Below are 121,066 nucleotides of genomic sequence, written 5' to 3' on the forward strand. Positions count from 1 at the left end.
GCTGGCAGTTGGTTGGGCGGGACCTTGTGGCTACTACTCCTACCAGAAGAAAATATTTTTTTTATTTATCTACTGCTAAATGTCAAATGCCTAAAATATTGTGTTTACCACATGGGTGGATCCTGGCCACAACAAGATACCAGTGCTGGTAGTCAAACTTTCAAGTTTGCACCAAACATATCACATTCCAATCAGACCAAAGAGTTCAACTTCAGTCTCAATTAATCCCTAATACGGCAACAAGGCTTCTATGTCTAGACATTATTGAACGTAACCCTTGTAAAGAAGTGGCTAAAGAAATTAGAAGTGGCTAAATTATGGACAGATGGTTCCATTTAAACCATCATTCAGTCGCAAGTTTTATTTACATAGATTCATCAAAAGCCTTATCCACATTATATTTGACATGTCTCAGACACTAGCAAAAGACGACGCACCTGTCAATCAACCAAGGACTTCAAACTTTGCTGACAACAGTGCGAGCAAGGTCTTTCTTTAAACAGACTTCCAAACGAGGGCAGTGCCGAAACATTCATAAATCCATATGTTGGTATACTATTTATCTTAATATATCAATACTTTATTTTTTAATTTGTGTATTCAATCTTATTAAAACTATATTTTTTTGTCTGTCTTACTGAGCTCACAAGCCAATCAAATAACATCCTCACAATTAAGTAGCCCGACTTAAAGGGGCATTATGCAATCCCGTTTTTGTCAAACAGCGACCCCTAGAGTTACTGTGGAGTACTTGAATTTAACGTTACTGTCGTAAATACCACTCAGTCAGAGCGTGACATGGCCTGTTACATAGTATACAATAGTAAATTGTGTTTAATTTGTCGTTTAATGAGATATAATATATGTTGTTAGTGGTGAGAATTTTCACGTGATTAAAGACATAGATCCGACAATTTTAATGGTCCAGAGGCAGAACTTTTGCCAAGTGTGTCAGAGGTTCTGGGTTCTAATCGGTAGTAGTATAGTTTATTTTCCTCATCAAAACCGATTGTTTATTAGTGGTTGTATTTCAAGCAGGGACATGTTTTTTGTGCATTAGGTTTTGTGATTTCACCATAACAAAATAGAGAGTCTCTCAGTCCCCGCAACGGATTCAGGCGCGCGTCACAACAGAACACTGTAACTTATCTGCACCACTGATCGCAGAGGCAACGAGCACTTTGGTCACTTGATTTCAAAAATAACACATTTCAGATCGCCTCTTATTTAACAAACGAACGAAATGAATGCTCTACTAGAGTTACCTGGAGATGTTTTATTTGTTTGTAATGGTAACGTTACATCCGTGCCGCGAGAAGTTTCAATGGGGACATAACACACCCGCAAATTATGCCTATGCTCGTGTCCGACTCCTCGCTCAGTCAGTCTGCCGTTTCCTCTTTCTCTGTTCCTCCGACAATGCTTTCCTAGCTTTCTGCATCTTATATGCCGGCTCAGCCATGACGATAGTGTGACAAACTCCATCTATCTATACCTTGTTCCTGTGTGTATGTGTGCAGTTGCCGTAAAGGAATATGTTATATCGCGAGAGCTGATATCACGCGATACTTCCTGACGCGGCCCGCCGCACCGAAGTTGCAAGTGAGATTTTTTCGCTCACAGGCACCAGGGGGGTCGAGACGCCCACCATTCAACCCGAAAGAAGTTATATAACCATTTCAATAACTCTGAAGCTGTTCAGTTAAGCTAAAAAAGCTGCATAGTGTCCCTTTAATGCCATGCATTTTATTTACACAATTGCAGAAGACTGTGAGTCCTTTAAAGGGATATTTCACACCAAAAAAAATAATTTTCATAATTTACTAATTTTCATGTCGTTCTAAACCTGTAGGACTTTCTGTGTTCTGTTGGGGTCCAAACAACATTGGACACCACTGACTTTCATTTTATGGACAAAAAAAGAGATGACAAATTTTTACATTTTCACTTTTGGGTAAAATATCCCTTGAATTTAAAATCAAATTGTTAGGCGTCTAAAGATTACCACCATTTCTTGTGAAGTTTCAGCCTAGCCAAACAAGTTCTGAAGTTTTTTGTTTCCACTTAAAGTTTCACCATACAGGCATACACACCTTCAGACTTTAAGCCAGTCACCTATTTAGATCAGTTTCACAAGACACAATAACATTTAGAAACACCAAGTCAGCTTGAGTCAATCACTGGATGCATCATTGATGTCTCTGCAATGAAAACTCAATGATAGTGGCTTAAAACCAATATAACAATATCTGTCTGGAACTTCCGCCATTAGCACTAAAGCATTGCTTGATTTTAGACTTTAAATATTCAACACAAGAACACTCCAAGGAGAAACTCTTAATTGCACCATATGTTTGATGTGTAAGGCAGAACATTTTTGCAACAAATAATTGTATAAGTCTATGTACTTTACCTCATTCCTTCCTACAACAGACACTAGAAGCTGTTAAGAAGGCCCAATCACAGGGCTCCCCCTGTCGGTGAACAAGTGCAGTTTCTCTCCAATAGATAAACATGATGATGTGTTTCCTCATTCTGTACTACTACATATAGTGAGCATTATTTAAAAACCTGAACACCCTCCAGACAACAGCAATAAAACGGCAATACTTTAATATTATCCAATAAATTAAATAAAACTAAATTCCTGAATGCCTCTTCCAATGTTTATGACTTCACCCTGTCAAAAAAAAAAACATTCCTAAAGGAGTGTTCAGGATTTCAATCAGAATTTTTATCATAATTTGGAACTAATCCTTAAATCCTAGGTAGATCAATCAATCAAATAAGATTCTTAAATTTGATCAGCACACATAGTATATTGAAATAATGATATGCTATTGGACAGTTAAAAGAATGTCACAAGAACATAGGACTCCTGAAATATTTTATATAAATAATAATAATATTAATTTTAATGTCGTAAAGTAGTATTTTATTCGGTTGCTAGTTCTATTAGAAATGTTTAGAATATGACGAAAATACACATAAGGATCCTATAATAGGATAGTGAAAATTATCACAGAAATTCTTAATTTATTCACTTGAAATGTATAACTAACGTTACGGACATAACTCCCAAAGAGCAAACCGGTGTCTAAAACCCTCTTATTTGTAAGCAACAGTACATGTATTTTCACAACACAACACTAATGTTGACAACTGCTTTAGCACCAAGTAGCCTTTAGCCACAGCTTCCTGCGTGAACGTTACAAACTACTGTTATTGCTAAAATATTCCCTAACAAAAGGGATAGGCTGATGGGTGTTTGGCTGGTGGACGATGGGATGTGCTTGTGGATGATGTACAAATAATATAACAATATGCACTGCCGCTGTATTTACAATTGCAACAGCAGCATCTGAAGCCGGATAGTGCCCTGGAACTAGCATAACAACAATCACCTCGCCGTGTACAAAGAGCAAAGCGGACCTGTATTCAGGTTTCCAGGCAACAGCAGCCGCACTGCAAAAAGGGAGGCCACCCCATTATTTTCCTTCACAAAGCTTCACGACCTCTCACTCGCACAAAAGCACCGAGTTTTCACACTGAAACGGACAGTCAGGCGGGCTCTTTAAAAAGACTCGTGACGAAACGTGCCCGGGTTAGCCGCTCAAAGCTTCAACCGGCTGCTCAATGTGCCACAAACAGTCTGTCAGCCAGTCGTTGAGTCAAACTGGTAAAAAACCGCATAATTACACAAATAATCTAAGTTACAATGTAGAATCGTTGCTCTGCTCTTACCTCAGTTTTCATTGAAGCCATGGCTCCTCACCCCGAGACCCCGCCCCCTTGGCATACGTCACCGGTTCATTTGGCGCTATGTGGAGAAAAAAAAAGATTAAAAAAAAAAAAGTACTAGTGAGGTTCAACTCATTTCTGGGAATCGGTTCTTTTGAACCGTTTCAAAGAACTAGTTCAAAGCCCCGTATTGTTTTACGACATGACGGAATTACGCCACATACATGCAAAAAAAAACATGCTTTAATTTAGTTTGGAGTCTGTTTATTTATGAGGTAATCCCAGTTTTCATCTTGAAAATATTTAATTCGGGTTTGCCTTACCATAAGGAATGGTATTTAATTAATCTATTAACTGAATTTTGGATGCGGAATATGGGGAAATTATGGGACTAATTTCAGGCTAATTTTAAAGGCGAAGTTCAACAGTAGGCTACATAAACAATTCAATTAGGTTTGGAAAATAGAAAAGCTGTAATACATTTTTTTTAACGCTGTATAGTGTTAATATTTGTAAATATGGCCAAGCTGATAACTTCCTAAACCCCACTGAAACCAACCAACAAAACTAGAGGTATTTAAATAAAATTAAAAAATATATATATTTTATCTTTTGATCATGTTTATTTATAAAGTTTTACCCTTTGTAAATATTTTAAACCAATAAAGCATCCTAGAGTGGCATATAACATGATTTAAATCAAAACGTATTATGTTTTTTAATTAGGGGTTGTTATAATTAATTTTATTTGCCCGAGTACAATTTGCTGATATGATTCATAAAACATTTAATCATTTAGAATCTAAAAATTGTATTCACATGAAATTATATACAAAGTTCATTAACATCACTTGGCTGAAAAAAAATGTGTTGATGAAACTCTCATATTTACAGTATGTTTCATTGCAAACTTCTATTTTAAAGTATATATTTGCCATCAGCCAAATCATCAGTTCACTTCAAATATCAGCTCAGTTATCCAATGGCAATATAGACTTGCACTCTGAGTCACCAGCGCATTCAAATGAATGATTCATTCCTGAATCGGACATTGCTAACCTTTGCTCATTATCTGTAAGGAAAGAATAGTGGGGTTTGATCCTCAAGTGTATTTATTTATTTATTTTACCATGCCAGCAGGCCAGCCAAGACCACGATACAATAGGCCTTTTACTTCAGCAAAGAAGTAATTTATCTGACAACCCATCAACATTCTCCATATACATTTTTTTCGTTACCACCTTCCTTTTCTATGGCCTTCAGAGTGTGTACTATTCATGCAGGCTAAACACCAATGTCCATGTCCTTGTGTGGCTCTGTGATAATGATGGATTGGGATCAGTTTCTATGGCAACAAGAAAGAGGCAGCAGTGCTGGATGTGTAGCCGGCCGCTTGATCTTTTACCCCATTTCCTTCTGTTGCCATCCAGAAAACTGTCCATGAGAATCAAATTGAAATCCAGGTAATCAATTCTGGCAATCCAGCTATTCACGGTTATTCATCTAGTGCATCTATTTAGGGCTACTGAACAACATAATGCAGAACAAATTGTTATATAACCATTACTGGTTGTCAATGAAAGCCTGTAGACTGAAGGACTCAGGAAGTTTTTTGCCGGGAAAATTAAAGGATGCGACGTTTACGCACGCTCCTGAGATCCTTTCTTCCGTTCAATGACACATGAAATGAATGGTTTTACAATGTTCAGGCTCATGCTGAAAGACCCATACTGTACAGTAATATCAATATGTCATGAAAAGAAAAGGGATTAATTCAAACTATAGTCTCACATAGCCATATCTGTAAAGTCTTTAGTTTTAAATATACTATTATAACTGTGTAATTTGAATCACCTCATCTGTTTTGATTATTCCGGTGAATTACATTGCAGAGCTGGTGCAAAAATATCCACATCGCTATGATCAGATGCTTTCTTAACTGCCGCTTTCTCAGTCATGCTGTCATTTTTTTTGTGTGTTTGTTTTGTTATTGAGAGCAAAATGCGCAGCACATAGGCCTAGGCTATTTACTTATGGCTATTCATCTAAACGTCACTCTCAGCAGCCTGTACGGTGTCAGGATGTTTGTTTACAGTATATTGGTGCAAAGGTATTTCCAACTTATTTTTACTTCTAAGCTAAGAACAAAAAACAAGTTCGCTGTGAGTATATCGGAATCACGTTCGGCCTCTTGTACGTTACGTGTTCACGAGTGCAAGCACGAGCAATAAGAAGCTGTCTGCAGTTCACTTAACGGCCACCAGTGTCGCTGATAACAAGGTTTTCTGAATTCTACAAATAGCCCCTTTAATCACTTGTTTAGAAGTAAATAAGCAAGATTAACTTTAAAATTGTAAATTTAAATAAGCAACATCTTGGGGTGTGTGTGGGGTGGGGATGAGAATTTAAGTGATTTCATTACTTTGCTGTACAAGCTCGATTCTGTCACAAATATTGAACATTGATCCACAATCATGCTACTTTATATCAAAACCTGCTGGAAGAAAGTACCATGCAATGATGAAATGAAACTTGATACATGCTGTTGAATCTTTGGTGAAAAGGAAAAGACAGAAAATAGTGTTCGTCCATGCTGCAAATTTAACATTTCAAGAAATGGATGACTTGCCAATTTTAATAATTTCTTTCACCTGCAGTGCTAAAATAACTAACAATCTACTTTCCCTTTCTCTTATGATTCTTTCTGATGCCAAAGAGGAAAAGAAACACAGTATCATCTCAAAGTACTTGTCTTCTTTACAATTACAATGGGACCAGGATGCATCAGATTCACATTTAAGGCAAAATGTGTTTGAAAATAGAGAACGGGTGTTCAAGTCAGGGTTTCTTCACTGGATTTTGATGATAAACAATAACAATGTTCTTTTTTATTAGAATGTTCTTAACATTTGTGCTGCTCACAGTGAAGAAACAATCTGAATTTAAGTTTAGCTGCACTGTTAGAAGTCACAGTGGCCTGCTGGGATACAATCAGCAAAGACATGGTCCCTTGATATAAATATGAACGGGTCATTCTAAAAAATAGGTGCCTTTTGCAGTCTGATTAGGTCATTTTTAAAATACATTTTTATAAGATCTTAAACATTCTATGTTATATAATGTTTAACTATTAATTAATTGCATTTATTAATTTCAAGCTACATATAATTTCACAATATTCACAATATCAGACTGTCAATTTACCCCAATTGACCAATTTGCCCTACTGACAAATATTACAAAATATAAGATAAAGTGATTAAAAAACTAGTGTCGACTTTTCCTTTGAAGAGATTGCATTCTGAAATATGCCGTATGATAATGTCATTATGGCATGTTAGGCCAGAAAATGGATCCACATGATGAAAGAAAAAGAAAAGTTAACATATTTTTTGTTCATTTGTTTAAAAATATAGCTACATAAAAAAATTTAAGTGGCACCAGCTATTCATTCTTTTTTTTTTTTTTTTTTTTTTTTTTTTACATATAAAGGACTGAAATGGCACCCTTTTTGTAGAATGACCTGAATGATTCTTCTCTGTCAGCATTGTAAATGGTAAATTTCAAACAAACACAAAGAGAAAAGATAAAGTAACAAGTAAGTGCCAAAAACATGTCTTGTAGTTTTGCATCATACAAAATCATTTAGAACATGATAAATGTGGTCCGTTCTGTAGTTCTGTTCTAAATCTGACTTTCTTTGCTCACTGAATAAAGTACTAAACGTACCACAATACTGAACTAAATATGGAAAATCATCATTTATATTTTGGAGACTGGGGAGGAATAAACATTCACGCACATATATATACACACGTACACATAAAAAAGTGCCTTTTTGTGCTTCCATTTTTTAAATTCTTCAACAGTTCAAGGGTCTAATCAGGTCATAATGAAAAAGTGTTTGCCATATTAAAGGACTGTAGACAACAATCCAAGTACAGCCTAAGGCCTCACCGAAAAACCATCATAAATCTCTATTTGCTGTGGGCTAGTATGACAAATATCAACGCATAAGACCAAACAAGAGTCACATATAAAGACATGCACAGTTCGCATCAGATTTCAAATGATTCATATCTGAAATTTTTGACATCTAACATATTAACAGCACTGATATTACACAAAGTCTGAAAGGAAAAAAAACAAACAAAAATAACACTTCAAATGACTGTTCTTTGAAATACTTTGAAATAATAATTCTAGGGTGAATTATGATTATTTTGCTTTGTTTTGTGTAATATAAGGTAACAAAAACACAAAGTCAGGAGTCCAAAGAGTCCTCCAAAAAAAATCTCTGTAAAACAAAAATGAACTAGTTCATAAATGATATGTAATATGTTGTTCTCTTAAGGGACAGTGGCTACCATTTTGGCCAAGTGATAATGACTTATGTGCCCAGGATGGTAACTACATTGGTATTCCAAAGCTGTATCCACACAGTGTCTGTTTGGTGATGAGTTGAATTTTGAAGTCAGATGAAAACCTCCAACATCAATCCCCATCAATAAATAAAACTTGTTCTTTCAAGAGTAACTTTCTCTGTGGCCAAACATCTTTTTCAAGAGCCATTCCTGCTGGCGCAAGCATGGAGCGCTTTATGATTCATATTGATCGTCACAAGGAGAGGATTGTTTATTCCTTCAACGAGACTTTCAGCCCGGCAGAATAATATTTCAGATTTTACTTGTTTTGTGATGAGCTCTACATAAGGCCAGCCTTGGTTGAATGAAAACTCATTCTCAGTGTAACTTTCACTTCAAAATGTTATAGATGCTGGTATTCATTTCAGCAGAACTTGGAGTGCGTCTCATATAGGGGTTGGTCGAGAGTCCTACATCTTCTTAGGCACTGAAACGTTCTCCCCACACAGTTTCAGGGTTGTTTTCTCCAACATTGAATTTATGTTCTGAGGGGATTAACTAAAAATGTATGAGTTTTAAAGAGATTTGGTTCATGGAGGAGAAGGGCAGCAATTCCTGTGCCGTCCAGCAAGGGGCACCAGAAGAAGCGAGGCCTCCGAATGGTCTACCTCATGCTGCTGTTGAAGCTTGAGTTGTTGCTACTGCAGCTTTCCTCATATGTGGGAGGCGGCTCTGAAAATTCGAGTAAAAATAAATAAATAAATATTTCAGCAATTAATTTGGTTACATAATCAGTTACAGTCACACTGGGACAGGGTCATGTCTAGTTCATAGAAATTCTAGATCTTTAAATGAGAGACTTATATTTGCTGCTACCAAGCAGTGTTGGGTGTAATCCATTACTAAGTCATTAACACTTTAAAAACAAGGGACATTTTCCCTTGAAAAAGTAAAGAAAGAAAGGGATTACTCTAAATTTTTCTAATTTAATTACAGTTACCTCTGGTGTAATTGCATCAAATACTGTATAGACTATAGAACAGTTCTTTATAAAACAATGGTGGATTTAATATCAGAATTTAACGTCTGATGTTAAAATGTATGTTTTTAATGCAACCTCCCTTTAAAAACTTTGGTCAATTCAAAAATAATTTATGCAATTTTAAATTATTCATTTGAAAGAATTAAAAGAGCAGTTTCACGTCTATCCTTGTATCGTTCAACTGGTCGAGGTTGATATGGGATTTAGAAAGTAATTAGTAATAAGCAATGCAATCATTTTTAGAGAGAGTAATTAGTACAGTAATCTATTTACACTGTTGAAGATGTAATTTTTTTAGAATACTTTACCCAACACTGTTACGAGGCTAGTCGATCAGTTCTGCCACTATACTTTGGGCCAGTGTAGACTAGCTTAAATAATTTCACTTGAGCTTGCTCTACTACTTGCTGTAAACAAGTGACAGCTTGTCGCACACTCTTACATATTTGAGGGTTGCAACATTAACCTTAGTTGAAATGTAACCCCATATATAAACTAAATATTAACAGAAGCCACCAACCAGAAGTAACATTTGGAATAAAATAGCAGAGCGTTTGAATTACAACAACTAGCTCATGTTTTAGATTTACTTTTACTGTACACAAAACTGATCCAAAGTTTGTGCGTCTCGCCGTTACTTGGATGCAAGTGTTTCAATGCAAAAATAAATATCACAAATTTTCCAGTGTTGTATTAATCTTAGATACAGTTCCTAGATATGTATTATTTACATATTTGAATGTTGTTCTTGTTGTACTTGTTTATTGCCATATCAGCTTCAAAGGCTATTAATGTAAACAATGCAATAAATGCAAACACTTAATAAAACTAAACTTACAGAAAAAACAACACTAAACAATTTTGAATATAGGCCTACATAACTCTATAAAATATATTTCTATATACGTTTAGACAGTTCATTAATTCATTTATATATTAATATAATATATTTCATGATCACTTACACATCAAATTTTCATGGAAATATATATTTTGTGAGCGTGACGTTTAGATGAATAGCCATAAGTAAATAGCCTGGAAATGAGATGAATTTAGATGAATAAATAAGTAAATAAGTAAATAGCCTAGGCCTATGTGCTGCGCGCTTTGCTCTGTTACACAAGTACAAATTACTTTTGTATTACCGTATTATTTTTTTATGTCTACATAGTTTATTTAATTATTATTTACGTTTTAGTTTGAGTTGTTTTAGTACAAAGTAAAATCAATGAAATTTTTAAATGTGGTCTTTGCAACTAGCCGAAGTGAATTAGTTTTTTTATTAAAATTTATTTCAGTTAAAATGTATTTTATTTCAAGTGACAAAGTTTTTTTTATGGTTTTAGTTAACTATAATAACCCGGGTAAAAATAAGTTTGAAACATCAACTGACATACTCTGCTTTTCAATGCTACTTCTGTTTCCAAATCTGTTTCCATGCTGCTTATTAGATCAATGAAAAGCAATGTTTTATGCGACTACACATTATGAAGGCCTAGTGGCCTACATTACTAGCTACACTAAGCTTTGATTGAGTATAGAGTTTGTAACAAATACTAGTCATTTACATAAGATAAACATTGACCAGTCAACTAGTAAAAAAAAAAAGGGATTCCTGTGAGACTTTTTACAGAACGAGGGTAATGACCTTCTCAAGAATCACTCACCATGTGGGTATTCCCAGGTGCTGTATTCAGGGGGCAGGATGAGGGGACAGGAAGTGGGCACTGGCGTTGAATTACCATCTGTAAAGAAAGGTATGGTGGCCCCTGTGGACAAACAGAACACAGGCGCAGAGCCGTCTGAGGATTGGACGTGCTGCTGGCTCTGTGGCGGGACCGGACCAGACGCGTGACCGAACGCACCGGGGGACACGGAGAGAGGCATGCCGGACGGGTCCTGCTGAGAATGACTCTTGGTGGGGATCTCCTCGCTGTCTACTCCTCCAGCACCCAGCTCACCCTCCAGGTTGTCCTCTACAGGAGGTGCGCTGGGGACTACGGATGCAGGGCTGAGGCTCGACATGGCAGGCATCGGAGCGCCGTGAGCAATGGGGCGCGGAATGGAGGGAGTCAAGTTGACAGCAATGTTCCCAATGTATATGGGTAACGTGACCACAGCCTCAGGAGATTTTAAGGAAACCTGCGAGGAGAAAATTTCTCAGACGCACTTCATGATATTAAGCTATGATGAATCTAAAATTGAAAGACTACAGCAGTGCAATCTAAAAATATACTTGAGCAATAGTGAAATGAAAATCACACGTTCATGAGAGAAAAAAATCAATGTCGGGTTTGTGCACAAATCCTTATTTTGAGTCGTATCTTTATAATGAATCATCTGTTACAATGACAACATTTATTTGAATGATTTCTTCATGAATCAGACTGATTTGGTTTTTCGAAAATCATCTCAGTGAGTCGAATCTTTTCAATGAACTGGTTGATTCAGGCCATAAAACTACTCTGAATAACTGATTCATAAATCAGACTGATTCAGTTCTTGAACTCAACTCACTGAGTCAGAACTTTTTAAAGACCCACTCCGATGAAAATAATGTTTTTCTAGGTGTTAACATGTTCTTGTGGCATTTTTCTGATGTTAGAGGACATATCTTGAGAAAAATAAGCTCAAAGTTGTATTTCTGAGTATTTCTACATTCAAATGGCTGTGAATCAGTAGCAGACGCTAAAATGCCGGCTAAAATAGACTGGAGTTGTGACGTAGGAACTCCACTGGGCGTCTCCACACGCGACGTCTTGGAGTGAAATAATGATCGGTGATAACTTTGATTAACTTCGGATAATAATAATTAACGTGTATATAATACTGTTGCCCCACCGGTATTGGGGGTGTAAGCTAGCGGGAGAGACAGAGCTCTCAGCAACGGGCAGGGGGAGGGTCGTCTCCGTGCCAACGGCTCCGCCCACAACGCAGAGGCGAATTGCTAATGAGCTACTGCCGCTCTGCTGAAGCGAAGTCCCAGAAAACGGCACAGGTTTTGTGATTTTTGCATCATAATCATAATTTAAAGACCACTGGGAATGTTTAAAAATAGCTCAAAATATGATCGGAGTGGGACTTTAATTAATCAGTTGATCTGGTTCATAAAACTACTTTAAATGATTCTTTCATGAATAAGACTGATTCTCGAAATGAGCTTGCTGAGTCAAAATATTTTGATCCAATGACTAAATTTATCTGAATGATTAGTTCATGAATCAGACTAATTTAATTTTCGAAATAAACCCACTAAGCCAGAACTTTTCAATGAATCAGTTAATCCGATTCACTAAACTGCTCTGAATGATTCATTCGTGAATCAAACAGTTCAACAAAAAGAAGAAAATTTGGAGTCACATGAAGGTGAGCAAATTATGAAGATGTAGAGCTAAGGTTAAGATTTCCTGTCCCATACCTGGATAAAATACTCAATGTCAATGAGGCTGCAGCCAGTGAGGCCTGATTGAGGAAGAGGAGGGACGATGATCTGTTCTCTCCACTCTGCATGTTTGCCAGCCTTCACCCCGGCACCCTCGACCTCTGCTATGGGCCGCAGATCAAACACTGGCCGCTTTGTCTTATAGGACACTCTCTGCACAGACATACACAGTTATAATGAGTGACATTATCTGACAATTTTACATTATATGTATATTAAATCATCAACCACAATTCTGGGAAAATGTAGTATTTTTTTTATTATTATAATTTTTCTCACCTGAATAAGGCTGGCCATCACATAGCCGGTGTCTTTACCAGACTTGTTATGGATTTCAGTAGATAATTTAATAATCTGTCCAGGAGTGTATCCCCTCAGATCACTGCAAGCCTTCAGCATGAGCGTGCCTGTTTTTACCAGGAGGTAGGTAAACTTTTTTGTTGTCACAGCACAGCTGGGTTGCTGGGAAAACAAGGGCAGATAGGAATTGGTAAGCAAGATAATAAAAGAAATAGGATAATGTGATATTATATTGTAAAATATATATTATTTTCATAATACCTTATCTTATTGGGGGCATAGCTAATCAATAAATGTTGGTGAAGTCTCACCTCTATGTCTGGCAACTCATTGAGGTTGAGCACATTGAGAAGGTAGAAGAGTCGCTGGGTCTTGTAGTCCTTTGAGAAACGTGGAGTGTCAATAAAAGCCCTAATTTTGTATAAAATCTTCCCAAAGGGGCCTTCGAACGAGGTTGGAACGGATGCTACAATGGACATAAACAAAGTTTACTTAATTATACATTTAAGTACTGAGCAACTTTAATTAACAACATGCGGTTAGATTTAGGATTGGGTTAGCAGCATGTAATTATTTTCTGTTATTTCTTTGTAACGTGCAACAAGGACACTGTAAATGTGTAATTAAGTGTTACCGAATTTATTTTTGGGCTTGTCAAAAGCTTTCCTATTCAAGCCACCTAATAAAATAATCATGTCTTTGACAAAAAGACCAGAATGCTGAATAATGACAGAATGATGTTAGAGCTCACAAATCAATAAAATGAATCAATACAATTCTAAGTGCTGTCGTTCTAAAGCTGTTTTAGAAGCAAAACATAAGCTGAAGGCTCAGATGCTCTGACAGATGAATAAATAATAGCAAACCACACATAAATTCAACCAAAACAACCCACTGATATTAAATAAAGTTATTTCTATTTCTCTATTTTTGTATTTCCATATTTTATGCCAAATGCATTCATGATTAATGGGCTGGAAAGCCCCTGTTTTGATCAGATACTTGTTCATACAATCTGTCTGCAGAGGGCGCAGCTGCAGACTCAATGAGTAGCCAGGAATGTTGCTTTCATGCCTCCACTTAATAGCTCATTATGGGGCATGTGTTTGTGCAGGAAGGGGCAGGGCCATAACAGGAAGAATTTTTGCAGCGAAGGTTAAAATTAAACCCTTCTTCGATCCTTTCATCCCGCCTCACAGGCACTTTAACTTTAACACACCTGAGTGTTCTCCGTATATTGCACACATCATCCTCATTTAATGGCAAACATGAAGTTTCTCTGAATGAAAATGCTCTTTAAAATGAAAATAAAACAATTAAAGAGAATTACCTGGAATGAGAAACTGAAAAGGAAAGCTGTGCTCACCAGCTGACAGAATACCTGTAATGGCAGAGAAAAATGTATATGTTAATTATAATATAGTTTTGTGACATTTCTAACTATTAATATCAAGCATTACTGTTTGATAATGATATCAGTGAAAGTGTTACTGAAAGTGTACATATCTAATTTAGAATAATATCAACTAAAAATCATACAAGCACAGCAGATGTCATTAAGTACTTCACTATCATGAGAAAACGGTGTAGTATTATGGAGGTGGAGATCTTGTAAGTCAGAATGACTCAAATAGGACAGCATATCTGGGTAGATAAGCATACCGACAGTTGTAACAATGCCTTCTTCTGTGCCTTCTACCTGGGGATTTCCACAACCTCAGAGATTATTCACAGAACTGAAAGGATTTGCATCCACAGCGTATATATATATATATATATTCTGTAACTTGAATAAAGCACTGCAAATGTACACACCTCCACCTCTTTTTCTTTTTTGCGTGTGAATGCGCATGAGCTACAGCGTGCTCCGCCTGTGCTTGTTTATCTAATCGTTCATATTTGGCAGTAAAATCACATTGCAAGGGTGTTGTCTGCTTTGAAAAAATGTACTTGATTTAATGTGTGAGGAGAAAACGAGTTAAGTTAACACCAGCCATCATTACTGTATAAATCTGTTCTTGTTTATAAGTCGCAGTCCCCGACAGGAAAAGACCTCTTAGAGAAAATGATGGGAAATTCACTGACACGAACAGCTCGGAGAGCAGACGTAAAGTATCAACTGTCTGTTTGAGCTATACTTGCAGGGTTTGTAAGGAAGTAAGTCCTCAAAAAAGAGGAATTATTTCAGGACCTAGGGTTGACTAAGGCAACACTAGCCTAGCTAACAGCTTATATACATCATTTACTGTACTAAAAAATGACATTTAGCAGACACTTTAACTAAAGTTGCTTGCAGTGTTTTCAAATATATGAATTTATACAAATTAAGAACAAAACACACATAGCCATGGCAAACTCCATGTCTATTTATGCTTTGACCTCAATAATTTCAAATCAGTTCATACAACAGTTTTAATGCGTTGTCAGGTTTATGTTTGACACAGTTATCAGTTTACTGTTGTGAATGTAAAACAGGTACTGCATTGATAAACACAATGCCATCTATTCCTAGAAACGAAACCGGTTCAGGCTACAGAATATCACATGATCAATATCTGACATTCCATTTAAATTCCATTTAAATTAATTTATGGGTAATGATTATGACACATACATTTTAATTGTCCCAAATAAGCCAAGAATGTTCGTGACAAGTGGAATTTTTGGGTGCACTATCGCTTTAATTTTGTCAGAACCATACCGTGCCGTGCCAATGAGTCAGTTCTCTTGTGTCTTTGCTGAAATGCTATGAAACACATCCAACTATATCATTTACAGCATTAAAACACCCAATTTTCAAATCTCAGACAAGTAAAGGCATCTCAATCCACCTCCACCGCCCTGACCATCAGAGTTTCTGTTACTGAGCAATGAAGACAGGAATTCGAACCCTTAATGGGCAGACAGCATTAGTCCCTGGCAGCCAGCATAAGAGACATTCAGCATCTCTTTTATCTCTGTTGGCCTGTGGGGTAAGATGAGCACTGTTACCCAGCACATCTGTCCCGCTGCTGATTCAGACAGCCAGGCAGCTAAAAGGTCTCCTGGAAAGGCTCGTAGGACAAGCTTGGGCATGTGAACTAACAAGCACTCAGACAGGAAAAGTCCTGCCGGGACACATACACCAAGAGCTCACACCTCACCTCGCGGCAGAACATAATGACTCTGTGTGACCTGAACACAGGGGTGAGAGACAGAGAGATACTGTAGAAAGAAGTGGAGAGAATAACAGTCGGGTTCAAGAAGTTCTTCATGAAGTTTTTTTTTTTTACAATAATTTATAAAGAGTTAAAGACATACCTACTCTGAGCTATAACAAGGTTGTAAATCAATGGTATATGCTATATGGTATATTTATAATATATATAATAATGGTATATTTATTGTTTTATTAAATTTATTGTTTAAGAATTTTTGGAAATTATTCTGTAAAAACTTTACAGGAACCTAATTTTTAGTGGTGCTTGCCTATGGCGAAGCAACACTATTGTTATCTCACATACTTATTATTAGTGGTGCTTGCCTATGGCGAAGCAACACTATTGTTATCTCACATACTTATTATTCTTATTATTATTATTCTTCTGGCCACTTTTTGACGCGCTACTCCTCCCGCAGTTTTTGTCACAGACCCATGAATGAGGTGTCAAAACGTGCGGCCTGTTCGGGAATGGTGTGCTATGACTTTTCTAAGAGATCGGGGGTACGATGGTCGCCCCAGGGGCGAAAAACGGCCCAAAAAAATCCCATAGACTTAACATTGCGAAAAACTTTGACGAGTCGTAGCTCGGAACGAGGATGTCGCAGAAATGTGTAATTTACCACATTTGAAGAGGCTGACAGGCTCTGTAAGAACATACCACACAATGGGGTAAAAGTTGCACCCCTGGGGTGCAGGAGCTGCCCAAAGTTTCCCCATTGACTTACTATGGTGTAGGACGGCCCATGAAATGGGCCGTCCTACACCATAGAAACCGCTTTTATATTGAACATAACTCTGGATCACAGTGTCATAGAGACAAGGGGGCGGGCTCATTTTACTCAGACAACCAATCAGTCTCTCAGGATCATTGTGAAGCTATCAAGCCACGCCCTAGCAACCATTTAGAGCACCTTAGCAACAACTCCCATAGACTTCCATTGAAAGAGATCGAAGGGATATCTCTGGACTGAATTGTCATAGAAATATGAGGGGGGTCTCGTTTGACTCGGGCCAGCAAACAGCCAATCATGAATCACCTCAACACTTGCTAGCCACGCCCTAGCAACCATTGTCGAGCACCTTAGCAACCAAAATCCAAAGAGGAATATCGTCCATTCTGAATGTCACAGAGGCATGGGAGTTGGTTTATATCTTTCATAGTGACAAGCAGCCTTTGGAGTTTCATGATTGGCAGCTGCCAAGCCACTCCCTAGCAACCAAACAGAGTACCCTAGCAACCATTTTGCAAAACCAATATCTCTGCATCAGAACATCGTATAGAGATGGGGGTTGGTTTATACATTCACATTGACTTTGGAGCTTCATGATTGGCAGCTGCCAAGCCACTCCCTAGCAACCAAACAGAGTACCCTAGCAACCGTTTTGCAAGACCAATATCTCTGCATCAGAACATCGTATAGAGATGGGGGTTGGCTCTTTTGACTCATGCTAGCAAACAGGACTTGCTACATGCTACACATGCTAGCAGTGAATAGCTAATAATGCTAGCAACATGCTAATCATGCTAGCATGATGCTAGAAACATGCTAATCATGCTAGCAACTAGCTACAAACATGTTAGCAACAGGCTAATCATGCTAGCATCATGCTAGCAACATGCTAATCATGCTAGTAACATGCTAGCAACATGCTAATCATGCTAGCAATATGCTAGAAACATGCTAATCATGCTAGCATCATGCTAGCAACATGCTAATTATGCTAGCAACATGCTAATCATGCTAGCATCATGCTAGAATCACGCTAGCAACATGCTAATCATGCTAGCAACATGCTAGCAATATGCTAGCAACATGCTAATCATGCTAGCATCATTCTAGCAACATGCTAATCATGCTAGCATCATGCTAGCAACATGCTAGCAACATGCTAAACATGCTAGCAACATGCTAGCAACATGCTAAACATGCTAGCAATATGCTAATCATGCTAGCATGATGCTAGCAATATGCTAATCATGCTAGCAACATGCTAGCAACATGCTAATCATGCTAGCATCATGCTAGCAATATGCCAATCATGCTAGCATCATGCTAGCAACATGCTAATCATGCTAGCATCATGCTAGCATCATGCTAACAACATGCTAATCATGCTAGCAACATGCTAGCAACATGCTAATCATGCTAGCATCATGCTAGCAACATGCTAATCATGCTAACATCATGCTAGCAACATGCTAGCAACATGCTAAACATGCTAGCAATATGCTAGCAACATGCTAATCATGCTAGCATCATGCTAGCAACATGTTAATCATGCTAGCATCATGCTAGCAACATGCTAGCAACATGCTAAACATGCTAGCATCATGCTAGCAAGATGCTAGCAACATGCTAGCAACATGCTAAACATGCTAGCATCATGCTAGCAACATGCTAAACATGCTAGCATGATGCTAGCAATATGCTAATCATGCTAGCATGATGCTAGCAATATGCTAAACATGCTAGCATGATGCTAGCAATATGCTAATCATGCTAGCATGATGCTAGCAATATGTTAATCATGCTAGCATGATGCAAATAATGCTAGCATCTAACTAAAACATGTTTGCAACATTCTTATTTTTGCTAGCATCATGCTAGCAACATGCTAGCATAATGGGAGAATCTAACTAAAACATGCTAGTAACATGCTTATAATGCTAGCATGATGCTAGCAACATGCTAATCATGCTAGCATGATGCTAGCAACATGCTAATCATGCTAATCACGCTAGCATCTTGGTAAAAACTAGCTAACCGCACGCTAGCAACCGAGCGGCGAGTTTTGCCACTGCAAGCACCACTTCACATTTTCTTCTGGAAATGTACATTCTAGTTCTTATTCTTATTCTTCTGGCCACTTTTTGACGCGCTACTCCTCCCGCAGTTTTTGTCACAGACCCATGAATGAGGTGTCAAAACGTGCGGCCTGTTCGGGAATGGTGTGCTATGACTTTTATAAGCGATCGGGGGTACGATGGTCGCCCCAGGGGCGGAAAAGCGGCCGAAAAATCCCATAGACTTAACATTGCGACAAACTTTGACGATTCATAGCTCCGAGCGAGGATTTCGCAGAAACCTGCAATTTACCACATTTGAAGAGGCTGACAGGCTCTGTAAGAATATACCTCACAATGGGATAAAAGTTGCACCCCTGGGGGGCAGGAGCTGCCCAAAGTTGCCCCATTGACCCCCATTGAAAATTTTTCTAGTATAACATTTACTATTCCAGGAAAAAAGTTTGGCGCCCTCCTATTCCCGCAGCTTTTGTCACAGACCCATGAATGAGGCATCAAATCGTGCGGCCTATTGAGGAGAAGAGTCCTATGAGTTTTAATAAGAGATCGGGGGTACGATGTTCGCCCTAGGGGCGAACAAACTTCCAAAAAAATCCCATAGACTTAACATTGCGACAAACTTTGACGACTCATAGCTCCGAACGAGGATTTCACAGAAACGTGTGATTTGCCACATTTGAAGAGGCTGACAGGCTCTGTAAGAGCATACCTCACAATGGGGTAAAAGTTGCACCCCTGGGGGGCAGGAGCTGCCCAAAGTTTCCCCATTGACTTACAATGGTGTAGGACGGCCCATGAAATGCATGCGTTTTTCCTACTATGGTAAATTGCATAGGGATTTTGTATTGAACATAGCTCTGGGTCACAGTGTCATAGAGACAAGAGGGCGGGCTCATTTTACTCAGACGACCAATCAGTCTCTCAGGATAATTGTGAAGCTATTAAGCCACGCCCTAGCAACCATTTAGAGCACCTTAGCAACAACTCCCATAGACTTCCATTGAAACAGATCAAAGCGATATCTCAGGATATAAGAGTCATAGAAACATGAATTTGACTCGGGGCAGCAAACAGCCAATCCTGAATCAGCTCAACACATCCTAACCCCTCCCTAGCAACCTATGTCAAGCACCTTAGCAACCAAAATCCAGACAGGGATATCTTCCATTCTGAATGTCACAAAGGCGTGGGAGTTGGTTTATATCATTCTTACTGACAAGAAGCCTTTGGAGTTTCATGATTGGCAGCTGCCAAGCCACTCCCTAGCAACCAAACAGAGTACCCTAGCAACCATTTTGCAAAACCAATATCTCTGCATCAGAACATCGTATAGAGATGGGGGTTGGTTTATACATTCACATTGACTTTGGAGCTTCATGATTGGCAGCTGCCAAGCCACTCCCTAGCAACCAAACAGAGTACCCTAGCAACCGTTTTGCAAGACCAATATCTCTGCATCAGAACATCGTATAGAGATGGGGGTTGGCTCTTTTGACTCATGCTAGCAAACAGGACTTGCTACATGCTACACATGCTAGCAGTGAATAGCTAATAATGCTAGCAACATGCTAATCATGCTAGCATGATGCTAGAAACATGCTAATCATGCTAGCAACTAGCTACAAACATGTTAGCAACAGGCTAATCATGCTAGCATCATGCTAGCAACATGCTAATCATGCTAGTAACATGCTAGCAACATGCTAATCATGCTAGCAATATGCTAGAAACATGCTAATCATGCTAGCATCATGCTAGCAACATGCTAATTATGCTAGCAACATGCTAATCATGCTAGCATCATGCTAGAATCACGCTAGCAACATGCTAATCATGCTAGCAACATGCTAGCAATATGCTAGCAACATGCTAATCATGCTAGCATCATTCTAGCAACATGCTAATCATGCTAGCATCATGCTAGCAACATGCTAGCAACATGCTAAACATGCTAGCAACATGCTAGCAACATGCTAAACATGCTAGCAATATGCTAATCATGCTAGCATGATGCTAGCAATATGCTAATCATGCTAGCAACATGCTAGCAACATGCTAATCATGCTAGCATCATGCTAGCAATATGCCAATCATGCTAGCATCATGCTAGCAACATGCTAATCATGCTAGCATCATGCTAGCATCATGCTAACAACATGCTAATCATGCTAGCAACATGCTAGCAACATGCTAATCATGCTAGCATCATGCTAGCAACATGCTAATCATGCTAACATCATGCTAGCAACATGCTAGCAACATGCTAAACATGCTAGCAATATGCTAGCAACATGCTAATCATGCTAGCATCATGCTAGCAACATGTTAATCATGCTAGCATCATGCTAGCAACATGCTAGCAACATGCTAAACATGCTAGCATCATGCTAGCAAGATGCTAGCAACATGCTAGCAACATGCTAAACATGCTAGCATCATGCTAGCAACATGCTAAACATGCTAGCATGATGCTAGCAATATGCTAATCATGCTAGCATGATGCTAGCAATATGCTAAACATGCTAGCATGATGCTAGCAATATGCTAATCATGCTAGCATGATGCTAGCAATATGTTAATCATGCTAGCATGATGCAAATAATGCTAGCATCTAACTAAAACATGTTTGCAACATTCTTATTTTTGCTAGCATCATGCTAGCAACATGCTAGCATAATGGGAGAATCTAACTAAAACATGCTAGTAACATGCTTATAATGCTAGCATGATGCTAGCAACATGCTAATCATGCTAGCATGATGCTAGCAACATGCTAATCATGCTAATCACGCTAGCATCTTGGTAAAAACTAGCTAACCGCACGCTAGCAACCGAGCGGCGAGTTTTGCCACTGCAAGCACCACTTCACATTTTCTTCTGGAAATGTACATTCTAGTTAGTGGTGCTTGCCTATGGCGAAGCAACACTATTGTTATCTCACATACTTATTATTATTCTTCTTATTATTATTCTTCTGGCCACTTTTTGACGCGCTACTCCTCCCGCAGTTTTTGTCACAGACCCATGAATGAGGTGTCAAAACGTGCGGCCTGTTCGGGAATGGTGTGCTATGACTTTTCTAAGAGATCGGGGGTACGATGTTCGCCCCAGGGGCGAAAAACGGCCCAAAAAAATCCCATAGACTTAACATTGCGTCAAACTTTGACGAGTCGTAGCTCGGAACGAGGATGTCGCAGAAACGTGAAATTTGCCAAATTTGAAGAGGCTGACAGACTCTGTAAGAACATACCACACAATGGGGTAAAAGTTGCACCCCTGGGGGGCAGGAGCTGCCCAAAGTTTCCCCATTGACTTACTATGGTGTAGGACGGCCCATGAAATGGGCCGTCCTACACCATAGAAACCGCTTTTATATTGAACATAACTCTGGATCACAGTGTCATAGAGACAAGGGGGCGGGCTCATTTTACTCAGACAACCAATCAGTCTCTCAGGATCATTGTGAAGCTATCAAGCCACGCCCTAGCAACCATTTAGAGCACCTTAGCAACAACTCCCATAGACTTCCATTGAAAGAGATCGAAGGGATATCTCTGGACTGAATTGTCATAGAAACATGAGGGTGGTCTCGTTTGACTCGGGCCAGCAAACAGCCAATCATGAATCACCTCAACACTTGCTAACCACGCCCTAGCAACCATTGTCGAGCACCTTAGCAACCAAAATCCAAAGAGGAATATCGTCCATTCTGAATGTCACAGAGGCATGGGAGTTGGTTTATATCTTTCATAGTGACAAGCAGCCTTTGGAGTTTCATGATTGGCAGCTGCCAAGCCACTCCCTAGCAACCAAACAGAGTACCCTAGCAACCATTTTGCAAAACCAATATCTCTGGATCAGAACATCGTATAGAGATGGGGGTTGGTTTATACATTCACATTGACTTTGGAGCTTCATGATTGGCAGCTGCCAAGCCACTCCCTAGCAACCAAACAGAGTACCCTAGCAACCGTTTTGCAAGACCAATATCTCTGCATCAGAACATCGTATAGAGATGGGGGTTGGGTCTTTTGACTCATGCTAGCAAACAGGACTTGCTACATGCTACACATGCTAGCAGTGAATAGCTACATGCTAATATTGATTAGCTAAGTGCTAAATCATGCCAATAAAATGCTACAAACTCAACAGTAACCATCTTTGACAACTACCAACCACCTAGTAACACCATAGCAACCACCCAAATTACCCTAGCAACACCCTAGCAACCACCCAGAACACCCTAGCAACCGCCTAGCAACCACCCAGGATACCCTAGCAACCACCTAGCAACGCCCTAGCAACCACCCAGAATACCCTAGCAACCACCCAGAATACCCTAGCAACCACCCAGAACACCCTAGCAACCACTCAGAACACCCTAGCAACCACCTAGCAACACCCTAGCAACCACCCAGAACACCCTAGCAACCGCCTAGCAACACCCTAGCAACCACCCAGAATACCCTAGCAACCACCTAGCAACACCCTAGCAACCACTCAGAACACCCTAGCAACCACCTAGCAACCACCCAGAACACCCTAGCAACTGCCTTGCATCATCATAGCAAACTCCAACAACACCCTAGCAACCGAGCGGCGAGTTTTGCCACTGCAAGCACCACTTCACATTTTCTTCTGGAAATGTACATTCTAGTTCTTATTCTTATTCTTCTGGCCACTTTTTGACGCGCTACTCCTCCCGCAGTTTTTGTCACAGACCCATGAATGAGGTGTCAAAACGTGCGGCCTGTTCGGGAATGGTGTGCTATGACTTTTATAAGCGATCGGGGGTACGATGGTCGCCCCAGGGGCGGAAAAGCGGCCGAAAAATCCCATAGACTTAACATTGCGACAAACTTTGACGATTCATAGCTCCGAGCGAGGATTTCGCAGAAACCTGCAATTTACCACATTTGAAGAGGCTGACAGGCTCTGTAAGAATATACCTCACAATGGGATAAAAGTTGCACCCCTGGGGGGCAGGAGCTGCCCAAAGTTGCCCCATTGACCCCCATTGAAAATTTTTCTAGTATAACATTTACTATTCCAGGAAAAAAGTTTGGCGCCCTCCTATTCCCGCAGCTTTTGTCACAGACCCATGAATGAGGCATCAAATCGTGCGGCCTATTGAGGAGAAGAGTCCTATGAGTTTTAATAAGAGATCGGGGGTACGATGTTCGCCCTAGGGGCGAACAAACTTCCAAAAAAATCCCATAGACTTAACATTGCGACAAACTTTGACGACTCATAGCTCCGAACGAGGATTTCACAGAAACGTGTGATTTGCCACATTTGAAGAGGCTGACAGGCTCTGTAAGAGCATACCTCACAATGGGGTAAAAGTTGCACCCCTGGGGGGCAGGAGCTGCCCAAAGTTTCCCCATTGACTTACAATGGTGTAGGACGGCCCATGAAATGCATGCGTTTTTCCTACTATGGTAAATTGCATAGGGATTTTGTATTGAACATAGCTCTGGGTCACAGTGTCATAGAGACAAGAGGGCGGGCTCATTTTACTCAGACGACCAATCAGTCTCTCAGGATAATTGTGAAGCTATTAAGCCACGCCCTAGCAACCATTTAGAGCACCTTAGCAACAACTCCCATAGACTTCCATTGAAACAGATCAAAGCGATATCTCAGGATATAAGAGTCATAGAAACATGAATTTGACTCGGGGCAGCAAACAGCCAATCCTGAATCAGCTCAACACATCCTAACCCCTCCCTAGCAACCTATGTCAAGCACCTTAGCAACCAAAATCCAGACAGGGATATCTTCCATTCTGAATGTCACAAAGGCGTGGGAGTTGGTTTATATCATTCTTACTGACAAGAAGCCTTTGGAGTTTCATGATTGGCAGCTGCCAAGCCACTCCCTAGCAACCAAACATAGTACCCTAGCAACCGTTTTGCAAGACCAATATCTCTGCATCAGAACATCGTATAGAGATGGGGGTTGGCTCTTTTGACTCACGCTAGCAAACAGGACTTGCTACATGCTACACATGCTAGCAGTGAATAGCTACATGCTAATATTGATTAGCTAAGTGCTAAATCATGCCAATAAAATGCTACAAACTCAATAGTAACCATCTTTGACAACTACCAACCACCTAGTAACACCATAGCAACCACCCAGATTACCCTAGCAACACCCTAGCAACCACCCAGAACACCCTAGCAACTGCCTAGCAACGCCCTAGCAACCACCCAGAACACCCTAGCAACCACCTAGTAACCACCCAGGATACCCTAGCAACTGCCTAGCAATGCCCTAGCAACCACCCAGAACACCCTAGCAACTGCCTAGCAACGCCCTAGCAACCGCCTAGCAACCGCCTAGCAACCACCCAGGATACACTAGCAACTGCCTAGCAACCACCCAGATTACCCTAGCAACCACCCAGGATACCCTAGCAACTGCCTAGCAACGCCCTAGCAACCACCCAGAACACCCTAGAAACTGCTTAGCAACCACCCAGAATACCCTAGCAACCACCCAGAACACCCTAGCAACCGCCTAGCAACACCCTAGCAACCATCCAGAATACCTTAGCAACCACCTAGCAACACCCTAGCAACCACCCAGAATACCCTAGCAACCGCCTAGCAACCACCCAGGATACCCTAGCAACTGCCTAGCAACGCCCTAGCAACCACCCAGAAAACCCTAGCAACCGCCTAGCAACACCATAGCAACCACCAAGAATACCCTAGCAACCGCCTAGCAACCACCCAGAACACCATAGCAACCGCCTAACAATGCCCTAGCAACCACACAGAATACCCTAGCAACCGCCTAGCAACGCCCTAGCAACCACCCAGAATATCCTAGCAACCGCCTAGCAACGTCCTAGCAACCACTCAGAACACCCTAGCAACCACCTAGCAACTCCCTAGCAACCATCCAGAACACCCTAGCAACCACCCAGAACACCCTAGTAACCGAGCGGCGAGTTTTGCCACTGCAAGCACCACTTCACATTTTCTTCTGGAAATGTACATTCTAGTTCTTATTAGTGGTGCTTGCCTATGGCGAAGCAACACTATTGTTATCTCACATACTTATTATTCTTATTCTTCTTATTCTTCTGGCCACTTTTTGACGCGCTACTCCTCCCGCAGTTTTTGTCACAGACCCATGAATGAGGTGTCAAAACGTGCGGCCTGTTCGGGAATGGTGTGCTATGACTTTTCTAAGAGATCGGGGGTACGATGGTCGCCCCAGGGGCGAAAAACGGCCCAAAAAAATCCCATAGACTTAACATTGCGAAAAACTTTGACGAGTCGTAGCTCGGAACGAGGATGTCGCAGAAATGTGTAATTTACCACATTTGAAGAGGCTGACAGGCTCTGTAAGAACATACCACACAATGGGGTAAAAGTTGCACCCCTGGGGTGCAGGAGCTGCCCAAAGTTTCCCCATTGACTTACTATGGTGTAGGACGGCCCATGAAATGGGCCGTCCTACACCATAGAAACCGCTTTTATATTGAACATAACTCTGGATCACAGTGTCATAGAGACAAGGGGGCGGGCTCATTTTACTCAGACAACCAATCAGTCTCTCAGGATCATTGTGAAGCTATCAAGCCACGCCCTAGCAACCATTTAGAGCACCTTAGCAACAACTCCCATAGACTTCCATTGAAAGAGATCGAAGGGATATCTCTGGACTGAATTGTCATAGAAACATGAGGGTGGTCTCGTTTGACTCGGGCCAGCAAACAGCCAATCATGAATCACCTCAACACTTGCTAGCCACGCCCTAGCAACCATTGTCGAGCACCTTAGCAACCAAAATCCAAAGAGGAATATCGTCCATTCTGAATGTCACAGAGGCATGGGAGTTGGTTTATATCTTTCATAGTGACAAGCAGCCTTTGGAGTTTCATGATTGGCAGCTGCCAAGCCACTCCCTAGCAACCAAACAGAGTACCCTAGCAACCATTTTGCAAAACCAATATCTCTGCATCAGAACATCGTATAGAGATGGGGGTTGGTTTATACATTCACATTGACTTTGGAGCTTCATGATTGGCAGCTGCCAAGCCACTCCCTAGCAACCAAACAGAGTACCCTAGCAACCGTTTTGCAAGACCAATATCTCTGCATCAGAACATCGTATAGAGATGGGGGTTGGCTCTTTTGACTCATGCTAGCAAACAGGACTTGCTACATGCTACACATGCTAGCAGTGAATAGCTAATAATGCTAGCAACATGCTAATCATGCTAGCATGATGCTAGAAACATGCTAATCATGCTAGCAACTAGCTACAAACATGTTAGCAACAGGCTAATCATGCTAGCATCATGCTAGCAACATGCTAATCATGCTAGTAACATGCTAGCAACATGCTAATCATGCTAGCAATATGCTAGAAACATGCTAATCATGCTAGCATCATGCTAGCAACATGCTAATTATGCTAGCAACATGCTAATCATGCTAGCATCATGCTAGAATCACGCTAGCAACATGCTAATCATGCTAGCAACATGCTAGCAATATGCTAGCAACATGCTAATCATGCTAGCATCATTCTAGCAACATGCTAATCATGCTAGCATCATGCTAGCAACATGCTAGCAACATGCTAAACATGCTAGCAACATGCTAGCAACATGCTAAACATGCTAGCAATATGCTAATCATGCTAGCATGATGCTAGCAATATGCTAATCATGCTAGCAACATGCTAGCAACATGCTAATCATGCTAGCATCATGCTAGCAATATGCCAATCATGCTAGCATCATGCTAGCAACATGCTAATCATGCTAGCATCATGCTAGCATCATGCTAACAACATGCTAATCATGCTAGCAACATGCTAGCAACATGCTAATCATGCTAGCATCATGCTAGCAACATGCTAATCATGCTAACATCATGCTAGCAACATGCTAGCAACATGCTAAACATGCTAGCAATATGCTAGCAACATGCTAATCATGCTAGCATCATGCTAGCAACATGTTAATCATGCTAGCATCATGCTAGCAACATGCTAGCAACATGCTAAACATGCTAGCATCATGCTAGCAAGATGCTAGCAACATGCTAGCAACATGCTAAACATGCTAGCATCATGCTAGCAACATGCTAAACATGCTAGCATGATGCTAGCAATATGCTAATCATGCTAGCATGATGCTAGCAATATGCTAAACATGCTAGCATGATGCTAGCAATATGCTAATCATGCTAGCATGATGCTAGCAATATGTTAATCATGCTAGCATGATGCAAATAATGCTAGCATCTAACTAAAACATGTTTGCAACATTCTTATTTTTGCTAGCATCATGCTAGCAACATGCTAGCATAATGGGAGAATCTAACTAAAACATGCTAGTAACATGCTTATAATGCTAGCATGATGCTAGCAACATGCTAATCATGCTAGCATGATGCTAGCAACATGCTAATCATGCTAATCACGCTAGCATCTTGGTAAAAACTAGCTAACCGCACGCTAGCAACCGAGCGGCGAGTTTTGCCACTGCAAGCACCACTTCACATTTTCTTCTGGAAATGTACATTCTAGTTCTTATTCTTATTCTTCTGGCCACTTTTTGACGCGCTACTCCTCCCGCAGTTTTTGTCACAGACCCATGAATGAGGTGTCAAAACGTGCGGCCTGTTCGGGAATGGTGTGCTATGACTTTTATAAGCGATCGGGGGTACGATGGTCGCCCCAGGGGCGGAAAAGCGGCCGAAAAATCCCATAGACTTAACATTGCGACAAACTTTGACGATTCATAGCTCCGAGCGAGGATTTCGCAGAAACCTGCAATTTACCACATTTGAAGAGGCTGACAGGCTCTGTAAGAATATACCTCACAATGGGATAAAAGTTGCACCCCTGGGGGGCAGGAGCTGCCCAAAGTTGCCCCATTGACCCCCATTGAAAATTTTTCTAGTATAACATTTACTATTCCAGGAAAAAAGTTTGGCGCCCTCCTATTCCCGCAGCTTTTGTCACAGACCCATGAATGAGGCATCAAATCGTGCGGCCTATTGAGGAGAAGAGTCCTATGAGTTTTAATAAGAGATCGGGGGTACGATGTTCGCCCTAGGGGCGAACAAACTTCCAAAAAAATCCCATAGACTTAACATTGCGACAAACTTTGACGACTCATAGCTCCGAACGAGGATTTCACAGAAACGTGTGATTTGCCACATTTGAAGAGGCTGACAGGCTCTGTAAGAGCATACCTCACAATGGGGTAAAAGTTGCACCCCTGGGGGGCAGGAGCTGCCCAAAGTTTCCCCATTGACTTACAATGGTGTAGGACGGCCCATGAAATGCATGCGTTTTTCCTACTATGGTAAATTGCATAGGGATTTTGTATTGAACATAGCTCTGGGTCACAGTGTCATAGAGACAAGAGGGCGGGCTCATTTTACTCAGACGACCAATCAGTCTCTCAGGATAATTGTGAAGCTATTAAGCCACGCCCTAGCAACCATTTAGAGCACCTTAGCAACAACTCCCATAGACTTCCATTGAAACAGATCAAAGCGATATCTCAGGATATAAGAGTCATAGAAACATGAATTTGACTCGGGGCAGCAAACAGCCAATCCTGAATCAGCTCAACACATCCTAACCCCTCCCTAGCAACCTATGTCAAGCACCTTAGCAACCAAAATCCAGACAGGGATATCTTCCATTCTGAATGTCACAAAGGCGTGGGAGTTGGTTTATATCATTCTTACTGACAAGAAGCCTTTGGAGTTTCATGATTGGCAGCTGCCAAGCCACTCCCTAGCAACCAAACATAGTACCCTAGCAACCGTTTTGCAAGACCAATATCTCTGCATCAGAACATCGTATAGAGATGGGGGTTGGCTCTTTTGACTCACGCTAGCAAACAGGACTTGCTACATGCTACACATGCTAGCAGTGAATAGCTACATGCTAATATTGATTAGCTAAGTGCTAAATCATGCCAATAAAATGCTACAAACTCAATAGTAACCATCTTTGACAACTACCAACCACCTAGTAACACCATAGCAACCACCCAGATTACCCTAGCAACACCCTAGCAACCACCCAGAACACCCTAGCAACTGCCTAGCAACGCCCTAGCAACCACCCAGAACACCCTAGCAACCACCTAGTAACCACCCAGGATACCCTAGCAACTGCCTAGCAATGCCCTAGCAACCACCCAGAACACCCTAGCAACTGCCTAGCAACGCCCTAGCAACCGCCTAGCAACCGCCTAGCAACCACCCAGGATACACTAGCAACTGCCTAGCAACCACCCAGATTACCCTAGCAACCACCCAGGATACCCTAGCAACTGCCTAGCAACGCCCTAGCAACCACCCAGAACACCCTAGAAACTGCTTAGCAACCACCCAGAATACCCTAGCAACCACCCAGAACACCCTAGCAACCGCCTAGCAACACCCTAGCAACCATCCAGAATACCTTAGCAACCACCTAGCAACACCCTAGCAACCACCCAGAATACCCTAGCAACCGCCTAGCAACCACCCAGGATACCCTAGCAACTGCCTAGCAACGCCCTAGCAACCACCCAGAAAACCCTAGCAACCGCCTAGCAACACCATAGCAACCACCAAGAATACCCTAGCAACCGCCTAGCAACCACCCAGAACACCATAGCAACCGCCTAACAATGCCCTAGCAACCACACAGAATACCCTAGCAACCGCCTAGCAACGCCCTAGCAACCACCCAGAATATCCTAGCAACCGCCTAGCAACGTCCTAGCAACCACTCAGAACACCCTAGCAACCACCTAGCAACTCCCTAGCAACCATCCAGAACACCCTAGCAACCACCCAGAACACCCTAGTAACCGAGCGGCGAGTTTTGCCACTGCAAGCACCACTTCACATTTTCTTCTGGAAATGTACATTCTAGTTCTTATTAGTGGTGCTTGCCTATGGCGAAGCAACACTATTGTTATCTCACATACTTATTATTCTTATTCTTCTTATTCTTCTGGCCACTTTTTGACGCGCTACTCCTCCCGCAGTTTTTGTCACAGACCCATGAATGAGGTGTCAAAACGTGCGGCCTGTTCGGGAATGGTGTGCTATGACTTTTCTAAGAGATCGGGGGTACGATGGTCGCCCCAGGGGCGAAAAACGGCCCAAAAAAATCCCATAGACTTAACATTGCGAAAAACTTTGACGAGTCGTAGCTCGGAACGAGGATGTCGCAGAAATGTGTAATTTACCACATTTGAAGAGGCTGACAGGCTCTGTAAGAACATACCACACAATGGGGTAAAAGTTGCACCCCTGGGGTGCAGGAGCTGCCCAAAGTTTCCCCATTGACTTACTATGGTGTAGGACGGCCCATGAAATGGGCCGTCCTACACCATAGAAACCGCTTTTATATTGAACATAACTCTGGATCACAGTGTCATAGAGACAAGGGGGCGGGCTCATTTTACTCAGACAACCAATCAGTCTCTCAGGATCATTGTGAAGCTATCAAGCCACGCCCTAGCAACCATTTAGAGCACCTTAGCAACAACTCCCATAGACTTCCATTGAAAGAGATCGAAGGGATATCTCTGGACTGAATTGTCATAGAAACATGAGGGTGGTCTCGTTTGACTCGGGCCAGCAAACAGCCAATCATGAATCACCTCAACACTTGCTAGCCACGCCCTAGCAACCATTGTCGAGCACCTTAGCAACCAAAATCCAAAGAGGAATATCGTCCATTCTGAATGTCACAGAGGCATGGGAGTTGGTTTATATCTTTCATAGTGACAAGCAGCCTTTGGAGTTTCATGATTGGCAGCTGCCAAGCCACTCCCTAGCAACCAAACAGAGTACCCTAGCAACCATTTTGCAAAACCAATATCTCTGCATCAGAACATCGTATAGAGATGGGGGTTGGTTTATACATTCACATTGACTTTGGAGCTTCATGATTGGCAGCTGCCAAGCCACTCCCTAGCAACCAAACAGAGTACCCTAGCAACCGTTTTGCAAGACCAATATCTCTGCATCAGAACATCGTATAGAGATGGGGGTTGGCTCTTTTGACTCATGCTAGCAAACAGGACTTGCTACATGCTACACATGCTAGCAGTGAATAGCTAATAATGCTAGCAACATGCTAATCATGCTAGCATGATGCTAGAAACATGCTAATCATGCTAGCAACTAGCTACAAACATGTTAGCAACAGGCTAATCATGCTAGCATCATGCTAGCAACATGCTAATCATGCTAGTAACATGCTAGCAACATGCTAATCATGCTAGCAATATGCTAGAAACATGCTAATCATGCTAGCATCATGCTAGCAACATGCTAATTATGCTAGCAACATGCTAATCATGCTAGCATCATGCTAGAATCACGCTAGCAACATGCTAATCATGCTAGCAACATGCTAGCAATATGCTAGCAACATGCTAATCATGCTAGCATCATTCTAGCAACATGCTAATCATGCTAGCATCATGCTAGCAACATGCTAGCAACATGCTAAACATGCTAGCAACATGCTAGCAACATGCTAAACATGCTAGCAATATGCTAATCATGCTAGCATGATGCTAGCAATATGCTAATCATGCTAGCAACATGCTAGCAACATGCTAATCATGCTAGCATCATGCTAGCAATATGCCAATCATGCTAGCATCATGCTAGCAACATGCTAATCATGCTAGCATCATGCTAGCATCATGCTAACAACATGCTAATCATGCTAGCAACATGCTAGCAACATGCTAATCATGCTAGCATCATGCTAGCAACATGCTAATCATGCTAACATCATGCTAGCAACATGCTAGCAACATGCTAAACATGCTAGCAATATGCTAGCAACATGCTAATCATGCTAGCATCATGCTAGCAACATGTTAATCATGCTAGCATCATGCTAGCAACATGCTAGCAACATGCTAAACATGCTAGCATCATGCTAGCAAGATGCTAGCAACATGCTAGCAACATGCTAAACATGCTAGCATCATGCTAGCAACATGCTAAACATGCTAGCATGATGCTAGCAATATGCTAATCATGCTAGCATGATGCTAGCAATATGCTAAACATGCTAGCATGATGCTAGCAATATGCTAATCATGCTAGCATGATGCTAGCAATATGTTAATCATGCTAGCATGATGCAAATAATGCTAGCATCTAACTAAAACATGTTTGCAACATTCTTATTTTTGCTAGCATCATGCTAGCAACATGCTAGCATAATGGGAGAATCTAACTAAAACATGCTAGTAACATGCTTATAATGCTAGCATGATGCTAGCAACATGCTAATCATGCTAGCATGATGCTAGCAACATGCTAATCATGCTAATCACGCTAGCATCTTGGTAAAAACTAGCTAACCGCACGCTAGCAACCGAGCGGCGAGTTTTGCCACTGCAAGCACCACTTCACATTTTCTTCTGGAAATGTACATTCTAGTTATTATTATTCTTCTGGCCACTTTTTGACGCGCTACTCCTCCCGCAGTTTTTGTCACAGACCCATGAATGAGGTGTCAAAACGTGCGGCCTGTTCGGGAATGGTGTGCTATGACTTTTCTAAGAGATCGGGGGTACGATGGTCGCCCCAGGGGCGAAAAACGGCCCAAAAAAATCCCATAGACTTAACATTGCGAAAAACTTTGACGAGTCGTAGCTCGGAACGAGGATGTCGCAGAAACGTGAAATTTGCCACATTTGAAGAGGCTGACAGGCTCTGTAAGAACATACCACACAATGGGGTAAAAGTTGCACCCCTGAGGGGCAGGAGGGGCCCAAAGTTGCCCCATTGACTTACTATGGTGTAGGACGGCCCATGAAATGGGCCGTCCTACACCATAGAAACCGCTTTTGTATTGAACATAACTCTGGATCACAGTGTCATAGAGACAAGAGGGCGGGCTCATTTTACTCAGACAACCAATCAGTCTCTCAGGATCATTGTGAAGCTATCAAGCCACGCCCTAGCAACCATTTAGAGCACCTTAGCAACAACTCCCATAGACTTCCATTGAAAGAGATCGAAGGGATATCTCTGGACTGAATTGTCATAGAAACATGAGGGTGGGCTCGTTTGACTCGGGGCAGCAAACAGCCAATCCTGAATCACCTCAACACTTACTGGCCACGCCCTAGCAACCATTGTCGAGCACCTTAGCAACAAAAATCCAAAGAGGAATATCGTCCATTCTGAATGTCACAGAGGCATGGGAGTTGGTTTATATCATTCATACTGACAAGCAGCCTTTGGAGTTTCATGATTGGCAGCTGCCAAGCCACTCCCTAGCAACCAAACAGAGTACCCTAGCAACCATTTTGCAAGACCTACATCTCTATATCAGAACATCGTATAGAGATGGGGGTTGGTTTATATCATTCATACTGACAAGCAGCCTTTGGAGTTTCATCATTGGCAGCTGCCAAGCCACTCCCTAGCAACCAAACAGAGTACCCTAGCAACCATTTTGCAAGACCTACATCTCTGCATCAGAACATCGTATAGAGATGGGGGTTGGTTTATATCATTCATACTGACAAGCAGCCTTAGGAATTTCATCATTGGCAGCTGCCAAGCCACTCCCTAGCAACCAAACAGAGTACCCTAGCAACCAATTTGCAAGACCTACATCTCTGCATCAGAACATCGTATAGAGATGGGGGTTGGGTCTTTTGACTCATGCTAGCACACAGGACTTTCAACATGCTAAACATGCTAGCTGTGAATAGCTACATGCTAATATTGATTAGCTAAGTGCTAAATCATGCCATGAACATTATAAAAACTCTATAGTAACCAAATGTGAACACTACCAACCACCTAGTAACACCATAGCAACCATCCAGAATACCATAGCAACCACCCAGAATACCCTAGCAACCGCCTAGCAACACCCTAGCAACAACCCAGAATACCCTAGCAACCACCTAGCAACACCCTAGCAACCACTCAGAACACCCTAGCAACCGCCTAGCAACACCCTAGCAACCACCTAGCAACACCCTAGCAACCACTCAGAACACCCTAGCAACCACCTAGCAACACCCTAGCAACCACTCAGAACACCCTAGCAACCGCCTAGCAACACCCTAGCAACCACCAAGAACACCCTAGCAACCCCCTAGCAACCCCCTAACAACCAACCAGAACACCCTAGCAACCGCGTAGCAACCACCCAAAACACCTTAGCAACCACCCAGAACACCCTAGCAACACCCTAGCAACACCCTAGCAACCACTCAGAACACCCCAGCAACCACCCAGAACACCCTAGCAACCGCCTAGCAACACCCTAGCAACCACCCAGAACACCCTAGCAACCACCTAGCAACACCATAGCAACCACCCAGAACACCTTAGCAACCGCCTAACAATGCCCTAGCAACCACCCATAATACCCTAGCAACCACCTAGTAACACCTTAGCAACCATGCTAGCATAATGCTAGCAACATGCTAATCATGCTAGCGTGTTGGTAGCATGATGCTAACAACATGCTAATCATGCTAGCATCATGCTAGCAACATGCTAGCAACATGCTAAACATGCTAGCATCATGCTAGCAACATGCTAATCATGCTAGCATCATGCTAGCAACATGCTAATCATGCTAGCAACATGCTAGCAATATGCTAGCAACATGCTAATCATGCTAGCATCATGCTAGCAACATGCTAATCATGCTAGCATCATGCTAGCAACATGCTAGCAACATGCTAATCTTGCTAGCATCATGTTAGCAACATGCTAATCATGCTAGCAACATGCTAATCGTGCTAGCATCATGCTGGCAAAATGCTAATCATGCTAACATCATGCTAGCAACATGCTAATAATGCTAGCATAATGCTAACAACATGCTAATCATGCTAGCATGATGCTAGCAACATGCTAATCATGCTAGCATCTTGGTGAAAACTAGCTAACCGCACGCTAGCAACCGAGCGGCGAGTTTTGCCACTGCAAGCACCACTTCACATTTTCTTCTGGAAATGTACATTCTAGTTAGTGGTGCTTGCCTATGGCGAAGCAACACTATTGTTATCTCACATACTTATTAGTGGTGCTTGCCTATGGCGAAGCAACACTATTGTTATCTCACATACTTATTATTCTTCTTCTTCTTCTTATTATTATTATTCTTCTGGCCACTTTTTGACGCGCTACTCCTCCCGCAGTTTTTGTCACAGACCCATGAATGAGGTGTCAAAACGTGCGGCCTGTTCGGGAATGGTGTGCTATGACTTTTATAAGGGATCGGGGGTACGATGGTCGCCCCAGGGGCGAAAAACGGCCCAAAAAAATCCCATAGACTTAACATTGCGAAAAACTTTGACGAGTCGTAGCTCGGAACGAGGATGTCGCAGAAACGTGAAATTTGCCACATTTGAAGAGGCTGACAGGCTCTGTAAGAACATACCACACAATGGGGTAAAAGTTGCACCCCTGAGGGGCAGGAGGGGCCCAAAGTTGCCCCATTGACTTACTATGGTGTAGGACGGCCCATGAAATGGGCCGTCCTACACCATAGAAACCGCTTTTGTATTGAACATAACTCTGGATCACAGTGTCATAGAGACAAGAGGGCGGGCTCATTTTACTCAGACAACCAATCAGTCTCTCAGGATCATTGTGAAGCTATCAAGCCACGCCCTAGCAACCATTTAGAGCACCTTAGCAACAACTCCCATAGACTTCCATTGAAAGAGATCGAAGGGATATCTCTGGACTGAATTGTCATAGAAACATGAGGGTGGGCTCATTTGACTCGGGGCAGCAAACAGCCAATCCTGAATCACCTCAACACTTACTGGCCACGCCCTAGCAACCATTGTCGAGCACCTTAGCAACAAAAATCCAAAGAGGAATATCGTCCATTCTGAATGTCACAGAGGCATGGGAGTTGGTTTATATCATTCATACTGACAAGCAGCCTTTGGAGTTTCATGATTGGCAGCTGCCAAGCCACTCCCTAGCAACCAAACAGAGTACCCTAGCAACCATTTTGCAAGACCTACATCTCTATATCAGAACATCGTATAGAGATGGGGGGTGGTTTATATCATTCATACTGACAAGCAGCCTTTGGAGTTTCATCATTGGCAGCTGCCAAGCCACTCCCTAGCAACCAAACAGAGTACCCTAGCAACCATTTTGCAAGACCTACATCTCTGCATCAGAACATCGTATAGAGATGGGGGTTGGTTTATATCATTCATACTGACAAGCAGCCTTAGGAGTTTCATCATTGGCAGCTGCCAAGCCACTCCCTAGCAACCAAACAGAGTACCCTAGCAACCAATTTGCAAGACCTACATCTCTGCATCAGAACATCGTATAGAGATGGGGGTTGGGTCTTTTGACTCATGCTAGCACACAGGACTTTCAACATGCTAAACATGCTAGCTGTGAATAGCTACATGCTAATATTGATTAGCTAAGTGCTAAATCATGCCATGAACATTATAAAAACTCTATAGTAACCAAATGTGAACACTACCAACCACCTAGTAACACCATAGCAACCATCCAGAATACCATAGCAACCACCTAAAACACCCTAGCAACTGCCTAGCAACACCATAGCAACCACCCAGAATACCCTAGCAACCGCCTAGCAACAACCTAGCAACCACCCAGAATACCCTAGCAACCACCTAGCAACCACTCAAAACACCCTAGCAACCGCCTAGCAACACCCTAGCAACCACCCAGAACACCCTGGCAACCACCTAGCAACACCCTAGCAACCACCCAGAACACCCTAGCAACCACCTAGCAACACCCTAGCAACCACTCAGAACACCCTAGCAACCGCCTAGCAACACCCTAGCAACCACCCAAAACACCCTAGCAACCCCCTAGCAACACCCTAGCAACCACCCAGAACACCCTAGCAACCGCCTAGCAACCACCCACAACACCTTAGCAACCACCCAGAACACCCTAACAACCGCCTAGCAACACCCTAGCAACACCCTAGCAACCACTCAGAACACCCTAGCAACCGCCTAGCAACACCCTAGCAACCACCCAGAACACCCTAGCAACCGCCTAGCAACACCCTAGCAACCACCCAGAATACCCTAGCAACCACCTAGCAACACCCTAGCAACCACTCAGAACACCCTAGCAACCGCCTAGCAACACCCTAGCAACCACCCAGAACACCCTAGCAACCGCTTAGCAACACCCTAGCAACCACCCAGAATACCATAGCAACCACCTAGCAACACCCTAGCAACCACTCAGAATACCATAGCAACCACCTAGCAACACCCTAGCAATGACTCAGAACACCCTAGCAACCGCCTAACAACACCCTAGCAACCACCCAGAACACCCTAGCAACCGCCTAGCAACGCCCTAGCAACCACCCATAATACCCTAGCAACCCCCTAGTAACACCTTAGCAACCATGCTAGCATCATGCTAGCATCATGCTAATCATGCTAGCATGATGCTAGCAATATGCTAATCATGATGCTAGCAATATGCTAATCATGATAGCATCTACCTAAAACATGTTTGCAACATGCTTATTTTTGCTAGCATCATGCTAACAACATGCTAATCATGCTAGCATGTTGGTAGCATGATGCTAACAACATGCTAATCATGCTAGCATGATGCTAGCATGATGCTAACAACATGCTAATCATGCTAGCATGATGCTAGCAACATGCTAATCATGCTAGCAACATGCTAATCATGCTAGCATCATGCTAGCAACATGCTAATCATGCTAGCATCATGCTAGCAACATGCTAATCATGCTAGCATCATGCTATCAACATGCTAGCAAAATGCTAATCATGCTAACATCATGCTAGCAACATGCTAATCATGCTAGCAACATGCTAATCATGCTAGCAACATGCTAATCACGCTAGCATAATGCTAACAACATGTTAATCATTCTAGCATGATGCTAGCAACATGCTAATCATGCTAGCATCTTGGTAAAAACTAGCTAACCGCACGCTAGCAACCGAGCGGCGAGTTTTGCCACTGCAAGCACCACTTCACATTTTCTTCTGGAAATGTACATTCTAGTTCTTATTCTTCTTATTCTTATTCTTCTGGCCACTTTTTGACGCGCTACTCCTCCCGCAGTTTTTGTCACAGACCCATGAATGAGGTGTCAAAACGTGCGGCCTGTTCGGGAATGGTGTGCTATGACTTTTATAAGGGATCGGGGGTACGATGTTCGCCCCAGGGGCGAAAAACCGGCCGAAAAATCCCATAGACTTAACATTGCGTCAAACTTTGACGAGTCGTAGCTCGGAACGAGGATGTCGCAGAAACGTGAAATTTACCACATTTAAAGAGGCTGACAGGCTCTATAAGAATATACCACACAATGGGGTAAAAGTTGCACCCCTGTGGGGCAGGAGCTGCCCAAAGTTGCCCCATTGACTTACTATGGTGTAGGACGGCCCATGAAATGGGCCGTCCTACACCATAGAAACCGCTTTTATATTGAACATAACTCTGGATCACAGTGTCGTAGAGACAAAGGGGCGGGCTCATTTTACTCAGACGGCCAATCAGTCTCTCAGGATCATTGTGAAGCTATCAAGCCACGCCCTAGCAACCATTTAGACCTCCTTAGCAACAAGTTCCATAGACTTCCATTGAAACAGATCAAAGGGATATCTCAGAATATAAGAGTCATAGAAACATGAGGGTGGGCTAGTTTGACTCGGGGCAGCAAACAGCCAATCATGAATCACCTCAACACTTACTGGCCACGCCCTAGCAACCATTGTCGAGCACCTTAGCAACCAAAATCCAAAGAGGGATATCTTCCATTCTGAATGTCACAGAGGCATGGGAGTTGGTTTATATCATTCATACTGACAAGCAGCCTTTGGAGTTTCATGATTGGCAGCTGCCAAGCCACTCCCTAGCAACCAAACAGAGTACCCTAGCAACCATTTTGTAACAGCTATATCTCAGCATCAGAACATTGTATCGCGATGGGGGTTGGGTCTTTTGACTCATGTTAACACACAGGACTTTCAACATGCTAAACATGCTAGCTGTGAATAGCTACATGCTAATATCGATTAGTTAAGTGCTAAATGATGCTAGCAACATGCTAATCTTGCTAGTATCTGGCTACAAACATGCTAGCAAACATGCTAATCATGCTAGCATGATGCTAGCAACATGCTAATCATGCTAGCATGATGCTAGCAACATGCTAATCATGCTAGCATGATGCTAGTTAGATGCTAGCATGATTAGCATGATGCTAGCAACATGCTAATCATGCTAGCATGATGCTAGCAACATGCTAATCATGCTAACATGATGCTAGCAACATGCTAATCATGCTAGCATCTAACTACAAACATGCTAGCAAACATGCTAATCATGCTAGCATGATGCTAGCAACATGCTAATCATGCTAGCATGATAATAGCAACATGCTAATCATGCTAGCATGATGCTAGCAACATGCTAATCATGCTAGCATGATGTTAGAAACATGCTAATCATGCTAGCATGATGCTAGCAACATGCTAATCATGCTAGCATGATGCTAGCAACATGCTAATCATGCTAGCATCTAGCTACAAACATGCTAGCAAACATGCTTATCATGCTAGCATGATGCTAGCAACATGCTAATAATGCTAGCATGATGCTAGCAACATGCTAATCATGCTAGCATGATGCTAGAAACATGCTAATCATGCTAGCATGATGCTAGAAACATGCTAATCATGCTAGCATTATGCTAGCAACATGCTAATCATGCTAGCATGATGCTAGCAACATGCTAATCATGCTAGCATGATGCTAGCAACATGCTAATCATGCTAGCATGATGTTAGAAACATGCTAATCATGCTAGCATGATGTTAGAAACATGCTAATCATGCTAGCATTATGCTAGCAACATGCCAATCATGCTAGCATGATGCTAGCAACATGCTAATCATGCTAGCATGATGCTAGAAACATACTAATCATGCTAGCATGATGCTAGCAACATGCTAATCATGCTAGCATAATGCTAGCAACATGCTAATCATGCTAGCATGATGCTAGCAACATGCTAATCATGCTAGCATGATGCTAGCAACATGCTAATCATGCTAGCATCTAGCTACAAACATGCTAGCAACCTGCTAATCATGTTAGCATCATGCTAAAGACACGGTAGCATGATGCTAGCAACATGCTAATCATGCTATCATTATGCTTATTTTGTTAGCATCTTACTAAAAACTAGCTATACACACCCTAGCAACCGAGCGGCGAGTTTTGCCACTGCAAGCACCACTTCACATTTTCTTCTGGAAATGTACATTCTAGTTTCATTTGCAATGCTTCATAGGATTGTAGTTCTTTCCCTCCTTAAATTTGTCAATTCGTCTTTTTGCCTGATTTTCAAATACTTTTTTGCTTCATAAGTTTGTAATTTTGTGATTCACCTTATACCTGGTTGGTTTGGTTCATTGCTTTCCCCTACGGCAAAAAAATACTTCCAAAACCAAGTCAGCTGAAAAAGAGGGAAGGCACTGTTGCATTTTTGTGGCGTTCTGCTGGGTAAGCCCACCCACTGTGAAATCTTATTGGTCCAAAGCATCAAGCATCTTCTGATTGGCAGTGACCTTGTCATGTTGCACAGCAGTTTCATGCTCAATGCAGACAGAAAGCTCGGAACTTGTCACATCTCGTAACAAAATAGCTAAAGAGTAGCTAGAGAGTCACATAATTTAAATGGGGGGGGGGGGGGGGGGTCTTAAAGCTTAATGATTGGCTAACACATAGATGTTTCTTTGTTTGTTTGTTTTTGAGTGTTGACCAAGCCTACAGCTGTCACAGTCACATACACAACATATTTTTCTCAAGATATCTATTTCTCTCTCAGGTAGTAGGGACCAAAAATGGCTTTAAACTAGATCGGAGGCTTCATCTGGCAACAGCAAATGTATCCTCTTAAGTACAGACATTTCCTACCATATACCGCCTACAGCTACACATTTACCTGAAAGATCAGTTTTATCAGAAATAACCCAACACACATGCTCTTTAAACATTATCTCTATGCCAACATATCGGTTATAATTATCGAAGAAAACAAATGAAAGGTTTCCTGTTTAAAGGGATAACTCAAATCTAACATACTTAAAGGGTTATGTGATACCTGACACATTCAGACAGACAGGAAGAAAGCAGAAAGACACGTACTCAGAACAGGAAACCTTTCAGACTCAAGCAGTTGATCAAGCAATATGAATTTAAGAGGTAAACAATGAAGTCCTTCAAAGTGAGGAAGGTTTTTTTTTTGTAGACTGGAGCCACAGAAAGAATATTTTGACTAATACTATTAAGAATGATTGAATTTCTAGAAAAAAAAGAAAGCTGAAATGAAATGAGATGATGAATGGAAGTTGGTCGTTTTACCTTTATCGGCCACAGACAGCGTGCTGCTCAAGTACTTCTCCTCAAGCATCCATGATGCATCGTTCAGCTTGGACGAGATGCCACACGACCCCACACAGTTGACTTTGATGGCTGCAAGAGACCAGAGACACAATTAAACTTTTGATAATCTCATTCAAGACACTTTAGCTTACTTCAGGGGGTGCTCAAAGTCCAACTTTGCTATTGTCATGACAGAGACTCAATCGCTTTATTTGATGAACAGACTAAATTTAGGCTTTAATTCAACTCATAAGCACTGATCAGCGAACAGAAGCTAAACCGAACCTGCTTGACGCACGAGAACAAACCTCATTGGTTCTTGCGGAAGCTCAAACGCGCTGCATAACAGGAGAATGAACCTCATTGGTTCTCGCGCCTTGAGCAAGCATGCTTGAGCTTCCGCTTACTACAACTGATGAGTGCGGTTGATGAATGTTTATTATATGTGAATAACAGGCCTAAATGAAATCTGTTCATCGTATAAAGTGATCATGTCTCTCCAGAAAATTGATTAAACCGTTCAATTCATATGGATTTCTTATACGATCTCTTTATGAACTTGTTGCGTCAAGATGGTTGTTGCATAGAGTGTCAATGGAGGGACAGAAAGCTCTCAGATTTCATTAAAATATCTACATTTGTGTTCCGATGATGAACAAAAGTCTTATGGTTTTGGAACAACATAAGGCTGAGTAAATGATAACAGAATTGTATTTACTATTACTATATTATGTTTTAGATTTATTTATAAGTATATATGCACACATTTATTTTAAATGATCTCCGTGAGTATTCTATTCATTGTTTTTTTTTTCTAAAAAATATCAAACAGTAAATACAAATAATAGTTTCATGTTAAGGAAGTAGGCTATTATTTATGAAAGAAGACCATAAAACCAGTTCATATCCGACACACCTTGCTACACTTGTTCAACCTCTAATAAGGTTGTTTGCTGTTGGCAAAACTTCCTCCACACCCTCATAAAAAGACTTCTTTTAAACCATTTAAAACATAGAAATGACGTAAGGACGTAAATGACGTAAATCGCTTTGGATTTTCCCACAGATCTAGTGTAATGTACTTGATGGCTAGATCAACACAGATGAATGGAATGTTGAAATGTTGAATAGGAATGCCGATTGGTTTCCTTTTTTACTGAACAACCTGTCTAACTTATACTGATCCACGGAACAGACATTCCATACGAAATAAACGTTCACTCAGAAGGATTCATTCACTCCTTTGTCTGTGTCGAGGAGAAACAGCCATCCTTATTTGCATTATAATTGCTTGATGCTAAGCTCTCCACACAGGCTTTAACACGGTGTACTAGGGATGGGACGATACACTTAAACTCACGATACGATGCACCTCGATATGCCAGGGTCACGATACGATACGTCACGATACGATATCAAAAAAGGAAAAAAAAGAAAAAAATATTACTGTATAACAACAACTTATTTATTTTTGTTTCAGCTGCACACAGGGAAACACAAGGCCTAACTGGCCAAACACAAACAAGAACACTCCCTTAGTGCTGCTCTAATCCTAGGTTAAGTTATCTCAGGACTGGTTCTTCTTAAAAAAAACTAACATATCAACATGTTCTGGTGTAATCAGTGATCTTTGAGCAGACACAATGTCTCCTGCTGTGGAAAAGACACGCTCACTGGGCACTGATGTAGCATACCGTAAAACTTCAAATAATAGCCGAGTCCCAAATAGACGCCTGTCTCTTTTACACGCCTGGTGTGGCTGCAGGTTTGGGTAAATAAAGGCCGGTCTCAAATAGAGGCCGGGTCTGTTTTTTAGTTTCGGGTTGTATTTAACCTTCTAAAACCCGTCAGATCATCCGCTTTTTGGCGGCCGCCAAAGCAAATGTGTGTCCCGCCAAAGCCTTTTTTGATCGGCGAGTGATGTAGAATTGACTGCTGTGCTTGACAGGGCGCATAACGAGCAGAGAGAGAGAGAGAGCGCCCCAGCCGCGCGCGCGCACTCTCACGTCTTCAAACAAAACGAGCGCTGTCTTGCTCTCTCTCCCTCGCGCATATTAATCAAAATCAATTGACACGATAGTAAAAGGTCGGAAGACCGCAGTTTCACGTGGAGCATTTGGAGATTTTTAGAGATTAGAGACTCTAGGCCTACACTCAATGAACAACATCTCAACACTACATTATAAAGGCCGGTCTCATATAGACGCATGTCTCAAATACAAGCCGGTGCAGTTTTGCGACGATTTGGGAAAATAAAAGCCCGGGCTATTATTTGAAGTTTTACGGTATATTTGACTCCATGGTCGGCTGTTTGGGGGCAAGGCAGTTGGTGCCAATGCTAATATTTGTTAGCTCGCTGTAGACTGCAGTGTTGTTGTTGCAACATGCGCTGTCTTGACGTGATGACGTACCGCACCGTTCCCCGGATATAATGTTTTTTTTTCATTTAGTTTTAGGGCCCTTACATAGTCAACGCATCGGTACGCATACGCGTGCGCAAGGCTACACATCGCTACGCTTCGGCCGCCATTATGCGTCGATGCGTAGCCAAATGTGTCATCCTAGTTTTTGATACGCGACGCGCCGAAGCACGCAATACTATGCGTTGTCGGTGGGGGCGACATTGCAAGGCCCTAACCCTGCTTGATCAGCAGATGGTGCTGCCAGCCTGCCACCATAGACTGTATGTCTGCCCCATATACATACACACATATAATACACTAAATTATTTATAGACTACGCAAATCATGCAGCAGTGCCTTTTATTTCGCGATCCATTTTTTTCGACCTCGATGCGTTTCGTCACGTTTTGTATCGCGATATTTTGTCAAACGATATTTCGTCCCATCCCTACGGTGTACCCAGAAACATAAAGACAAATGAACGTACAAAACCCAGACAGACCAACGTCAGACAATTTAAAGACCAAATTTCAGGTTAAAATCAGCCAAGAGGTCGAGGCGACAAAATACAGACAAAAGAATTTGCATTTGTATGGATGGAGTGTTGGTGCTTTTGCAATTGTTGTGTAACACGGTGTAGAGATTAATGTTTATTTTGTGTGACTTTGGCAAGTTTTTAGGTCAAAATGAATGCTCAGACAAACATAAACACCTTACATGACCCTGTCACGCAATTCACAAATATACAGAGCGCTCAAATCTGAATTTGAGTGACAAGAGATTCAAACTGACAAAGCCATGTGACCACATGCTGATCTGATTATGTAATGGGTAAAGCCCAGGGAATCTCAATTGGATTGAATCGAAACAGCAGGGTAGAGCAAACGCCATCATTACAGCTTCATCATCACAACATAAAACTCAGTAAGAAACCTTCTCAAAACATTTAAACAACCCTCATGGTTTTCCACAAGCCTGCAGTCTTGGAGCATCAAATTTCGCATTTGCATTAAAAAAGACGATACAGCAACACTGTGGAAAAAGATAAAGCAAGACTGATAGAGATAAAGAAGAGTGTGAGAGATGGAAAAAACAGATGTCAGTGGCATTTCTTAGTAGGGTTGGCTCAATGCCACATTTACGCCTTTGGAACAACTGTAGCTCTTTTCCCACCTCATTATTTCTATGACAAATGTTTTGCAAGCGAATGCAAGTGTCTTGGGGAAACATCATTTTGCAAGCAAACGCAACGTTTCTCGGGGGGAAGGCAAAAGTTTTGCGAGGGACCACAATTTTTTTTTGCAAGCGAATGCAGTTTTTTGGGGGAAAATCTAAATGTTTTGTGAGAGAACCCAAAAGTATTGAAATATATAAGTTTTCCTCCCAATTGAAACAAGAAGTTGGGGCAGAACACATTAAAGGGCTCATCCCTTGCTTTATTAAACAGCCAATAGCTTTTAGTTTACATCACAACTGTGAACCATTTGAGGTATGCTATTGCTAGCCGATGAGAGATTATATTACTAGAGAGGCTATTTAACATTCGATTGGACAAATATTTGCATACACCCTTGAGTACAAGAGGAGTCATCAATATTAGTTAATTCCCCCAGAAGACAAATATTATTAATTTGAAATTCATATCTGCTAAAAGCTAGTTTTGCCAATGTTTATATATACATTAGCATACAGTTTACCACAAAGCTAATGAACATGAACTGAAAACCACAAATCTTGATTTCATAGGGAATAGACACACACAGCATATAAACAATGAATTTGCAGCAATTTTATAAATTAGCAAAACATATTGGTGTTTTAAAATCTGGGGGTACTTTTTAGTATGCAAGTCAAAGTGCTAAGAGCCACTCCATACAGACAGATTAACCATTTAGGGAAAGAGAGGCCACATTACACTCATCATGAATGAAACCGGGTATCATTTTCTCAGACAAAAACCGTCAGTTTGCATTTTCAGACAGAGGCAGAAGGGGGTTCAAATCAGGGCAGGCATAACACACGGCTGGGGAATGTTAAAGCCTGCTTGTGTGCGGCCGGCACAGGCTAAAGCAGCATCAGTTCACCACAGACATAAAACACTGGTGGCAGATGGCAGCATATCACTGGACCGGGCAGGTGCCCTCGCTGGCACACTGGTATGAGTGCCCCTTCCATCTCTAGCACAAATAAGACGACAAAATCCAAAGGAAAGAGGGTCCTCTGAGTATCAGATGATTCAAGAACGAATAAATAGGCATTAAAGCACTGGTGCCATCTGCTGTGTGCCATCTGGGCACTTTTGCTGGCATGAGGAAACTTTATGCTTGCTGACTATATTTTACCACTATATACTAAAAAAAGCAGAAGGTACAGATTTGAAAGAATGATTCATTCACAAATCACACATCACTTTGGCACATTTTATTTCTAGCAGAATAAATGTTAGAAAATAAAATGTAAAAATTATATTCATTAAAGAAATTTATTTTAACATATATTTTTCTAGACCTAGAAAATATTATTTATTTTTACATTTATTTCCAGATGTTCCATGACAATGAAAAACCTTTAGCTAACATATTTAAACAAAGAAATAATATATGAAATTATAAAATAAGGAAATATAAAAAACAGGAAAATTAAAATATAATATAATATATGATTGCATTGCATTGCCAGATGTTTTAACTTTTTTGAACCCCTGTAAAACCCAGACTAAGTGATTCACTCCATGACAAGCATTACTGTATCAGACATGACTGAAACACTCAAATATTACAGGAAGTAACAACGAAACACAGGATGTAAGACACTTTAATTCTGTTCGGAAGTGTAAAAGGTCATGCTGACAGTAAACATGGAAAAAAATAAAATGAAAACAGCAACATAGTAAGGCCAGCTGGATTCATTATGGCTTCATACGAACAAAAGAGGAAGATGGAAATGAAGCTTTCATGAAATGGAAATAAGCCTAACAGCGTCAGAGTGAGAATGTATGTGTGTGTGTGTGTGTGTGTGTGTGTGTGTGTTTTATGTTTGCTGTATTACAACATCTCTGTCATGTATTCAGTCTTCCATTAGATTCAACGGTTCAGGAACTGACATTTTACAAGGTTTCACATTGTCTTATTTTATGATCATAGTAGATGACAATTCTTCCGAACCTCTATATCTTCTCTGAAACACGAAAGGGGTAATCCAGAAGAATGTACTACATGAATTGGCACTGGAGATTTTAAGCTTCAGATAGGATGTAAATGCACTATAAAAGTGTAACAAAAGTAGCTCATATGACTTTTGCTCACTGTCATATGATAGCGTTGAGTGAGAAACCAAAATTTAAGCCGTTATTCTCTGAAAAAAACATTCCAAACATTAGAGTTTGTGAATGAATCTTTCTTATGAATCGGATCTTTTCAATGAATCAGTTGATCTGATTAGCAAAACCTGTCTGAACGATTCTTCATGAATCAGACAGCGATTCTTTCATTAAATTTCATTCATCTTATTAGTGGATGTCAAGAAGCGAGACTCAAATTTCAAGTCTTCTTCTCAGCTAAATCTACTGTATGACTTAAACCTGCAGTCCGTAGCTTTTCCTCTTTGTCGCCATCTCTCTGTTCGAAATCTGTAACTGCAGTGATTCGCGGAATTATCATCTTTACGTGGGTTGTAAATCGGCATGAAACAGCGCGGATGAACACAGTGCTTTGAGGCGAGTGGTGCTGTCAGTCACCGCGCTGTGTGGATGCTGTCATACAGAATCACAGATTCACTTTTTGAAAGTTTGACCAACATAAGAATTTTCATAAGAAAATGTCTTCTGAACAAGTAAGTAACATCCATTTTTGTTCTGATCAACTAAGGGGGAAAAAGCATTCGACATGATAAGGTTCGTTAGATTTAATCAACGCGATTTACAGCAACCGTGCAAATTATAGCCTACTTTGTTCTCAAATTGTTCATGTTAACAACATCACATCAGCATTGCGTGACTAATGTTAAATTTAATGTGTTTTATGGTTACCTTTGCAGTTCAGAATTCATATTCTCCATAATAGCAAAACGAGAAAGGCACAACAAAGGAAACTCCATAACTGTGTGAATTAAGAAAACGTACTGTTACACGATTGAACTATTGAAATGTCTTACTTGTTCAGCAGAAAAAAGCCGTCTCTTCTTCCGTTTTGAACCCCTTCAAAACACGGAGTTCACGCACTTTTCAAAAGCCCTGCCGATGTTTAAATCCTTGTGTTCGCATGAGCCAGTTTCTTTCTCTTTCTCTAGCCACCTTAAATCCGAAGTACGAAGTCTTTTGGGTTTTATAACTGCTGAATCTCCAGTTGACACTGATGATTGTTGTTTGGATCTTTCTGGATGCCATAAGTTTAATTATGTAAAGTGCTGCGAGAAAAGCCTATACATCTAAACATCTCGTCACGCGCAGTATAGCCGGCTAGCCGAAACTCCTTCTTTATGTGTACGGGTGTGACGTCATGACGCAAAGACATGCTCGAATTTCCCGCGGAAACCCATTATTACAAGCTAACCGTTTTGAATCTAGCTATGGCAAGCAGATAGTTTTGACCACTGGCAGAATAAGTTTTTTTTTATATAATTATTTTGGATTATTTTTAACTTAAAAAAGTTACGGACTGCAGCTTTAAGAAGGTTTATGATATGTTATTTGTACTTATGATGCTTGAAGCTAAAAAAAAAAGCATCAGCTGCCACTGCATGGAAAAGAGCAGCCAAAACATTTAAAAAAAAAATGTTTTACCTTGTTGTGTTTTACAGAGGAAAGGTCATACGAGTTTGGGAAAACATGAGGGTGAGTAAATGCTGACAGAAAATGCATTTCTGGATTAAATATTTCACTGTGTGCTGGGATCTGACTCAGAGTCTACAGGGGGACACGCTGGAGTTGGTCCAGGCCTCTTGGCAGCTTACATGGTTCAGCGCATGTGTCAGAGAAGCACCGCAGTGGGCGTTCAGAGCGTCTCCTGTGTTTAACGCAACCCTTCCACATGGGAAGACAGCGTGGGCTGAATCTGCTTCCTAACACATGCAGCGTAAGCAACACTTCTGCCAGTCATCAGACGACTGTGAGAAACTCCACACCCACCGATTATCAGCGAGTTTATATCTAAGAATACTCCATACCTACTTGTGAACCTCTTCAAAACACTATTTTCTAAACACTAACCTGATAGAAACCAACAAAGAGAATGCTCCCAAAAATATTAGATCTAACACAAAGGTTTATCTCTTTGCAATACGATACTGTCCAGTGCCGCCCATGTCCTTTGAGAGTGTCCCTTCCCTAGGACAGGAATTTATGAGGTCTTTGTGACATTACACAATTAAGAGTTTTAGATATTGCGTAACTGGCTCTAAAAGCCATTCTCTGCAATGTTTTGGACCATAAAACCTCCTTTAAGAAACATCTAAAAGCTTATACAGTACTACAAGACAGCTGTTTAATTGTTGCTTCCTTAATTTAAAGTTGGCATGAAAGTCTCATGAAAGTTGCGAATGTATTTTCTTCCCTAGTTTGGGAAGAAAATCGATATATATGCACACATCCAAATGGCTTCTCAAAAATGAAAAGAAAAGTAGGGCGGGACTAGATTTTGTCCATCCGGTATTAATTCGATTGTTGGATCTTTGTGGTTTGATATTGCTGTGATGTCATGTGAGTGACAGGTTGTCCCGTCCTTGCGCCATGTCATCAAGAGGAGAAGAGATGTCACTGCAAAAGGGAGGGGACGTTATTTTGATGAAAGTTTACGATGCACATGACTGTTAAAAAATAATGATGTGCACAGATAAATCATTTATAATAAATACTGCAATATTCCATAAAAAAAAATCTAGAATTGTCCATTTTGATTTCATGGTGACTTTAACTTAAAACACTGATTACATTTCAGTATAAAACGAATATTTAACTTTTTTCCAGAAATGTAAAAACTTTTGAGTGTTCTGTATTAAATAAAATAAAAGTCTTTAGTAACTGGCAGCTTTGTATCCAATCAGTAGTGGTGGGCGATATGAACAAAATCTTATATCATATGAGTAATTTTATTTCACGATAACGATAAATATCACAATATAGTTATTTTTGCTTCAAATAAGGTTTTTAGATATCAAAATGTTTGATACCATTGAAATGTCATAATTATTGACACCATTTTCAATATCACAAAAAAAAACCTAATTCCTAAGGAAAAAAAAACCTCTCAAGCTTACTGAAGACAAGTATACTGTGATAAAGAAGGAACAAAGAAACTAATCACAAGCATACAGGAAAATAAACTACATAGAATAAAGACAAAATGAAATAGACCTACCTGAAAAACTTCAAGCACGAGAAATAAGAAATACTACATAAATTGTATAAAGTAATCAAATGTACAAAAAGAAAATACTGCACATCTTCACTGTGTAAATTAAATATACATAAATTACAAAAGTGATTCAGTCAACAGCAGTGAGAGATTTTCTCTTTTTTGTTGTTCGATTAACGTTAATAATGACAGCAGAATATGCATGTATGCTGTCACTTTAAGACTTAAGACATGTATGCTGTCACTTTAATGGCTTAAAATCACTCGTTTTTATACCGCAATACTTAAAAACGCATGCAAATGATACGTTTTCATGACTGCATAGCACAGTTGAGCGATAGTCCAAAATATCCACCGGTTGACAAATTTCTACCGATCATGTCTACCAGTATATCAGATCACCCACCCCTACCAATCAGTGATGAATTCTGAGACTCGTCAGAGACAATTTGACCCTTTGACACCACAGAAATGCAACAATGAGTCAGCACGCATGAAGGGCCGCCTTCACTGGCATAAAAACTGACAGCTGGGTTTGGGGAGAGACTGATATTTCCTTGTTTACTGTTGAGCTGGATACAGTTCAGCTGGAGTGGAGATACACAAAAGAGCTACAGTGTGTTTGACTAAGGTCAGGTTTTTCCTCTTGACAATCCACACAGAAGTCCTTGATCCCTAGGCCAAAACACAAATGAGGACTGCATCACAGCAGACACAATGTCGGTATAAAATGGCCAAGAGTGCCATTAATGAGATCAATAGAACTGATTGAGAGAAGAAAATCCCAATAAAAGGGTTTCATTCAAACAGAAGACAGCATCATGTGACTATGACGGTTGTAATGCAGTCAACAGAAGATATAATATAACCCTTCAAATGTCTGTTTGAGATCAGACTCCGTAATTGTTTGGTTTCAACCAACAGCTGGAAGCAATGAACTGATTTATTTCACCAGAGAATGTGTGCCACTGACTACATCACCACCGCACAACACAATGGATGACTTTATAGAAAACATTATGCGTCTCACAATGACACAAAGTTGAACACAGATGAATGAAACTTTCTGCCTTCTTCCCATCTAAACCATGGTAGAAGTGCAACACACTAGGAGAAGAATAAAGAAAATCAGCGGTTTTGAACAACATGAGGATGTATGACAGAATATATGTTCATTATGTCAGCTTAACTAAATACACAATGTTTACTAACCACATAACTTGTATTATCTTATACATTACAGCCCTATGGACATTAATTTGACATTCATTTCTGACTGACAACAGAATAATTACTCATTGCAACATTTAAACATGAATTTTCTGTGAACTGCTTTGAAACAATATGTATTGTGAAAACCACTATACAATTAAACTTCAATTGAATTGAACTAAAAAGTAACATTAAATCATTTGCAGATACAACAAACTGAATAGTGAGGCTGCAGTCTCACTTTACATTTCATCGTCGACTAAGGAACTCCATCATCCTTGATGCTCGGGGTAACTCAACTCCCATGTCCTCATTAAAACTTCAGGAGCAATTAGACGCTCTTGCTTTCCCTCTTCCCTCTCACCTCGATCATGACCCCATCACGACTCTTTTTATGAGCTTATTCCAGCATTTAATCCACTGGCACCACAGATCACACAGCACAAGAGACTACATATAATACATCTGCTATTTACATCATTGGTCAGAGCTTCTGCTGCATAGTAAGGAATGAAAGTGAGAGCCGTGTGGTTTGCAGACAATATATTTATAAAGAGACTCATCCAAAACAAGAATCCCACAGGATTGCTTTATGGACGTAATATGTAAATATTTGCATTCTTTCAAATATATTTCTATTTTTAAACATATTTAAACAAATTATATTTAAAATTAAACATTTTTATATATTTCCTGATTTAATGGATACAGAAGTGTTATTTTAGTATCGTTGATATACTATTGATATTTTGAAAAATATTTTATTTTTATATTTTCTGTTCTCAGTTTAATTTAAGTTAAAGTTTTAGTTGTTGTTTTTTTATTGGCTTTTGCTTTCTCACATTACATTTCAGTTTTTAATTTATTTAGTTTTAGTTATATTTCAAACGAAATTAAACAAAAATGAGAAATGAAATCTATCGTTCAATTAGTCTGTATGTCTGTCTGTCTATCTATCCTTAATTAGACTGTCTGTCTGTCTATCTATGTTTTTCTATCTATCTATCTATACAACTATCTATCTATCTATCTATCTATCTATCTATCTATCTATCTATCTATCTATCTATCTATCTATCTATCTATCTATCTATCTATCTATCTATCTATCGTTCATTAGTCTATCTAAATTCAAATTCAAATTCAAAATTGCTTTATTGGCATGACTGTACATAATACAATAATGCCAAAGCTTGGAATACATAATAATAATAAAGATATCAAAATAATAAAATATTATAACATAACTTTAATTTAAATGTACAAATTAAATGAATTGTACAATTTAACAGGGTAACAAATTAGAATATGTGTGAACATTTAATACCACAGTGTTTTTAACACACACACACACACACACACACACACACACACACACACACACACACACACACACACACACACACACACACACACACACACACACACACACACACACTACTGAGGGTCATTGGGGTGGACAGTTGGGAAACATACTGAGGTCAGACACAAAACACATTACATACACATTCACCTGCTGTCTCTCAGGCTATGGCACATCCACACATATCTGGCAGCCAGTGCTGCCGTCTGTCCCTCTCCTAATATTATCTTTATATGTATTATTCAGTCGTGGCTGTAAAGTTCTTTATTAAGTTAGTAAATTTGTTTATGTAGAGGTCTCTGATTGAAATGTATTTTTGACAGTGAAGGAGGAAGTGCGTCTGTCTCGATCTCTCCTGTCCTACAGTGAACTCACACCCTTTGCTCTCGGGGTAACCAGCTCGCCTCTTTCTGTGTCTGCCGGTCTCGATGGCTAGACTGTGTTCACAGAGCCTGTACTTACAGGATCCGTCTGTGTGTCTCTCACATGCTGAAATATTCTTCTAATTCATAATTTGATTTCAGAGTTCAATGGAATTGTAATTTACTTTGTGTTTTAGTTTTCTGATCCCAATGTTCCAAATATGTATTTTTAGACTGTTTGATCATTTGGGTTTTTTTATGTTTGGGTGAAAAGCAGTGCTGGTCTGAGACTGGTTAGTGTTAGCAGAGTTAGTCAGGTTAGTAAGTCTAAGAACCAGCTGACTGAGGGGACTTTTTTCAGGGTTCAGTTCTTGGGTTTGTATGTAATGCTTTAAAATGCATTTTTTACATGCATCCAGAATGTGAGGCATTTTTTTTTGCATATTAACAATCAATGGGAATCTGCCTAATTCTACCCAACATGCATTTTTGGGTGTTTTCCTTTGTAGTTTTAAAATAATTTTGCAGAATTCTGTGTGTAGGGCTTCTGTTGGATGTCTGTCCCATCTAGTGTAGCTCTGATCACTGAATGGATCCCAAACCTCACTTCCATACAGTGCAATGGGCTGTATTACACTATCAAAGATTTTACATCCATCTATCTATCAATCCATCCATCCATCTTTCAGTTAGTCTATATATCTATCTATCTAGTTTATGAATAAGGAGCTTATCCAAGCGTATTACGCAACATGCTGTGACCATTCAGCCCTTTTTCTACTCATTCTACTCACACGCTACCTCATCTCACTCTCCTCAAACATTCCCAGCAATTACAGCGCAGGCCCATCCTGTCCCATGATCCTCTGCTCAACCACGTGTCATACATCTCCCTCAAGCTTTATTTACCTCAACAAAACAAAAGCAGTTTCTCAGTCGGCACAGAAAAAGTCAGTGAATTGGCATTCACAGAAAAGGATGTTTACTTACTTTCTTTTCTACTAATTTACTTTCAATGAAGCATCACCACATGTTGAATGAGGCTGTGTCAAGCACAAAGAAGAAAAGATAAAGACTAAAGATGTCTGCAATCCTGGGAAGTCTGGCACACATGAAACCATGTCAATGTGAAAGAGAAAGGAAGGCTACACTTGAAGATGTCTCTCAGATTTTGGTTCAGACCTAGATATTGAGTGTGAAAATAGTCATAGCCTTTGACACCTCAAAGTCACAACATCTGCTGCTCATTCAATGACCAAGATATTTAGTTAAGTCTCTCACCCACGAGCCCTCATAAGTAAATGCTCAGCCGCCGCCAAGCTTAAGAAAATTACTTAACATACCATTTGGCCAGACAACGCAAATGTCAGACCGGAAAGACATTGCAGAATGATGCATCAGCAGTGAGTGTTCATGAAATAGCCTTTCCTAACAAGAAAATGAATTTGTTGCATACCACATAGATGAAAATTTGACATAAACATGAGAATTTATGAGCGAGCTAGAAATCACAGAGAGCCGGCCGCGCATTCAGAGGGAGATTTACACCAGGAATGGTAACAACACATCTGCTTTGATAGGGAACATGCAGATTAATGCAAGTTTTGTTAAAGTAAAAAACTGTTTTTCAGAGAACATCCCAAACAGAACTGAAATATGAGCTGTTGGTAGATTAATTTATCGTACAATATTGAGAAAGAAATTATTTATCATGCTTTTGTTTACTTGCTGTGGGATCGCATCATTAGGATTACGGTTAAAGCTTGTGGCGACTATTTTGCATCATAATCACTCAAAACGCTGCATCCAAGGGATAATTCTTAAGAGATAATTCTTATGTTATGCTACAGGTTATGCCACACAGAACAAGAATGTTACATTTACATTTATCCATTATGCATACGCTTTTATCTAAAGCGACTTACATTGCATTTCAAGGTACACATTGTAGGTGTGCTTGGAGTCAATTGTTTTATTTGTGATAACACAATGAAACTTGTCAAGTTGTGCGGACATAATTTTTGGCCAGGCTGTCATACAAAGAAATTATGAACACATGCAGAACAAATGCAATATTAATAACTAATATGTTGTAGTCTATTACATGCTTTTTCTGTGAGCTTTTTGCTTTTCTATGTATTTTTTTGTCGACAACAAGTACCTAATACCAAATACAAATAAACAAGTGTAGTGTTTTGTTCTTCCCTTATATTTAAAATATAAAATATTTCCCTCATATTTTGATTGCATTAATATCTTCTTATATAATATATAAACATATATATTATGTATACAATTTAAACTATATTGTCAATAATGATATCAACACATTTAAAAAAAAAAATATATATATATTTCAATATGGAACAGAATGCAACAACTATGATGCAAAGCAGCAGCAAACAGTTTCCTTACAACACTGTGGCAGTACCATGGTACAATGATGGCATCAGATACTATGGTAATACCATAGTACCAAACTTTGAAAATGTATACCATGGTACAGAATGATTACCATATACAATTTCATGGTATTTACACAGTTTCTCATTTAAAAAAATCAGAAAGATTTTCAATCGGATAGTAAATGCTGTCTGGAATCTGATCTTGCGTGAATTACTGAAACATTCGTCTAGGTCACGACGGCCTGTTCAAGTAGACATACAGAGAGAGGAAGTGCACTCCTTCCTTGAGCTTCTAATGAACTACAATGAATACAGAGAAAAACAGGCCTATTGTGTCAAGCCATTTCTGTGATATGCATTGAAATATCAACCATTAAATGTCTGTGATATGTTGCAACATTATACATTCCTGAATGTAATGGAAAATAGATGTTTTAGCAGAATTTTACAAAAAGCAGAAAACAGAATTTCAGATATATTTCTCCTGTATTTGATCCTGAAGTGCTCTAAAAGGCCAGTGAACCGGAAGTTGCAACAGACTTTACTTAAGTGTTGTGAAGTATTGAAGTATTGAAACTTCACGGTTGAGAAATAGTTAAGGATATTTAACCCAAGCCGTCAAAATGATGTCATCAGAGAAGGAACGCCATTCCAGAACGGAAGCAAATTTTCAGGTTTGAATGTATTCTGTGTATTAACTTGCACGGATTAATTGTTCACCACAAGCCACCTTTATATTTTTTTAAGAAGCCTTGTAATGAAGGCATATTTAAGTACTCATTATATAATGAAAACCCTGAGTGTACTCCTGCATTTAGAGAAGGAGAAAATAGCCTTTCCGGGTGATAGAAGATCTGTAATTAAATTCTCAATGACACAGATGAATCGGTGAAGCCCTCTCTTTACTTTACAATATCCTCAGGGCTGGGAGGACTGGTGGCATTCCTTAACTCCCTGATTTAATTAATGACAGTGTTTTGGAGCACATGGTGAGTTGAGATGGGTGTTTCAGATAACTATGCATCGGTCAGTATTGGATATTTAATTGTGCATTTTCATTTCATAGATTACATTTTCCATCATCTAATATTAACTTGAAGTTAATCTTTAAAAACATTAATATTTTAATATCTATTTTTCATATTGTAAGTTATAATAGCATGTTGCCAAAATTCACCTATAGCAACTAAAATGATTGATTTCAGTTTTTTATTTGTGATTATACTACAGGCCTGTTGAATTCTTGAATCTGATTGGTTGATGAACATTCTAAGGTGTGCAATTATTTTCAGAGAAACGCACGACTAAAGTAGTTTCAGGCAGAAGACCGCATACAGTTCCATATCACCTCCCCAAATGATTATTAGTTATTTCAAAGGTCCTCCTTACAGACTACAATAGCAAAATAACCAAAACCTACAACGACACTGACCAAGCTAATAAATATAGTAGACAATAGGATAAAAACAAAAAATTATTTCCATGTTTTTTTTGCCACAAATTTAAATTTTTACTATGTACGGAAAGCACATACTCTCTTTCCCCCGATCTCTCTCCCACTCAAACGTGCGCACACATACAGTACGAAAACACACTCGCACATAAATGTGTTGTCAGCGCTGATCTGACAATTTTATCAGTAAAATAGTTTAGCAACTTCAAAGCTACATGACATTTCTCTCTAGCGAGGTAATAACGTCGCTGTTCTTGAAGCAGATAAACTTACAGTTTCGCTATTAGTAGAGATGTTGCTGCTGAACACTGTTGAGAGACACACAGACTCAGGTAATTCATACATGCTTAATCTCTCTTTCTCTCTCTCTCTCTAATAACTGCATTATTCTGCCATCAATGGCTCAAGCCTTTGTTACTGCCCTAAATGTTTTGGAATTAGGAAAGGAGGTGTGGGATAAAAGGAGTAAAAAATTAGACACACAAGAGCGATTTAAGGACAAAAACCTGTCAAATTTCTTGAAATATAACATGGTGACGTAGTATAAGGAGAATAATTGACTCAGGTTGAATTATTAGAAAATAAACCCCATCCGCTTCGCCTCGTGCCCGCATTACCATCTTGGGTGTACATTATTTTCGAATAATTCAATGGCCCGTCATCAATTATTCCTTACTTTATTTACACAAAACAGTATAGCTAAAATTTTAATAGCTATCGGCTATTTGTTGAAATAGTAATCAACTTATTGGAATCAGCCAAAATTTTAATATTGATGCAATTTAATATTGATTGCTTCCAAAAATGGAAGTCTATACTTGCAGCTATAGACATTTATGATATTTACTGAGTTAAAAGAAAGATTTACTTGACTTACTATTAAAAATTAACATACAAATAATACACTTTGAACTCGACTTTTCCACAGGACCTTAAACTAAACTCACTTGATCTAAACATTAACTTGAATAATTAAACTGCACTAAAACATGTGCTGTCCTCTCAAGACCATGGGCCTCTCAAGCGCCGCTACAATCAATCCAGCTCACTCTGTTAGGAAGGTAAAGGCGTCTTTGTCCTCTGAAATAGTGTGAATGAGAGAGGGCACCTGATCACAAAGGACATCTGGGCTGGGAAACTCCATATGTCTCATGGGACCAGTAGTTCTGAACGCCGGTGGCCTAGCAACCACATTCCGATAAGATATCCCCGGTAACGGCCATAAACCTGCTGCCAGGTGAAGGCTAACCTCATCTCTGCATCAATAAAACACTCTCAATCCAATACACACACTTGTAAACAAACAAATCACAGAGAAAATTCTAAAGTCTACCACAAAGGCATTTGATTCCCAAGTAAATGAGGGCTCTGACTGGACTTTTGAGTGCTGTTCAAGAATATTTGAGATTCTTAGCACTGTTTGTGAGGAATGTGTTACATTCTAGCCTCCACGCAAGGTTATTATTCCACTGTGAATCAGAATGTGTCAAGTGTGGCCACTTTCTACTTACAGTTAGCCGAGTTGAGGACCATTCAGACAAACAAAAGAGAACAAAGAAAGGTCATTAGGGCTAAGCATGAAATTTCCGAGAGGTTTTAGTGTAAAAGGATGTGGAAACCTTTTTTTACCTTTGTCCTGGAGCACTACCGAGACATAATATACATTAAAGGGATATCTATGACTTCCTTTCTTCCATGGAATACAAAAGAAGATATTTTGTACAATGAAAATCAATGGGCTACAAAGTTTATTTGGACCCCAGTGACTTTCATTATTTAGACAAAAACAATCAAACCATTCTTTAAAATATCTTTGTGTTCCACAGAAAAAAAATAAAGTCATACAGGTTTTGAGGGTGAGTAAATTATGACAATTTTCATTTCTGGGTGAACGGTCCCTTTAAAAGAATATGTATGCTGGAGACTGAATGTAAATTTTGAAATAAAAATATAAGGAACTAAGGAATAGAAGGAACTAAGACAGAAAAAGGGACAGTGAGAGATCTGTAGGCTTTTGTTCTCACATGCGATCAGTTTCTTGAAATATTCCCGTTATGAAACAGAAGGCTTTGTTGGTTCCCTTTGAGACTAATAAGACAATCTAAGCGCTCTAAAATTTCACCAGATATTTTCAGCGAGGCCAGATGTACCGTGCGTGTGTCCTACATTACTCATTATTGCTTGAGAATGAGCTGAAAGCGTACACTTAAAAACAGTCATTAAAGGAGTTGAGAGCGCCATTAGTCGCAAACATAAAAGAGAGTAAATTTGTCTCGTCCTCAGCTTCGTTTCAAACGCTACAGCTGCATCCCTCATTCAGCAAGACAGTGTGGACAAATCTGTCTTATCTAAATCCCAGAAATAGACATCTTCTTCACCCTTCCTCTGACAGCCTGTAGTGAAAGAGAAAGAAACGGGAAGAGACACAAAGAGAATGAGAGAACGCATTTCTCTAGGCACGTGATGCTGTGACCAAAAGAAAAGAGCCCCATCGAGGGCAGCTGGCATGGTAGAACCGATGGAAGGCGAAAACAGGAAAAAGCAAGGTAAGAGGTGCCAATATGGGTGCCGTTGGCATCAGAGAGACAACTAAAGTGCCAATATAGATATCTCACTATAACAAACACTGAAAGGTCTAACAAACCTCGAGGTTAAACATTAACAAGAAACATCTATAGTGACAAACAAGCTTTTATTCTTCACACACTTGATGCAAAGGAAAATACTCCAGGTTCTGTGCAAGTTAAGCTCAATCGTACGGAGCCCTGCACTTGATATGTGGTGGACAAAATCATATATATCGTGGCCACAAATTAAGAACTTGTATTTATTCCCTCGTTTTACTAAATTATGCACACAAAATATAATAATTCATTCCCTCGATTTAGTAAATGGTGGTCACATTGTATTAATTCGGTCCCTCGTTTTGATTTAACTAAACAAGGGTACAAATTAGTAAAACGATTTGTTAATTTATGGCCACGATTATACATATTTTTTACTGCATGTCATGCACGGGGCTCCGTACAATCGACAGCATTTGTGGCATAATGTTGATTACCATAAAATGAATTTGTACATTCCTTTTATCTAAAAAAATAAAAATACAGTGATACAGTGAAAGTGAATTGTAAACAACTGCATATTCTTACTGTGACTTAGTACATTTGCTATTTGCAGCAAGCAGAAGTGGTCATGGAGTTCTTGTGAACTCTATGTTAGCCTATATACCTGTTGAGACACGCAGTAATGTCAGAGTTTATACCCTTGAATGAACACAGAAATTCTTAACTAAAAAGTATAATGAGTCTAAGAGCTGGCCTTGTTTTGAATAGAAAGGTTAGTTACTTTGTTCTTCTCATTAAAGCTAGAATTAACCTGTTATGAGGTCAGGATGAAGATGTTCCAGGACAGGTTTGAGCTCAACGATGGCAAAACCGGTCAATTTGTTCTCATATTGGAATATACATAAACATGAATGAGATTTGAGAACTATGGTGAAGGGTAAGATTTTTAGCGATTAAAATGGCATAAATTGCATGGCTTGGAATATAGCGCAAAAGTCATCAGACTTTAATGGTTCTTTTTGGAGCTTGAGTTCTCCAAAATAGCTTTAAAATTTACAAATGAAAACTAGTTGGTCTACTAAACTTCCATTTGAAACTAAACATTTCAGGTTTTGTCCTTAGAAGGACCTCAGATAAACGCTCTGACCTGCTCTAAACTCATCCTGTATACTTAGCAACACTAAGGAGGTGAATACTCAAAAAACACCTTCCTTCCTCCAAAATAAAAGTGTGCGCCATTAATAAATAATGATGTTTGAGGCCTGTGATTCCCATTATGAAAGGGACAAAGAGCTGCGGGCTGAACTTAAATTTGTGTTCAATAGTGTGGCAAATATTTGCACACAAACAAGGGCGTACTGCCTGTTAATGTGGCGAGTGCACTGTTATAATAAGAAATAGGGAGTGAATCTATTCACAAACACTCACACAGCATGAGACAGAGTGGCATCATGTAGGTTTCAGTGGTGTTGTCTTACAGGGCAGTCAGTGCACTGCTAATGAATAGAGGGGCTTGTCTACGTGAGTGTCTTTTGAGACACAAAGAGACAAAAGGCTCTAGAGCATACAAACAAGCTTATCACAATCATTAATAAGCATTTGATACCAGGCTGAATGTAAAGTATACAAAATGAACATGATACAATGCTTGCATATGTAATATTTGTTGAGATATTTCCTATTAAGATCATCACGGTACCAAAATATCACTAGTCGGTACAATTACCAGTAAAATGTCATGGCTCTCTTTACCATTTTTGGAAGTGGGTAATGAACAGTAAGAAAGAGAAGTAATAATCACAAAGGCTGCCAATCTCTGAAGCGCAAGCTCACTGAATTCTGCAATCTCGCAAAAACTTAAAAACTGACGTTATAATAAAAAAGCTATTTTAAATGTAAAATGAATCTTTTATTTACATAGTATTTACACAATGTTGGTTATAATGAAAGGATTAAACAAAACAAAGGTTCAGAGGTGTTTTCAGATTCTGAACAACTTACTAGCACCTCTGATAGGCACCTCTAACCTCTGTTATTGCATTCACATGCTCAATGGATATGATTGTGATTGGCTACAAAGCTCAACGCATGTAAAAACATGCAGTAAATAGAAACCTTTGACACTCAGAGAGCGCTCAAAAAACACGAACGAGAGAGTTTGATAAAAGCATCTATCAGCAGGTATCGAATATACCTGGTACTCTACCGGCAGAGGTGTAAAGTCCAGGTTCAGAAAGTAAAAGTCCTCCTCAGTATTTTGTTCCAATCACCTGGATTTGCTAATTTGCAGTTTTTCAACCAGGAGATAGAACTAATTAGTGAATTCAGCAATTAATGGGTGGAATAAACATATGGCAGGACTTTCAACTTTTTTTACAGACTGATGCCGGTAGTTCCAGCATGTTTGACCATCCTATTTCCGATTTAACAGGAATTTGAACACAGGACTGCACCATTAATCCAAATAAAACCAAATTAGCAATTTGGATTAATCTGAATTTAATTTCAACTGGCTATTGTCAGCAAAAGACAAACTTTAAGGGCTTCTTGCAGTTTTCCACCAACATAAAAGCTTGATGGTTTGAAAATGAAGAAATTAAGACAGCCATATACATTAGAATTGTAATTTTGCAGTTATAATGTAAAATAAAATTAATAATAATAATAATATTTTTTCTTAAATACGTAAAAAAAAATTACAGTGAAATATAATATTATAAATAATTTTTATTTTATGGTGTGATATTTGTTTTAGTAATAATTATGTTTTATTATTATCATTATTTAGTCAATATTGATTTATAATCAAACATTTTTGGCCAAGTTGTACAGCAAACCAGCTATTCAAATGAAAAATCTGAAAAAGAAAAAAGAAATTGCAAATTGAATTGCAAACAAAATGAGACATCAATATTTTCCGTCTAATTTCCTAGAAGAACAAAAAATATATTAAATGCATCCATGTCTAAAATTTGCCAACGGTGCTATACATTTTGTTTTCATTGGGATTTCAGTATCCTGTGCATAAACCAAGTTTCTAGAATGACGGGACAAAAGTCAATGTTTATATCTAAACAAAACACTAATTTTCTCTCCACAAATCACATCAATCATCAATAACACATCACACGTCTCAAATGGTCTAATGAAAAGCTTCACAGTGCAAAATTGATGTACATTGATGTTCATACAAGGCTGCACAGTTTTACACTACAGTACTAAAACTATTTCTAACCATTTCAGATTCAAGCAATCATGTCTTCTTTGGGTTTTCTGTAACTGACTGATTAAAAACAGTCTAAACCCCTTTCAAAGTAAAGAAGGATTATACATGTCTTCTGCCAAAGCTGAGACTGTCTTCCCTGTTCAGTCTGCTGACCAGTAACCTTATACACTGAATGTGTGATGTAAATAAGAGACCCTCTTTCAATGGAAGGGTGTGTATGCACTGAAAGAGACTTACGCTTTAATATTCACAGCACACGTTTCATTTTCATTAAATAAGATATGCAGAGCCATGCAGGCTGAAAAAAATGTCACTGTCTCTCACACTCATCAGGTCCATGATAGGACCCTTTATCATAGCGGCCAGACAAAAAAAAAAAAAGACAGATAAGAGAGCCAAAGCATGAGTCAGCTGCTTTTTAATAATACATAGTGGGCAATGTAAATTGAAAAGCACAGCAGCTGTTCTCGGAGTAACAACATCACGTCTTCCACTTTGCAGCAAGACACTACAAGGAAAGTATCCAGGTCCATGCTGAGCACACTCTTAAAAATAAAAGTCTTTATTGGCATTTGTGGTTCCACAAAGGACCTTTAACATCCAGTTCTTTATAGTGGAAAGATGTTCTTTAGATTATTCCAATGTTCTAAAAATTTTAGTTTTTTTAAGAACTCTTCACTGTTCTTTGAGGAACCCAAAATGATTATTTTATGGCATTGCCTTTATTTTTAAGAGTGCAGTAAAATATGACATTGATGAGTTTTAACAGACAAAAAACATGGCTTATTTGGATTTGGTAGTTTTAGCATCTAATTAAAGGACCAGGAAATACATTGCCATTTTTTTTAAGTATCCAAAAAATCAACTGTGTCATCATTTACTTAACTTCATCAAGGTTAGAAAACTGTATGATGTTCTTCCATGGAACATAAAAGGGGAAGTTAGGCACAGTGTCTTTACATTTCGGTTGAACTATTCCTTCAATGATTCAAATCATCTAGCAGTTTTGTTATGCTACACTAAATATAACGGTTTTCACAACGATACCAGTGAAGAACCATATAGTGAAAAACTCTTTGGGGTTCCCAAAGAACCTTTCAGTGAACAGTTCTTAAAAGAACTTGTTTCTTAATGTGAAGAACATTTTAATAATCTGAAGAACCTTTTTCCACTGTAAAGCACCTTTTGTACAATGTTTTGTTCCATGGAGGTTCTTCATGGAACCACAGATGCCAATAAAGAACCTTTATTTTTAAATGTGTAGGCCTAATGCAAACATGTCTGCTGGAGGGAACACCACAAAGCCAAATTAGAGGAGTTTTTCCCACATTAAGGGTACGTTTACACGACACTGACTGATGTACTAAAAACAGAAAGGTTTTTCCTTTCCGTTTTTTGCATATGGATGGACGACAACTTTGTCAAAACGATCCCCGTTCACACGGATCTGCGAAAATGACTAAAAATGCTGTATTATGGATGCCAGGCCAGTAGTTGGCGATGTCACTTTGTAAAGAAACACTACCCGCCTATAGACTGAACACGTAATACACATGCGCATGACATTTTCACAAATTGCCGTTTTTGTAGTTTACACAGAGTGGATAACGGTGTCGTTTTCAAAAACTTGCACTTTGAAACCCGTTTTCAAATGTTTGCGCTTTCAGGCGCCAAAAACACAGTTGTCACAAAATGAACAAACACAAATGAAAGTTTAGTTGAAAGCGGTGTGTCGTTTAAACGGCCCCTATAAGTCAAGGTGAAGGGCGCTCCAAGCCAATTCCCAAAAAATGCTAACATAGGACTTGCAGGAAGGCCAAATGAATTAAAGTGCTAGCTGAGAATGACTAATCACAACAGACACATGACCTCATCCCATAAAACAGAGTGGTGTTGTCATCTGTCACGAATTCCACTGATAAACACCACCAATCCACAGTGTGATCAAACACACACACAAAAAAAAACACTCTTTCTCACGGTTGAGGGGAACAACTGAGAGGAACAGAAACATGACCACAGAGCGTTGATCTTTTTTTTTTATAAGTGTCACAATAATGGTGGGGTCCTAGAGTTTCACAACAATTTCATGCATCAGATTAGTTTCAAGTGTGGATGCAAACAATAAGGGGAATAACACAAATGAAAATAAGCTTACAGGGTTATTTCATTGGAATCTCTTTCTCTCGTGTGTCTGTACTGTCTCGCCTACACACTAAAGCCCAACAGTTCAGTGAAAACACTTACAATGCATTCTTTGTACGCATTCAACCAGTGTGAAAAGTACCTTGTCTAACCTACTTTCTTATCTCTTTCCCCATTGACCAGTATGCAAAAATTTGGTTAGTGGGGAAAAAGCTTTTACTGTCTATGGGAAAAAGAGGGTTGTGAATACGGGGTCTTCTTGACCACCTTGTTAAAGTCACCATTAAATCAAAATGGACAATTCTAGCTTTTTTTAATGGAATATTTACATTTTTATTATAAATTATTTATCCATTCACATCATGTTTTTTTTTTAATTCATGTCCCCTATCTTTGATCAAAATAACTTCCCCTCCCTCTTGCAGCAACATCTCTTCTCTGACCTTTGTTGTGTTCTTCCGGTTTATATTTCCACAGCATGCCATGAAGGTAAGATTTTACGGATTTATGAATGAAAAGCTTGGGTTACACTTTATTTTAAGGTGTCATTGTTACAGTGTAATTATATATTTAAGTACTGTGTAAGATTAATTTCCAACATGTACTTATAGGGTTTGTGTAGGATTATGATTTGGTTGAGGGTTAGTGGGATGTAATTATGCATGATTAACTGTTATTACTACGGTAAGTAAGTACATGTAACATGTAACATGGACACTATCAAATAAAGTGTTACCAAAGCTTGTTTTAAAATCTGCCCGGTCTACTTACATTTGTTAAGGCATCAGCTTCAAACATTACAATGCTCATGATAACTTTCGTTAACTCTACAACAAGTAAATCCACTTAACTAGCTAATTACCCTTCGACAGCAATGCCATAGAAATATGCAGTGCAAAAACGGAAGTTTGAACACAAAATTCTAAAGATGGCGCATGGCGGCATACTTGTTCAAGGTGGCGCCATGACAGGTATGAAAGCTTGTGAGGGATATACTTGTTTTTAATGGCAACTGCTGTATAAAGCTCCTAGATAACTAATTTTCCACATCTCATATTGTCAGGAGTTTGACTACTGAAATTTATTGGTAATATATTTTTGCAGTGTTTGGACATGCAGCAGAACAATCTTAAAACATTAAATCATACCTGTCAACACTCCCGTTTTTCCCGGGTTTCTCCCGTTTTTTAGCCCTATCTCCCGGACCCCTCCCGGTTTGTTATTTCTCCCGGGAAACTCCCGTAATTTGCATGGCCCAAACTCCTTTATGAATAATCGGACCAATATGTTTGTCTAATGTTGACCAGTTGCCAGATTGTATTAAATGCATTATATTCACACAATCCACAGACCATTTACAATTTCAACCCGTTTGTCACCTCAACCTGGCAACCTATAACCCAGTTGCGCAGTCGCGGAAAGTTTAACCCGAAAGCGAGCCGATAGACATGATGGCAGGTGAAGGTGGTGTCCCCGCAATGAAACTGAAGTACAGTTTGTAACGCGTTGCTTCAGGAAGATTAGGGATAGCTCACAACTGAAGTTATTGCATGCAGAGGCCAGACAGACACACGGAGGCGATTGGCATCTCACAACTCGCACATTCCCAAATCTAACTCGTGTAGCCTAACTGTCTGTCACACGTTCTACTGTCCACATCGTTACTTAGTAAACAAAATAAGATAAAAATTAGCATCAAACAGAAATTACCCGCATACATGGGGTGTTCGCATTGACAGTAAAAGGGGTGTTCGAGGCCCAAGGCACATACAATACAATACTGCCGACAGTTCAACAGGGAGCGCATAGCTCTTAAAGGGGCCACACCTTATTTCCAGTCGTTACAAGTTGTACATACCCCCCCGGAGAAATCTCCCGGATTTTGAAAACCAAATGTTGACAGGTATGCATTAAATAGTTGTACAACACACTAAAGAGATGTATGTCATGTCACAGACACAGCCTCGCTTTCATTCCCGTTAAAAACCAAAGATGGCGCTGCTGACAAACTTCCAACGGTCCAATCAACTCCTGATTGACAAAATCAAGTTCATGTTTGTTTGTTTTTTTGTTTAAGAACCCATATGTCACAATAGGGGAAAAAATACCATTTCAACTTCCGTTTCATGTTGATTTAAGGCTTAAAAATTGTAAATAATAAAAAAACAAAGGTTGGATGGGGATGTATTATAGGCTAGTATGACCAAACACTATAATACAGTTAACTTTTTGAAGCAAAATTGTTTATGCAATAATTAGCGGTCTTTTACGGGTTCTTTCGTTTTTTGGTTTATGGCTAACCCTTTTCGTTTCGTGGGGTTTTACGACGTTTTGAACGCGCTTCCTGGGTGAACGATAGGATCTTTTCGCCTGCCACTGAATGTGCACGTATTTGTGGACGTTTAAAGATGGAAACCAATTGATGACACTATTCAAAACAAACCTGTTGAAACGCACAAGATATCGATCCAGAAGCGGTTTGGGTGTGATTGTGCAATCGGACCGAAACCAGCATCACAAAAGAAACAGGATGTCCATTGACGTTCATGAAAACACAAGTCTAGACGTCGATGCCCTCTGATCACAAGTCCCCTTTTCCATAAAAACCCACTGAACCAGTATTACACAGTATGAAACGGATGCTGAATGTCAACATGCAAACATGCAACACGTTTATATTGCGACACGTCCATGTTGACATGCATTATTTTAACACCCTCGTTTCTACCATCTGTGCTGTTCATGCAAATTTTGCATGGTTATAATGTTTTCATTTTTCCTATTGTAACCATATGTAGCCTAAGATATACACGCGTCGCTTACCTTTAAACTGTAAGGAGTGGCTTGTTTTAATTCTCACAGTTCCTGATATGGATTCGCCGGGGTTGTAGACCACTTTGCTATTAGTGAAAGTAATCTCGAATTCCTGAAGCTTCCCCATGTCTTTCAGAACCACCACTCACACACTCACGGAGGACAAGATCGTCGGTAAAACTACGGGTGAAAGCGTCCAGCTTCACGTCCCACCTGCGGCTCGCATCTCTCCGCCCATCCACGAGGGGCTGACGTCATCGGGATTGTCAGTCAGGCTCCCCCTGTTCTTTATGATCCTCAAGGTTGTTTCAAATAATCGTCTAATAGCCTATAATGTATTTAATATTTTTGATGCTGATGAACTTTCTAGAAAATTGCCACGAAAACCCAAATCATTATCATCCCAAAATATTTTAACAAGTCAAAAACAAATGTCTGTGATGATAACAGTTTTCATACATTTTTTTGGGGGAAAAAAAGTTTACATAGGCTAATTTTCAACAGCAGAAATTGTATTTAATTACTAGTATTGATAAACATGTTCAGTGTTCAAGTTAAAAAATACACCTAGGCCTAAAATATATGATCAATAAGTTATGACAACAAATGTTTTTACGTTGCTTTAACTCATCAAATTAAATTAAGCAATTTTTTAACTTTTTTATAAGTTATACAAGATTCAACATGTTTTAAGTCGTACCTTAATCCTCTTCGTCCGGTGTGAGACATAAGCCCGCCTTTTTTAAGTCAGTTTAATGTAATTTAAGTTGAAATGACTTAAACATCTACATTGATTGTAGGCTACTTAAAAATTTAAGGCAGCAACTTCTTGCATAAGGGTGAGCAATTTCCCCCAATAATGCGGATGAAAACTGAGTTAAGTGAAATACCGTCAATAACAGATTGTCTCAATATAACCCTCTCACAACCCAAATTAATATCTTAAATCAAAACTACTTTAAAAATAAGCAGATTTTATGAGAAATAATATTCAGTAAAATCATTATTCTGTAAAAGATTATTCCAAAATATATTTTAAGAACTTTTAATGAGACTTTCTTGTTTACACACTCCGAAGTTACACCAAGCTCCACTGACATAAAAATAATAATTCAGATATTGAAAGCATGCTCATTATAAAATATGTGTATCCAAGAAATTTTTTGATCTCTGTTGTAATTCTTATGCATTTTTGAGTAGCTAAATTGAGCTTGACAAACAAAAAATGAGTGTCACATCATTGACCCACATACTGCTGTGATGTAAATGTGCAACCAGCACCACGCTCAGCTTTCTCCATAACCAACAAGTAGCCTATCAGCAGAACACAGCAGAAATCCATAGTGACACAAGCGTTGATAAAACTGAACAGACATCCCTTCATGTCATTGTTCTGGGAATAATAAATTCACCTCATGACGGGGACTGGACTGAACACACTCCTGCGCTCCACACATCACTCATCTGCTGAAAATAGAAGCCACTTTAAATCCATCTCCCGTGCTTGCAGACATCAGCATTTAGTCTTGTTCTGAGAGGTATGCTTTGTGCAGTCCAGATTCAATTAGGGCTAATGGAGAAAAATAGCAATTTTATTAAATCCATTCGAATGCATGAGTTTTAAAACAATTATGTCAAATTGGCATTTGTTCGAAATACAAGATAAGAGGTAGAAAGTCCAACCCACATCAGCATAAGATTTATTGTAGGGCCTATAGCAAGCAACATGCATTACCGCCATCTACATCTATTGCCTAAGTTACATAAAGTATTAACTGTTATAAAATATGAAACAGTAATTTTAGTTTTAGAAGTTAGTGCTTTAAACAAACAAATCGTCAAAATTGAATAAGGGAACATATATAACAAGTATCCTATTAATATAATTTGCCAATTTTATTCTGAGGTAGGGCTACATATTATCTTGTTTAATGGATGTTAAGACATTTTTACTGAAAAAACATAAACACTGAGATATTGATTAACAGAGCTGCGTTATTAAAACATTTGAATAAAAATGTTTTCTTCTTTTTGAATCTTTTCCACAAAACAGGTGATTACAAAAACTTGCCAATTACGCCCTCTTATGGACAGCCAAAAGAACAGCAATCACACCAAGCAAGGGACATTTGTGTGCATGTCTCAAAGATTTGAGATAATGGATAACACTTTACAATAATCTCCCATAGTTAACTTGAGTTAATGCAATGAGCTATACATTTTTTTGTGTGTATTTATTCATCTTTGTTAACGTTTGTTAATAAAAATTCAACTGTTCGGTTCATGTTAGCTCAGTTCTATTAAATAATATTAACAGACATCTTTTGATTTTAATAATGTTTTTGTAAATGTTGAAAATTATCAAATGCTTTAGAAGTATATTTTTCATTGTTAGTTCATGTTAACTAATGTAGTTAGCTAATTTATGAAACTTTTGTATAGGCTAACTATTGCAAGTGTTGCCAGATAATGTTTTATTATGGTCATCAGTGATAGAATTCAAGCCAAGTTTTGGAAAATTTATTGTTTTATTTTATTGATCTTTATTTTATTGATTTTTATTGAAATTCTTAAATGTAAAGAATTAAGATAAGTATATGCAATATTAAATGAGTATTCATTCTAACATTGTAAAAAATCTTTATTTATTGTTTTCAAAATTCCATTTCAATTCTTCCTCCTCTTCCAGCAAGCATGTGCGCACCATTGCGCAGGTCACGGCATATGGGTCACAGTTAGCGGCAGGACGGCGGTCCTCAAAATAAACACATTTTTTCTGAGCCACATGTAGGGGGATACGGACACTCGCCCCGCGGTCAGCAACACCTGCTGAGAAATTACTGATGCTGGCGGTCTCGTGATGACCCGTGAGGCGACGCTTGTTATCTTCTCCACCGTGTGCATCGTAGACTCGAATATGCTCTGCATGTCGCTTACTCAGTTTCTCGATGGCTTTCTCAATCTGCCTGATGAGAGGAGGACGATGGAGGTTAGATGACATGGCAATAACACTGTGACACAACTCACACTTTTATATTTGTCTTTAGTCCTCTAGATTTTGCGTGTGTGTGTGCATAAGTGAGTACGTACTCGATTCCTCCTTCTTCTCTCATTTGCACTGTGCTCACATTGATGTGGCAACCGGCTCCGTTCCAGTCTCCTGTCATGGGTTTTGGATCCAGGGTGGCCACCACTCCGAAATCTTCACACACCCTGTGTAGCAGGAAACGTGCCATCCACAGATGATCTCCCATCTCAATTCCTTCACATGGACCCACCTGGAACTCCCACTGCAGAGAGAGTAATCCTCACTGGCCATCCAGTAGATAGATATACATAATAGAGATCTACATATGTTGTGTTTTTGTAAATAAATAGTGTCTACTGTATCTCTACCTAATAACTTCATGGTAGTTAGTTACCTGAGAGGGCATGGCCTCTGCGTTAGTGCCACCGATTTTGATGCCAGCATAAAGACAGGCTTTATAATGACAATCCGCAATGTCTCTGCCAAAGGCTCTGTCAGCACCAACACTGCAGTAATACAGACCTGACAAAATAAAAAATTCTTATGATTAAGAAAAAATGATAGACAGGTTAAGTTGTAGGCCTTACAGGACATAAGCCATAAAATACTTTGATACATACTAGTAAAACTTAACCAATATCTGTCCCTCAGCATCTTAAAGGGGTCCTATAATGCCCTTTTCACAAGATGTAAAATAAGTCTCATTCACAAGATGTCCCCAGAGTGTGTATGTGAAGTTTTAGCTCAAAATACCCCACAGATATTTTTTTATATCATGTTAAAAATGTCACTTTTTGAGGGCGGGCAAAAACGTTCAGTTTTTATGTGTATCCCTTTAAATGCAAATGAGCATTTGCTTCCATAGAGTGTGTTAGCATCTTCGATTACCTCACAGACACACACAGAAAATTAAAAAAAACTTTTAGCCTTTTATGTTCAAACCGGAGGCGGACAAAGATGAAGAGACTCAAGAAGATGTCACAACATGTAGAATGCAACAGCATTTATGTAGCTGATGTGGAATTAACTTCTAGTCATTGATTATCATATTCTATCATGATAATCTATAAATCACGTTCCCGGGGGCGGGGTTTATACATTTTAGAAGCTCAGCCGTTTGTTGTAGTCCTTAAAAAGGAGTTTCTGTAAAAGAGAATATCTCCCTTTGCTTTAAACTTTGAGCGTCGTAACTTTGCAGATGTTGTTTATGCTCAAACAGCAGCAATACACACTAACTAAAGTGAAAAAAAGTGAAATCATAATCAATTGTCAAATCAAATAATCAAATTTCTTTTGCCAAATCTGGCAATTAAATTCATTTTTAAAGGGATACTCCACCCAAAAATGAAAATTCTGTCATAATTTACTCACCTTCGAGTTGTTGCAAACCTGTATGAGTTTCTTTCTTCTGCTGAACACAAAGGAAGATATTTTAAAGAACGATTGGAACTTTGGCACCATTGACTTCCATAGTATTTTTTTTTTCTACTGTGGAAGTCAATGGTGCCAAACAACTGTTTGGTTCCAATCGTTCTTCAAAGTATCTTCCTTTGTGTTCAGAAGAAGAAAGAAACTCATACAGGGGTGCGTTTCCCGAAAGCATCGTTAGCCAACTATGGTCGCAAGTTCCGTCGTTACCAATAGAGTTCAATGGAAATTGTGTTTATAGTTGGATAACGATGCATTCGGGAAACGCACTCCAGGTTTGCAACAACTTGAGGGTGAGTAAATGATGACAGAATTTTCATTTTTGGGTGGAGTATCCCTTTAAAAGTAATAAAAAACATGTGCACACAACGATACAGTGTGTTAAGATGTTTTTTGAATGGTGTGTTCAATAGCAAAATTTTCATTGTTTGTCTGCTTTGTAAGCAGGTTGTGTTTGTGACTTATTTGATGATCAGATCACATTTTATGGCAAATTTATACAGAAATCCATGATAAAACCAAACATTCTATTTCCTTATTCCAACTAACTCTTCCATATAATTTTAGGTTCTACGGCTTTGCGATGCTTTATGACAGAATATTAAAGCTGAATTAAACAAACTTGACTGGAGCAAACATACAGGGCTTGACATTAACACCCGCCAACCCACTAAATGCGAGCAATGGCTGACGCAGTCACTCATACTAGCAACTTTGGCGGGTTGAAAATATAATATATACATATGTACATTTTTGTCAAAAATATCGATTTCTCAATATATATCGATACTAAAATATCTGAAACGTGTCCAATAATAATTTACCACAGAATAAACACGAGATACCAGCTGTGCTTTCTCGCTCTCATCTCTCCCATAGTGAGTTGACACACAAACCCGCCTCCCCTCACTCACTGGTTTCATTTGCTCCGGATGGATAATGTTGGTGTAACAGGGCTTAAATTCCAGCGTACATTTTGTAATCACACCCAACTAAAGATCCGTGCGTCAGGTCTTAAAGGTGGCATATTATGCCCCATTTCACAAGATGTAATCTATGGTGTCCCCAGAATGTGTCTGTGAAATTTCAGCTCAAAATACCCGCCAAATCATTAATTATAGCTTATCAAAAGCACAAAAAAAACCCCGTTTTTGTGTGTGTCTCTTTAAATGCAAATGAGCTGCTGCTCCGCCTCCGTTCAGAAGAGAGCCGATTCCAAGAGCTTCAGATACTCTAGCAATAACAAATTTTACTCATCCAAAATCTCAGAAATAACCAGTAGCGGAGTGCAGCCTGAAGGCGCGTACACACCGGGACGAATATCGGCGCGCGTTATTCGTCAGCGTTTTTCAACGCGTTTTTTGTGTTCACACCCAAGAGATTTTCGCTGACGTTGAGCCGAGTGAACATGCAAATTCATTCCCTGACATTAGATGGTGCTTAATGTAAAACAGAAATAGTCCTATTTTGTAGTCGCTGTCGCGTTTGTCATATAGTTCTTTATGTTCCGACACCAACGAGACCAGCAGCTCTACATTCATCTTGCCTTGCATCTTCCTCGTCTTATTTCTTCCCAGCAGTGTAGATCATAGATATCCATAATAAAGGCCATTGGCAAGCAGCGCGGACAAGACATCTAGCCTTTATTATGGATATCTATGGTGTGTAGACGCTACTTGGCGCATCTTCTTCGCCGTAACGTTTGTGTGCTCGGCAAGACCGTTTTGTGTTTGAGCGCCCCCAAGTTGTGTTTTACTGTAACTTCAGAAGCTCCAGACACGTGAGCAAAAGCGCCAATCTCATTGGTCGGATAGTTTTTGACGTGGCGCGTCAAACCAAAAAAACGAACCCGAGGCGTTTTTAAAAAAATGACGCTTTTCAGCGTGGCGTTTTTCGCGTTGGTGTGCACACTCACATAGTGTGATGACTTTGTTTAGTCACGAGGCGTTAAACGTCGGCGAATAAAGCGCGCGAAATTCGTCCCGGTGTGAACAGGCCTTTACAGAGACACTCAGGAATAGGTTGCAACTTTTAGACTGCACCTGGACGTTTCTGAATGGTTAGTGGACAGTACATTTATGTAGTTGTTGTGTAGTTGACATTGATTATTAACGTCTCAATGCATTCTGGGTAGTGACGTGTATAGGTTGTAGCCGGTTGTAGCGGCTTCGTTTATTGTTTTTCCAACGTACCGGCTAGCTAGCTAAGTTTTGACAGTAGCGAGATGAACACGTCTGCCGTTCAGCCTTTTCAGTTTGAACCCGAGCGCACCGTAGGCTTAAATCAGGAGAATAACGAGAACGTCAGTTTACATGGTGGATGCATGGCTGGCTAGGGAGAAGAGTCCGCAGAGTCATTCCATCATGTGCAGTTAACAAAATAAGAAATGTAATTGTAAGATCGAAAATGTACATGAGGTAGATGAGCAGAAGAACAGTGTTGACTTTGTTCAGTGTAAGGGGGGAGAGGGTATTTCTGTGCGTTCAACATAATGCGCTTTTCCACTGCTGGTACAGCTCGGTACGGCTCAGTACAGTTCGGCTCGGCGCGGCACGGTTCGGCTCGCTTCGCCACTGCGTGGTACAACTCGGCTCAGCACGGCACGGCACGGCTCGGTTCGCATTAGCTTGGTTTGCTTTTCCACTGCAGTTAGTACCGCTTCAAAGTGGGTGGGATTATAGTCTGATCTAGTTTATCCGCTCCTCGGCAACCAACAAGAGGAACGTCTGCACTTCGTCCACTGACCACGATTCAGCCATTTCTTTTTTGGAAGTTTTCTTTCTTTTTTCTTCAAGCAAGTCAAGCAAGTAGTTTTAAAACCGGTGCTACAACGGTGGCTGTTACTGGCTATCGCTAGATTTAAGGCTGAATGGCAGACGTGTTCATCTCGCTACTGTCAAAATTTAGCTAGCTAGCCGGTATGTTGGAAAAACAATAAACGAAGCTGCTACAACCAAGGGGGTAATCCATCCAAGCCGGAAACTGAAGCTTCCCTTGGGGGCCGCCATTGTAGCAGACCATCACCTGCTGTTAGCATTCCATTGACTCCCATTCATTTTGGCGTCACTTTGACAGCGAATAACTTTACATCTGAGGCGTCCAAAGACTCCATTTGTCCATTATTTATTTCTAAAGACACGAAAATGTATAAAAGGCTCCATTACTTTGTATCTTACGTTATGGCCCCGTAGAAGCCGTTTTTTGTAAAAATAGGCTAACGATTGCATCATAACCACGCGACTCTCCGTCGCACAGTAGAGAAATTACCGTTTAGACAGGAGGAGAAGCTCGCAAACAATCAGGGGGATGTGGAGGCATAAAGTCAAGGGAGAAGTCCATAGGGAGTCATAAAGTTGCTCCTGCTGCTAGCTCATGGACAGCTCCTACTCACGCTCTCAGTCTCTGCAAGATTCGGAAGGGAATGATTCAGATTTCTCTGTAGACAGGCTGTCAGACAGGCTGCTCACGTCACATCTACGTCGTCAAGCTCAGTTTGAGCCTGCACAGTACGCTCAGCTATCAGGAAGTGAGTGCTTCTAATAGGCTCTATGCACGAATGCTGCTGACGTATTTCCGGTAAAATCTCAGCCAGTGTCTTTACCTCCGCATAGCGCGTTCTATAGCGAAGTGTACTAGAGGCCAAACTTTAATAAAATTCATTTTCTCAGAAACGAGACAACGATTTTAGAAACTGATTCGCTAGTCGGATTTCGCATGTAATGAGAGATTACTCACCCTCAGTTGTCGATGTAGCTCGAAATATATAATTGAATGCCCTTCTCTTTCTTACTCTTATGTGTGACTGCTAACTGCCTCACAATATTGTTAACATCATTCACGTTAACCGCTGGAAGTTCTTGTAAACAGTGAGTGTAATTTGTCATTATCTCCACCTAATGCAAAAACGGCTTCTGACGCAGCACCGGATGTAACTGGGCGGGGCGCTGAGACAAAACACGGAAGCGATTGTGCATAGAGCCTATTGGCTTCACTTTTCTCTGTTGAAATCTATGGGGTCGCTGTGTCCATTGCTTTTACTGTCTATGGCTACAGATACGTCATTACCCAGAATGCATTGAGACGTAAATAACTATGGCGGCCTTGTGAATGGATTTTCGGCTTTTTTAAATAAAAACAAACACATTTGGAGTGTTTTTGCATCAACTTTTTATAGCTGACGCCCACGTTAATCTTATAAGGCAAACATATTGCACTAGTCGGGGTTCCTTTTAAACACGAAAAAAGTCGATTCGATTTTCATGATATGTCCGCTTGACAGAAATTCATGGCTTTCCGTCTTTTCACTGTATTGTTATAACAGGGGGCGCTATTACGCAACTATTGAAAGAGTAGCTACTATCTCCTGATCATAGACTGTAAAAAAAGCTCCTGATCAAAACACAGACGAAGACGCAGCAGAAACAAGCGATAGTAAATGTGAGAGACCACAAACACTATGGAGCTAGAAATGTGTCTTTATTATATGCGAGAAAATAAATGATCTGAGAGAAGAAAAAAGTTTGAGAGAAAAAGTTATCACACTGATAGCAAAAAAAGCATTTCACGAGAGAAAAAAGAATATTTGAGAGAAAAAGTTTTCATATCAATAGCAAAAAATAATATTTGAGACTAAAAAAAAGTTTTGAGAGAAAGTATTTTCTCATTGAACATAAAAAAATATAAATTTTACATTTTTTAAATTATTTCTGAGAAAAAAATCTCTCTCAAAATACTTTGAAAAAAATTCTTAAATATATATTTTTGCTATCAGTGTGAAAACATTTTCTCTTAAAAAAAAAGTGTTTCTCTCAAACCGCTTTTCTTTGCTCTCAATGCAATTTTTTGCTCTCGTGTCAGGATTTTGCTTTCACTGTGAAAATTGTGTCATGGGCGGGGCCACGTTCTTTTTTTCCTATTAGAACGTTCCTATTGGCCAGTCGGGTGAGCATCGTCTTGTCTTGGGAGTCGAACTGAATCATTACACCATTGTTCGGTTCACCTAGATAGATGCCTCCTCTGCCTTTAGATTCTCTGCCCGAGCCCGAGCCGATATTTCCCGTCACTATCCTCGGGCCGGGCCGCGATATTTTTTTTCACAGGATGGTAGGGGAAGACTCATGAATATTCATTAGGGAACTCATCCCTGATTGGTCTGATGACCTACCCCGCCCCTAAACCTACTCGTCACTGGGGTTAAGACCAATCAGGGATGAGTTCCCTAATGAATATTCATGAGTCTTCCCCTACCATCCTGTGAAAAAAAATATCGCGGCCGGGCCTTTGATCTAGAGACGTGCACTCCCGAGTCCCAACGCAAAAGAGTGCGGCGCGGGACTAGATTTGATGGCCGAGTGCGAGAGCGGGCGCGGGCTGTAATGCACTCACTCTGTGTGTGAGGGTTCAGGGAGAATAAAACGATTCGTGGGACTCCAGCAAACTAGAAATATCTATGAATAAAACATATAAAAACGAATAAATCTGTTGCAGAAAAGCAACAAGAACAACTAAAACAAAATACAAATGATTTACAGGCAGAGTTTCGTTTTATAACATGTTTGCAGCGTTGAGCGATGTAGCCAATCACAGACATATGTGTTGATTTCTTGAACGCAATGGCCAATCAGAAGCATTTAAGATAGACTCCCCTCACCGCTCAAAACGGACTTTTTTGTTCAGTGCTGAATTCTGCATGCTGGCAAATCCTCCAATTATAACAAACAAAGTGTATATATTACGAAATATTCATTGTGCAGTCAGCTTCATTGATAATAACAGATGTGTGAAATCGCGATGAACTGATGTCAGCTTTAGGAATTTTTAAGCGCACTTTGCGCGCATTCAGTCATCCCAAACAATGCACGCAGTAGCCTGCTTGATTTTATGTTATAACAGTGGTTTGTGTGTTAATGCTTTAATAAAAATAATTCATCAGGAGCATTTATGCTGATGTGTATGATGGTGACACGTAGGCTAACTTGAAAGTATTTGGAGGTGCAGAACAGAGGAGGAGGAGAAAGTAACATGGAAAGTAGTTGAGAACGTCAGTTATAACGACCAACGTATTAAAATGGTCGGGTTTAAATCGGGCTCGGGCTCATAATTAGCCGGGCTCGGGTAGGGTCGGGCTTGATTTTTTGGGCCCGATCTAAGCTCACGGACATGTTTGGGTAAGATGATGATGACACACACAACTGGATGTTAGCTGGCAGACCAAGTTCAGCATCACTGAAGATTAAACATTAAAAATAGCACTCATATTCATGAATGAATGTGTATTATATTATTAGCTTGCTAATCGCTAGTAAAGCTAATTATTAATTAGCCATCATGCTTGGTAAACTTGCATGGTGCTATTTTTTAATGTTTAATCTTCAGTGATGCTGAACTTGCTCAGCCAGCAACCCATCGAGTTGTGTGTGTCATCATCTTCATCTTACCCAAACATTGGGGTGTCCGTGCTCAACTAAGGCAGGGTTTATCTGGTGACCATGTTAACTGGTGACCAACTTCCTGTTCAGGCCATTCGCTGCAGATGTGAGCAGATTCGTCGAATCTGAAAGCACAAACTGACGCGATATTAAGCTGTCTAATAAACGCAGACTTGCTCGTTATGCGTTTCGTATTCTCGTAAAGATGACAAAGTATTGCTATGATCTAAAAAAAATAAAGTCATCCTTCCACGGGTTTCGAACGCACGCAGAAAAGAGTTCACTCCGTGAGCACACCATGATAAGCATGTTGAGCTATCTCACTATGTTGTAATCAATTCGCGATTTCATTCTCTGCGTCACTTTATGTAGCTGTCCGAATCAAAACAATGTGCCCGTGTTAACTTGTGACCTCTGTGTGTTTCCTATTACAAAAACTCACCATGGCGTTATTTTAGAAAATGTATACTAGTCTACAGTACATGGTTTATGATAAAGCACATTACATGGACTCTAGTCAGACAATGGTACATAATTGTGGCTACTACAGTTAACAACTGCTATGGTTAAACTGGTTTTATTAATGAAAACATCGTTCTGTGTCGTCAGATACTAGTTGATGTCTCAGGTAATGAATATAATATTAACGTTATTTACATGTTGCTTTCGACGTTATTTTAGCCTAAAATTAATTTAGAAACATATGTGACTTAATTTACTTTGTCGTTGTAATACTGAATGAAATGTAAATGTCACATAGATGCTTATAAAGATTACATTGGTGAGTTAACTTGTCAGCTATGTCATGTGATTATAGCAGTTTTTGGAATGTCAAGTTTATTCTCTGGTCAAAATACTACCTACTTGTTATTATTGTAAGTAAACAATTAAATGTTTTGTACAATTGATCAAGCGTTTATTAATTAAAGTACATTTTCTTATACACTCCATTTAGGTCAAACAGCCTACTTTTGTTTCTTTACACGGACACACCTGCATTACAGTTAGCACAATCTTATTTTTTCCCGCCAAAACACAATTATTTATTTTGTTAAAGAAAGGAGGAAAAAACCTATTATATAAGCTAACTATCAAAATATAGCAAACCCCGACTCAAAATGGAATCAGTCTGTCAAAACACAAGTTTCCGATTGATCATGACCATAGGCTAGGCTACTCAATCAAAGCGCAATGTGTGTCGAAATAAAAAACAATTGATGGCATTATGAAAAATGCATTAATTTGTCATGTTTCACTTCTACCTGCAGACAATACGCAATCCATAGTTTTTTTTTTTTTCGCTTTCTTTTCCCCCTTTACTTTAAACCTCTCTAAATTGTTTGTTGACTATTTAATGTGTGCAGCTTTACAACATACCATCTAAAAGTGAACGAGTCATTACCTGAATGTACAGTCCGAACCTGCTTTTTGGGGGTGTCGGAGTGTTGATAGGGCCCATACGGGTGTTGATGTTGCCCCCTTAGTTAGTGCCCTATACACAGACCGCATATTCTGCATATGGGAAAAGTGGTACTGGAGTCGGTGTAGTAAAAGCTTTACATGAAGCTTTGACAAATGAAAACACATTGCTGCCTTTGATCAACAACAAATCTAACATAAATGGCCTTTGGTTACTATGGAAGCTATTTCCCACCATGAATAAAAAATTAGTAATTGTGATTTGTGAGTTTTATCTCAAAATTCTGACTTTTTCTCTCTGCTAAAAGAAAAACACCAGACAAAAGGCAGAATGTGAGATATAAAATAGGAATTGAGCGAAAAACAGTCTGAAATCTGAGAGAAAAATACACAATTACCCTTTTATATGTTCAGTTCAATAAATAAGCTTTCATAGGTTCCACATAAGGGGGAAAAACGTAAAGATGCAATCTGGCACACATTCTTACTCCCTCCAACTGTTCTTATCCCTTGTCCTGATCCATCTATGACTCTCCTTCTTAACCTATTCTTGTCTCTTACTCAGGTGTTTCTCTCTCTGCTTCTCTGTGTTGTTGTGCATCCACGCTTAACAAAACCAATTCAAACACTGTTTTGTGTGTGTGTATGTCCAAGTAATGTAAAGAACTTCAACACCTGACTATGTCTCCGACTGAGAGTGGGATCAGATATTCACTGATCTGTTATCTAAAACTGCTTATCAGGTGTCTCAATATTTTAAGCATTTTTTTTCAGTACTTGCGAGCTACTGTTGTTGCTGAAGTAGAGGCTTTATACTATATTTACAGTCTTAAACATAGGTATTAATTTCTGACATGCTGTGTTTGAGCATTTGTAATTGTGTGAAAACACAATTTTAGCATTTTAGAAACTTGTTAATTCACTGAATTTTCGGTCAAAACAACATTAACTGTGTTAAGGGTGGTAGCACTTGAAAAATGTAAATGACTAGGTTAAAGGATCATATGGTTTGATCATACATTTACAAAAAAGACACACTGTGGACACTGGACAGTAATGAAACAGTGGTAATGTATATAAGGAAGGACGCCCCATAATAACCAGAAAGTCTATATGTTGTGATGTGGCGGTACATTGTCAAGGGTGTTCTTACATGTTAGTATGTATCCAATACTACATGTATAATGCAAATATTTTACACTGTAAGGGTTTCAATTTTATGTTATAAAGCCCGTTAAAAACAACATTAAAGGCCATGAAAAATGTCTAATAATAGAGGGAATGCATTAACGTCACTTCCCCACCGGAACACGCCCCCCTCAGCGGGACTGAGTGGCAGAAGAGCTGCTGCGTGACTGGAGTTAATAGGGGAAACTGCGTTAACGCGAGTAAAACAAACTATTATCAGTTTAAACTAAAAGTTGGACTCGATATAGTGTTCCTTACAACTTATCAAAGATCCAGTGATCCATGGATATTGACATGCAGCCAGGAATCGTGTTTCCTGACATTTATATGTGCCTGATTTCGACGCCGGGGAAATAAATGAAGACAATTTGCCTGTAAACGTTTTATATAAATACAATATAGATAGGTCTAAATCTGAGTGATCACTTACATTAATGTTATACTGTATATCATCATATCGTCCAGCCCTAAAACTTGTATAGTTTTTTGTCAGTGTTTATTTAAAAACATCCAATTATGCAGAATATAGTCTGTTCTGTAGCTTTTTGCAGTCTGTAAAAATATACAGTACCTCAGATTTCTGGTCAAATCTAGTTGTACAGTCAATCGCAAAGCTCTTTCCCGTTTTAGATGTGTTTTGTGTGATTTTCACGGCGTTCACGCTGAAAACAAATGCTGCCGCTCAGTCTTTTTGCCACTTGTGGGCGTGACCGCATTCACTCCGGCCGACGGTGACGTCATGCGCATACCCTCTATTGTGAGTAAGTGACACGTCTCGTGGGAGTTTTTCCCCATGCAACCCTTTAAACCACTTAAAATGGTTTATGCATTTTTGAGAATTTTGCTTTAAGAAAATATATATAGCTGTTGTTCATTTTACAGGTGATTGCATTATAACATTGGTGCCAGTACAATATTTTTTGTAACACAAGCACTGGCCAACAAATTCCCAGTTAAATCATTGTTCACAGGTGCTATAAATCTGGGAAGACATTTAGCACTTTCACGGCAATCTGCCTGTGTTAACTTCTGCAATATGTTATAACTAAAATATGTAATTTATTTATCCAAATATATTTCATATGAACAATCAAAATGCTGCTGACACATATTAAGGAAAACAACATTGCCATGACCTTTAATGGTTGTAATGGGAATTTGGCATTTGGGTTCAGGTTTTATTCAAAACTTTGATGTTCCTAGCATGTAAATCTGTAATGACAAATGTGAGACACTGACAAAGACATATTGAGGACCAATAAAAAATATTATATTCACAACCATAGAAAAAATTTATACAAAGTTATACTGTAGTGAAAAGTACTGCAACATATTATTATTACACATTGTTATTACTGCAAGAGAAATGTTGCATATATCTAATTTGTTGTTTGTAGTGGTGTCTATGTTCACTATGTTCATTGCAAATTTTATTAATCCAAATATTTATTTCATTAATAACCAGTTTAACCATAGCAGTTGTTATACAACTGTAGTAGCCACAATGATGTACCACTGTCTGACTACGTAATGTGCTTTGAAATCATAAACCATGTAAAATACATTTTCTAAAATAACGCTATGGTTTTTGTTTTAGTAGGCCCTAATTGAGTTTTTGTAATAGGAAACACACAGAGGTCGCAAGTTAACACGGGCACATTGTTTTGATTCGGACAGCTACATAAAGTGACGGGGACAATGAAATCGTGAATTAATTCCAACATAGTGAGATAGCTCACCATGTTTATCATGGTGTATTCACGGAGTGAACTCTTTTCTGCGTGCTTTCGAAACCCGTGGAAGGATGTTTTTTTTTTTACTTTTTCTTTTTGTTAGATCATAGCAATACTTTGTCATTTTTTACAAGAATACGAAAGGCATGTAACAAGCAAGTCTGCGTTTATTAGACAGCTTAATATCGCGTCAGTTTGTGCTTTCAGATTCAGTGAGATAATAATAATAATAATAATAATTCATAAAAACATGGTAAGATAGCTCACCATGTTTATCATGGTGTATTCACGGAGTGAACTCTTTTCTGCGTGCTTTCGAAACCCGTGGAAGGATGTTTTTTTTTTTACTTTTTCTTTTTGTTAGATCATAGCAATACTTTGTCATTTTTTACAAGAATACGAAAGGCATGTAACAAGCAAGTCTGCGTTTATTAGACAGCTTAATATCGCGTCAGTTTGTGCTTTCAGATTCGACGAATCTGCTCACATCTGTAGCGAATGGCCTGAACAGGAAGTTGGTCACCAGTTAACATGGTCACCAGATAAACCGTAACAGAGGCATCTATTTTTTCCACTGCTGGTACGGCTCAGTACGGTTCGGCGCGGCACGGATCGGCTCGCTTCGCTTTTCCACTGCTGGTACGACTCGGCTCAGCACGGCACGGCTCGGCTTGCTTTAGCTCGGTTTGCTTTTCCACTGCAGTTAGTACCGCTTCAAAGTGGGTGGGATTATAGATGGACCGTTATAGTTTATCCGCTCCTCGGCAACCAACGAGACGAACGTCTGCACTTCGTCCACTGACCACGATTCAGCCATTTCTTTTTTATGGAAGTTTTCTTTCTCTCTTTTTTCTTCAAGCAAGTCAAGCAAGTAGTTTTAAAACAGGTGCTACAGCGGTGGCTGTTGTCTACTGGCTATTTAAATCTAGTGGGTTTAGTGTCTCGTGTCGCAAATAGGCCTACAATGACGCTGATAGTGACGATTCTGTCTCTTTGGCCAATCAGTGATCTGTTGTGTTTTCACGTCACATTTTAGTATCGGTACGGTACGCTTGGAACCTCAACAGAGCAGGTACCATTTAAAGCGAGCCGTACCGTACCGGACCATGCAGTGGAAATGCGCCATAAGTGAGCCGTACTGTACCATGCAGTGGAAAAGCGCCAAAGCGTGCCGTACCGAACCGAACCGTACCGTTCCATGCAGTGGAAAAGCGCCATATCTAGGACGGTGAACCGAACGCGAACAATGGTGTAATGATTCAGTTCGACAGTCGACTCCCAAGACAAGACGATGCTCACCCGACTGGCCAATAGGAACGTTCCAATAGGAAAAAAAGAACGTGGCCCCGCCCATGACACAATTTTCACAGCTAAAGCAAAATCCTGAGAGCAAAAAATTGCATTGAGAGCAAAGAAAAGCGGTTTGAGAGAAACACTTTTTTTTTTTGAGAAAATGTTTTCACACTGATAGCAAAAATATATATTTAATTTTTTTTTCAAAGTATTTTGAGAGAGATTTTTTTCTCAGAAACAATTTTAATATATATATATATATATATATATATATTTATGTTCAATGAGAAAATACTTTCTCTCAAAACTTTTTTTAGTCTCAAATATTATTTTTTGCTATTGATATGAAAACTTTTTCTCTCAAATATTCTTTTTTCTCTCGTGAAATGCTTTTTTGCTATCAGTGTGATAACTTTTTCTCTCTAACTTTTTTTTCTTCTCTCAGATCATTTATTTTCTCGCATATAATAAAGACACATTTCTAGCTCCATACAACACGAGGACAAAAAATCCTAGATTTAACAGTTTTGCTTCTATAGTGTGTGGTGCTAGACAGGTTGCTTTCTTCTTCTGTTTTCTCGCTTTCTGATTGGGTATCGTTTCGTTCCACCCATAATCAACAGGGTATGTGCGCGTTTGTTCTCGGGGTTCCGTTCCCCCCACACATCAGGATTTCTTGTTGAATATTTACGATTCGTGATCGGGGCGGTTCCGACGTTCCTCCGAGCAGGTTTGGTCACTCTTAACACACCTCACACCTCAGGAAAATCTGATAAGATTATGTAGAACCATCAAGATAATCGAGTCTTCACTTATGATTGTCGGAAGGGGAGAAATCAGCCCGAATGTGTGTGGGTGTGGCTCCAGATGCATGTAAAATAATGCGATCTTCAACATTAAAAAGTATATAAATCAAAACTGCCTTATGTTACCGAATAAAATGTTGACCCAGGACGAGCTTTGGACTGTAAAGCTTTGATAGACTCAATCTACTCGATATGTTTTGATCATCGTTCTGAATCTGATCTGGATGTAGTCTTTGACAAAAAAAAAAAAATCTCAGCCTTTTGCTCAAAATGTTGCCTTTTTATGAAACTTACCCATATTCAAGTGTTGATTAAAAAAAGGAGCGCATTAAGCTATTTTCTTTTTTTTCTTAAAAGCAAAGGGTCTGCTCTTTTATATATATATATTGCATGTTCAGATATTCATACAACAAAATATTCTGGGGGCCATGAACGAGCTAATATACTTTCTGCCAAATTATGAGATGATATTAAAAATATCTATATGGCAGTTTTTCCCCATGGTATCGATGTCAAAATAGTGGCTGGTGAGCAAAAAAGTAAAGCCCTGCATACATACTTGTACATACACATATACATATGCAAAGTAGCATATTTGCTTCAGTCCATGTATATAACCGTTATATTATTTTTGACTTAATTGTTTGCTGTTTAGATCAATGGTTGGCCAACTCTCAACCACATTTACTGTTATGTTAGAGAGGAATTACAGTATTAATGTTTACTGATACTCCATGTTGGACCTTCACCCAAGTCTGTGGATGTAACAACAACTCATAAACACATTCAGATCACCTTGTTTTTTGGGGTAGCCTAGTCTGGGCCAGCCATAAGGGTGTCCATCCACACCTAGGAGAGTATATTCCTGCTCCATACCAAACCAAGGCTGGAGATCTTTGACCTTCTCCATTTCCTTGTTACAGCTGTTACGGTGATTCAAATCTAAGAGAAAAAAACCAAGACACTATAGTATTTTGATCAGTGTAGTTTTACAACATTTACAATCTGTTACCTTAAATTAAATGTTTATCTCTGTAAAGCTGCTTTTAAACAATTCATTGTTAAAAGCGCTATATAAATGAAGATGACTTGACTTGACTTGACTTGACATAAATGTAAATATAGCCCATGTAGATGGTGTAAAACTTTTCATACTCTACCAGCTGAGCAACATTAACGATGTTGAAGTAGAAGATAAATAACCCAATGTCTTAGAAGTAATTTTATTCATTTCAGCACATCATTTCAGCCCGTTTTACCTGCAGGTTCCCGGGTCTGCTTGAGCACCTCACAAAGAATCAGTTTGTTAGGGTCCAAAAGGAAGGGGTCTCTGAACATGCAGATGGAAGCCAAAAGCATTTCAGTGCCGGATCCTCGCTGACCGAAATCCCATTCTGGTATATCTGCCAAAAAAAAGAAGAAAGAAAAGTAAAACAAAACAAAGCATGAAACATGAAAATCACAAGAAACCACATTATGGAGATATTTCTGTAGTACCAGCTATGACTTTTGGTTCAGAATCCATGGTTCGAGTCTTGCTACACAGGTCCAAACTACAACCATTGATCCAGACATAAGTAACTTGACAGAAGTCTCCTTGGGGAAGACTGAGGTATCTCTGCCGCAAGAACTTGTTAAGATGTGAGCTTTCAGATACGCAAGACATACTGTATAAAGCAACAAATCCAAAAGAAAATATGAATATGCTTCGTCTGTTGATCGCTTTTCGCTCTCCTGTTTTTTGAGACTGGTGTGACAACTAAACAAATCCACATCGAATATATCTTCTGTCACTTGTAGGAGGTCCTCAAAATGTACCTGCAACCTTAGAGCTGCTGTTAGTAAAACTGCTGCATTGTTGTTCACACCACACTGGACCCACTGACTTTCATTATATGGACAAATCTATAAATATTCCCAGGAATCCTCTGTTTGAATGGCAACAAATCAGCATATTAGAATGATTTTTGAAGGATCGTGTGACACCAATATACACACACACAATATTACTTTTATACTGTATTATCAACTAAACATTTTATTTTCCAAATACCCCAAAACATTTGAACGGCAGTATGCGCAAACTTACAGTAGTGGCCAAAAGTGATGTCCGGTCTAGAAAAAATATAAATATTATAATATTCAAATATTATTAAAAAAAATTTGCTGAAGATTTTGTGAGCATTTTGCGTAGTTTTATTTGTGATAACTCAATGAAACATGCCAAATTGTGCAGACATAATTTTTGGCTTGAGTGTCATACAAAAAAAAAATTATGAACACGAGCAAAAAGAACAGAGATCCAACAAAATATGAATAACTGATTATATTGTACTCTGTGTATGCTTTTCCTGCAGATAAATACCTTAACCAAGTTTAGTGTTTTGTTCAGACCTGAATCTTTTCCACTGAGCAATTTTTTTTCTTCTTCAATGTAGAAATTAATCTAAAAAACAAGATTTTTGCCAACTCATTTTTTATTAGATTTTATACATGTCCACTACAATGGACACCATGACTGAAACAACATAAATACTTATGAACTAGAGTTTGTGAACTAGTGTTGAAGATTTTGAAAAGAACACATATCGTAAGAATGAGCAATGCAATGAGAATGTAGGTGACGATATGAGATTTAAAGGGGCATTATGCAGAAATCCCGTTTTTGTCAAACAGCGACCCCTAGAGTTACTGTGGAGAACTTGAATTTAACGTTACTGTCGTAAATACCACTCACTCAGAGCGTGACATGGCCTGTTACATAGTATACAATAGTACATTGTGTTTAATTTGTCGTTTAATGAGATATAATATATGTTGTTAGTGGTGAGAATTTTCACGTGATTAAATACATAGATCCGACAATTTTAATGGTCCAGAGGCAGAACTTTTGCCAAGTGTGTCAGAGGTTCTGGGTTCTAATCGGTACTAGTAGTATAGTTTATTTTCCTCATCAAAACCGATTGTTTATTAGTGGTTGTATTTCAAGCAGGGACATGTTTTTTGTGATTTCACCATAACAAAATATAGAGAGTCTCTCAGTCCCCGCAACGGATTCAGGCGCGCGTCACAACAGAACACTTAGGGCCCTTACATAGTCAACGCATCGGTACGCATACGCGTGCGCAAGGCTACACTTCGCTACGCTTCGGCCGCCATTATGCGTCGATGCGTAGCCAAATGTGTCGTCCTAGTTTTTGATACGCGACGCGCCGATGCACGCAATACTATGCGTTGTCGGTGGGGGCGACATTGCAAGTAATGTACATAAAAAGGTATATTATTATGTTTACAGAAGAAGAAGATTTGAATACAATGGCGGGCGAAGAGGAAAAGTTATGCGAGCTTGTTCGTACATCCTTTGTTGCCGCCGATGTAAAATCAGCAATATGCACTCCTCTTCAGTTGCCATTTTGATCTGAATTTTACGTGACCCGACTCTAAACTCTACTACCCCCTGCTGCGCAATCGGTGTATTGCATTTCACGCATCGCCGGTGACGCTTGTGTACTATGAAAAGGAGCGCGTAGCTCGCGTCGCTCGCGTTGCTTGCTCGCGTTGCTCGCGTTGACTATGTAACGGCCCTTATCTGCACCACTGATCGCAGAGGCAACGAGCACTTTGGTCACTTGATTTAAAAAATAACACATTTCAGATCGCCTCTTATTTAACAAACGAACGAAATGAATGCTCTACTAGAGTTACCTGGAGATGTTTTATTTGTTTGTAATGGTAACGTTACATCCGTGCCGCGAGAAGTTTCAATGGGGACATAACACACCCGCAAAATATGCCTATGCTCGTGTCCGACTCCTCGCTCAGTCAGTCTGCCGTTTCCTCTTTCTCTGTTCCTCCGACAATGCTTTCCTAGCTTTCTGCATCTTATATGCCGGCTCAGCCATGACGATAGTGTGACAAACTCCATCCATCTACCTTGTTCCTGTGTGTATGTGTGCAGTTGCCGTAAAGGAATATGTTACATCGCGAGAGCTGATATCTTTCGGATACTTCCTGACGCGGCCCGCCGCACCGAAGTTGCAAGTGAGATTTTTTCGCTCACAGGCACCAGGGGGGTCGAGACGCCCACCATTCAACCCGAAAGAAGTTATATAACCATTTTAATAACTCTGAAGCTGTTCAGTTAAGCTAAAAAAGCTGCATAGTGTCCCTTTAAACAGACAGTTTATGGTCACTTTGTATGACATGTATGACTTGTTTTTCCTACTTTTCCTACAAAGACAAAAACTGAGATCAAACCCCCTGCAGTAAAACAATAAAACAACCCCCAGGAGAGAAGACACCGCCTTGCCTAAACTTATCTCCTCGTTTATCTATGCATTTCCCCTCCTCCTACTCCCTCCCTTTCTCCCTGATTCAAGTCACTGAAAGTATACTGAGAATGTATAGATCTCACATATGATGTATCATGTGAATCTATTGTTTTTTCCTTTTCATATTTGGCATAATTTTAAATGTCTCAGTGTGATTGGTAAAATGGTCTCAATTTCATTGCAGTCATTGTTATTATGAGAAAGATAGAACACTTAGGAGAATTATGTTCTCCTTTTTGGGTGGTGTCTCATCAAGATATCTGATAATGCTCTCCTCTCCCCTGAAACCAGGTGTAACCCCCTGATGAATAGACCCAAGACAACTCTAAAAATATTTGTACAAGCCTTTTGGTCTGGTCTGTTAAAGGAACACTCCGACTTTTTGGGACTTTAGCCTATTCACCTTATCCCCCAGAGTTAGATAAGTCCATTCATACCTTTTTCATCTCCGTGCGTGCTATAAGTCTGTTTGACGCACCCACCGCTAGCCTAGCTTAGCACAAAGACTGGATGTAAATGGTTGCAGCTAGCATACTAATCCAAATAAGTGACAAAATAGCGCAAACATTTTCCTATTTACATGTTGTGATTTGTATAGTCACAGAGTGTACAAAAAACTACGTCACATGAGACACAGACATATTTTAACAGTATAAATACTGGGAACTATATTCTCTGAAGGCGAAGCACTGCTACTTGGGCGGAGTAATAACCGCAGCACCTGAGACGCGCCGTGGTGAGGAGCAGAGAGTTCGTTCAGAGTTTGGGTACGGTACGTCTCAGGTGCTGCGGTTATAACTCCGCCCAAGTAGCAGTGCTTCGCCTTCAGAGAATATAGTTCCCAGTATTTATACTGTTAAAATATGTCTGTGTCTCATGTGACGTAGTTTTTTGTACACTCTGTGACTATACAAATCACAACATGTAAATAGGAAAATGTTTGCGCTATTTTGTCACTTATTTGGATTAGTATGCTAGCTGCAACCACTTACATCCAGTCTTTGTGCTAAGCTAGGCTAGCGGTGGGTGCGTCAAACAGACTTATAGCACGCACGGAGATGAAAAAGGTATGTATGGACTTATCTAACTCTGGGGGATAAGGTGAATAGGCTAAAGTCCCAAAAAGTCGGAGTGTTCCTTTAAGGGAAAGTGGCAGAGCTGTCTTTGGGAATCTGTAACCAGAAAAACCCCTTGCAGTGCTGTGTCAGTGTCTAATCGAGTCTTGCGCTAACACTCACACACCACTGTGTGTGTGTCTCTGTCAGGTGCATTTCTTACTCTTCCGAGTCATCTTTGAGCAATTGATGTTATGTAGTTATTATTTTTGAATTGGCTTTTAATTGTTTATTTGTGTAATTGGCATGATGCATTTTAACCTGACAAATAAAATATGAATCTTGATTTATTCTGTATGATTCTGAAATCAGTTTTTCTATATTAGATTAATGTGTGGAGTCTGGTGTTACTTCAAATCTTTGTCCAGGATAGATCAAACCAAAGGCACTAATGAATGGAGCAGGGAGCAGATCATTCGGGACCTTCCGATTTCTGACTATTAAGGTCCTTGCACACTGAGTCTGAAAGGCTTGCTCAAATTTCACAGCCTGGAACACAACTAGCCTAAGTTATGAAGTTCCTGCTGATATCTTTCAAGACCTGATGGTCGTTAAAATGTAAAGAGTTCATTTGTTCTGGAACTCTGAAAGATCTTCAAAATAACTTTGATTATGATCACGATACTATTTAGTTTATAATAGGTGCAAGTTGATGAGGCTATACCATGAGCATAAATCCGCATATAAAAGGTAAAAATGGGACTTCTTCCTCCTCCTGTCTGAAGAAGGGGTTAAAAAATTGTGATGATGAACCAGGTCAATGACATCATCGAGTGCAATCGAGTGCCAGCCTAGTGCTATTTTGCAGGAATAGTTTAGTATACATGTTGACAATGTATATGTGGATTGGATAATTTAAACATTAAGTGTTCAACGTGTTAATGTTTTGACTGTGGATAGAGAGCCATTGTTTGTTTTAAATGATTTCTTTATTGTATACATTTGCATAGTATAGCACATGTTAGATCGTCCCTGTCTGAGCCAATGTTTTGGAGGTGGGTTCTGGTGCGCATGTTTCAAGATGGAGAGAGACTCGAGTGCTATGAGGTGTTAAATGTTTGAGTTTGTGGTTGTATGTTGTGCATGTTTGTATTGTGATTATTGTATGTCAGAAATGAGTTCTTGAACATTAGTTATATTTATGTGCCAATGTTTTGCTGTGGAGTGTTACGGGGAAAGGTTCCACCCTGTGACAATGATTTGTCCCACTAATGTTTGGCGGGAAACGTGTGTATTTAAACCATTGTCTGATCAGGTTTGAAAGGAATGTTGCATCTGTGTGTACTGTGCAAACGATTGAACAGGTTTGAGGTGAGACATGCTGATAATTTTGTGGATGTCCCACTAGGCTTTGTTTAGTGCCAGTTTTTGCTGCTCACAGCATTTTTTCTTTTGTTTTTAGCACCAGTATATGTTGCATTAAGTTTTAGTTGTATTTTTTTTTGGTTTCTTTGTTTTTTTTTGTACTTCATGTGGACTGCACCTTGTGAGCTGCCGCTTCTAAATAAACCACCACTGGCATTTTGAAAACCACTCCATTGTACTGAGCCTTCCAAAACTTCTCCCAGGCCTCTCGACAACACATCACACGACAAAAATATATAATATTTTGCTCATATTTTAATGGTTTAGTTAAACGTGTAGTGTTACTAAAACAAATATCCCCTCTAGACATCACTTGTGGCCACTACTGTATATACACACAGTCATATACTGGTTTCCTTGTTTTATGGGGACTTTCCATAGACATGATGATTTTTATACTGTACAATCTGTACAGTGTATCCCCTAAACCTTCCTCTAAACACAGCGCTAACAGAAAACTTTCTGCATTTTTACATTTATGTATGATTTATAAGCTGTTTTCTTCATAGGGACCAAAAAATGTCAACACAAGGTAAAAAATTACTGGTATTACTATCCTTGTTGGGACATTTGGTCCCCATAACGTAGGGAATAACAGGTACACGCACACACGTATGTGAAATTTTGCAGTCAATGGGTCTCATTCATGAAACACGAGCAGAACGAATTTTTGTGTAAATCATGTGTAAAGTGGTTCTGGCGTAAATTTTCGGATTCATTAAAATGTTCGTATTTTCCAAATGTTAGTTGGTACACAAGAAATCTACACCTGCTCCCAGCCACGCGTAAATAGTGCGCTTAACACCCGAACGTTTTGCTCATTAATAAGGCTGCATTTTAATTCACCTTAATCGGGTAGCTACATATTTGCACAGCATTTTGAAAAAATATTATATATAATAATTACATACGGTTTTTCTTATCATGAGAGCCAGTAATAGCATCTGCGGTGGTGGTCCTTCTCCAGCTTGAATAGCCTACTATTTTTCCGAAGTGAACTAATTTGTTTTTTTGCTCTCAAGCTTAATGTCGAACCATTTTCTTCTCACTTCTGGGAATGTTCGATTAATAGATAACAGATGAAACTCCATTAACTGCATCTGTAATATGCTGCCAAGCTTCCTTTTTTTAGGACCCGATACGCCACTATGTACGCTTGAAAATAAAATGTGGCGTTTTGAATGAACTTCTGATAATAAAACTTCAATTTCTGCATCTGAGATTTTTTTTTCATTCGCATTCATGTCATAATATGATGCCCATATATAGTTGTCAGTCGGATTTAATGGGCGGGATTTATGGTAATTGAGAATGAGCGTGCACGCGCATCCCATTTACGACTGATTGGAATTCATTAACACACACACACATTTCACTATCACATCTGACGTTTACGAAGTATTTGTGAATCAGGAGAAGAGTTTTCGGGAAGGTCTCTTTACGCGCAAATCACTCGCATATTTACTCGTATATTTACGAATGTTTCATGAATGAGACCCATTGAATGCACTTACTGGCAAGCTTGTGTTATGTTACTGTATCTATTACATGTGGTTTAGGTGGCTTAATTTTTGTATATTGTGAACCGGTATTTACACCCTTGATAATTTGGCTATTATAAAAACCTGTTCACCTAAATCATCTGCATTGTTGTGGCAGTTAACTTGGAATGTAGAGTTTTGATTTGTCTTTGTGTGACGGATAGAATGACTGGTCAGAGACTGAGTCAATGCTGTTAACCCTGGACAGGTTTTAAAGAGATCTATTGTACAGAGAATCAGGCAAACTAAGGTGTATGATCATTTGATACAGCATTTCAAGCCTGCCTGCAAGTCATGTGTCATAAAACATTCTTCAGATGAAAATTTTAATTTAATTTGAGTAACGAGTATGATTTACAGACAAATATAACAGGTTAATGTGCCCTCTGCCTCTAAATTCACAATAAATTACTTGTTTCCAAAGGTGTGTTATTCCAGTTCATGAACATCTTTGCCCTCTTCCAGCATGCATGTGCGGGCAATTGCGCCGGTCACGGCATATGGGTCACAGTTAGCGGCAGGACGGCGGTCCTCAAAGTAACCACATTTATCCTGACCCACCTGACGAGGGATACGGACACTCGCCCCGCGGTCAGCAACACCTGCTGAGAAATTACTGATGCTGGCGGTCTCGTGATGACCTGTGAGGCGACGCTTGTTATCTTCTCCACCGTGTGCGTCGTAGACTCGAATATGCTCTGCATGTCGCTTACTCAGTTTCTCGATGGCTTTCTCAATCTGCCTGATGAGAGGAGGACGATGGAGGTTAGATGACATGGAAATAACACTGTGACACAACTCACACTTTTATATTTGTCTTTAGTCTCTCTGACTTTTATGATTTTGCGTGTGTGTGTGCATAAGTGAGTACATACTCGATTCCTCCTTCTTCTCTCATTTGCACTGTGCTCACATTGATGTGGCAACCGGCTCCGTTCCAGTCTCCTGTCATGGGTTTTGGATCCAGGGTGGCCACCACTCCGAAATCTTCACACACCCTGTGTAGCAGGAAACGTGCCATCCACAGATGATCTCCCATCTCAATTCCTTCACATGGACCCACCTGGAACTCCCACTGCAGAGAGAGTAAACTATCCTCACTGGCCATCCAGTAGATAGATATACATAATAGAGATCTACATATGTTGTGTTTTTGTAAATAAATAGTGTCTACTGTATCTCTACCTAATAACTTCATGGTAGTGAGTTACCTGAGAGGGCATGACCTCTGCGTTAGTGCCACCGATTTTGATGCCAGCATAAAGACAGGCTTTATAATGACAATCCACAATGTCTCTGCCAAAGGCTCTGTCAGCACCAACACTGCAGTAATACGGACCTGACAGAAGAGAGACGCAAAGTTGCCCTCTTAAAAATATAGGATTGTCACAGATGCCATTTTATTGCTAAATCAGACACATAAAAACTCTCTAAAGGAATGTCAGCAAACCTGAACATGTACAGTAAAATGAGTCACAGGCTGAGAGTGTTTTCTGATTGGCTAAAAGAGTGTGGCCCAGAGAGCCACAAAAACTTGTTTTGTTTTGGGCATCTATCAGGTACTGAAACTTAAATGTTACTTGAAATCAAATAAACATTTAACAAATGTAAGAAAAAAACTATTTAAACTTGTTAAACTTGTTTTATTTCAGTTAGTCACAGCATTTTTCATTTATTTAACTTGATGTACAAAGTTAACTGAAATAATACTGAAATAAAAATGAATACAAACTATATTATAAACATATTTGAACACAACAAAGTGTTCTTAAAAACTATCAAATTGAAATATAAAAATAAAATCTATTATTAAAATATGAATAAATATAATATTATCTCAATGATACTAAAATTGCACTGCTATACAGACATTGTAAGTGTGGTTATTCAAAATATCCCACAAAGCACCTTTAAAACCAAAGACCTTTCCCATTGCATTAAAGGTGTTACAAATTATCATTAAGTTTCATGTTGCGCCCCTTAACCTAGACTGTGGATGTAACAACTCATGATAACATTCAAATCACCTTGTTTTTTGGGGTAGCCTAGTCTGGGCCAGCCATAAGGGTGTCCATCCACACCTAGGAGAGTATATTCCTGCTCCATTCCAAACCAAGGGTGGAGATCTTTGACCTTCTCCATTTCCTTTTTACAGTTGTTACGATGATTCGATTCTAAGAGAACACATGAAGGTACCAGGGTTTAAATCATCTACAGTTCTACACAACTTCAAAAGATAGCATCATCTTTCTATTTGGTTTGATGGTGTGACACCTGCCTGAAATGTTTCTTCTATATAATGTTATACATATAACATTATATAGAAGAAATATCACACATATATATAAGCAGTATCAGTAATCAAGACCTGATGTGTGCAACTAACCCATTAACATCTTAAAACATTTTTCAGTGAATTTTAAAATCCATTTTAAAAAATATGGTGCTTTTAGAACTTAAATTACAAATAAGGCAACAGTTTGCATGACTTCTTTTTTTCAAGTTGCCATGACTTAAATCTGCCCTAATTTTAACAACTAACAACTTCGATTTTCCAAATCTACTCCTTTTATCAACAAGTAATACAATTTAAAAAAAACTGTGGTTTAATAATGTGTCATTTCTTTTAATAAGAAATTGAAATAAGCATTCAAAAACGCTCAAAAATACTGTGATTACATGAAGCAGTAACAATCATTTTGCAATCATCAAGTAATCATTTTGAGTTGAGGAACAAACTCATCCTGATATCACAAGAAAATAAGTTTCTAAATGTGTCCGTAACAATGTACAAGAAACTAGCAAACTGCCAAACAACGTACTATTCATTATTAATGCACCAGTGCATGTTGGGAAGCAGGTGAATGAGACTGAATAAAAAAAAAATTCAATACAGGCCTACATGAACTAAAAATGCATTAATCCAATTTACCTGTTATACTTTAAAGATGAATTAATAAATAAATAAAAAAGCTGCACTAAGATGCATTGCTTGGGCTCCTTTTGAATGTGGCTCAAAACAGTAAGTAAATCAAAAACTACAATAAGTAAATCTTTAGCATTGTTTACTTTATTTTTTGTTTTGTTTTTGTTTACAGTTTCACAATCATACCTGCAGGTTCCCTGGTGGGCTCGAGCACTTCACACAGGACCAGTTTGTTTGGGTCCAAAATGAAGGGGTCCCTGAACATGCAGACAGGAATCAGTAGCATGTCGCTGTTGCGTCCTTCAGACTGACCTGTGCTGGAACCATCAAAGTTCCATTCTGGTAGATCTGCCAAAGAACAAGAAAAACCAGCATTAACAAGATGCTGGAGATAAAAACAAAGAAAGTGAAACTGCTCAGGTAAAAACAAAAACTTGCTACCAGCTATGCTCTTTGGCTCCGAATCCATGGTTCGAGTCTTGGCGCGCAGACCCTCCCCAGAGCCATCAATCCAGACGTAAGTGACCTGACAGAAGTGACCCTGAGGCAGACTGAGATAATGCTGCCGCAGGGCCTTGTTGAGGCTAGAGCTGTCAGATACGCAAGACATACTGGACCCGATTTACAGTAAATAATGTATCTGGAGAAGCAAAACAAGTAGAACATAGACTATGCTGTCAATGTAGTTGTTTATTAAAATATCATAAATATTCATTCTAATTATTTAAATATATTAATATTAAATTCTGACAAATTTTAATCTAAAACCCTTTAAATTGTACTGTTTGTCAATACTTTAATACACAAATTTGTATACATTTAAATATATAAAAATAAATAAATACTCTGAAATGTTTACAATGCAATTTAATATAATGATAGCATTTAGACTGTTAATTATCTTTTATTTACAAATATATATAATCAAAATATTATTTTTTATTTGATTACACAGTGAATAAAAAAAGCCAAGAAATGTTTTACTGCTCATTAAAGTACCATAATGTACTACTTACTCAGACAAGTGTATGTGATGTAATCGTTCCTCTTCTCACATGAAGACTGATGACCTGTGTGCTGAAACAGTTGAGTTTAAGAAGCCTGTCATCAATAAGTTATGTCGTGTGAGAGATTAAACATAAGATGGGCGTGATTTCCATTCATAGATTTGATTCTGTGATGACAAAACAAAATGAGTCATTACACCCCAATGCATTTAAACCTGTTCACCTGTAATTGCTACGATACTGCTGCTGAGTGTATCGTAGTATCGAATAGTTTTCATTCATTAATTGTTTTTATTTTCTTTCTGGTTACCTGGTATTTTATATTATTAAGATGTGAGGCAATGAAGACTTGTGCATGACCAGTATTTTCAAATACAATCTACTCAACCGTTTTCTCACCTCAGCTCTCCTGCACACACAATTACACACTACACTTAATGAGAGGCTTTTTTTCCACTGGAAAGAGAGATCAGCAAAATCAAGGCACAGAGGAACAGAGCTTTTTACTTTGATATGAACAGACACTTGCTGTAAAAAAGCTGATTACTAAAGCTGATTTATTTAAACCCCTGCAAGCACGTCACGAAGCAAACTATATAGAAACTGCTTGTTTGCAGAACAGACATAAGATTTAAATACACTTACAACCTCTTCTAATGGGTTTGGCTTTTCATTCACTAAAGGGAATCACAAGTCTTATTCCCACAAGTTACCTATAAACAGGCAAAACCAGTTTAAAAAGCAGAAGCTAAACATAAAGGAGGTGTTTATGAAAATAAATAAAAAAGTCCATCAGCTCTAATTTTCAGCTGATTTAATAAGGTTGTGAATAGATTGCACTACTCTCATATAAGTAACATTCTATATGTCACTCTCTATCACCTTTGTGTATTAAATGCAAGTTCAACAAGGGTATACATTGACTCATTTCTTGTCTGAGATCTTTTGTTTTTACTCAAAGGCTGATTTCCACTATATCCTCTATATCAATATTAGGCCTGGCCACTTCTTTGGAGACCTATAGCCTCAATCAAATACAGACGGTACAATTTGAGATTACAATAGCAAGGAAGGCAATTTTGTTGATGTGGAACAAAGTGTTTGTACCTAAATTTTAGGTGTGTCTTACAGAGTACAATTTTTTATGTATGTATATGTAGCTGTTTGTATGTGTTTCTGTATATGTATGTATAGATATTGTATGTTTTATGTATATTTTGTATTTATACATTTACCATTATTTTTATTTTTTGTTGTTGTTACTGATTTGCTGGTATACCAGCTCTTGTGTAAGAATGGGAGCAAATCCCTTCAGCCATGTCCCAAAATCTAGTGAAAAGCTTCTCAGAAGATTTTAAAGAGTTCCAGCTTTTTGTTAATGTCAGTGTTTTTGAAATGAAATGTTTTATATATAAAAGTACATATGAATTCCATGTTTGGGTGTCTACATCTACTTCTGGTAAAATGTTAACAAATTAAAATGTGAAGCAACCTGTTCATCCAGTCTCCATTGTGATGTTTTGGAACATTTACAAGCATAAAACAAAAATGACGTGGCACAAGATAATCTTGATGACGTAACCTTAAAATGAAATGTAACCTGTTTCATTAAATTAAATGTATCAGTATTTCTGGGTGGTTCATACTGATAATAAAATAATAAAAGCAAAACTAAAACTATACTTGCTTAACATATTAAAGAGCCAATTCAAACCTTTCTGGTGATACAAATCTAAAAAGAACAATGGTAAAATGTGTAAAAGATGCTTGGTGAATGCCTCAAATGTGAAGAAAAAACCCCCCATTACTACTAACATGAAGTGCGTGTTTAATTAAAGTCCTTCACACACTGGTTAACACACTTGTTACATCTAAAACAAGAAATAGCTTTTTTGTTTTATAAACAATATGCAGGAAAAACATACAAATTATATTTGCAAACCTGTTTTGACATCATTTACCAAATGGTTTTGATCAAAAGTGATCCGGGATTAAAACCCATGCTCAAGTGACCAGTGCTATCAGATTGTGATTGTTCAGAGCTCCCAGATCACCTCAGGTTGGGACTGAACCTTGCTTTAGGCTACCACAACTCAAGGCAATATACTCAGTTTAAGGAAATAAAATTGCAGCTTTCAATTTTTTTTTTTTTAAAGGAATTGGCCACCCAAAAATGAAAATCCTGTCATAATTGACACACCCTCATGCTGTTCTAAACCTATGACTTTCTGTCTAATGTGGAAAATAAAGCCTGTTCCTAACATAAAGCTATTGTATGTATGCAGAAGACTTGGAATATAATGCATGAGACATGTGGATTACTTTTGGATGATTCAATGTCTTCTGAAGCAAAACGATAGGTGTGTGTGGAAGAAAACTATTAGTACGTTTTTTACTATAATTCAATGCTTCTGCATGGCCTTTGTCATATGAGCGCTCATCAGAGGGACATTATGACACGTGACATAAGTGTGTTGTAAAGCTCGCACAAGAAGTGGCGATCCTTCTGCGCGTAGTACTTCACCACGTATACTTACGTTTAAATCGAGCTGAACTTGAGAATAAGTCTAGCAGCTCAGCGAAAGTGATGGTTTATAGATAAAGGAGTTTAAAATATTAGTATTATTTCTTTACACACACCTAATTTCAATTCAAAAGACATTGATTCATCCACTGGGGTCGTATGGATTACGCTGTGTGTGGTTTTTCAAGCGTCAACCAAGCAGCAACCATTCACTTGTATTATATGGACTCATAGAGAAGGATTATTTTAGTAAAAATCTTCATTTGTGTTTATCTGAAGAAAGTAGGCCTTGCATGAGTAGGCCTATATGATGAGAGAATTTTTTCATTTTTGAGTGAACTATCCCTTTAAGAAAAGATATTCAGAATTACAGTGAGAAGGAAAACTGTAAACTTTGAGCATCACAGCTGCAGTTACTACATAATCATGAACGGCAGTGAGCGGTCCAGCATATCTTCAGTGAGTGATCACAGTGCAGGATGGATGATTAAGAATCACATTTATGGATCATATGTCCACAGCAACTCTCATGTCATGCTTTCCTGACAATACGTCCAGATTTCTTTGAGTCTCGTCTCCTTGACCGGACCGGCTGGCTACTGACTCGCCACGTTCCATGACAGACACGGTCACTGTGGTTAAGAACAAGAACAACACAGACAGTTATGAAGGCATACACATATGCACATAGTTAATTTGCTGTCTAAATATGGGCTGTTTTGTGTTTTATGGTAATACTGTATCCTTTTGAGACACTTATAGGTTGATTTCCCAGAAAAGTCAACAGTGTGAAATGAATATTAACCCTTAAACACATACCTCAGGTCTTTAGTGACCTGGGACGTCATTCACGTCATTGGGTCAAAATCACCATAAAGTGCCTTTGAGACATCAAAATTTCCACAAAAAATTCAGAGATTTTCCATTTACCTTTATATGTGTTGTATTAAGGAGACCTTAGGCTGTTAGAAATGCATATTGGCCAAGCTCCAGCAGTTTTTTAGCCTGGGAAAACCCAGAAAACTTCCGGCAAATTTAGATTTGCTCTGAAAGTCAGTCTGGCAAAGAGCTCATTCAAGCCCATTTCCAATCCGTTGAAATCGAGGCACCAACCAGAAACGTTGGGGCGGGCTTTACACGATGACGACAGCGCTGGGATTTTGAAGCAGATTTTGTAGCCTACACTACAAAGATGGATGCCACCGTCGAACATCACTCGTTCGAATCAGCTATCGCGTCTGTTTTAAGCGATTTGAACGTTTCCTTTTTGTTAAAAACCGAGCAAAGAACAACACACGGAGATGTTTCTCCGCCGCTCTGCATACGTCATCTCCTTCATCGCTCTGATTGGGTTTAGGTCTATCCGCGACGTCCGTTGCTGACGCCCCTCTTGAAATGATTTGTCTATGACGCTTTGCCAGACCATAACTCAGTTACAACTGAGAATGGTCTGGTTTTAACTAGGCTAGCAGTTTTTATGAATTAGCTGCAAGCTAACAATATACGAGCAAACCATAAAATATGTCCACCCTGTCATGGACAAATTCAAAGTAGAATATATACTTTTTCATTGCATAGCAGGGGCGTAGCCATCATTTCAAAAGTGAGGGGGACAGAATGTCAAGTGTAATACCATTTTTTTTCCAGATTTTTGTTGACAGGTTAATTGGCTTAATGTGCTATTTATTTTTAAAGCAATAAAACAGAAAGAAAGAAATGCAGATGTTCAGTACTCCTGGCTTAAAACGAGGTGGAGGTGATAAAATCCTGATCATGTATTTTAATTAGATAATACAATTTTTATTTTTCGTAGACCATCACATAGCCTACTGTGTTTCCCACAGTATTTTTGTAGGTGGATCTCGAAACTTCTAGGGGGATCCGGGGGCATGCCCCCCCTGAAGAAAATTTTGTACATTTTAAAGATAAATTCATTAATCTGGTGCACTTTGAGTCCCCCGAATCCACTGTTAAAAATAAATAATCCACCCGTCAACCCCCCAAACATATGATATTCTCTGATTTAGATATCTGATCATCGCATTACAATTATTCAAATTATCAGTGTTACTGTTAAGCATGATACTATGGTTAAATATCACACTGAAGTAGGCTGGTTTAAAAATAACATTTACTTAAAATAAAAGTTCTTCTTTTGGCAAAATAATTCAACAAGAGAAATAGGCAGAGTTATTCATCATTGTGCAACACAATTCGGATACCACATGACAACTTACTTACAGTGCTTGACTTTTTCGTGAAAAAGGAGTGAAGAGTTTTTTTGCCGTTTTGAACTCTACTATGGAACTGATGGATTCGGCGCGGGTGCGAGCATGGGCGTGTCGTAGGCTAATGTACGAGTGACTGATTACCATGGAAGCGTGAAAGTCACGTATAGTAGCCTAAATAGACTATCCTTGACTCTTTGGATTTTAAATCTCGATGTAGGGCAGGCTATACACACCCGCGAAAACCTCAGCTTGTCAGACACATTTGCCCTATGAAAAAGTGCGGGGGACGAATTTACATTTTATAAAAAGTGGGGGGGACATGTCCCCCCCGTCCCCCGCGTAATCTACGCCCATGAGTGATTATAAAATGTAGATCTGCAGAAAGATAATGTGTCCCTTTCCCAACACAACATTTTAGTTAATGGTAAAAGTCTTTTGATAATAATGAAGTTACTGCCTAAATATGTATTGCCCAATATAATATGCGATAGTTGCACATTATTTTCTAAATAAAATCTAAAAACAAAGATATTCAGTCAAACTTTAAAACAATAACTGGGCCTCATTTGTTTATTAAGAAATCACACACAAGGTTTTGTTAACTTGTTAAAATAATTTGTTTATTTTCAAAAAAGTTAAGCATGACAGGGTGGACAACAAGTTGACAGGGTGGAACTTGGCATGACAGGGTGGACAAATGCTTTAATGTTCTAACCTGGAGTTTGGTGGTGTCTCTGACTGTAGCAAAGCACTGGCTCTGGCTCTGGCCCTGGCTTGCCTTTTTGTTTTATCTTTTGCCCTTTTCTCTCTCTCACTTAGCTCATTAATACACTTCTTCTTTCCAGTCTCTCTGTCTTTTCCCCCCTCTTTCTCAAGGTAATTTCTTCTTCTCTCTGGGGCAGCATCACGACATTCCCTATATCGCCTTGCTATTAGGCTCATTCCTGGTAAAAAAAATTATCTTTCAAAAGAATTCAGAACGTTCTCTTACAAATTCCCCTTTAATTGGTCCAGCTAAACTAGGCTTGCCTTCTTATTTATTTACATTGTTAGTTAGGGCTGTATTTTTTTTCAAACAGTCAATGAAATCCATGTCAATCTTTTATTACATAGGAACAAAGGTTTGTAAACTATCATCAAATTATCGTCATCATCAAAACACCTGCTGATAGTGATATTGGAAAAAAGGTCCACGTCCACTCATGTATAGAATCTACTGTTCTAATAATATGTGTTATAACTGTTCTAATATGTGGGGGGAAAAAATCTAAATGTGGCGAAAACTGCAAATGTCCTCCTTATCATGAGCCATGTCCACTCTGTCATGGAAGGCTTGGTGACAGGGTGGACAGTGACAGGGAGGACATTTTTTTGGCTAAAGTTAGCATTTAATGAGCACATGGTGTACAGCGGTTAGCAAAGTGATTCACTGTTTTTTATTTTTTTTATTCAACTTTCAGAAAGGCTTACAATGACAAGTGATTCACTGCCCAGATAGCACAAGTCTATTTGATGTTTACATCTGGAAGACGTATTTTTAAGAGTGTTTGCTCATCTGCAATACGTCTACGCTTCCTGTCAGATATCAAATAAACGTTTAGAAGATGTCAGTTTAACATGCATTCTAAATCATTACATCTTAAAGAGGAACAATTACAGAAGAATAAAATAAAGCATATTTTGTAACCTTGTGGCGCTTGGGAGGGTTCAGTACATTCAGCATCTGGCTCAGATTCAATCTCAAACATATTCTTAAAACTATCATTTTCAACATCTTCAAAATCTATATTTGGATCGCTGACACCTTCTGGTGAACGTGATTTCACCAAGTACCACATGTTCCTGGAATATTAATTAATATAAAAACTTTTCAGATATTCAAAATATACATTTTAAACAGTGCACAGTCAGCTTTCAACACCCAGATAGCACAAGTCTATTTGATGTGATGTTTACATCTGGAAGACGTATTTTTAAGAGTGTTTGCTCATCTGCAATATGTCTATTGGACGTTTCCTGTCAGATGTCAAATAGACTTTTAGAAGATGTCTTTAAGATGTAATGATTTAGAATGCATGTTAAACTGACGTCTTCCAGATGTAAACATCACATCAAATAGACTTGTGCTATCTGGGTGTTGAAAGCTGACTGTGCACTGTTTAAAATGTATATTTTGAATATCTGAAAAGTTTTTATATTAATTAATATTCCAGGAACATGTGGTACTTGGTGAGATCACGTTCACCAGAAGGTGTCAGCGATCCAAATATAGATTTTGAAGATGTTGAAAATGATAGTTTTAAGAATATGTTTGAGATCGAATCTGAGCCAGATGCTGAATGTACTGAACCCTCCCAAGCGCCAAAAGGTTGCAAAATATGCTTTATTTTATTCTTCTGTAATTGTTCCTCTAAGAGTTTGATATTATCGCGAGAGCGACAGATCGTAGCGCTAAAGACCCAAATATGTGATCATTATAGCGATTAGTAGGCTGTTAACTGCTTCAGTCGTATTTAGTAATATTTATTTAGAGGTTACCTAAATGTGCCTGTGGTAACAAAACCAAACATTTTAAGGCATATGGAATCACTCTTAAAAAAGGTTTGGTCAGGTGGGGAACATTTTTAGTAATTATGCGAGGTACAAAAAGCACATCTAAACATCTTACCCGGAGGTCCACATGAGGCGTTTATGTGGCTTGGCTGCTTGTCTCCTGTACTGCATCAATCCACACACCAGCTCGTGAGCTATCATGACGTAAAGTAAAAATATGAGCACACCCGGGTCCATCCTGCCGGTAAATGCAAGTATTCGCTATTTGACAGGTTTTTGCACAGCAATGCGGGTTGCACGGAATTTAGCTACAGGGTCACTGAATCTCACACACGCGCTCGTTTATTATCCCTCCACCGCTCCACGGGTCACTTCCCGTGTCTCGCGCTTCAAAAATAATGAATAAACAGCGGCATTTTACTCCTCATCACTGACTTGATAATCCGAATTTTAATTGTGACACGGCAAAGCTTTTCATCTTTTACTGTTGGCGTAGTGTGAGGTTTGTGTTGCTTGGATTATATCCTATTGAGCTTTTCGACAGACGGATCAGGAGGATGATGTTGCCGTGGAGACATCGCCGTTGCCAAGAGACCTCGTAATTCAGTTTCAGTAGTGCCGAGATTGAAAAAGAAAATACATCATCGCTGCCATCATAGACCCATTTTGCGCCGACGTCACAATGTTTACCAACTGTCTATAAACCCCGCATACAAGTCAGTCCTCGTGAAAAAAAAAAAATGTAAACAACGACAGACAGGAAATTTTGCTGACAGCAACAGTTATGCATTTCTGAAGGCGTACAAAAATCTGGTAACTTAATTTTAGATATAACCAACTTTCATGGGGTTTTTTTTGTAGTAGAGAGTCAGACAGACCGCAAAAGACAATCAGTCTAATAATACCTTGGATGGATAAATGAACTGTAAACCTTTAACACACACACTCTCACAGAGAGAGAGAGAGAGAGAGAGAGAGAGAGAGAGAGAGAGAGAGAGAGAGAGAGAGAGAGAGAGAGAGAGAGAGAGAGAGAGAGAGAGAGATTTTTACAATCAATTTATTAAAATATGTGTTAACATTTTATACAACTTTACACACACCTAAGAATAATTTAAAAAATAAAATAAAAAATATGATTACTTTAACTCTCTTACAAAAACAATTTTTTCAGCATCAACTGAACACAGAGCATTACAACACCACTGCATTTCAAAATCTTTTATCGTGTTCATCAATTTATGAAAGTTAAAATCAATAAGAATTCTTGATTTTACCATATTTTTAAAAACTAAAACAACATCTTGTCCTGGCTTTTCTTCTATCTTATTTCTCCTAGTGATATAGACAGCATATTTTGCTTGTCCCACAATAAAATTAATGACATGACATTTGAACTTTTGTTTTGAACTGTAAAAGAAACCCAAAATATAATCTTGCTTTGAAAAACAAATATTAAAAACATCTAAAAACACACTTAATAAGTCAAAAAGAGGGTTGAGTCGATTACAGTACATAAAACAATGAAAAATGGTCTCTCGTTCAAGACAAAAAGGACATTTGTCACTTACAGTGGGGTTTAAAATAGATACAAAAGCATTTACAGCAATAGCTCCATGTAAAATCCTCCATTGCAAATCACAAAGTTTCTTTTTTAATTGTGGTTTGTAAAGTGCTCGCCAAACAGGTTTAATATCAGAATTAATTCCTAATTTTTCTCTCCAAACTGTATCTGTTTTGATACTTAAATTACGTTGATGAATAACTTTCACAATGCATTTATACAATATTTTCCCTTCTACTGTACAAAAATCAATATACTCATTAACTCCACATTCTAACAAAGGGCTATTAAGACAAGACTCCTCTATAACAGGGCAAATTTCAAGATCTGGAAAAAGATCTTTACTATCAGGGATTAAAGTCCCTGCACCAAACTCTCCTAAAAGCGTCTTCTCTTCAACAGTTAGCATTTTTGTTATTTTATCAAGAAACTTCTTTGCAAAACGTACTGATCTAACTCCTAAAAGGATAGCAACTTTTTCAGCTCTCAGTAAATTATAACCTGATTCATTTATGATGTTTTTTAGCTTAAAAAGCTTTTTATTACATAATATATTTGTTAGACCAGGAAAGTCTTCTCCTGAAGTATCAAACCTAGCTCCAAATACAACTGGTTCTTCCAACAACCAATAAAGAGAATTTGCTGGTTCCATCCACCGATGTTTAAAGAAACCCCACACTTTGAACAAGTTTTGATAAAAAGGAGGAATTCCAGTAAAAGTCAATCTTTTATGATCCATTAAAAACAATGTTAAATCTATTTCCATATTTCCCACTCTTCTCAAGATGCTCAAAGCCAAAGGTCTCCACGCAAGTGAGTACGGTCCCATCAAAAGTTTCTGTATGTATTGGAGACGGTAAGTGGCTCTTCTGCTTGCGAGGTTAACCAGTCCTTGACCTCCTTCTTCTTTGGGCAAGAACAGAATGCTTTGAGGAGTCCAGTGATACTTGTCCCAAAAAAAGTTTACCAGTTCTCTTTGAATATTTACAAGCAGTCCATTTGGAGGGTCGACACAAGCAAGTTTATGCCATAATGAAGATGCCACAAGATTATTAATTATAAGAATACGTCCTCTATAAGATATCTGAGGGAGCAACCATTTCCATTTTTCCAATCGACCTTTTATTTTCTCAATTAAACCTTCCCAATTTTTCTTAATGAAGTTTTCATTCCCTAGATAGACACCAAGGTATTTTAAACCTCCTCTTTTCCAAATTAATCCTCCAGGTAAAGCGGGAAGATCTCCACTCCAATTTCCTACTAGTACAGCCTCACTTTTCTTCCAATTGACTTTAGCAGAGGAAACACATTTAAAATCATTAACTATTTTTTCTAACTTAAAAACATCCTCATTTCCATTTACAAAAACAATAACATCATCAGCATATACGGAAAGATGTAAGGAGTTGTTACAACCAGGAAAAATCAGACCTTTTAAATGAGCTCGTAACTTTTGAAGTAAAGGTTCGATGGCAAGGGAATACAACATCCCAGACATGGCACATCCCTGCCGAACTCCCCTCTCCACTGTGAACGGAGCACACAAACCACCATTAACCTTAAGAACACTCTCAATGTTACAGTACATAGCCTTAATCATAGATACAAAATAATTTCTAAAACCAAAAGCCTTTAAAGTATTCCATAAAACAAATGTTCAACAAATGTTCAACCATATCACTAAACTATCCTTCTTCCACCTCCGCAACATCGCCCGCTTTCGCCCCTCGCTTACCCTGGCAACAGCTGAAATCCTCATTCACGCATTCATAACTTCAAGACTTGACTATTGCAATAGCCTTCTTTACGGACTTCCTACCAATCAACTACAAAAACTGCAATACATCCAGAACTCAGCCGCCCGCCTTCTCACCCGCACCCGGTCCCGAGAACACATCACCCCTGTTCTACAGCAGCTACATTGGCTACCTCTTCATTACCGCATTCAATATAAGCTCCTCCTCCTCACCTACAAGTCCCTCCATAACCTGGCACCGCCCTACCTCACTGAGCTCCTAGAACAGCACCAACCCACCCGCCAACTCCGCTCTTCTGGCATGAACCGACTTACCCCAATCATCCGCTCAAACCGCCGGACCTTGGGGGATCGAGCCTTCGCTATTGCCGCCCCCACCCTCTGGAACTCACTCCCTACATCCATTAGAAACTCCGATTCACTAACAGACTTCAAATCAGTACTTAAAACCCACTTGTTCAAACTAGAGGCTGACATTTTTTCGGGAATCCCACGGGTCACGGGATTCCCGTGGGATTCCTGCAGGATGGGAGTCATCTTTGCTATTAATCACGGGATTTGGACGGTACAGGATAAATGGTTAACGGGAGCAGACGGGAGCGGGAATCAACCAATAGCAAAGACGACAAAAAAAGAAAAAAGTAAATGCACCATTTTGTAGTTTCCTTTTAATACGCCTACAATGTAACGCAATTAAAAAATAACTACACGACCCAGCCGTCCCAGAAGCCATCAGTGCTTTTTGTCAAGGCTTACCGCCGGAATTCAAAGAGCAGTGATGGAGGGAGCTAACAGCCGCGGAGAAGTCGATGTGGCAAAAAATTATTTACAGTGCAAAGTCAGAAGTAATGACATGTCTATTAAGTTCACAGAACTGGTCGGAAAGTCTGAAATATTAATTAAGTTTATGAGAGTAGAATGTGACGGTGATAGCACGATGTACGCTGCTTGTAAGACATGCTTAGTCTTAGTCAAGTACGCAAGTGATTCAGGGACGAGCGGTCTGAAGAGGCACACTTGCAAGGCAAATTCGGGAAAGAATCAGCCAAGCATCGCTTCGTTCATCAAGCGAAAATTGCCGTCAGGTGTCAAGTAAGTAAGTAAGTTTTTAACATGTAATTAAAAAAAAACTATAAATGTAAACTATAAATGTATTGTTTACTCAACAATAAATGAGTAAAATGCAGCTTTATGTGCTGTTTGGGTTTATTAAACTATTGTAGACATGGTGTGAACCATGTACTGTTTTTCTTTTATTTGCTATCTTCCATTTTCTGGAGAAAATCTAGAAACGGGCTCAGCAGCTGGTCTAAAACAGGATGGAGAGCAGATTAAATCAAATTCTATGTATTAACTAAGCACTAATTGAAGAAAAAAATATATGGGAGCGGTACAGGAGCGGGAGTCAGTTTAAACAGGAGCGGGATGGGAGTGGGAGTCAATTTACCAGGAGCGGGATGGGATAATTTTTTTAACTTTGGTCTGGGAGTGGGACGGGACAAGATTTCTTTCTATGGGAGTGGGACGGGACAGGAGTGAAAATCCACTCCCGTGTCATCCTCTAGTTCAAACTAGCTTTTCCTTAAAAACCACTTTTTGTTTTTGTTTTGTTTTTATTTTCCCATGTGAAGCGTCTTTGAGTGTCCTGAAAAGCGCTATAAAAGTCTGATGTATTATTATTATTATTAACTCTGTCGAAGGCTTTCTCCTGATCGAGAGAAATCAGACCAGAGTTAATTCCCAGGAGTTTAGAAGCATCTAAAACATCTCGAATTAAAGCAATATTATCAAAAAATAGACCTGTTGGGAATACAATAAGACTGGTCAGAATGTATCAATTGTCTTAAAACTTTACTAAGTCTTATAGCCAAACTTTTAGATAAAATTTTATACTCTGAACATAAGAGTGAAACAGGGCGCCAATTGCCAATACACTGAAGATCCCCTTTCTTAGGTAACAGTGTGATGACTGCTCTCCTGCAGCTCAGTGGCAACAGTCCTCTTTCCAGACTGTCATTAAGAACTGTCAGCAGATCTTCTCCTATGACGGGCCATAGAGTCTTATAGAACTCAACAGGTAACCCGTCAATTCCTGGAGATTTACCGTTTTCCATGCTCATCATGGCAGTATAAAGCTCTTGTACAGACAAGGTCTGTTGTAGTTCATTGTTGGACTCTTCGTCCACCTTTGGCAGTCCTTCAAGGAAAAGATCAGCATCTGCACCCCATTCCCTCAGTTCAGATTTATAAAGGTCTGAAAAAAACTCTACAGCACGGTTACGTATATGTCAGCAGGCTCTGTTAGTTCTTGTCCTGTAGCTGAGCGTAGAGTATGGATCATTTTACTTTGACCTTTTTTCATTTCTAAATTAAAAAAGAAATTTTGAGGGGGCGTCCATTTGTGTCACAGTTTGAAACCGTGAACGGACTAAAGCTCCCTGTGCTTTAACTCCCAACAGATCTATCAAAACTGCTTTTTTTTCCTTCAAGTCATCAATATGCTTTTTATTTTCTTAGATGCTAATAAATCCTGCAAAACAATAATTTCTGTTTCTAATGTCTTCATTGACTGGGCTATGTCTCGAGTAACATTCACAGTGTACTTTTGACAAAAATCTCTAATAAGAATTTTTCCACAGTCCCACCATTGCAGTAAAGAAGCATAAAAATGTTTTTGCTGCTTAAAAGTTTCCCAAAAAAATTGGAAAATATCTAAAGAAAAAGTTGATCATTTAACAATGAAGTATTAAAAATCCAGTGTGCACTCCTATACTTCACACACTTCATTAAAACACTGCACAGAACTAAACTGTGATCAGAAAACCCCACTGGAATAATTTTACAAAATTTAAAAAGATTACATTGATGTTGAACACTATAAATTCTGTCAAGTCGTGCCAAAGAGATAGTATGTTCAGTACTATGAGCCCAAGTGTACTGTCTAACATCTTGATTCATATTTCTCCATACGTCACATAAATCATGAGTTTCAATTAGTTGCATAAGTGTTTTCTGAGAAGCAGCGTGTGGTTCTATATGATTCCTATCCAACTTATCATTGGCCGTACAATTAAAATCTCCACCTAAAAATAACACATCTTCTGAATTTAAATCTTTCAAAACAGCATCCACCTTATCAAAGAAAAGAACTCTCTCTAATCCTTTTGTAGGTGCATATAGATTCAGAAGCACCATGGTGATTTTCTCAAATTTTACTTTGATCTTTAAAAAACGACCACTAATTATTTCCTCAACTTCACAAGACAGAGGTAAAAAATGTTTTGAAAACAAAACCGCAACACCTCCACTTACAGAAGATTTGTGACTCAGGACAATCTGTCCGTCGCATTCTCTTCTCCAGTCGGTCTCATTTTTAAAATCACTGTGCTTCTCTTGTAAAAACAGAATATCTATTTGCTTTTGTCTAATAAACTCAAATAACATCATTCTTTAATGACCATCTCTGGCACCATTTAAGTTTAAAGATCCAATTTTAAAATTAGTCATTTTTGTTTTAGAGACCAGAACAAAAAGAAGAAGAAGAGCTGCCAAAAGAAAAATTTTTGGCAGAATTTTAGAAGTTGACAGCCTCATCATCTTTAGAATGTTTTTTTTTTAAGTTTGTTCACAAGTTTTCGAAGACGATAAATCTCTACATCTTGAAAGGCTCCCTCTTTCATTAGATACCTCGCATCATTGATGAATTGTTTACAATCAGGAAAAAAATTCTCAACTTGCACTCCTTTCAATCCCTTTGTTTCTTGCAGAAATTTACTAATATCATCGGCGCTATACAAACACACCAAGCTTTCATTTTGAGAGCTTAGACATATTTGAACATTGAGACACATTTGAATCAGAGGAATCTCTATCACTGTCTGATCCCACATTCTTAACACCACCCTCATCCTTTCTTACTTGTTTAAAAGCTTTTCCACTGTTTTTTTTCTTTCTTTTAACTGGGATCTTGAAAACAGATTTTGCTTCCTTTTCAAAATCAACATCGTCCACCTCAATTTCATCAGCATCTGTTACACACAGACGTTTTCAGAATGCTCAGCCTGCTCATCGGACTCGCGATCTCAGCCGGAGGAGGAACAGACACGCCCTGTCCCGTGCTTGTGCTCGCACCTGCACTGTCCTTTTTACTAGGACAATCACGAAGATGTCCAATCTTACCACAACTAAAACATTTAATTGTAGTGTCTGATGTTGCAAACACGGTGTAATCGAACCCATCAATTTTGAACTTAAAAACCAGATCGATCTCATCAACTCCATTTTTCAGAACCATGAAAACTTGTCTTCTGAATGAAACTAGATGCTTCACTAAAGGTTACTTGCACCCGAGAGGGATTTTCTTTATAGGGGAAACCAGTTTTCCATACCGAGACAACTCTTGCACGAGTATTTCGTCTTTAACCCCCTGGGGTCGGCTATCGCGCCGGCGCGATAGGCAGACTTTTTTTCTTATCAGTGCAAAAGAGACTCAAAATACTCTGTTGATTTTAATCTTACATGTAAGTGTTATACATCAGTCGATCCTGTTTAGTGTATATTATTTTTCTGTATACTCACAATAAAAACAAAGTGTTGTGCTTTTTGTCAAATGAAGAAAAATAAACATGATGCGAGTTTTGCCTTCTCTCTGTCAGTGCAGTCCATTCTGAAACGCGTCCGAAAAATTAACTCTAACTCTGCAAATACTTGTCACACAGGCACGAGAGATTTTTCTTTATGAAGCTTGAATTCTCTTCTTTTCAATGAAGTAATTTATATAAAAAACAAATATTCTCAGTTTATGTAATCTGTATGAAAAGAGAGTGCTGTCAGAATTTTTTTCCCCAGCTCATTACACTTCATTACGCGTTAATCTGACACGCCCACGGAGAACGCGCGCTATTCAAACGCAAATGTAGAGGAAAGCCATGACAACGCCCACATCAGCCGTTCCACCGCGGCGGTAAAATGTGGGGTGTATTTGCTACCTTTTACCGCTAAGAGGCGCTACAATCATAGACTCTGAAAAGTGTTCGTTTATTCTCTCTAATGCGTAATCTGCTGCTCATTCAGAGCGATTGAAAGCTGGTAGCAGATGAATTCAACAAGTGAAACGTAGTTAAAATAATTCATTACCACAATACTGAAATTAGGCTGAAATACTGAAATGAAATTGAATAAATAATGAAAACATAAAACATTGCAATAAAAACATTTAGGCTACATCAATGAAGCTTTACAAAAGCATAAGACTTTAACTCTAACAGCGTACAAACGGTGGCTCAGTGATCAACGCATCAACACGAGCTTCAGGGAGCTTCAATCGACCCGAGATCGAATCTCAATGTGGCATACATGTTGTTAACCGATGTTGGCCAACAGCGTTTATATTTTACCTTCTTGATGCTTAAATAGCTAACTGTTTATAACTGTTTACTTATTTAAAGTCAAGAGTTTTGTTTAATTATCATTACAACATAAATTTGCTACATTCCAGTAGAACCGCAGCCGCTGCACAAAGGACACAAACTGATGAAGGAAGATTGTCAGCCGATTGCATCAGAAAATGAAAATGAAGAAGCTCGTCTTTAGTCTGCTAAATTATTGTGTAATGTAAAAGAACACTAAAATTACTTAAGTTTGAAACCAAGTTCGAACATTTCAAGGTTTAAATAAAGTGTTTTTTTTTATTTAAAACAGGGTTGCATCGGGTTTAGAGTTTATTTCTTTTGCGATGCAAAATAAGAAACACTAGGCTAATATTATTCTTGCGACATTTTAAATTTGTATTGCCAAATAAATGACATTAAACAATTAAAACAGTAGGCCTACAAAACGAAAATTGTCCAAAGCAACATAATTAAATTAAAACATGCGTTTTTCTTTGCCTCTCTCGCGCTGAATCTCTTTTTAACAAGTTTATTTAGTCTCCCTCGCTCTCCATATGAAAGAGGAACATTAACACCTATGCCTATTGTCCTGCGCGCACAGCACTGAACTGTCCCCCAACCCCCCACAGGCTATCGGAGTCTGAGGCTGATTTAACACAAAGAGAAGTCGTAATTCACACTTAAATCGCTATTCTAGACAGTGTTGATAATGAAGGAATTAAATGATTTAAGTTACATGTAGCCTAGTGAAATTTCTGTCATAAAAGTTTATTACTAAATATTTCATTATTTCAATAATTGATTAAATAAAACTGGTTTGGGCCAGCTTTTTCCAAGCAAAACTAAATATAATCTGAAAAAACGCATGTTCATTTGTTGTCATGAACAAAATGTTCAACTTAATATTAAATTCTACAGGGATCTTTGGATCCTTTCAACCAGGCATGCAATTTGTGAATTAAGTTTTTATTATTTTTTTTATTATTCAAATAAATATCGAACCACGGTGCTTCGTGGTAATGCTGCTAAATTAAATAACATGTAGGCCTATAGAATAATTATGAACTTAAATGAAACAATATCGCAACATTTCGACAAATACATTATTTGATCTGTTTTTACATTTTAATTCAGGGCGATTTAGCCTGCTACATTTCATTAGAGCGAGATTTTCACCCTTGTCATTTTCTCATTGGGAAGCGCTTACATAGGCTACATGTTTGAGTAGATCCTCTGTACCTCTCGTTTTCATATGGATTACATAATCAGATAACATTTATTAGCCTGAATATTTAGACATTTAAAGGCATTAGACAGAGCCGATTTCTTATAGTGACTGAGCTGAAGTGGCTTTCGGTTCATTTTTGTGACGCGCAGTTCCCGGAGACAGAGACGACAGATAAACTTTTGTCGTTAGCAAAAGTTCGAATAAAACCCGATTTTAGAAAAATGCATAGGGCCACTCGGCGTGGTCTGCCAAAACACTTAATTATAAACTTCAATATTTCATTCAAAATAATCTCAAAACGCTTTGTGAAATTTTGAAAAGCCGTGCATGCATTAAGGCCACTTGAACTATGGACAACTGAAACGCTGGTTTTGATTTTATTGTTTATCGTTGTTTAAACGTGCTTGTTCTGTTGCATATCTCTATTTTATATTTGATATGGTCTATTGGTGAAGTAGCCTATAGCATTGATTACTGTGGAGGGAGGGGTGTGGGGATTCAAATAATTCAGCAGAAGCAGGGATGTTTAGACCAGAAGGAAATCCCCGTCCCCCTGGCAAATCACACTTTACTTAAAACCATGTTTTTAAAAACTCTAGGTTGTAGGGAATCAAAAAAATAATAATAATAGGCCTAATAAAATATATATATATATATATTGGCTATATATATAAAATTACTTTTTTTACAGAACTGCTTTTGAAATTAAGATTGGCCTCATACGATTGGTACAGATGCAAAGTCGTTCTGTTGGATACTATTGTTCCTTAGTGTAAAATGGAAATGCATGGTAATTTTATTTTATAAATATAAGCAAAAAACTGTATGGTGTACCAGAGTTTTAGAGCTACACAAATCTCTCTGCATTAATAAATATAAAATTTACAATAGACCATGTTTGTTCGGGATTTGAACCCGTGTCATCTTGATGATCGAACCGTAAGTTCTACCACTCGGCTATGAATTTTCTCACTGAGAAATGCCCAAACGTTTGTTTGTCATGAGCGAGAAAACGTTTTGTCGTTAGCCTGTGAGTGTAGGCCTACTTTAGCCTACATGAATAAAAGTAGACCTTTTACAGTTTTAAAAGATGATATCTTATCTGTATGACCAACAATTACGCAGTAAGTTCTTTTAGCTGTTATGAGAAAAATAAATTCAAATGAACGCGCCGCCGCGTTTGTCAAACTCTAATTCAACATGCCAGAATAAAGCCAGATTTTAGAATAATGCATAGCCACTCGGCGTGGTGTGCCAAAATACCCTAATTATAAACTTCAATATTTCATTCAAAACCATCTCAAAACGCTTTGTGACATTTTAAAAAGCCGTGAATGTATTAAGGCCACTGGAACCCGGATCGTAACTGCAACGCGCTGCATGTCTCAATACAGGAGCAGAAGCGCTGGTTCAGATTGTATTGTTTGTTGTTTAAACGTGCATGTTGCATATTTAAAAATATTTGTTTAAAAATAAATGTTTGTTGTAGGCTTATTTGCAAATTACCATAACTTGTAGAATTTCATCCTTACTGTTAATTGACATTAGCCCCACTTACGTTTTGATAAATGTCCCTTTGCGCCACCTGGCGGTCATTTCGCGAACGACTTTGAAATGCGACTGGTTTATTTTTATTGTATTGGTCTACTTTAAAAAATAATACTTTATAAGACATTTATGGAAAAAGACTATTTTCTTTTCAAGATTCTGTAGAATGGCCCATATAGCATTTGACTAGAATTTGTTTCCAGGTATGACTAAAAATGTGCTTTTGGCTTTCATTTATATTTTGATTGTTTGTATATATATATATATATATATATATATATATATATATGTGTGTGTGTGTGTGTGTGTGTGTATATATATATATATATATATATATATATATTTAGGCTATATATATACAAGAAAGAATGCAATGACAATATATATATATATATATATATATTGTCCTTGCATTATTTCTTGTGTGACACCCCTGAATGAAAGGCTCATTATTATGTAGGGTCACTGTCTGAGAACCACTTAATATTCATGATAGGGGTTGGGCCGTTCCGCCCATCTGCATATTGCCTTGGCAAACAAAAAAATGTTTTTCACAATTTAAAACAATCTATTGGTTTATGTGAATGATTAGGAAGGATGATTTTCAGATCATTTTGAAGCCAGAACTCGAAGCGTCAACATCCATTTGTCAAAAGTCTTGTGGACACATATTTAGTATTTGTTTTGTGGTCTTATTTCAGCAGCTTTCATTTTAATTTTTTTCAATAACCACGCATAAACAATATTCTCTTAAAAATACAAACAATGTACATACAAGTTGCTCACAGATTATGGTAGCCCTGTTTGTGCTATATAGAGTGAATTTACACCTTTGCCATTAACATGTTTATAAATAACTGAAAAAAGCACAAATGTAAGGGCATCACAGAACATCCAAATGGCCCCAAAAACACCTCAGACCCCAGAGGGTTAATAAACGGAGGTACGTTAGACAGTATGACCTTTTTAGACGGGGTAAAGGTAAAACAGTCACGAGTGAACCATTCAACACAAAGCCGCTTTGGACAACATCATTTGCCTTTTCAACTGTTTAAAAAAAAAAAACAATTGCACTGTTCATTCGCGATGCCGAGACAATATGATCATGCCCCACAATCTCTCCCACCGCTAAACAACACTGCTCCACGTTAATTCTAGACTCCACCTTCACTCCATGGCGGCGGGTTAAATCTTTAAAACTCATTGTGTTTTGGTTCGTCATGCCTCCCAGCACAACGCTGGTTGCAGACCCAAACACCTTTACAATTTAAATACACGAACAAGTTCAACACATAAAAACAAACATACACAAAAAAGATAGAAGATAGAAAAGTTTGTTAGCACACGGCCACAACACGCACTCACCCTCACCACACTCCGTTCACTCCCAGCATGCACTCGAGAGAGATTGAAATGTCTCAATACTATTAAGAAATTAAGATATCCTTTGTCTGAGATAATCTGTTAACCTCTTAACTCACCCCCCTTTTTGAGAATTGATGTGAAAATACACTACCCAAACTTAAACGCTTGTAATTCATGAACCCTTTGGACTAAAGACTTACGGTTGGTCTCATTTAAAAGACGACACTTGGCAGATTATTGTTGAAGTGGAATAAATTAATATAATTAAATTATTTAAAAGTAATTGAAGTTTAAGTTTATTGTTATGAAAATATAATAAAATATTTTTTCTTTTATTAACCCTTTCATGCATAGTGGTCACTACAGTGGACAGCTATTAAAAAAGCATTTTCTTAAATTTGCAAGGGTTTTGATGGCAAAGTTGCACATCAATCTCTTCAGTGGACCCTGGTGGATCATCCTATACATTGCAACCAAGTTGCAAGCCGTTGTGTTTCGAGTTTTTCCCCCTCCAAACCAAGATGGCCAATGGTCAGTCAGACATGCCAAGTTGCTCCGGAATATCCACCCATTCCTTCTATCCTAGGAGACTCTTGTAGGTAAAAAAAATATTGCAGCATCAAGCAATATCTAATGAGTCATATGCCAGTAACATTTTCCAAGTTTTGATTTTAGATTGGGAGAAAAATCTGATTAATCACCTGTCCACTATAGTGGACCTCATGCATCAATGGCTATATTTCAGCTACAATTCAAACTTATACTGTGAATATTGTTTTTGAAAATACTTAATCTGCAGTGACGTTTTTTACTGTAAATAAATGTATTTGTATTATTAGAATGTTAATTTCATTGACATCGAAAAAAGTTATGTGATTACATAATTTATGTGACTTATGTATTACTTTACTCATTTTATCAAAAAAGTAATCTAATTATGTAATGCATTACTTGTTAGATCAAAAAGTTATCTGTTTACGCAATGAATGTTGCTTGTAATGCATTTATTTACTCGTAACATCAAAAAGTAATCTGATTACGTAATGCATGTTACTTGTAATGCATTACTTTACTTGTTAGATCAAAAAGTAATCTGATTTCGTAATGTACTATATTGTAATGCTTTTCTTTACTCGTAACACCAAAAAGTAATTGATTACGTAATGCATGTTACTTGTAATGCATTACTTTACTCGTAACAACAAAAAGTAATCTGATTACGTAATGCACATTACTTGTAATTAATTACTTTACTTGTTAGATCGAAAAGTAGTCTGATTAGGTAATACATGTTACTTGTAATACATTACTTTACTCGTAACATTAAAACAAATCTGATTATGTAATGCACGTTACTTGTGACACATTACTTTACTTGTAACATCAAAAAAGTAATCTGAATGCGTTATGCATGCCCCAACACTGCTAATTTCAGATGAGATTGAAAAATACGTATCGCTAGGTTTTCTCAGAAGAGGCCTATGCTAGAAATGTGTCTATCTTGAACATAATCAGAATTATCAGCTAATAAAGGTAAATTGACATACTCTGGCACACTGGAGGGATCATCTGAGTGGTTTCCACTGTTGTACCTTGACAGGCTGTAGAAATTTCTGATGGAATCACGTCCTCATGTTCTGATATCAAAGATACACGAAGTGCAACTTGTATGAAGTTCAATTGCATTTGCAATATTTCGAATTTATATTTTTTGTATATATTTTATAGTTTTCACATGATTTTATATAATTGTATTGATTAGTTTGTTAAATACACATACTTTATCTGTTTGATTATTGTATTATGTTTAATATAGTATCTCTTCAGTTTAAACCATAAATGCATGCTGTCCACTCAAGTGGACACCTGAAAATCTCTTTGGAAAATAAAATAAAAATAAAAATAAAAAATCAAATCTTGTTTTTCATGCCCTAAGAGCAATAAAAACACATAGGAAAAAAAATCCTGACTGAGGTTATCATAATTCATGCATGAAAGGGTTAAAATATATATAAATTAATATAGGTTTCAGCCTAAAAATGACAGAAAGTCAAAGCCATATATCTAACCAAGTTGTGTTCCAAATTTGAAGTTGATATCACAAAAATTGAAGTTCCCATGAGATTTTGTTTAGGCGTAATACCAGAAATAGCCACCGGCTGACATTGAATTCCATTGAATTTAACTGTTCATTCTGCCAAGGGCGTAGATTTGGTTTGAACATTGGGGGGGGGGTTGAAGTTTGGGTATGCCTCCTGATATTGTGATCATGGTATAAATAATGGGGGGGTTGTAATGCATAGATTTAAATATTGGGGGGGGGGGGGGGGGGGGGGGGGGGTTATAACCCCCCGAATATCACTTCTGTAACAAAATATGGAACCTTGAGACTCAGACCTTTCTGACAATATGTGTTTTGTCAAGATTAGAAAAGGTTGTGATCATAAATTATGAAACATGATGATGCCCAAAAGGGGAGGAGCCTGATAAAAGAATTTAGAGTACCGTTTCTAGGGTAACACATCCAATTTCAAAACGGTTTTCACAGGATGAAAGCTTTCAAACGAGACCTAATTTATGATAACTACTAAAATATGTGATGTAATAAAAAAGGTGATAAAAAATATAATATAATATTTTAGTG

The 121,066-nt window shown here is 38.8% G+C and overlaps 3 protein-coding genes and 1 long non-coding RNA gene across 5 annotated transcripts; all 4 read right to left on the reverse strand.

Annotated features, from left to right (window-relative positions):
- Window positions 1-6,031: 6,031 nt before the first annotated feature.
- On the reverse strand, window positions 6,032-6,656 carry LOC130078692 (uncharacterized). The gene is made up of 2 exons (XR_008805955.1): window positions 6,613-6,656; window positions 6,032-6,445 (listed from the first exon to the last, which is right to left on the reverse strand). It is a non-coding gene; the product is annotated as an uncharacterized LOC130078692 (long non-coding RNA).
- An 837-nt stretch (window positions 6,657-7,493) lies between these two features.
- On the reverse strand, window positions 7,494-68,890 carry arrdc1b (arrestin domain containing 1b). 2 transcript variants are annotated; one of them, XM_056244288.1, is made up of 8 exons: window positions 68,668-68,890; window positions 42,339-42,449; window positions 14,220-14,270; window positions 13,201-13,355; window positions 12,869-13,051; window positions 12,566-12,742; window positions 10,815-11,289; window positions 7,494-8,837 (listed from the first exon to the last, which is right to left on the reverse strand). In XM_056244288.1, the coding sequence occupies exons 1-8, from the start codon at window positions 68,783-68,785 to the stop codon at window positions 8,770-8,772; spliced, it is 1,338 nt and encodes a 445-aa protein (XP_056100263.1). In that variant the 5' UTR covers window positions 68,786-68,890; the 3' UTR covers window positions 7,494-8,769. The 2 variants fall into 2 exon arrangements, with proteins under 2 accessions (XP_056100263.1, XP_056100264.1); XM_056244289.1 differs by lacking the exon at window positions 68,668-68,890 and adding an exon at window positions 43,276-43,296.
- Window positions 68,891-71,299: 2,409 nt separating this feature from the next.
- LOC130078693 (glutamine synthetase-like) lies at window positions 71,300-87,798 on the reverse strand. Its single transcript, XM_056244290.1, has 6 exons — window positions 87,479-87,798; window positions 87,241-87,384; window positions 86,777-86,935; window positions 72,081-72,208; window positions 71,745-71,948; window positions 71,300-71,620 (listed from the first exon to the last, which is right to left on the reverse strand). Exons 1-6 carry the CDS (start codon window positions 87,645-87,647, stop codon window positions 71,300-71,302), a joined length of 1,125 nt encoding a protein of 374 aa, XP_056100265.1. The 5' UTR covers window positions 87,648-87,798.
- A 6,855-nt stretch (window positions 87,799-94,653) lies between these two features.
- Window positions 94,654-98,347, reverse strand: LOC130078698 (glutamine synthetase-like). Its single transcript, XM_056244294.1, has 7 exons — window positions 98,276-98,347; window positions 97,701-97,899; window positions 97,446-97,607; window positions 96,361-96,507; window positions 95,545-95,672; window positions 95,209-95,408; window positions 94,654-95,075 (listed from the first exon to the last, which is right to left on the reverse strand). Exons 2-7 carry the CDS (start codon window positions 97,867-97,869, stop codon window positions 94,763-94,765), a joined length of 1,119 nt encoding a protein of 372 aa, XP_056100269.1. The 5' UTR covers window positions 97,870-97,899; window positions 98,276-98,347; the 3' UTR covers window positions 94,654-94,762.
- Window positions 98,348-121,066: the final 22,719 nt, after the last annotated feature.

This window comes from Rhinichthys klamathensis, unplaced genomic scaffold (genome assembly GCF_029890125.1).
Source record: "Rhinichthys klamathensis goyatoka isolate OS25496 unplaced genomic scaffold, OSU_Roscu_1.1 h1tg000956l_1, whole genome shotgun sequence".
Taxonomy (NCBI): Eukaryota; Metazoa; Chordata; class Actinopteri; order Cypriniformes; family Leuciscidae; genus Rhinichthys; species Rhinichthys klamathensis.

Coding starts and splice junctions, on each gene's coding strand:
- arrdc1b (XM_056244288.1), bottom strand. CDS start 68,785: ATGGGGAAGCTTCAGGAATTCGAGATTACTTTCACTAATAGCAAAGTG. Junction 14,271..42,338: donor GCTGTCTGTGGCCGATAAAG/GTAAAACGACCA, acceptor CTGCCATTACAG/GTATTCTGTCAGCTGGTGAG. Junction 13,356..14,219: donor TTTTCAGTTTCTCATTCCAG/GTAATTCTCTTT, acceptor TGTCCATTGTAG/CATCCGTTCCAACCTCGTTC.
- LOC130078693 (XM_056244290.1), bottom strand. CDS start 87,647: ATGTCTTGCGTATCTGAAAGCTCACATCTTAACAAGTTCTTGCGGCAG. Junction 87,385..87,478: donor TGAACCAAAAGTCATAGCTG/GTACTACAGAAA, acceptor TTTTTTTGGCAG/ATATACCAGAATGGGATTTC. Junction 71,621..71,744: donor AAGAAGGAGGAATCGAGTAC/GTACTCACTTAT, acceptor CTCATCAGGCAG/ATTGAGAAAGCCATCGAGAA.
- LOC130078698 (XM_056244294.1), bottom strand. CDS start 97,869: ATGTCTTGCGTATCTGACAGCTCTAGCCTCAACAAGGCCCTGCGGCAG. Junction 95,673..96,360: donor AGGCTACCCCAAAAAACAAG/GTGATTTGAATG, acceptor CTCTTCTGTCAG/GTCCGTATTACTGCAGTGTT. Junction 95,409..95,544: donor CAGAGGTCATGCCCTCTCAG/GTAACTCACTAC, acceptor CTCTCTCTGCAG/TGGGAGTTCCAGGTGGGTCC.